Source organism: Hyperolius riggenbachi, chromosome 11 (genome assembly GCF_040937935.1).
Source record: "Hyperolius riggenbachi isolate aHypRig1 chromosome 11, aHypRig1.pri, whole genome shotgun sequence".
In the NCBI taxonomy this organism is placed as follows: domain Eukaryota; kingdom Metazoa; phylum Chordata; class Amphibia; order Anura; family Hyperoliidae; genus Hyperolius; species Hyperolius riggenbachi.
Window position 1 is genome coordinate 122,056,971 of NC_090656.1, and position 144,179 is coordinate 122,201,149.

General features: G+C 42.4%; 2 protein-coding genes across 3 annotated transcripts in view; both read right to left on the reverse strand.

Annotated features, from left to right (window-relative positions):
• LOC137537707 (mucin-5AC-like) overlaps positions 1–27,807 on the reverse strand; it is a 535,576-nt gene extending 507,769 nt beyond the window's left edge. The window contains exon 1 of the mRNA XM_068259643.1: positions 27,779–27,807. The gene's annotated coding sequence lies outside the window, so the exon portion shown is untranslated. The remainder of the gene's footprint in view (positions 1–27,778) is intronic.
• Positions 27,808–48,428: 20,621 nt separating this feature from the next.
• On the reverse strand, positions 48,429–107,828 carry LOC137537704 (mucin-5AC-like). Of its 2 annotated transcripts, none has more exons than XM_068259640.1 (55): positions 107,746–107,828; positions 102,391–102,576; positions 101,858–101,920; positions 100,410–100,671; positions 100,076–100,190; positions 99,896–99,986; positions 99,579–99,685; positions 99,274–99,490; positions 98,980–99,105; positions 98,186–98,303; positions 93,776–93,914; positions 91,111–91,221; positions 90,800–90,869; positions 90,572–90,709; positions 90,328–90,492; positions 89,982–90,076; positions 89,350–89,476; positions 88,943–89,198; positions 88,537–88,583; positions 87,766–87,866; positions 87,505–87,656; positions 87,280–87,418; positions 86,830–86,940; positions 86,542–86,721; positions 86,076–86,315; positions 85,543–85,699; positions 85,300–85,428; positions 84,780–84,924; positions 82,884–82,927; positions 81,563–81,763; positions 72,743–79,204; positions 72,339–72,574; positions 70,452–70,626; positions 69,701–69,951; positions 69,362–69,545; positions 69,009–69,216; positions 68,232–68,410; positions 68,023–68,095; positions 66,941–67,041; positions 66,748–66,779; positions 65,215–65,392; positions 65,010–65,114; positions 63,503–63,546; positions 62,123–62,251; positions 61,935–62,033; positions 60,776–60,904; positions 60,562–60,660; positions 58,999–59,118; positions 58,315–58,413; positions 56,227–56,346; positions 55,700–55,798; positions 54,447–54,566; positions 53,845–53,890; positions 53,317–53,434; positions 48,429–49,657 (listed from the first exon to the last, which is right to left on the reverse strand). In XM_068259640.1, the coding sequence occupies exons 1-55, from the start codon at positions 107,804–107,806 to the stop codon at positions 49,423–49,425; spliced, it is 13,734 nt and encodes a 4,577-aa protein (XP_068115741.1). In that variant the 5' UTR covers positions 107,807–107,828; the 3' UTR covers positions 48,429–49,422. The 2 variants fall into 2 exon arrangements, with proteins under 2 accessions (XP_068115741.1, XP_068115742.1); XM_068259641.1 differs by lacking the exon at positions 107,746–107,828 and adding an exon at positions 102,944–102,956.
• Positions 107,829–144,179: the final 36,351 nt, after the last annotated feature.

Consider the following 144,179-nt stretch of genomic DNA (forward strand, 5'->3'; position numbering starts at 1 on the left):
CAGGGCACAGGGGGGACCAGAGGACACAGGAGGGCAACCACAGGGCACAAGGGGAGACCACAGGGCCACAGGGGGGCAACCACAGATCACAGGGGGGGGGGGGGGACAGAGGGCACAGGGGGGGATACCAGAGGACACAGGGAGGAGACCAGAGGACACAGGGAGGAGACCAGAGGACACGGGGGGAGACCAAAGATCACTTTAGGTAGACAAGGTGAGATAAGAGGGCACATGAGGTACACAGGAGAACAGCATTTGAGGGAGGGCATGTACAAGACACTCCTGAAATATGGACGCACCAGGTTTAGTTTATTTTTTTTCCCTGTTTTTTGCCCTCTAAACCTGGGAGCGTCTTATATTCCGGAGCGTCTTATACGGCGCCAAATACGGTACATCTTTCCCCAGAGTCCACTACTGCCTGGAGGAGGAATAGTAATTAACCTCCATGGCGGTATGGACGAGCTCAGCTCGTCCATGACCGCTGGAGGGCGCCGCTCAGGCCCTGCTGGGCTGATTTTAAAAATGTTTTTTAAACACGCAGCTAGCACTTTGCTAGCTGCGTGTGGGGGACGATCGCTGCCGCTCGCCGCCGATGTGCCGCTACCCGTCGCGTAAGGGCCCCCCCCTCCCGAGACCCCTACGCAGCCTGGTCAATCAGTGCCAGGCAGCGCTGCGGGGTGGATCGGGACTCCCAATGACGTCATCACGATCGTCACCATGACGACGGGGGAAGCCCTCCAAGAAATCCCGTTCAGAACGGGATTTCCGGATGGGCTAATGCGCCGGAAGTGATCGGAAAGGTGAGTAAGACGCCGCCGGGAGGGGGGAATTATGTAGCTAGCGCTAGGCTAGCTACATGGTTTAAAAGAAAAAATAAATAAAATACTGCTGTGCCGCCACCCTGGCGATCTTAATAGAACGCCAGGGTGGTTAATACCGCCGGTAGTTTTTCAGGAGCAGGTTGAGCAGTTTTTCAGCTTCACCCTGTGCCCAAATTTCCAATTTTTGCATCTATGCTTCACTATGTGTGTTCTACCTCTGCTTACTGGCATTGCCTCATTTTTTGTTGAAGACCATTTCTAAGACAAAACAGGTCATTTGGATGTCAATGGTGCTTTGTCAGAATGGACGCCGCATAGACTGCAATGTTACCTAGGCTATAGCAGTGTCAAGGGGTAATTTGGATATTGCCAGCGCCCAAAAAATAGCAAGATTAGACCACCAGCACCCATTAAATTGCAGTGAAAACGGAGTACTAAATGGTGGAATGTGTTGCTCATATTGGTAGAGATTGCAGTGGGAGTTGGTAAGGGTTATACAACAGTAGAGGGAAGGCTCATGTAAGAAGAATGTTATGTTAGGTGTTAGTAGTTGGGATGCCCATTCGGACTTCACAGAAGTTTCCGATCGGAAATTGGCATTTCTGTTCAGAAATCGGATTTCTGCAAACTGGATTTAACTTAAAGAGACACTGAAGCGAAAAAAAAATGATGATATTATGATTTGTATGTGTAGCACAGCTAAGAAATAAAACATTAAGATCAGATACATCAGTGTAATTGTTTCCAGTACAGGAAGAGTTGAGAAACTCCAGTTGTTATCTCTATGCAAACAAGCCATTAAGCTCTCCGACTAAGTTAGTCGTGGAGAGGGCTGTTATCTGACTTTTATTATCTCAACTGTTCCTGGACTATTTACTTTTCCTCTGCTAGAGGAGAGGTCATTACTTCACAGACTGCTCTGAAAGACTCATTTTGAATGCTGAGTGTTGTGTAATCTGCACATATAATAGAATGATGCAATGTTAGAAAAAACACGATATACCTGAAAATAAAAGTATGAGAATATTTTCTTTGCTGCTAATCTTCTAGTAATTATTCATAGTACACAACCAATTCACTATATCATATTTTTTTTTTCGCTTCAGTGTCCCTTTAACCCAATCACAGATCTCAGAAGCATTGCACCAATCAGAGAATGCAGAATTTCGGATTGCTGCGGTAATTTTAGACCAATCACAAGACTTGGATGCTACAATTCCTGAGTCTTGTGATTGGCCTAAAATGTCCATGGTATTCTGATTACTGTGGTAAAATTCTGAATTTTATGATTGGTCCAATAATTCCAAGTCAATTCGGAAGTCTTTGGCAAATATGAGGAAGTAAAAAATACACAAAAAAAAAAAAAAAAAAAAGACTCCACGGAAATCAGAAATCTGCAGTTGTGGAAATCAGAATTTCTGTGTAATCGGAAATCGGCGTTCCCGACCATCCCTACTTAGTAGAATATCAGTAAAAGTTATGGATATTTTACTATTGGAATAAGCTACTGCCAATAGTAGAATATCTGTAATTTTACCAATATTCTTCTAGCGGCTTTCCCCAGTACTTAAATTACCACAGCACCTTTTTTAACCACTGAAGTTCCAGCGGTCTCTGCCCCCTTAAGGACCAGAAATCGCTGGTACAAGAAACGGTGGAATCCCGACGGATACCGAAGAATTGCTGCACATACCCGCCGCAACCGCAGTCACTGCCACACGTCAGAATCCTGGGCCACCCACTCTGCCGTCTCTATGACAGCAGAGTTCCTGTGAGCTGGTCAGGAGCTGCTTTCATTGGCTCCTGACCCTGCCTATCAATGTAAGCCAATGGGAGTGGCTTACGTTGATAGACAGGGTCAGGAGCCAATGAAATCTCCCGACTTGCCCACAGGGCTCTGCCATCATAGAGACGGCAGAGCAAGTGAGCTGCAGCGGGTAAACAGAGGCGAGATCGTCAAAAGCATGAAAGCGGTGAGAATGCGTGGCGTCGGTTGATTGAAATGTACACCCGCCAGCCAGATAGCCATCAAAACAGGGCATAGATTTCAATCAGTGCGGTCCTTAACCCCCTTGCCGTTCCAATTGTGTTGGCAAAGGGGCAGCGCAGCACTTTAAAATTTTTTTTTTTTTAAATTCATGTAGCTAGCCTAGCGCTAGCTACATGATAGCCGCTGACACGCGGCATCCCTCTACCTAAACCGATCGCTCTCTGAAAGCAGGAAATCCCGTTCAGAACAGGATCTCCTGCAGGGCTTCCCCCGTCACCATGGCGATGGGGCGGGATGACGTCACCGACGTCATGGACGTCGGAGGGAATCCAGATCCACCCCTCAGCGCTGCCTGGCACTCATTAGCCAGGCTGCACAAGGGGTCTTGGGGGGGGGGCGGCGCAGCGGGGGGCGGCGCGGCGGCGATCGAAATAGGCACGCAGCTAGCAAAGTGCTTGCTGCATGCAATAAAAAAAAATTGGAAAATCGGCTCAGCGGGACCTGAGAAATCCTTCTGCGCAGATTACCCCGAGCTGAGCTCGGGATAACCGGCAAGGAGGTTAAGTAGTTAAATGTACTCCTCCAAGGTTATTCTGCCTCTACTATGAGGCCTGTATCATTTTTAAATAGAACAATTTAAGACCTTCTTACTCCCTATGCATGGGTAATATTTGGGAAGATCTCTTTAAAAAGTCTCTTCCTTTGCTCTTTGACTTTTTTCATTTTTGGTTTAGAGAACTCCTCACTAGTCTGTCTACTAGTAATCCAAGACCTTTGTAATGTTTTAAATAAAATAAACAATAAAAAAATTATCAAATACTTTCTTCCTCTGCTCTCAGACCAGGCTATTATTTGATAGGAAGATAACAACTACAAATGCCTTTTTCCAATTGTTAGACCACAACTTTATTGCACAGTGAAAAAGTATTCATATTGAAATACATGCATTTTATTTTTCTGGGTGCCGAGCACTGTAAGCCCAACAACTTTGCTAAAAAGGATACCAACAGAGGTGTATCCTAAAGAGAGAAGTCTATTGAGTTGACTAATAATGACTAGTAATGGTCTTGGAATCTGTGCAAAGTCTAGTATTAAAAATTGGAGGGGGGGCAGCGAAGCAAAGTAAGTAATGAAAAAAAAAACTGAACTGAAGGAAATAATGATAGGTATTAGTATTCAGCAGTAAGCAAAACCTGGTCTAGAGTCAATGTAGGGGGCCTGGTAGATGAAATTCTGAGGTAGAACTCCTGGGATTGGAAAGAGTAAAGGGAAACAGAGAGCACCAAAATGATGTAGTATTTCTGGATGTCAAAGTAAAGTAATTCACACTGATACTACTTACAAACATAGGTTCCCTCTCAGTCTGTGCTGCTACCCCCATACACACGCATAGATTGACGTGAAGAAGTGGGCCAGTCCTGCGAAACGTGTCTTTTTTTGGTGTCCAATACATACATGTTAAAAGCTCCATATTGAGGTAAGACTGATTTGATTTATTCCATATACATCCTGTCATTTGCTTTTTGGGGTGCCTTGTTTAGCCACTTCAGGACGAGAGCAATTTTCACATACAAGCACTGCTCCCATTCATTCGTCAATAACTTTATAACTACTAATCACACCTAAATTATCTATGTATCATATTTTTCAGGACAAATTAGGCTTTAAGTGTGTGAAAATTTTGTTTAGTAATTACCTTATTTTCTATGCATTTTGAAGGGAAATTAAGGTAAAAAGTAGAAAAAAAAACACCACACTATTTCTCCATTTACATCCAATATAGCTTTACAATAAACAGTGCTAAGTATAACTTAAACCCACAGATTTTATTTGCTCATCCATCCTGGTTATTACAACATTTACCGTATTTTTCGGACTATAAGATGCACTTTTTCTTCTCTGAAAGTGGGGGGAAAAAGTCAGTGCGTCTTATAGTCCGAAGGTACCATAAATGCCCCCTCTGTCCTACTTTGCAATGTGTGTCACAGAGTCTACCCTTGGTGTCCCGTGTGCAATCTGCCTTCCTGTGTATCTAGTCTCCTCCTTTTTGTCACCGCACGTCCCCTCCCTCCCCTTCTGGTATGGTATATACCGGCGCGATCAATGATGTCTCCCGGACCTTTATGCAGCCATCTAGTCCCCCGCGCTACAGCTCCAGCTGATCCTGCGCTCCAAGCCAATCACGGGGGAGCCGATGGTCTCGGAGGCGGGACAATGGCTCCATTATTGGGCCAATCATTGCACTGGCCATTGTCCCGCCTCCGAGACTATCGGCTCCCTCGTGATTGGCGTGCAGCGCTTCCCCCTGATTGGCCACATAGCAGGGCAGTGTCAGCTGGAGCCGCGGCGAGGGGGACTGGATAGCTGCACGGAGGTCCCGAAGACCTCGTTAAATGGCTTGCCGCGCTCCCTCGATTGGCCGCGTGGCACCTGAAGGCTTGAAACCTGTATCCTGTGGTTTCTCTGGACGCTAGTGGTAAACCCGGCCGTGATAGTGGTGCGACCTGACCGCTACTTGGGTGATGTGGAGCTAGGGGAGGCCGAGCCAGGGCCACTTCAGCGACCGCCAGTTCCCGATGCCCTGTTTAGTGAGCAGTGGTAAGTCAATGGAGGACACTGGGGACACAGGAGGTGAGGGGGCAGATGGCACATGGGACACTGGACGGAGGGGGCACAGAGGGTTGATGGCAGAGAGGAGACACAGGAGGACAGATGGCACATAGGGGTGACAGGAGGGCACAGGGTGACAGATGGCACACTGGGGACACCAGACAGGGAACACAGGAGGGCACAGGGAGGCAGATGACACAATGGACGACACTGGGGACACAGGAGGTGAGGGGAGCAGATGGCACATGGGACACCGGACAGAGGGGGCACAGAGGGTTGATGGCACAGAGGGGACACACACAGGAGGACACATGGCACAGAGGGGTGACAGGAGTGCACAGGGTGGCAGATGGCACACTGGGGACACCAGACAGGGGACACAGGAGGGCACAGGGAGGCAGATGACACAATGGAGGACACAGGAGGACACCAGAGACACAGAAAAAGAGACAGTGGCAAAGGACAGAGAGGACACAGTGACATACGGTAGTAAGACAAGGAGCAAAGGAGGACACAGGGGGACAGAGGCAATCATCAGGGGGACAGAGGAGGTCATGTGGGGTAAAAGGAGGACCCAGGAGGAACAAAGCATGACAAAAAATACAAAGGCGGCACAGGGTGGGCATAATAACTGGGGGATGGAGGGGAGAAGATCCACAAGATGCCCCTGCACCATGGATGCACCAGGTTTAGTATTTTTTTTTTCTCCTTGTTGTTGTCCTCTAAACCTAGGTGCGTCTTATGGTCAGGAGCGTCTTCTAGTCCGAAAAATACGGTAGTTTATGCTACTAGCACAATGTATGGGGACAATATTGTATTTGGAAATAAAGGTGTCTTTTTTTGTGTTTTTTGCTTTCTCATTGTACACTATCGATGATTATGAGACCTTATTTGCAAAATTAATAGTAATATACCCTCATGGCATACATATTTAACCACTTCTGTACCAAGTGGTTTTTTGCTGATCGGTGCTGCGTGGGCTCTTCAGCCCGCAGCACCGATCAGATAGCAGCCAGGCCGATCAGACTTCCCCCCCTTTTTTTCCCACTAGGGGGATGTCCTGCTGGGGGGGTCTGATCGCCGCCGGCTGCTTGCGCTTGCGGGGGGGCTCTTCAAAGCCCCCCTCCGCAGCGCTTCCTGGCCTCCTTCCCCTTCCCTCCCTCTCCCTCCCCCTGTGAGCGGCGCAGGACGGATTTTCGTCCTGCGCCTGATGGGATAGGCTTTAGCCTATCAGATGCCGGCGATCCCTGGCCAATCAGAGGCCGGGGGTCGCCGATCTCCTCTATGGCGCTGCTGCGCAGCAGCGCCGTATATATGTAAACACCGGGGAAGATCTTCCCCGTGTGTTTACATTTACCCTGCGAGCCGCGATCAGCAGCTCGCAGGGTGTTCACGGAGACACCCTCCGTGAACTGACATGGAACATCCGAGCGGCCGTTTCCATGGAATCCACTTCAGGATTCAGGGGCGTACTTAAGCGTACGCAGAATCCTGAAGTGGTTAAAATGCCAAGTTCCTAAGGGAACAATACATGTTTTTTCTTTTACATTGTTTTCATTTTACAAGTCTTTAATTTTGGTACAGCATACGCAAACATGTAATTGCTTTTGATTCAGTTTGTGACTAAAAAGAATACACAAGACATGGGCCTCAGCCTTAAAACTCTCTAAACTACTGTGACGGATTGCGGAGAAGCCGCCGCGCGTTCTGGTAGTGAGGCGATGGAATCCGCGCACAGAGCGGCAGAATCCGCGCACAGAGCGGCGGTTTCCCCGCAGCAACATGCTTCTGGTTTGTCTGGACCTAGTAGTGCACACAGATGGAGAGCTACGAGCGCGCGCGCCGCAAGACAGGCTCTTTATGCCAATAATCAGCTGATGGAGGCGGTCAGCTGATCCGTTGTTGGGAGCTGGGCGGCGCTGTGGAGCGCTTTACTATATATATCTCTTGCTGTTCAGTTGCTGGTTGTCTGGTGTTGCGAATACCTATGTATTAGCACTCAGACCTTAGTCAGATCCTTCAGTGTGGTGGAACCAGGAGGACCTGGGAATCCACACTTAGCCAGTTCACTGTGTTATTCTCTAGCATAGTTTAAGGGTGTAGAGACCACGGACCTCACACCCCAGACTAGGAATATTGTATCTCATCTGTGTTATTCCTTAGACCAGTTCCAGGGTGTGAGACCACGGACCTCACACTCAAGACTAGGCATTATTGGATATCTGTTTATGAATTGCATCTCTCCTGACTTCTCTTCTGTTTTCTGATTCGGTACCTTTGCACATCTGATCTTCTGTTGCTGACCCTGCCTGTCCCTGGTTACCGAATCTGTCTCCTGTCTCTGTACTTTATCTGCCTGTGTGTTGCCGACCCGGCCTGCCCGACCCTTCTAGCTGTCACCCAACCGTTGGGTGCTCAGTCCTCCTGCAGGGGTCCCCTGCTTCTCAGAGGGGGGCCCTGCTGCAAGACCAGTCGGGGACTCTCCCTCCTGGAGCCCTTGACTGCAGTAGAGTCTTCTCTACTAATTGGACCACCTGCTACCCCGGTGGTTCAATTCCTACTGTTACACCAAACACTTACACGCTTCAGGTGTCTAGAGGTTAGTACTACCGTATATACCGGCGTACAAGACGACCCGGCGTACAAGACGACCCCCCAACTTTTCTACTTAAAATAAAGAGTTTGGCATATACTCGCCGTATAAGACTACCCAGTTCACTGTGCAGGTGCCGGGTGTCATGTAGAGCTGTAAATTACCTGATGCTGCAATGTGTCACGCTGAAAGGTAACATAGATCGCACTCTCTGTTTAAAAAAAAACCCAGTGTAATATCTTCTTACGAGCAGCCGCTCGCGCGGTTAGCAGAGTGGCTTCCTGCGTCACCTGACTGCTGACGTATGCGCTCCACTGATGACTCACGCATGAAGAGATTGCCGGGATGTATTGTGGAGCGCACACGTCACCAGTCAGGTGACCCCGGAAGCTGCGCTGCTACCCGCACGAACGACTGATCGGAATAAGCTATTACAGGGTTTGTTTTTAAACAGAAAGCGCGATCTATGTTTCTTTTCAGGGCACAGTGCAGTATCAGGTAATTTAAAACTCTGCATGGCACCCGGCACCCAGCAGCGCCTCGCACTGAAAAACTGATACCCGGCGTATAAGACGACTCCCGACTTTTCAGAAGATTTTTAAGGGTTAAAAAGTCGTCTTATACGCCGGTATATACGGTATATCTGTATTATTTGTGATTCTGCAGATCATCCATAATCAGGTATAGATCTGTATTCTTGGTGATACTGCAGATCACCAATAATCAGATTCTCTCTGGTTGCTGACACCTACCGTTACAACTACATTCTACAACTTATCAGGGTTAAAATGTTACCATTTATGTCTCTTGTAATTTTGCTAAGACTTTACCATAGTTTTGAAAATTACTTTTTTATGTTGGATTGAGTTTGTCCCTACCCATTTTTTTTATGTGACGTGTGCCCAAGACACATTAAAATGTATTCTACAACTCTTCACGGTTAAAATGATACCACATATGCCTCATTTAGTAACAAACTAGTGGTGCAGTCTCCACAACTACACTGGACAAATACATTTGTCTAGTTAGGCTTAAGTGGTTCATTAATTGTATTTTTTTTTTTTTTTTGGCATTATCTAGTTAGGTAAAGTAGGTCAAAGGTAGGCGAGTTAGTTACATGAATTAAGGTTAAGAAAACTGAGGCCAAAATTTGTGGACAAAGTTTTCATGTTTGTTAAAGCCTGGTGTTGCTGGGTTGGGATGAGTGAAATAATCGTTGGCAGTGGCAGGTTCACAATATTTTTATCCAACTTTCAACTGGTCCACAAAAATTTCAAAAATCAGTTTTGTGAACTTGTATTGAAGTTAATGGTGTTAATCAATTATTTCTGCAGTTACTTCCAAAGCCCCCATACATGCTATAATCACCAAATTTCCAAGGAAGAATAATGGGGGGGGGGGGGGGGACTAAAATACTTTGTGTTTTTTAGAAAATTTATCTTAAAGTTACAATAGGAAAAATGTCTTTTGAATGCAGTTAAATGACAGATTGCCTGGTATACTTAATAAGTTTTATTCATTTTAACAAAATGGACAGTGTGGGGTCCACCCCCACAAGCCTCTTTGGACCCCTTCACACCCATGTAGCTAGGTACAGCCAGAACTCAGAGTTAGGGAAGATCAATATGATGCAAATATTTCTGTGTTTGCAAATTTATTTAAATTGTAATATTGAAAATGGACCAATCAAGTCTCCCCCAAGTTTAACCCTTTGGAGACCAGCTGCCTAACCTCCTTAAAGGGGAACTTCAGCCTAAACAAACATACTGTCATCAAGTCTTATTAGTTATGTTAATTAGAATAGATAGGTAATATAATCTCTTACCCACCCTGTTTTAAAAGAAAATGCAAATGTTTGTGATTCATGGGGGCTGCCATCTTTGTCATGGGGGCAGCCATCTTTTTGGTTGAAAGGAGGTGACAAGGAGCATGAGACACAGTTCCAACTGTCCTGTGTCCTGATTACCCCTCCCAGCTGCACACACTAGGCTTCAAATGTCAAATTCAAAATGCAAAAAAAAAAAAATTTGCACCAAAACAGCAGAAGGAGAACAACAACATCAGAAATCCCATCATGCTTTGCACAGCATCAGGGGAAAAAAGCCCGGGCAGTTTTCTTCTGTGCAGCTAAAAATGAGGCTTGTATAAGAGAAACAAAGTTCTGATGCTGTGAAACTGTTAAAGAAACACCAGGCCTTTTCAGTGCTGCTGAGTCGATTTTTAGTCCGGATGTTCACTTTAAGGACCAGGCGATTTTGCATGAAGGGGGGTGGCACGTTTGGGGGGGGGGGGGTTTCAGGCAGCCAAATTCCCTCTGTGGCTAGCTGGGCTGTGTGTCCCATGTGTGGCCAGGTGTCCCCCCTGTCGGCAGTAGCCTTAACTCACCTCCCAGCCTCCAGCGATGAGCAGCTGTGGACCCCTCCGCTCCGGCCGGCATCCCCGCTCATACTGCCGCTCAGTTCCGGGTTGCGGCTTGATGACGTCATCAAGCCGGGACCCAGCACTGACGTCAGAGAGAGCGGGAGCCAGCAAGAGGCGATCGTAGTTATCACGTGATCAGAAGCCATACGCGATGGCTTCTGATCACTGAGGGGAGATGTCAGTTGTCATAAGACAGCTTAATCTACCCTCTCTGGTGCGGACGTTTGAGTTGGGAGCAGAAACGGTGGGTGGCATAGATCCTATGCCACATCAGGCTAGAACAGCCACAAGTGCAGCGTAGGATCTATATTACGCGGTCCCCAAAAAGTGAAATTGATTGGTCTATTTTCAAGCTACATATATTTGCATTAATATGTACATACATTTTCATAAACTCGGAATTTGGACTACATGGGGCTCTAAAGCTAAGCTATACCAGCGTACATGGTTTTTACACACTATTTGATGCTATATTTCTGCTTTCTATTATTCTTTTTTTTTGGTTTAACACAAAATTTTATTAAGTGAATTCACAAAGCATGAACAACTAAGTCAGAAGCAGTGAATAGTCATTATAAACATGTAGATATACAAATACCCGTATAGGATTCTATATGCAATGAACATCCTTAAAGAGTGTTATTAACATTGTAATATACAAGAGAGAGTGATATAAACTTGGAAGTAAGTAGAACTTAGAAGAGAGTCTAAGAAGAGAGATAATAAGAAAAATAAAAATAATAGAATTAGGAAGAGAAGGTCTATTTGTGTGGGTCTGTCTTTCCGTTTAGTAGTTGATGTCAAAGGTGTAACATCCTCAGGTCCCTGTTACCATTCCAATTTCCATTTCAATCATGGGGGCATATAATTCAAGAAGTATTTTTCCCATGGATCCCATATTTTATCATAGGTGGTTTCTGAGTCTCGTAATAGAGCTGTTAAGAACTCCATTAGCTTGGTCCATCTGATTTTAGCCATAATCTCAGGCATTGTAGGACAACAGGGACTGCGCCAATTGGAGGCTAGTGAGAGTCTGGTGGCCGTCAGGATGTGATTTATTAGTCTCACAGTATATTTTTTGATTTTAGGGATAGGTTTGCCTAATAACATGTATATAGGATCCATGGGGATGTGAATACCTGTTACTCTTAGGATCAGGACCTGAATATCTGTCCATAGAGATTGAATAGCTGGGCAAGACCAAAAGATATGTTCCAGGGAACCTATATGACCACACCCCCTCCAACAAGTGTTAGATACATCTTGATAAATCTTAGCTAATATTTCAGGGGTTCTATACCATCTGAATAGTATTTTATAGATATTTTCTTTCACTTGCGTGCACATAGAAGTGTGCTTAGCGTTTTCCCAGATAGAAGACCAGTCTTCCAAGCTTATGGTTTGGTTCAGAGTTTGTTCCCACTTTGTCATATATGGATGATTAGGTTTTGCGGTACCAGATTTATCAAGGAGCAAGGTATAAATTGCTGAAATAAGGCCTTTTTGATGTCCTTCATGCTCACACAAGCGTTCAAATGGGGTGTAAGTAGGTATGGGGTTAGTGTCCTTAGAGAGGGATTTCAGAAAATGATAAATTTGATTGTATTCCATAATAATCTTAGCTGTGAATCGTGTCTTCTCCTCTATTGTTTCTTTGGTTACAATTTTTCCTGTTCGTGTGTCAATCCAGCTGCTGAATGTAGTGTATTGAAGGGTGAACCATCTGCCCATAAAATCTTCTGTCATACCTGGAGTGAAGGCCGGGTTTCCTAGTATGGGGTATAGTGGGGATATGGGGGATCTGAGGTTGGCCGTTTTTGCGGTTGCCCGCCATATTTGTAGTGTGAATTTAATAGTAGGGAGTAAGTGAGTAGTAGGGATCTTAGGTGGGGTCTGGGGCCAGATTAGAGCAGGTAATGATATTGGGAAGATACTCATTGCTTCAATGAGGCCCCATTTAGTGAATGTTTTAAGAGTGGACCATTCGGAAAGTTGTCTTAGATGTGCCGCTTGATAGTATAATTTTAGGTTGGGTACTCCCAGACCTCCTTGTTCCCTGGATGCCATTAAAATCGTGGATTTGATTCTGGGTTTGGAGTTATTCCAGATAAATTTTAGGAAAGCACGCTGTAGTATTTTAAACTGTAAGGGTGGTACTTGTATGGGAAGGGTCTCAAACAGATACAATAATCGTGGCAATACATTCATTTTAAGGGAGTATATTCTGCCAATCCATGATATCTTATATGCCGTCCACTTATGTAGGTCTGAGAGTATAGATTGAATTAGAGACGGATAGTTTGCTTTATATAGTGTAGAGTAAGTTTGAGTCAGATGAATACCTAAGTATTTGATGGTGTGTGTCCTCCAATTGTAGTGAAAAGTGTTTTTTAAGGTTTCAAGTAGGTTTTGTGGAGTCTTAATAGGTAGTGCCTCCGTCTTTTCCTGATTAAGTTTAAAGCCTGAGATGGATTCAAAGTTCCGTAATATGGTGTGTAGGATAGGAAGTGTAGTGAGTGGTTGGGTCAAGGTTAACAGGATATCATCTGCGAAAAGCGAAATTTTATACTCTCGGGTTCCTTGCCTAATGCCCATAATATCTGGATTCTGTCGTATTGCACAAGCGAGTGGTTCTATACTAAGAGCGAATAATAGAGGGGAAAGGGGACATCCTTGGCGTGTACCATTGTGAATAGGGAAGGGTGTTGGGGACGCGAAGGGCAATTTTACTGAGGTGGATGGAGAAGAGTAGAGGAATCGTATTAGAGTTAGAAAAGGTCCGTTGAACCCCTGATGTTCCATAACTCTGAAGAGGAATGGCCATGATAATCTGTCAAAAGCCTTCTCTGCATCCAAACTTAGAAGCAGAGAAGGCTTCCCAGATCTATTCATTAGTTCTATCAAATTGACTACCTTCCTTGTATTGTCTCCTGCTTGGCGGCCTAATATGAAACCAACCTGGTCATTGTTAATTAGGAATGTGAGGATTGGGTTTAAGCGGTTAGCCAGGACTTTAGTGATTATCTTAAGATCCGCATTAAGAAGCGATATTGGTCGGTAGCTTTGTGGGAGTTGTGGGTCCTTCCCTTCTTTAGGGATCATGGTAATGAGGGAGCTTAGAAATGAGTTGGGAGCAATTTTCCCTTCCATAAGCGTATTGGCTAGGAGGGTCAAATAGGGGGCTAAAATGAATTTAAACTTTTTATAGTAAGAATATGGTAGACCGTCAGGGCCAGGGGCCTTAGAAGAAGGTAAGAATTTAATTACTTCTAGAATTTCTTCAGTAGTTATAGGGGAGTTTAGAAGTTGGACGTTTTCTTCCGTTAGTTTTGGTAGGGGTAGTTGATTTAGAAACTCGTCTATTTTAAGCATATGTGTAGGATGGTGGGATGGTTGGGGGAGATTATAAAGTTGTTGATAGTAATCTGTGAAGATTTGGGCAACTTTTTGAGGGTGGAAGTGTGTGGTTCCTTGAGGATCTTTAATAGAGTAGATATGTTGTTGGGATGATTTCGGATTTAATTTTCTAGCAAGAATGGTATGGGGCTTATTACCCCTTTCGAAGAAGAGTTGTCTGGTCCATCTCAGGCTTTTTTCCAGTTGTGTGGTTTGGAGGGTTTGGATTTCTTGTTTTATATTGTGCAGAGCGGTGTAGTGTGTCTGGGAGGGTTCGTCTTTATAGAGGTTTTGTGCCTGTTTAAGTTTTGAATGAAGGGTTAGGAGTTTAGATGTCGCTGCTTTTTTACGTTTGGTAGCTTCCGAAATGAATACTCCCCTAATAAAAGCTTTGTGAGCTTCCCAGAGTGTCCCTACTGATGAAACCGAGCCCTTATTTATGTCAAAGTAAGATTGCAACTCATTTGTCAGACTTGAAAAAAGTTCTTTATCTTGTAACAAAGTTTCATTTAACCGCCAAAAATTTGGCCTATGGCTATGAGATAATAGGTCAATCTCTGCGGTGACAGCTTGGTGGTCTGACCATGCAATTGGTTGTATGTCAGCTTCCTTCAGCAAGGGTAGTACAGAGGCTGTTGAAAACAGATAATCTAATCTAGAGTGGGATGCATGTGGTGGAGAGAAAAAAGTGTACTCTATAGAGGTGGGATTAGATATCCGCCATAGATCCAGCAATCTATATTGTCTCAGTAGTGTTCTAAATTTACGAGAATTACGACTGTGGGAGGATGTGGTGGTCTTATTAGGAGGAACATATCGGTCTTTTATATCAGAGAAAGCTAGGTTGAAATCTCCCCCTATTAGTAGGGTGCCCTTAGTGCTTTTAAATAGTTTCCTTAGGAAGGTTGTTAGGAACGATATTTGGTCCTGATTAGGGACATATACATTAGCTAGAGTGATAGGTTTTCCTACTAGAGAGCCAATTAGTATTAAGTAGCGCCCTTTGGGGTCTATGATAGTCGTAGAGATCTGTAGAGGGAATGTTTTTTTATAGATTATGGCCACCCCTGCTTTCTTTTTGGGACCTGAGGCTAAACACACCTCAGAGTATAGTTTATTGTATAAACGAGGTGGGTCTGTTTTGCATATATGAGTCTCTTGTATGAAGGCCAAATCGATATTTAGTCTTCGCAAGTCTTTGAACAGAGAGAACCTTTTCTGAGGTGTGTTTAGTCCCTTGGTGTTTAGAGTTAGGAAATTAACCATTGTCAAAGATGATGTGAGCGTTTGCATATAATCTGAAGACAGACCCAATAGACCTAGAAACAATACCTAATATAGATAGAAAAGTAACAATAATAAAAAAGGCAAAGCTATAAACATATATAATAATCTGAGCGTTGATCTGGCAAAACATGCCACTGTTATTACAGTGGTCTGTTGTAAGGGCAACATAAAACTGCTGCCTGTATGGGGACCTCCCCAGGTTGGTCGCTCGTAGCGACGGGCGACCAAATTGGGAGAGAGTCCCCCGAAGGTACATGAGGAGTCTAAGGAGAAGACAAATAGCAATCAACATAGTAACTATGTGATATAGTGGTGAGAGAGATCGATTTCCACCGCCAGCTTTGAAAGTGTATTCAGTTCGCTTCTAAAGTTAAGGAGCAGCAAATCAGATAAAGTTTAACGGTTATAAAAAGGGGAAAGCAGAAAAGCTGGGTGTGTGGAATGGGTAGGTAGTGTGAAAGCAGTATCCTGTCTCTATAGGAGACGTAAAAAGATATGTTGAGGCCCACTTTCAGGTTCCAGACGGTTGATCTTCCATATTGTCAGCTCTGTCAGGAAAGGTAATACTGCGAATCGGACCTTGCGACCATTCTGAGACATGTCGCACCTTCCGTGGGGGTGATGACATAGGTGACGAGCGGAACGTAGATGATGGTGTGTTAGGAAGTTTAAGTCCCATTTGTTTAAGGAATAGGGGTGCATCATCAAAGTCAGATAAGGTGAAAGTCAGGCCCTGTCTGTTTACAATCAATCGAAAAGGGAAACCCCATTTATATGGGATATTAGCATCCCCGAGTAGCTGCGTAACCGGTCTGAGAGCTCTACGTTTAGCCAATGTTATTAATGATAGATCGTTGTAAATAGCAATATCGTCCCCTTTAAAGGAAATGGTGGTTGTGCTTCTTAGAGCTCTAAACAGGGCGTCTTTGGCCTCATAGTAGTGTAGTTTCGCGATAATATCTTTGGGTCTTGAAGTACCAGGGCGCCGTTCACCTAAAGATCTGTGGGCTCTGTCGATCCTCCACATTTCTTCTGGCATATCAGGCAGGATAGTATGGAACAGTTCTTTCAGATGAGCCCCAATATGTTCACTTTTTACAGACATGGATACCCCTTTAATGCGCACATTTTGTCTCCGCTCTCTGTTTTCCATATCTTCTTGTGCTGTACGCATTGATTTTATATCAGTCTGCATGAGTTGCTGCTCTTCAGCTAAGTCAGCTTGTTTAACAGTTAGAGCATCCATCTTGTCTTCTAGTGTCTGAGTGCGCTCCCCCAGCCCTGATATGTCTGCCCGGAGCTCTTGTACAGCAGTTAGTATAACCTTTTGCAAGGAGTCATGGAGGCTGTGATAGTGTTTGTTTAACGTTTGCTCCAGTAAGTCTGCTGTGAGAAGCTGCATATTCCCCCCTGCACTTGCCTGGTCGGAGAGCTGGGAGTCCTGATGAGCTGCGTGGCCAGCGCCATCTTGGCTGGGAGGGAGGCGCAGGAACTTGTCCATGATGCCCGCTGGAGGGGTGCTTTTCTGGGCCCCTTTGCCCGTCATAGGTTGCGGAGAAGGTTGCGGAGGTCGTCTCCCTCAATGCCGCCCGTTTTTGAGGCTGGATACGCGGAGGTAATTGCTGCTGGCGGCGGTGGAGTACGGAGCTCCTCTCTTATGCGGCCATCTCCTGCGGCTCGCGCATGCGCCCTCTGCTTTCTATTATTCTAAACTCATTTCTATCACAGGATTACAGTCAGTGAAGATTGTTTCTGAATGCTGGATGTGCTGGACACAGTCCTCCATAGTAATGCCCACAGTGGAAACTGTTCTCTGCAAATGTAATATTTTCTTCACACACAAAAAAAAAATGAAAAGATGAAAAAAAAGCCTTTGTGTTGCTATTTGCTAGTAATTACTGGAAATATATGTGGCATTTAGAATTTTAGTTCACTTTGATAGTTATCCTTTAAGTATTTCACTGAGGTCTGCTGTTGGGGAATCTGTTGTTGTTGTCTGTCACTGGAGCCTGTCACTGAAGACTATCTTTGTCATTAAAGGACACCTGAACTGAGATGGCTATGGAGGCTGCCATATTTATTTCCATTATGTTAATACCAGTTGTCTGACCCTCCTGCTGATGTGTCATGCATCAGTAGTGCCTGAATCACACACGTTAAATAAGCATAGAGCTAATCTTGTCAGAAACATTTGATATGCATGCTCATTTAGGGTGTATGGATAAGAGTATTATGCTAGATACACACTGTTTAATTTCCCACAAGATTAACGTGTCGAACCGATAATTTCCCGACATGTCCAATGTGCTCCTGTTCAGTAATGGGATCGATTTTAAGATCACCACTACACAAAATCAATCCCCCTAACGATCAGGAGCAGATCGGACAAGTCAAAAATTATCGGTTCGAGCCTTTGATCTGACGGGAAATTGAATGGTGTGTACCTAGCATTAGAGGCAGATGATCAGCAGGACTGCCGGGCAACTGGTATTGTTTAAAATAAATAAATATGTCGGCCTTCACATCCCTCTCATCTCAAGTTTCATTTAAGGGGTCTGTTTCTGGAGCTCTGTCACACTGGCATCAGTCAATGAAGAATTATTAAGGCCCCGTTCACACTGCATGCGTTTCCAGCCGCGTTTTGGAAACGCGTGCAGGTGGCCGACACGCACGACATCAGACATTGCATAGAGTGCAATGTCTGATGTTCACACTGCATGCGTTCCGGACCTGTGCGGTCCGGGAACGCATGCTGCATGCATTTTTTGTAAAAACGCATGGCTGTCCCATTCACTTTTCAGTGATGGGATCAGCCACGCAACGCACACAAACGCGGATGGCGTGCGTTCGTACGCGTTGCGGTCCGCATGCGTTCCGCACGCATGGCCATCCGCGTTTGTGATGTGAACGGGGCCTGAGATCTGTCTCTAGATTCTGGAACAGGATTTGTCACTTGGCAAATCTGAGCAAAGAAAAGGCCGATCACTAAGGGATGTTATTGGGGGATTGATCACTTGGGGTTTTCAATAGGGAGATCTATCATTGAGGAATCTGTCAATTAGGGTTCTGTCACTGGGCAAATTCTCACTGACTGAGAATTGAGAAATCTGTTGGGTTTGTTATCCTTCTACCCAAACAAGAACATTTACTGCTCCCCTCTGTTTCTTTAAGTGTCTTCAGCTCTGGTATGCTTTAAAGCAGGGATGTTGGACTCCAGTCCTGATGGTCCTCACACATTGTTGGTACAGCTCAAATTAATTGATGGGACTGAATCAGGAAAGTTGTGGTTCATCAGGAAGAGCACATTTCACCATTTCTCTGTCCATTCTCAACACTGGCATGGATATGGTCCTCAAGGACTGAAGTTCCACACATGTACCTTTAGGCCTCTTTCACAGTGCGACGTTAAGGTTGCACGCTAGAAAATGTCTCAACGCACACTAACGCACAGCAATACTAAGTCTGTGCGACATTCACAGTGCACACGGTGTGTTTGTGTGTACCGTGTAGCATTATTAGGAAGTGCTGCATGCTGTGCGTTATACACGTTATTAGCTGCGTTGGACTGTTTGCACATGCTCAGTAATGACTTGGAAACATACTTTTCATTGCCTGTATGCTCTACTGTATGCGACGATAATGGGGCATTAAGTTGCGTTAAGAGTGTTTTGGGATGTTGTTTTGTTAGTTTGCGTTGCGACTTTAACGTCCCATCAAAACGCAACATCCCACTGTGAAAGTAGCCTAAAGCTTTATGGTGATTTTGTAGACATTAAAAAGCTTACAATAGCCTATTTGTGACTGGTCTTCTTCAGTTAGTAACGCAATGTAACAGACTGAGACTGACATCTAGTGGTAATCGTCACGTTGGTGAAACCTAAACCTGAAAGAAGCTTGGGGTATTGTGAGAAATAATATCATTGGAGTTCCTCAATGTTTACCAAAAACATGTATTACATTTTTCTGCAAGTAGTTTCAGTTAGGGATGGTCAAATAAAATGTAAATAATTCAGAGTTGATGCAGGTTTATGCAAATTTTGCATATATACATATATTCATATTGATTTATAAAGCAACAACATATTCCATGGCGCTGATTATATATATTGTATTTTTTGCCATATAAGACGCTCCGGAATATAAGACGCACCTAGGTTTAGAGGGCAAAAGCCAGGGGAAAAAAATATAAACTAAACCTGGTGTGTCCATATTTCAGGAGCATCTTGTACATGACCTCCCCCAAATTGTGCCCTCCTGTCACCCCCAAGTGTCCTCCTGTCACCCCCAAGTGTCCTCCTGTCACCACGTGTCATTCCTGTCACACCCAGGTGTCGTCCTGTCACACCCAGGTGTTCTCCTGTCACACCCAGGTGTCCTCCTGTCACACCCAGGTGTCCTCCTGCCACCCAGTCACCCCCAGGTGTCCTCCCGTCACCCCCAGGTGTCCTCCTGTCAGGTGTCCTCCTGTCCCCCATCACCCCCAGGTGTCCTGCTGTCACCCCAGGTGTCCTGCTGTCACCCCCAGGTGCCCCCCTGTCTCCCCCAAGTGTCCCCCTGTCTCCCCCAAGTGTCCCCCTGTCAGCCCTATGTGTCCACCTTTCTCCCCCAAGTGCCTCCTCCACTCTATGTGTTCCGCTGTGAGCCCTCCCGCTTGTCGTCAATGATGCGTCATTAAAAGCCGGCACTAGAAGAAGCCGCACACAGGAACTGGATGTCTTCAATCGCCGCGGGCAAGATGGAGGCGATAAGGTTCTGCCTCTGCCGCCTCTGACACGGGGGGACCCGGCGAAACGAGGAGGGGGCAGAGACAAGTCTGGCAACTCAGCCACAGCGGAACACAGGCAAGGCAGGGATTCCCTGATGACGGTGGGATATACACATATATAGATATAGATATAGATATAGATATATATCTATATATCTATATATATATCTATATCTATCTATCTATCTATCTATCTATCTATCTATCTATCTATCTATCTATCTATCTATCTATCTATCTATCTATATATATATATATATCTATATCTATATCTATATCTATATATATATATATATATATATATATATATATATATATATCTATATATCTATATCTATATCTATATCTATATCTATATATATCTATATCTCTATCTAGAGAGAGAGAGAGAGAGAGAGAGAGAGAGAGAGAGAGAGAGATACACACACACACATACATACATACAGTGGGTTGCATAAGTATTCGGCCCCCTTAAAGTTTTCCACATTTTGTCATATTACTGCCACAAACATGAATCAATTTTATTGGAATTACACATGAAAGACCAACACAAAGTGGTGTACACATGAGAAGTGGAACGAAAATCATACAGGATTCCAAACATTTTTTTACAAATAAATAACTGCAAAGTGGTGTGTGCATAATTATTCGGCCCCCTTTGATCTGAGTGCAGTCAGTTGCCTATAGACATTGCCTGATGAGTGCTAATGACTAAATAGAGTGCATCTGTGTGTAATCTAATGTCAGTACAAATACAGCTGCTCTGTGAGGGCCTCAGAGGTTGTCTAAAAGAATATTGGGAGCAACAACACCGTGAAGTCCAAAGAACACACAAGACAGGTCCAAGACAGGTCAGGGATCAAGTTATTGAGAAATTTAAAGCAGGCTTAGGCTACAAAAAGATTTCCAAAGCCTTGAACATCCCAAGGAGCACTGTTCAAGCGATCATTCAGAAATGGAAGGAGTATGGAACAATTGTAAACCTACCAAGACAAGGCCATCCACCTAAACTCACAGGCCGAACAAGGAGAGCTCTGATCAGAAATGCAGTCAAGAGGCCTATGGTGACTCTGGATGAGCTGCAGAGATCTACAGCTCAGGTGGGAGACTCTGTCCATAGGACAACTATTAGTCATGCACTGTACAAAGTTGGCCTTTATGGAAGAGTGGCAAGAAGAAAGGCATTGTTAACAGAAAGCATAAGAAGTCCCATTTGCAGTTTGCCACAAGCCATGTGGGAGACACAGCAACCATGTGGAAGAAGGTGCTCTGGTCAGATGAGACCAAAATGGAACTTTTTGGCCAAAATGCAAAACGCTATGTGTGGCAGAAAACTAACACTGCACATCACGCTGAACACACCATCCCCACTGTCAAATATGGTGGTGGCAGCATAATGCTCTGGGGGTGCTTTTCTTCAGCAGGGACAGGGAAGCTGGTCAGAGTTGATGGGAAGATGGATGGAGCCAAATACAGGGCAAACTTGGAAGAAAACCTCTTGGAGACGGCAAAAGACTCGAGACTGGGGCAGAGGTTCACCTTCCAGCAGGACAATGACCCTAAACATAAAGCCAAGTAACACAAACAAGAACCTCATGACGTGTGTATATCAATGAAATACAGCCTCTAGGTCTTCAATATACTACCACATAACAAAAGAAAACGAGAAGACCTGTTTAGGCCATATGAAATAATAATAGTAATAATGTCACGCAAATACTCCAGACATCAATGTCAAATTCATATAGTTTTATTAGTCAAAAAGCGAATCATAAAAACAATTAAAATACAGCTCTCCTGGTCCGTGTCAGTTGTAACTGGCACTACCCCTCACTGGCAATAATATATACATACCACAAAGTAATTAGAAAATCAATGACATCTCACTGGTATAGCAGGACCCTATACAATTCTATATAGTGCAATTCACACTACTCCCTGTGTCAAAATTGCATAAATACATATAATCAATAAAGTGCATAAGTGCAATGTAACTGTGTGCATGTCTGCGCCCCACCAAAAAAAGGGGGGGGGGGGGTGGGCGCATGCATACACACAGTATGTGCAGAAATTTGTGCGTGTCTCCTATGGACCTGAATCCAGTACAAAAGTGCATGAAAAATATCCCTAAGATATAATAGTACTACAAAAAAATACAAAAATACAATTGCTACAATGAAAAATATTCTGAACAACCAGAAGTCAATAATAGAAAAAGTGCTAAGTGCAAACCTATTGAAAAATTATTGCCCACAATAGAGTAATCAGAGAAGTGATCCGTGCAGTTGAATGGGGACAAGATTCCCACAGTGTGGTTAAGAGAGTCCTGATTACCGGAGAGATGTAGCCAGGAGGAGACCCAGGAGGACGCCTTGCGCGGTCGCAGCGTAACGGCTGCTTCTGGATATATATATATGTATATATATATATATATATATATATATATATATATATATATATATATATATATATATATATATATATATATATATACATATACATCCATCCATGTTAATAGCTGCAATGAACAGCCATACTTGGAAGTTGCAACGCTGCTGGAGGAGCCTAAATCAACATCCATATTTCCTGATTCTGGGAGGAGCGGTTAATATTATTATTATGTTATAAATTACAATATTCCCAATCTCAGTTTTTTACTCTGACCTTTAGAAGAGGTTTTTAGCTGAGTTACAGTAGGCTTTACATACTTCCAGCATTTATAATTAATACATCTTGTATGCAATTTTTAACTCTTTTTAGTCTATCAATAACCATTTAACCAGTCTGCCCACAGCCCTGGACTTTTATTAAATTAACCAATGTCCAGTTTTAAAGAAGGAAATAGCTTAACCAAAGCTTCCTGAATCCTGGTGGTTATCACAAGGTAGGAATACCCCAAATGTTCTGATCACATTAACACACAGGGCTGCTTCTGAGATCATCTGTCAATTCCCAGTCAAACTTTCAAATCAAGCAAGGAAAAAAATAGAAGCTGACAGCACAATTGAAAAACAAAAAAAGAGAAGAAAATTATATGGGGTAAACCTGCTCTCCATACATGCAGGTTGGTTTTCATCAGGAAAAGTAATCAACATCAATCACAACACTGAATCCACATCAAGCCAAATGTATTGATGAGCTGTCACACGCTAAATTGACACCCAACCCTAAACAATGTCCACGATTTGTATCTTCATCCATGTCTTTAGTTTCCCCATTTGCTTTACCCTATAAACTGCAGTACAACCAAAATCTTCCTAGTTGCAAAGATGCAAAGGCAGTGGTTTACAGGACCACCAATGTGAAAACCATACATACTTTGTTAATAGTTCATGCCACAAGGGCATACCAGAAGGGGCAATAATCTGTCTGAGACTGGGTAGGAAGTGGGGGAAGATACTTCAGTTGGTTTATCAAAGAGGTAGGATGAGAATGCTAGAAGAACTCATTAGTCTGTGGCAAAAGAGGATGGGGGAAAGGCAGCAGTGGGGTCTTTTGGACTAGGGGAACACAAACCAGAGAGTCCCTTTCAAGGCAGCCCCAGCCCGAATACATATCTTTCTTGTGTACAAATATAATACATTTTTTTAAGTATTTATATAGCGCCAACATCTTCTGCAGCGCTGTACAAAGTTTATTGTCTTGTCAATTAACTGTCCCTCAGAGGGGCTCACAATCTATGTATCGTAGTCTAGGGCCAATTTAGGGGGAAGCCAATTAACATATTTATATGTTTTGGAAATGTGGGAGAAAATCGGAGTGCCCAGAGGAAACCCACGCAGACACGGGGAGAACATACAGACTCCATGCAGAAAATGCCCTGGTTGGGATTCGAACTGGGCACCCAGCGCTGCAAGGCGAGATTGCTAACCACTACATCACTGTGCTGCCCATTTTGCAGTTACATTAAGAAAAAATGGATCTATTCTGCCTTGTGTCAAAAATTCAGGCAACTGATGGTAGCATAATAGTGTGGGGGACATTTTCTTGGTGCACTTTAGACCTTTAGTACCAACTAAACATCATTTAAAGGGGAACTTCAGCCTAAACAAACATACTGTCATTAAGTTACATTAGTTATGTTATGTTATTTAGAATAGATAGGTAATTTAATTTTTTACCCACCCTGTTTTAAAAGAACAGGCAAATGTTTGTGATGCATGGGGGCTGCCATCTTTGTCATGTGGGCAGCCATCTTTTTGGTTGAAAGGAGGTGACAGGGAGCAGGAGACACAGTTCCAACTGATAACCCCTCCCAGCTGCATGCGCTAGGCTTCAAATGTCAAATTCAAAATGTCAAAAAAAAATAAATGCAACAAAAAAAGCAGAATGAGAACATCATCAGAAAACCCATCATGCTTTGCACAGCATCAGGAGAAAAATGCCCGGGCAGTTTTCTTCTGTGCAGCTAAAAATGAGGCTTGTATAAGAGAAACAAAGTTCTGATGCTGTGAAACTGTTAAAGAAACACCAAGCCTTTTCAGTACTGCTAAGTCGATTTTTAGTCTGGAGGTTCACTTTAAAGCATACCCAAATTGGGAGCGTGATTGATGGAGGCATGCGGATGGGACTGAGCAAGCACAGTAGCCCATGACAAAGCTGTGTTGATGGTTTCTCTGAGAGGGACAGCAGCACAACAGACGGACCCCAAATACACTAATGGGCCTCAAGGGGGGGCTGGAACCTTGCATTCCTTGGAGGACAAAACGGTTCCATTACTTGAAATAGGCCTAACTTTGTAGCGGTTCCTGGGATCCCTGATCACATTAGGTGATCTTAGGTGGTTGGATGGATGGATGGATGGATGGATGGATGTTTGAATGGCTGCGATTGAGCAAGTGCATTCCCCACTAGCTTATGTCTGTGTTTTTTAATGTGATTATATATTATTAATACATTTTGTATTTATACTTTTTCACTTTACTAACGAGTTGGCTATGATCTGTTGCACATGCCCCCCAAACCCCTTTTTCCTTCATGATGCGATAAAAGGATAAAGGATACCGGGCACCAGCTGCTTTGCAAGGCTAATTTATTTCATCCCACCAAGACAGACACCAAAAATCAGGCAGTATGTCTAACAGCCGTTTCGCAAGCTGGCAATGCTTGCTTCCTCAGAGACCCTTTTTCCTTTACTTTTACGTTTGGGCTGGAAGAAGCCCCAGATAAGTAAAAGTTATCTTTTCTGTGCCAGTTCAGGTGTACTTTAAACAGCTTGAGTATTGTTGGTGACTATGTCAGTCAATCTCTTCAGACCACAGTGCACCCATCTTTTGATGGCTACTTCCAGCAAGATATAAATATCGCCCTCTGTGCTGCTATATGCTTCATGCTATAGCAGCATAGAGGGCGCAATTGTGACTGGGAACGCGAAGAATCACTCGCGTTCCCAGCTTGTCGGCTCCTGACGGAGAAACCGGAAGTGGCTGCCGGCGGGGACAGGAGGATCGGAGGGACACGGCGAGGGCACCGGACAGCTGCAGGGGGCTATTGGAAGCCCCAGGTCAGTAAAACTCATTTTTTTTGTTTGACTTTAGGATCACTTTAAATATGTGACATAGATAAGGTGAAAACTGGAAAACCGATGAAAAATCTTTGTGAACCATGTCTAAATTAATGGCCTTTGTTTCTAACATTGATCCATATGCTGTGTTCCTGACAGTTTTCTCTTGTGCTTTAGTGGTTCCCCCTCACCTCTATTGTATTCTCTGGTAGTCCAGTGGTCTCCCCACCCCATATGACTTCCCTGGTACTCTATCAGTCCCCCTATCCCCTTTACTGTATTCCCTATTGGTCTAGTGGTTCCCCTATCCCCCTCACTGTATTTCCTGGCACTCTAGTGGCCCCCCCATCCCCCTCACTGTAATCTCTGGTGGTCTATTGATCCTACCTCCCCTTACTGCCCCTTGGTGGTATAGTGGTCCTTCCCATCCTCATATTGGTCCCCCTGTATTCTTATGGTTCCCCTTATCCCCATATAGCCTCCATGGTGGTCTAGAGGTCCCCTCTTACTGAATTTCCTGGTGGTATAGTTGTCCACCCCTATTCCCATATGGCCCAGTGGTACCACCACCCCAATATTGCTTTCTTTGAGATCTAGTAGTGACCCCACCCCATCTCACTCAAGGTATTTCATGGTGGTCTAGTGGTTAGGGATGAGCTTCGCAATTGGATTCTGAATTACAAATTGTGAAGTTCATGCCTACTAGTGTTTCCCCATCACCATTTAGCTTTCCTGCTTGTCTAGTGGTCACATCATCCCACTCACTGTATTGCCCGGTGGTCTGGTAGTCCTCCCATACCCATATAGCTTCTCCTCATTCCCATATGGCTTTCTTGGTAGTCCCCCATCCCTGTATCATTTCCCCCATCGTATAGTAGCCCCCCATTTCCATATAGCTTCCATGGTGGTCTAGCGCCCCCTGAGTACAAGCAGAGTAGGGTGTAACAGTGGTGCTTTACTGCCTCATTTGCTACAGGCTACAATGCTGTTTCTCTCCATTGGTAGTGGCGGACACCTGCTATATGCCTCCCTCAGTCTTCTGCAAAGTGTATGTCATCACTCAACGTGCAGTAGAACAGGGGAGTAGAGAACAATCGGCCACCATAGAGAATAGAGGGGGACATTGTTGTAGCCTGGAGCAGATGAGACCATCAAACACAACCGTTGTGCCCTACTCTGCTTATAAGGGACATAGGAGGAGGCCCTAGCATAGGGAAGAGATAAATAACCCAACACCCACCTGTCAACTGCTCCTATCCAACCCCCCCCCCCTAAGATGCATCTGAGCACAGCGATTGCCATGCTCAGACGTGACATGAGACATTTTTTCTCCACTGGGTAACAGTGCCGCGTGTCAAGTGTGAAATGCGTGGAGTTACCAAACGTTGCCATTCAACTGCATGTAATTGCAGCCCAATATTGCTTGTGGCCATCAGCTAGTGCACAATGGTTAGAATGTAACATCACAGCATGGACTAAGTTGCTCAGACCACCAACATGCTTTGTGCCAATAGTGCTTTTTCAAGGTGGGATTAGATAATATAAGCTACCTACGAGTTTTAATAGAAAAGAAAAGTGGCTACATTCACAGTGGTGAATTGCAGTGCAATGGGCGCAATTTAATGCGGCTTGCTGTACTGCAATTCACCACCTTTACTTGAGAAACATGCAAAACATGAGGCATTTCCCTCTCCAGCACCATGGAGGGTGTGCCATCCATGCTGACCTGCTACAACACCGAGAGCCTTGCATGCCTGATCCAGCAGTATGGTGGATCTGAGCCTTGATTGTGCCTGCATGCATTCGTACAGCAGAGCACAGCTTCTAGCTAAGTATGCACATTGAGGAACTGTCCTCCGAAGTCTGGTGAGACACACGCATACATTGTGAGACACACGCATACATTGTGAGACACACGCATACATTGTGAGACACACGCATACATTGGTGTGGCTTGCTTTCTGCTCATCATGCATCATGCAGCCAAGTGCTTTACCACACTGATGTTTGATACGCTTGTCTATTTGTTGATGCTCACTGTTTGGCAATCAGCTGAGGAACTATTTGCAATCCAGAAACATTATTTGTGCGCATGTGATTGATGACCACTGCGGATAGCATTGCTGATGCGTACGTGAACGAATAAGTGTGGAGTTCCTATAGGAATATCTGCAGCACCCCGATCTGTCAACTGTTTGATTAGACTAATTGGTGTTTTTATACAATAACTTTTGTACTGATGGTATTAAATTGACTTCACAATGCTTCTGGACCTTTTGCACAATTATTTCCAACTAGTAAAAAGGCCCACTCGTTAAAAAATGGGCGCTAAGTCACAGCCGCTACCCCCCGCAATGCGCACACAAACGCGCCCCACTTGTTTGTTCCTCACCACTGTCTGAAGTATTTGTACACAGGGAGCTTCTTGCTTGGCAGTTGGAAAAAGCTGTTATTTCCCACAATGCAATGAGATCCTCTGTGAACCACACACAGCAAACTGTCAGATCCGACCCTGTGTCCTAACTGCCCTGGCTGCGCACATGCTCAGTAAACAAAAAGCCAGAAACACACAGGCAGGGAACACACTTGACTGTTTTCGTACGCGTTTTCTGCACAGAAAAACTGATAACTCACGTTAACCAATGGGCTAGTACACACTTAATATTTTGTTCGCACGCAGAAAAAAAACTGACATTCTGCATCATGACTCTGCACATTTTGTCAGTTTTTTGTATCAATTACATCAGCTGCTATGAAAAAACGCGCGCGTTTTCCTGCATAGAGACACACTTGGTGTGCAGAAAAAGTATGCAGGAAAACGCGCACGGAAAACTGAAAGACAAGTGTGTTCCCTGCCACAATCATTCAGTTAATGATGCAGGGACACTTGCATTTTATTGTATAGGATACCCCCTGTGTTTCCTTAAAGGAGTACTGTAAGTGTATTACAAAAAAATTAGTTTAACTTACTCCCCCCCTCCCCCCCAGACGTCCTGTGCTGGGTCAAAACGATCCGCCGGTCACCACTGCCACCTCACTTCCAGAACTTGCAACTTTAATGTCGCAAGTCTCCAGCTGTCACTTGGAGTGTACTGCGCATGAGCAGTAGTGTGCTGTGCCTGCGCAGTACACTCCAGGTGATGTCAGCAAGCCTGGAGGTCTGCCACATTAAAGTCACAAATTCCAGAGGTGAGCCAGCGGCAGGGACCGGGGGATCGTTTTGTCCTGGCGCAGGCACGGAACATCTGTAGGGGGCTGTTAGCAGCCCCAGGTAAGTTAAACTCATTTTTTGCACAGGAGAAGGAGAGGAGACCGGCACTGCAGTCAACTGTTTATTCCATAGTGTGACAAAGTAACAAGCATAAAAAACACATTTGTGTAAACATGCAACATACCAGTCTGGGCGGCAGTGTGGGTGAAGGTGGGTGCTGGGCAGTGTAAGCCTGCTTGTTTATGCTTGTTACTTTGTCACACTATGGAATAAACAGTTGACTGCAGTGCCGGTCTCCTCTCCTCTCTCTCCTTCTCCTGTGCAGCATATCGCTATAGCTTTTGATCAGAGCACGCAGTCACAGCCATTGTGGGTTCTGCCAGCTCCCTGCTCAAGAAACCTCTCGTCTGTTGCAGTGCCAACCTAACAACCTCTCCATTTAAAAAACTCTATTATTGCCGCTCGGGAGACTGTTAGACGGCGTAATCGCAGTCTAACTACTCGTACAGCGCTGTACTGGGGACAGCCGTGTGACACGACTGTCCCCTCCTGAGCCACAGAGGTGATCGGCTGTCATAGGCTAAAGCCTATGACAGCTGATCACAGGGATTGGCCGGCGGGGGGAGGGAGGGGGGGGGTATACAAGGGGGAAAAAAACCCACACTTTTTATTTAAAAAACAAACACATACAAATAAACAAACCAACACTGGGGGGGGGGGGGGGGGGCGATCAGACCCCACCAACAGAGAGCTCTGTTGGTGGGGAGAAAAGGGGGGATAAATCACTTGTGTGCTGTGTCATGTGGCCCTGCAGCTTGGCCTTAAAGCTGCAGTGGCCAATTTAATGAAAATGTGCCCGGTCTTTAGGGGGGGGGGGGGGGGGGGGGGAGGGCGATCAGACCCCACCAACAGAGAGCTCTGTTGGTGGGGAGAAAAGGGGGGATAAATCACTTGTGTGCTTTGTCATGTGGCCCTGCAGCTTGGCCTTAAAGCTGCAGTGGCCAATTTAATAAAAATGTGCCTGGTCTTTAGGGGGGTTCAACACTGCGGTCCTCAAGAGGTTAATGATCATGACATTCACAGTGCGGCAGGTGTGCCATATCAGCGTGCAGCATCCTAACACACTGCAAAACAAGCATGTTAACAGTGACAGTGAGACATACTTTTCATGGCAATGGTCGCATAACGTGCGGTAAAAATTGTACATCCTGTTGCATTCCTGCCTTACAAGATATATATCGCAAACCCCCGCTGTGAACCTAACTTTTTTATATCAGCACCCTTCCCAGATATTACCAACGGAGCAGTGCTTTTCAGCGCTGCTAGATTTGGGCATAGCCGGCGCCTCCATAGACTTCAATAGGAATCATTCCTATTGAAGTGCTCAGTGAGTAACGTCGGCTCCGTCAGAAGACGGAGCCGAAGTTGCTTAAAAACATAATAATTCGGCCTCCAGCAATCGCTGGAAGCCGAATTATTTCATTCCCCTACTATCCATGTCGGCCTGGAGGGGGAATAGTAATTAAATCGGCCCGGACTTGTGCAGAAGCAGGATCAGCTATATAACGCTGTATCCTGCGCCCAAGTCTACCGGCGCCGATTTCAAATGTACGCATTACCAATGCAATCAGACTCTACTGCTGCCAAAAATAGATCAGCAGGGCTGCCAGGCAACTGGTATGGTTTAAAAGGAAATACATATGGCAGCCTCCATATCACTCTCACCTCGGGTTCACTTTAAAAAGTCCTGCCCAAGGTCTACTCCCTGAATAGGCACAGACCTACTAACCCGTGCAATACTTTCTACATTAAGAAGCCCCCATAAAACTAAATGCACTCAGCGTTGACTGGAAGAGGTAATAATCAGGAATAACTAACAATCTGTGTAGACCTAGGAAAAACACCAAGCAGTATTTAAGTCTGTAGTCCCATCAATAGTTAATCCACACAGATTTATCCACAATGCTTAGGTCTCTAATGCGCAATCAGAACAATTAGTATAATAGTTAGCACACTGGTCATCACGTCCCCAATAGTATCATACAGATTGATACCAGAGTGCCCAAAGTCCCTCACCTGTCAGCTGCAAGAGATACATTCTATATTGATCTGCACAGCAATTGCAACAGACTCAAAGCAGCAGTATTCACTTATGGGCATCTCACCCTCTCCCTAGTAGGTGTTTGGTAGGCTGTCTCTCTCCTAGAAGTTCAATGTTCCCTCCTGAGCTTCCACTTTCCTCTAGCTCCAACCTCTCCTCCTCTCTCGTTCAGAATCAAAGGTTCCCCTTTCTTTCAGTTCCTAGAGGTGATGCTCCCTCTAGTGACAGCTTCAGAAACTGCAGCGTACCAGAGCAGCTTCCAGCTCAGATAAACCCAAGGGTGCCCATTAGCTGTACAATTTTTTCACCAAATGGGATCTTTCAATGCGATTTTTACAATCGAATTGTATAGAAAATTCACAGTTTATAAAGGCAATCGATAAGGAATTATTCTTTGGTCGATTGCTAAATAGGATAAAGTCGATCCGAAAGTTGCATTATATGATCGAACTTGAAGCAAGAATCGTTCAATAAATGTGAACAATCGATAATTGCCTTCTGGTTAGTAATGATCGCTCAAATCGCATCGAAAGATTGCATTTAGTGAAAAATGGTACCGTTAATGGGCACCTTACATGAGTTGTGTATATACAGTGGGTTGCAAAAGTATTCGGCCCCTTGAAGTTTTCCACATTTTGTCACATTACTGCCACAAACATGCATCAATTTTATTGGAATTCCACGTGAAAGACCAATACAAAGCGGTGTACATGTGAGAAGTGGATCGAAAATCATACATCATTCCAAACATTTTTTACAAATAAATAACTGCAAAGTGGGGTGTGCGTAATTATTCGGCCCCCTGAGTCAATACTTTGTAGAACCACCTTTTGCTGCAATTACAGCTGCCAGTCTTTTAGGGCCTGTTCACACTATATGCGTTCCTCGCCGTTTTCAGGGAACGCGTACTGGAACAAAAAACGCATAGAAACGGCTCCTAATGCTTTTGAATGGGCTAGTTCACATGTATGCGTATGAGACGCATACGTTTCTCATCCGCATTGCTGCACGCAGTTCTGTGCGATACGCATAGAAACGGGCGCAATGAAAGTCTATGGACGCGTATCAAAAACGCGTACTATTGCGTTTTTAGCGTCTGTTTTCCTCTGCGGTTCCCATAATTCTTTTTTTTCCCCTGGGTCACGTGTTTGTGCAAAACGCAACAGAAAACGCATTCAAATGCAAGAAAAACGCATGCGTTTTTCAACTTGCGTTTCTTTGAATTTATACGCGTTCTACAAACGCAGCAAGTATGAACAGGCCCTTAGGGTATGTCTCTACCAGCTTTGCACATCTAGAGACTGAAATCCTTGCCCATTCTTCTTTGCAAAACAGCTCCAGCTCAGTCACATTAGATGGACAGCGTTTGTGAACAGCAGTTTTTAGAGCTTGCCACAGATTCTCCATGGATTTAGATCTGGAGTCTGGACTTTGACTGGGCCATTCTAACACATAGATATGTTTTGTTTTAAACCATTCCATTGTTGCCCTGGCTTTATGTTTAGGGTCATTGTCCTGCTGGAAGGTGAACCTCCGCCCCAGTCTCAAGTCTTTTGCAGTCTCCAAGAGGTTTTCTTCCAAGTTTGCCCTGTATTTGGCTCCATCCATCTTCCCATCAACTCTGACCAGCTTTCCTGTCCCTGCTGAAGAGATGCATGCTGCCACCACCATATTTGACAGTGGGGATGGTGTGTTCAGAGTGATGTGCAGTGTTAGTTTTCCGCCACACATAGCGTTTTGCATTTTGGCCAAAAAGTTCCATTTTGGTCTCATCTGATCAGGGCACCTTCTTCCACATGGTTGCTGTGTCCCCCACATGGCTTGTGGCAAACTGCAAACAGGACTTCTTATGCTTTCTGTTAACAATGCCTTTCTTCTTGCCACTCTTCCATAAAGGCCAACTTTGTACAGTGCATGACTAATAGTTGTCCTGTGGACAGAGTCTCCCACCTGAGCTGTAGATCTCTGCAGCTCGTCCAGAGTCACCATGGGCCTCTTGACTGCATTTCTGATCAGCGCTCTCCTTGTTTGGCCTGTGAGTTTAGGTGGATGGCTTTGTCTTGGTAGGTTTACAGTTGTGCCATACTCCTTCCATTTCTGAATGATCACTTGAACAGTGCTCCGTGGGATGTTCAAGGCTTTGGAAATCTTTTTGTAGCCTAAGCCTGCTTTAAATTTCTCAATAACTTGATCCCTGATCTGTCTTGTGTGTTCTTTGGATTTCACGGTGTTGTTGCTCCCAATATTCTCTTAGACAACCTCTGAGGCCCTCACAGAGCAGCTGTATTTGTACTGACATTAGATTACACACAGATGCACTCTATTTAGTCATTAGCACTCATCAGGCAATGTCTTTAGGCAACTGACTGCACTCAGATCAAAGGGGGCCGAATAATTATGCACACACCACTTTGCAGTTATTTATTTGTAAAAAAATGTTTGGAATCATGTATGATTTTCATTCTAATTCTCATGTGTACACCACTTTGTGTTGGTCTTTCATGTGGAATTCAAATAAAATTGATTCATGCTTGTGGCAGTAATATGACAAAATGTGGAAAACTTCAAGGGGGCCGAATACTTTTGCAAGCCACTGTACAGTATCTCTCTATAGCTATATCTCGCTATCTATCTATCTACAAAACGTGAGTGAAATTTTAGGTTGGGGTGGTCAATGAGATCAGATACAAATAATTCTATCATTCCTAAATCCCAGTGTGCTTAAATTCAATTGGTCTATTTTCAAGCTGCATACAGAATTTACATAATCCTGCATCAACTAAAAATTATTTGCATCTCATTGATTATCCCTAACTTTAAGACAGGGAACTCACTTAAAGAGACACTGAAGCGAGACTAAATCTCGCTTCAGGTCTTATATATAGCAGGGGCACGTGTGCCCCTGCTAAAACGCCGCTATCCCGCGGCTTAACGGGGGTCCCTTCACCCCCAACCCACCCCCCGCAAATGTTGGTCGGAAAATGGTCGCTGGAGATATCCTTCCTGGAGGCAGGGCTAACGGCTGCAGCCCTGCCTCCCAGCGCGTCTATCAGACGCGCATCGCCGCCTCTCCCCCGCCCCTCTCAGTGAAGGTAGACTGAGAGGGGCGGGGGAGAGGCGGAGATACGCGTCTGACAGACGCGCATGGGGCAGGGCTGCGGCGGTTAGCCCTGCCCCAACCAGGAAGCGCTCCGCTGCTGCACGGAGGGGGTTTGGGAGGACAGGGACCCCCGTTAAGCCGCGCTATAGCGGCGTTTTAGCAGGGGCACGCATGCCCCTGCTAGCTATGAGGTCTGAAGCGAGATCTATTCTCGCTTCAGACTCTCTTTAACTGCATTTTTCTGTGCAATTCTTGCATTTGACTATAATGGTCAGTGCATCTATGCCCAACAAAGCGAGCATGAATCGAATATGTGTTCCCTGCTTGAAACAGGAAGGACCTACCTAATTCTGGAGTCACATCTGGCTACCTATACTGGGAAATACAAAATACTGGGGGTGCATCGGGCTGCATATAAAGTGGGCCTACTTAAAGGGAACCTCAAAAAAAGTTTCACTTACCTGGGGCTTTCCCAAGCCTCCTGCAGCCGTCCTGTGCCCGTGCAGCTCCTCCAGTGTCCTCCGGTCCCCCGCCGCGGCTTAGTTTCATTTTCGGCCAACTACCAGTCGTCCTCCGGCAATGCGTGCTATTCTTCCGCATTCCCCGACGTAAAGCGCGTCATTCGGACGCACTTTACGGCGGGGTATGCGTTCCATGGATGCGCTTTACGTCGGGGAATGCGGAAGAATAAGATACGTTGCCGGAGGACAACTGACAGTTGGCCGAAAACGAAACTAAGCTGCGGCGGGGGACCGAAGGACACTGGAGGAGCTGCGAGGGCACAGGACGGCTGCAGGGGGCTAGGGAAAGCCCCAGGTAAGTGAAACTTTTTTTTGATCCACGGTTAAGGTTCCCTTTAATACCAATACTGGGGCCACATCTGGCTACCTATACTGGGGGGCACCAAATAGTGGGGGCACATCAGGCTACCTATACTGGGTGGCACATCTGGCTATGTATACATTTTCATGCAAGCTAAGGAGTTTATTATTAATACTGGGGGCACATATAGCTACCTTTACTGGGGAGAACCTACCCAATACTGGGGCACATTATCTGGCTACCTATACTAGTGAGAGAACCTACATAATAATGGGGGCACATCTGCTACCTGTTCTGAGAGAGGTGTGTACTTTGGAATCCTTGCCTTTGGTGCTGTAGAACCTTGACCTGGCCCTGTACATAATATGATGTTCTGAGATTACCTGGAATTAGGTAAGAGAAGCTTTGAAGACACATTCCTGGCTTGGCTCTGTACTCAAACCTACCAGCACAAGTCTACTATGCAGGTTTTGTCAACTTTTACAATCCACTTAGTACAAGGCAGGGGCATAACTAGAAATCACCAGGTCCCCCTGCAAAAACGTGGAGCCCTCCCCCCCCCCCCCTGGCCCGCTCAGGGACGTTTTGGGGGACAGGAGGGGTCGTAGCATAAGGGGAAAGCTTGCCACACATTGGTGGGGAGGACTCTCACCTCGGGATCTCCCCTCCTGCATCAATCAACAGAGGCTAGTGGCTGGCAGCGGCAGGAACACATACCTCCATCCACAGCGGAGGTCCATCTCTAAGAAGGGCCCCGCACCGCCCCCGCAGGTGCAGAGGCTGCATCCCCTATTGTTACGCCCCTGCTACAAGGCATCGTCTTTACCTTTGCCCTGAAGCCTTTGGCCAAAGCAATTGTAGAAGGCCAAAATATAAGGGTGGTGGATGGGTCTCTCATAAAATGAATCCACTTGTAGATGACCTTCAGGTGCGTGCATGAAAAAAGGGCACAGTGTAAAAAGGGCTTAGCGTGATAACGAAATGGCGTGGGTGGATAACGAAATCTGATAACGATAAACATTGTTGTCAAACTTGGTTAGCGATAAATGTCATTGTCATTACAGATGATAGGTAATAATGAAAAAATATTAACGTTAAAAATCGTTACGTAATTCAACAATACAGCTTAACCCAGCCCTACTCTCACACAGAACCCTCCTCTGGTGATGCCTAAAACTAACCACTACCCTGGTGGCATCTAACCCTTATATCCCCCCCCCCCCCGTGGTGCCTAACTCTAATTACCCTTGTGGTGCCCCCCCCCCCAGCCCCAGTGGTGCCCAACCCTAACCCCCCCTCCCTCCGGTGGTGCCTAACCCTAACCAGTCCCCCCCCCCCAGTGTTGCCTAAAACTAACCCGCGCCTGGGTGGTGCTTAACCCAACCACTACCCCTGGTGTTGCCTAACCCTAACCACTCCCTCTGCAGAAACACCCTTTTACACATAGAAACGATAATATCTTTGATAACATAAAATCTGTTCATAGAAACAAAATATTATGACAAAAACTATAACGTTGCAAGCTTCTAAAATGATAACTACTTCAAAAACTATAATGTTCTAATGTTGTTAACAATATTTTTTGTGGCGCCCTTTCTTCTGCTTTTTTCGCCGTATTAACGATGACTGCATTAAAGTCTATGGCGGCACCCATTTTGTCCACCCTCATCCTACGCCCTTTTTTCCTGCTACCCTAGATGTACTTGCCACCAGGGCCGGCGCTACCATAGAGGCAAAGGGGGCAATTGCCCTAGGGCCCCAGAGCCTGTAGGGGCCCCCAAGGTGTCTCCTCCAAACTTAAAGGGGCACTACAGCGAAAAACTGTAAATTTTAAAATATGTGCAAGCATATACAAATAAAAAGTACATTTTTCCAGAGTAAAATGAGCCATAAATGACTTTTCTCCTATGTTGCTGTCACTTACAGTAGGTAGTAGAAATCTGACAGAAGTGACAGGTTTTGGACTAGGCTATCTCTTCATAGGGGATTCTCAGGGATATATTTATTTTCAAAAGCACTTAGTGAATGGCAGTTGCTCTGTCCAAATGTCAAAAAACTGTGTAGAGAGCAGGGAAGCTGGCCAGCATCATTGTTTAAATCCTTTTTTTGGAATATCTTTATAAAGAATAAAAGCCTTGCTGAGAATCCCCTATGAAGAGATGGACTAGCCCAAAACCTGTCACTTCTGTCAGATTTCTACTACCTACTGTAAGTGACAGCAACATAGGAGAAAAGTAATTTATGGCTCATTTTACTCTGGAAAAAAATGTACTTTTTATTTGTATATGTTTGCACATATTTTAAATTTTACAGTTTTTCGCTGTAGTGCCCCTTTAACTGTTGTTCCCTGGTGCCGATGCAGAGTCTTTGGCTGAGCCAGATGGTGTCAGCCCCTGCCTCAGGGTCCTTAAGTAGAAATTTGTCTGCAACAAAGGGTCCCCTAATGCTGATTTTTGATTGGGATCCCCGGGGTTAATATTGCCCAGGGGCCCCATTGTTATTAGAACCCGCCCTGCTTGCCACACAAACTTTGCCCATTCTTTTCACTTTCCTTAGGGCCATTTCTAGCCTTTTTATCACTCCAGTCAAGAAGTCCTGTGTCACCCCCTCCCCCCCAAAAAAAAATGCATGTAGGCGGGAGAGGTGACACAGAGGGACACAATGGTGGTTGCTTGCAACTTACACTATCCAGACCTTGTGATGCCTGCTCTCCAGGGACATGCTGTGCTGCGTCCCCTCAGGACACCGAAATTCCTATTACTGCACACACACAGCAGAAGCAGGTAATAGAACACCCATGGGGAGGAGATTAGTCCAGGGTGGGGCTTCATTCATGGGCGGGGTTTAATCCAGGGGCATGGTGCCCCCCAGGACCAATGGCACTCCAGACAATGGCCTGGAATGACTTTTCAGTGAGGTCAGGACACATAAGTTGTCAATTATGAAAGTAACATTGAATCAGCATTGAGCTGGTGACTGATAGGCCACGGGGCAGCGGGACCACTAAAACTATGAACTTTAGAAAAGCAAAGTTCACTCAAATTAGGCAGGCACTAAGTTTGGTGAACTGGGATAATGTACTACAAGGGGAAGACACTGAAGGGAAATGGCAAGCTTTTAAACTTATACTCAATCAATACTGTAGTATGTATATCCCATATGGAAACAAAATGTCTAGGAATAAAAAAAGGCCTCTATGGATGAATAGAAAGGTTAAAGATAAAATGAAGAGGAAAAAGAATGCCTATAAGGTCTTAAAACAGGAGGGGACAGAGGCTGCACTAAGCAATTATAAGGAGTCCAATAAAAATTGTAAAAAAGAAATTAGGCAGGCAAAGATTGAAGCTGAAAAACAAATCGCTAAGGATATCAAATCTAACCCAAAAAAGTTTTACAAGTACATTAACTCTAAAATAAGAAAGGTTGACTGTATAGGACTCCTAAAGGATGAGGATGGGAACTCAATGGTGGATGACCAAGGTAAGGCAGAGTTATTAAATGCTTTCTTTGCTTCTGTCTTCACAAAAGAAACAGCACTGTTGCAAACTACAGAGGCGGAAGAGTCTCAATCTTCTAACTGTAATATTAAATACTTAACGCAGGAAGAAGTGAAGGCAAGACTAAATAAATTAAAAATAGACAAGGCACCTGGCCCGGATGGCATGCATCCTCGGGTCCTAAGGGAATTAAGTTCAGTTATAGATAAAACCCTTTATCTTATCTTTTGTGACTCTCTTGCAACTGGCAGAGTCCCAGTGGATTGGCGTACAGCCCACGTTTTCCCATTATTTAAGAAGGGCAAAAAATCTGATCCAGGAAATTATAGACCTGTAAGTTTAACATCAGTTGTATGCAAACTATTTGAGGGGTTACTAAGAGATACTATACATGACTTCATAGTAGAAAATAATCTTATTTCTCAGCATCAACATGGGTTTACTAAAGACAGGTACTGTTTGACTAACATGCTCAGCTTTTATGAGGTAGTGAATGCTAATATGGATATTGGGAATGCTGTAGATGTGATATACTTGGACTTTGCAAAGGCCTTCAACACTGTTCCCCACAAAAGTCTGGTGCAAAAGTTGAGGATGCAAGGACTGGGGAAGAGTCTGTGTTCATGGATAGGGAACTGGCTAATGGACAGAAAACAAAGAGTTGTGGTCAATGGATCATACTCAAAATGGGAGACTGTTAGCAGTGGGGTCCCACAGGGGTCTGTTCTGGGTCCAGTGCTCTTCAATTTATTTATTAATGACCTAGTAGATGCAGTAGTGAGCAATGTTGCTATTTTTGCAGATGATACAAAATTGTGCAGAATCATTAACTCTCAGGAAGATAGTGTCATATTGCAACAGGATCTGGATAGGATGGCTATATGGGCACATACATGGCAGATGAAATTCAATGTTGACAAATGTAAGGTCATGCATTTTGGACGTACTAATGGTCTAGCACCATACAAAATAAATGGGATACAGTTGGGGACATCAAACTTGGAGAAGGACTTAGGAGTACTCATTGACAACAAGTTAAATAATCGTACTCAATGCCAAGCAGCTGCAGCTAAAGCTAACAAAATTTTGGGATGCATTAAAAGGTAAATAAAAACTCGAGATGCTAGCATAATATTGCCCCTGTTTAACTCTCTAGTAAGGCCACATCTGGAATATGGAATTCAGTTCTGGGCACCACATTACAAAAAAGATATTGCAGTTTTAGAGCAGGTGCAGAGACGAGCAACAAAATTGATGCGTGGGATGGAAGGTCTCACTTATCGAGAAAGGTTAGATAAACTGGGTTTATTTAGTCTAGAGAAAAGACGCCTTAGAGGGGATCTAATTAACATGTATAAATACATCAGAGGGCAATATAATACCTTGGCGGATGAGCTTTTTGTCCCTAGGCCTTCTCAAAGGACTAGAGGACATGATCTGCGCATGGAGGAAAAATGTTTTAGCCATTTATTTAGGAAAGGGTTCTTTACAGTAAGAGTGATTAAGATGTGGAATGCATTGCCACAGGAAGTCGTTATGGCAAACTCTATACCTGCATTTAAAGGGGGCTTAGATGCTTTCCTTGCGTTGAAAGACATCCATGGCTACAATTACTAGGTAATGCCTAATGATGTTGATCCAGGGATTTTATCTGATTGCCATCTGGAGTCGGGAAGGAATTTTTCCCTTTAGGGGCTAATTGGACCATGCCTTGTAAGGGTTTTTTCGCCCTCCTCTGGATCAACAGGGATATGTGAGGGAGCAGGCTGGTGTTGTACTTTATACTGGTTGAACTCGATGGACGTATGTCTTTTTTCAACCAAAATAACTATGTAACTATGTAACTATGTAACTAGAAGGAGCTGTAGATGTGGGCCACTAATGCAGGCCTTCAGCCCTTTCTCCCTCCTACCCCCTCCTCTGCTCCCCCTTCCTGCTTCACTGACATAAAAGCCCTAGGTGGCTCTGTGCATACCGGCTCAAAAATCCAGTGTTCTGAAGCAGCTAATCCACAGCATGGGCTAGCCAGCTCACTGATCGCCCACCAACTGCAGCTCTGCTCAGCTGCATCACTGGAGGGATCCAGGACCTCAGATTGACCACTGCCTCAGGGTTTTCTGTCTGCCACCGCAGCCTCAGGAAGATAGGCCATCACTGATCCACCAGCCATCACAGTGGGAGCAGATGGAATGCCCTGTAGTCCTCTGACTCTGGCTTGCCAGAGATTTACAGCACAGCGATGCAGCGCCTTTCCCCGTCGCATCCTATAGAAGAGTCGGGCATTATCGTAATGAACCCACCGGCCATCACTGCAGCCTGCAGGATACGGCTCCTACATGCCAGCCAGGATGCCATCAACAGAAGCGCAGTCCCTGTTCTTGGACTCTGCCCTCTGGGAGACTCACCATCACCACTGCTGGCCAGGAGCACAGCACCCTTTCCTTGGACTTCTGCCCAAACAGCTTAACCCTATGAACAATGGACAGGCCAGCAAAGCTGTCCCCCTGCTGCCTGGACTCAACCACAGCTGCTGTCTGCTCCCCAGCACCCAAGCTGCTGTGCACAACCAGATGAACTGTTAGGAGCCTACCCACTGCCTACGGGTTGGTAGGCTGGCCCTGGACATCGGCCCCAACCGAGCTAACCTATGGGAATACCAACTGATGAAGCCAGGGCAGCCAGTGGCACTAAAGAATGGCAGTCACAGCTTTGACTTGAGTCATTCCCCCTTAGTCCTACCCTTCCTCCCCCAAAGGGATTCTCCCCTGCTGACCTAAAGGGATCAACAGCTGATGATGTCAGGTGCAGCCACTGAACAATTGGCAGCGCACTGCCTTCGGCTCTCAGTCCTTTTCCCCACTGGTCCTACCCCCCCCCTTTTAAATCTGCCCTGTTGTGTTACTTTAGTACAATGTTGTTTACGGGTGTTGACTACGCCTACCCTATATGTATTCTACAGTACCTAATCTGTATGTTTCAGTGCAGTTTCTAGGCTAAAATGGGTGCCCGCAGTATAGGTCACACACCTCAGAAGAAGCCAGGCGTTTTGCCCTGCGAACGGGGTCGTAAGGCCGTGCACCACTTGGCGCCCACAACTGCAACCTCCCACACTCAGGTACAGTGCCTCAGCATCTGCATGATTTAATTTTTTGCACTTGAATGCCAAGTGATTCATCTATGCATCATGTCATTGCACTGCTAACCACTCGCTGACATTAAAACTATAGTGCCAGACTTCTCTTGTCTCCTCCATATGTTTTCCATTACTATTGCCTTTAAGTCTTGAGCACATAGTCATCCTGGGTGAACATTGACTTTACCTGCTTCATTCAGCGTTACCCGAGTGCCTGCCAGCTCTCCCACCTACCTTGATTTAAGCAGTATAGGTTAGCCAGGTCTACTTGCACTTAGTATAGGTCCCCCCAGTATAGGTAGCCCAGAATAGGTACTCCAGTATAGGTAGCCAGCTATAGGTACCCCAGTATAGGTAGCCAGGCATAGGTGAGCCAGTATAGTTGCCCCCGCTATAGGTTAGCCAGGTAGGTTCCTCCAGTATAGGTAGCCAGTATAGTTGCCCCCAGTATAGGTTAGATAGGCAGGCGCCCCCGGTATAAGTTAGATAGGTAGGTGCCCCCGTACAGGTTAGCTAGGTGGGTGCCTCTAATATAGGTAGCCCGAATAGTTGCCCCCAGCATAGGTTAGATAGGTAGGTGCCCCCAGTATAGGTTATTTAGGTAGGTGCCTGCAATATAGGTAGCCAGTATAGTTGCCACCTGTATAGGCTAGCTAGGTAGGTAGGTGCCCCCAATACAGGTTAGATAAATGCCCCCAGTATAGGTTAGATAGGTAGCTGCCCCCCCCCCCAGTATAGGTTAGATAGGTAGCTGCCCCCCAGTATAGGTTAGATAGGTAGGTGCCCCCCAGTGTAGGTTAGATAGGTAGCTGCCCCCCAGTGTAGGTTAGATAGGTAGCTGCCCCCCAGTGTAGCCAGTGTAGGATAGATAGGTAGCTGCCCCCAGTGTAGGTTAGATTAGGTAGGTGCCCCCAAGTATAGGTTAGATTAGGTAGGTGCCCCCCAGTATAGGTTAGATAGGTAGCTGCCCCCCAGTATAGGTTAGATAGGAAGCTGCCCCCCAGTGTAGGTTAGATTAGGTAGGTGCCCCCCAGTATAGGTTAGATAGGTAGCTGTCCCCTATAATGGAGGGGGGAGCCGGAGCCACGGGGAGGGCAGCCCGACCTCTCCCTCCCTCTCCTGGGCCGCCCTCCGTGCTCCCCCCTCAGATGCAGAGCGAGCAGCCAGGAAGCGCTGTTTACAACTCACCTCGCTGGCTCCAAGCGCTGCTCTCTTGCCGCCGGTCTTCTCCTATCTGCCTACACGCTGATACACACGCTGCTTCCGGCTAAACAGGAAGCAGCGTGTGTATAAGTGTGTATACAGAGAGAGAGGAGACAGGCGGCGAGAGAGCAGCGCTTGGAGCCAGCGAGGTGAGTTGTAAGCAGCTCTCCCTGCCTGCTCGCTCTGCATCTGAGGGGGGAGCACGGAGGGTGGCCCAGGAAAGGAAGGGAGAAGGAGGGCTGCCCTCCTCGCGGCTCCGGCTCCCCCCTCCATTACAGTGCCCCCCTCCCAACAGCGCCCTGGGCGGCGGCACGCCCCGCACGGCCCTAGAAACGGGCCTGGTATGTTTATATTGTACTATCACCGACCCTGTATGTGCCAAAACCAATTTCTGGTACAACCCTACCAATTCTATTCTTGGGAGGTACTTCAACCTAATCATGGCATAAATTGGACAACCATATACCTAGACTACTTCAGGGATCATCATTCCAATGACCAAACACATAATAATTACTCTGTAAGTTAGCAACTCTATTATCAGACTGGTCGACTTATAATTTATTAGGATGTATACATTTAGTCAAAATGACTTACTTTACAAAAAAATGATATCTGTTTTTACTTCATTTCAAAGTCCCTTCACGCTTTCTTTATATGTTAAAAGGTAAAATACAGTACTTACCATACTTTTATCTCGACCTAGGGGGTTTAAGGCCACTTTATACATCCACCAAAGGATGAGGAGGGTCTCGGCATCCATAATCTAGCACAATATTATAAAGCCAAATAGACTGTATATTTGTCAAGTATATACAACACATACGACTATGGACCTCGCCTTAGATCACAGCCACAGCATCCCAGTCCCTCCAAAGTATGCTGTGGCTTTCCTTTTAATTAAGACTGCCACCACTGAGTATAATTTAAAAACACAGCCTTTAAGTTTGGGACTAAAGGTGGCCACACACCATGCAATTAAAAGATCCAATTTTTCACCAATTTAATAATTTTGTTCTGCTGTTCCAAAAAATCGAGAGCTTTTCTTTGTTTTTGAGCGATAAATCTGATTTTTTTGGGAGATTAAAGATGTTGGAAATTTCAGACCAACTTTATCAAGAATTGTATGGTGTGTGATGGATTGTTAATTACTTGATGTACAGTTTCAATTATTTTTTTCTGAGCTTTCAATTATTTTCTTCATGATTGGGGAAACATAGGTATGTGGTACATTGGTCAGATTTTTGAATTGTTACAATCAGTCAGAAAAATTGATTTCTATTCTTGAACAGATATTTAAAAAAATTGTATGGTGTGTGGTGTGTGTACACACAACCAATTTATTTTGGATAATAATTGGCCATTTTTACCACTTTCCTTTTCATAGCGTACAAAATCTGTTGGTCCTCATACTACATGCATGCAAGTGAAAAAACTGGCCATTTATTCGCTAATCAAAATTGGATGTGTGTACCAGGCTATAGTGAGGTAGTCACTAGTATCACCCTTCCTTCTTTTACTAACAACAGTGAATAACCTATTGATTTAATGTGACTATGACAACACAGTTGTTAGTGCATGATTAAGCTCATGCATTGCACATGCTCAGTGTACCTTACAATGCTACTTGGTGCCAGGGATTTCACATATAAGTCTCCTTCCTGGCTGCATTAATTTGCTATTAATTCAAGCAGCTGTAGTATCCTGCACATTGTATGAGGTAATAAACTTAGAAGCAGGAAATTTGGGCGCATGAGGCAGGTGGACAAAAAGGGCGCCGCCATTCACTCCTATAATAAATATCGTTTAATGGCCGCCAAACAGGAAAAAAGGGCTCCGGAGAAAAATAACGTTTTACAAGTGGCGCCCGGAGACTTTTAATGTTTTATAACTGCTTCTCATGATTACACATTATTTAATGATTTATAACTTTTTAAACATTATTTTTAAACGAAAAACAGCACAATATTTTTTTTAAAACGTTATTAATGCTTATCACAGGGTGGTCTTAGGTTTAGGTACCACCAGGGGAGTCTTAGGTTTAGGCACCACCAGGGGGGTCCTTAGGTTTAGGCACCACCAGGGGGGTCTTAGGTTTAGGCACCACCAGGGGAGTCTTAGGTTTAGGCACCACCAGGGGGTCTTAGGTTTAGGCTCCACCAGGGGGGTCTTAGGTTTAGGCACTACCAGGGGGGTCTTAGGTTTAGGCTCCACCAGGGGGGTCTAGGGGTTAGGGGTAGGTACAGGGAGGGTTCTGTGTGAGAGTAGGGTTAAGTATAGTTTTAGTAACATTCTTATTAATCTTTTATAAAACGTTATTATACATTTCACTTTTTAAACAGGAAAGATTAACGTTTTTGCAATTCCCGATTTCATACACATTATTTAATGTTTTATAACTTTATAAACATTATTTTTAAACGAAGTATAGCACAATTTTTTTTAAATGTTATTGATGCTTATCGTTTAAAACCCTGCGCACTTTTTTCCTGGCACCCTTTTTTAACGTACGCAATAAACTTGGCTTATTTGACAACTCCTGGTATTTTGCCCAGTGAACTACTCTGCTAGACTAATCTTGACCTGCCACTAATGACTACTGCCTGTGTTATAACATTCCCTTGCCTGCTGTCTGCTGCTTTCTTTATCCCAGGCTGACCTCCTCTGTCCTAGTTGCTTTTCAGGAGTCCCAACCATAATGAACTCTTTTGATCATCTCTAGGCCCTACAATCTCCAACCATATGCATCTCTCACCTTGGCATTGAGGAACAATTAGCTGTTCTTAACCAGTGTGGCTATGGGTTGCTTAGCCAGACAAGTTTAATCTCAATATAACACCATTCCACTTATGTATGTGGGCTTGCTCTATGGCTCTCAGGAAGTAGGGATTGTGGCGTTAGCAATGTAAGAGGAGAATAGCAGTAGGGAAATGAGAAGGATGCACAGCTAACAGCTTTGCCCCAATATGTCTAAATATGTGGGGGTATCCTGTATTCTATAGGGTTACCCCTTACATCTTACTTCTCCTTAGTCTTCATTAGATTCACCCAGTGTATTGTAAACATATGTATCTCCCCTGTCCATGCATGCTAAACCACAAATCTGTGGTAGAGCACACACTGCTAATGGTAGAGTGCTGCAGTGACGTCATCTTTATCACATGATTGTGTAGGGCAAGGACAGGTTTTTATAAAAAGTTGTGACTGAGCATGCTGTACTGGGTACCAGGTGACCGAAAATGTATATGTCCAGAAGTCTATATGGCAGCAGATGCAACACCACCAGCCATGCAATGTTTGCATTGAGGCGCTAGAATTGGGGTTAGTTTTGAGGAAACCATTTTCCTACATAAACAGCAGCAGGATGGAAGGCTTGCTGCTGAACACTGATACAGCAGAAGTAGGAACTGTAGCACTACTTGGGAGAGTGACATGACTCTACAACTTCCAGGCTCTACTTTCCATTCCCACATCTGTAACTCCCCCCTCCTGCTCCTCCATTACTGTCAAAGTTAAAGCTGACAGGTGAAAAAGGTGGAGGGGCAGCTGAATGGCATGCTGGTTAAAGGTGCTGCATTTGATGGAGGGTTCGGACATTTGACCAGAGTTCGAATCATGGCTCAAGCTAGTACAAAAAATAGTAAGGGGTCTTTGGGAAATGCTATTAGTCGCCTGTGGAGAGCCCCTTAAGTGGCTGCAACTCTGAAGTTTTTTGAGTTCACCAGGAGAAAAAAGCTAAAGAAATGTTATATATCCTTTCTTGTTGTTTAAGAAAGGGAAAGGTCCTGCTTCATACCCTAGGCAAAGTAGTTTCCCTTTGGAGACAGTAGAGGCTTCTTGGGTGGCATTAAGAAAAAAAGGGAGGAAGATTTAGTTATTGCAGCAGGACAGGGATCAAGGTCAGGCAGCTGCCCTGCCCTCATAGCCAAGTGGCCCCTCCACAGAAATGCATGGTGGCACTTCATATTTACTCATGCATGTGGCAGCCAGGTTGTGGTCAGTGTTGCCTTGTTTTAAGTTATGACTACAGATGTTGTAGATGACTATATTTTTGTCAGAAGTTTGGAATATTAACACCCAGAGAGAAGAGATCCTGTAGGCAGACCTCATAGAGGACTAATGCTATTCTGACATACCTATGCTGACAAAGGAGGGTTGGTCCGTGTGTGTGTGTGTGTGTGTGTGTGTGTGTGTGTGTGTGTGTGTGTGTGTGTGTGTGTGTGTGTGTGAGTGAGTGAGTTAGTTGGATTGGGTTGCTTTTGGTCACCTCTTACTTGTACCCGAATGTCACCGCTGGGCAACTTCCTCTCCTTATTCTTTTGACAAATTTTTCCCTCTGATGGTTATCTGACAATTAATTGATGCCCCCACCCCCCTCCTCCCAGAAAAAGAATGACCCAAGTACTGTTCTGGTTTTGCTTAAAGAGAACCCGATGTGGGGTTCTAAGAATGATATCTGCACACAGAGGCTGGGTCTGCCTATACTGCCCAGCCTCTGTTGCTATCCTGATCCCCCCTAAGTTCCCCCTGCGCTCTGCTGTCCCCCATAAATCACAGCCACGCTGTCGACACGCAGCGGGCTGTGTTTACCCGGTACAGAGGTACTGTCACTCTCGCCGCTCCCCGCGCCTCCTTCATAGCTCCGGTCCCCGCCTGCGTCCCTTCCCTCCAATCAGTGGGGAGGGACGTGGGCGGGGACTGGAGCTATACAGGTGGCGGGGGAGCAGCGAGAGTGACACTACATAGGTAAACACAGTCCGCTGCAACACGCTGCGTGTCGACAGCGCGGCTGTGATTTATGGGGACAGCAGAGCACAGGGGGAACTTAGGGGGGATTGAGATAGCAACAGAGGCTGGGCAGTATAGGCAAACCCAGCCTCTGTGTGCAGATATCATTCTTAGAACCCACTTCGGGTTCTCTTTAACTGAATTCAGCTGCTGACATTTGAGATGATTTGATCTTTGAAATAACCCTGAACGGCAACACTATAAGTGGCTGAGAAAGTAGAAAGGGATGTTTGGCATCCTCAGCCAACATTCTTCAGTTTTTGAGACTGAATATTTAATTCATATAAGTAATGGGCATGTACCTCTAGACATGTCAGAGTACCAGATTTTTCTTTCACAACCCATAAATAGTCTACTATCGGTAAATAGTAGACAGAGTCTCCTACATATCAATATAAACCTTACTTTTTTTAAGTGACATACTGAAACAAATGCAACAAATTTGTACAATGCTTAAAATATCGTTTTATTGAAATCAAGGTCTTCACTCTGGATATAGAAAACACATTATTCTCTGGTTCCAATGGCCCACAAGAAAGAGCATGGACACATATCACAATTCTCCATTAAAAACAAATAAATAGAAAAGTGCTCCCAGGCTTGGAAAAATAAAACCTTAAGAATAATAATAATAAAAAAAGATTTAAATAACAATTGGAGTCCTTCATGTTTACCCTTTACTTAAATCCCATTTAAGTAGCTGTTTGTATTTAATAGAAACTTGTGGTGATAGAAAGAACCCGAGGTGGGTTTGAAGAATGTTATCTGCATACAGAGGCTGGATCTGCCTATACAGCCCAGCCTCTGTTGCTATCCCAAACCCCCCTAAGGTCCCCCTGCACTCTGCAATCCCTCATAAATCACAGCCACGCTGCTGACAAACAGCTTGTCAGAGCTGGCTGTGTTTATCTCTATAGTGTCAGTCTGCTGCTCTCCCCGCCTCCTGCAGAACTCCGGTCCCCGCCTGCATCCTTTCCCTCCCTGCTGATTGGAGGGAAGGGATGGGGGCAGGGACCGGAGCTATGCAGGAGGCGGGGGAGCAGCCGAGACTGACACTACAGATGTAAACACAGCCTCACAGCACGGCTGTGATTTATGGGGGATTGCAGAGTGCAGGGGTACCTTAGGGAGGTTTGGGATAGCAACAGAGGCTGGGCTGTATAGGCAGATCCAGCCTCTGTATGCAGATAACATTCTTTAAACACACCTCGGGTTCTCTTTAAAAGAACTTAAAATGGAAGCTCTTATTCTTTTGCTATGGCAGGAATATGTAAATTATATTTACTATGTAAACAAACCCACATCTTCTAAAGCAACATAACAGAGCCCATATTTTTCTATTTTTCTCCTGAGTTATCTCCTAAGAGATCATTTTCATGTTCTTTTTAAAATAACTTTTCAGCAATTTACAACTGAAAAGGTACCCAAAATCTGGTGAAAAAGTACTATTAAAATATTCTGAGTATGTTCTTGCTTGCTGGTGATTTAAAAAACATATTATAAAAAGGTGCGAAATTATCACCTAAGAGATAACTTAGGTGAAAAAGTGAATTGTATATGGGCCCTGGCGCCCTGACCTAATGAAATGCATAAGTGGACCTAAGGTTACATCTACCATGTGTCTATACATCAGGGCTTTTTAGAGAAAATTACTCTTCTAATTCTGTCATGATACGTGGAAGTTATATAATGATGTCAATTGGATGTTTTTAAAGTGCACAGTAGAGTAAACTATGTATGGTTCCCTTGCCATTTTGTATCTGCAAATAATATCACAAAATGTTTTCCTCTGTAATAATTCTCCTTTGTAACATTTTAAAAAAAAGAGAAAAATATGAATTAAAAAGCAATTTAAATAATCTCATAGAACATGAACGGAAATAGTGTAAAGACAAAGCTTTATAGCTAAGGCGAAGAAGATTAATTCTTAAGGAGTGCAGTTGTTTTAAGCACATTTCAACGAAAGAAGCAACAGCTTGCTTAAACGATCCAGCAACTGTTCATATAATATGTAGAAAGGCAGTGTGAAGCTTCATGGAAGAGTCGATGGCAGTCAGAAAGCATAGCAGGGTCCAATGGAAGCGTGTTTTCTCCAGAGTATGTAGATACTGGTTTATATTTGTTATAGTTTATAGTTTAGAAGTTCTGATTCATTGGAATTCATTTTTAGTATGATGCAGTTCAGACAGTTTTTTGCTGCTGTTCGTCCTGGGTGATAGTTTGAGTCTGGATCTGCTGTTGCTGCTGTGATTCGGAAGTGCACGCTGTCCTGGTACATCCACACTCTTCAGCATAGAGGTAGGTGAAGACAGTGCTGGTTCCATCCAAACATTTCAGGGTTACTTGCTTCTTACTGGTCTTTACTTCCTGACAACAGCTGCATGTGTGCTCCATTGTGTGAGAGTCATCAGAGTACCTGGAAAATCAATAATATAAAGGATATTAAACCCAGATTGACCTTTTTTTCAAAAACCAGCAAGAAAATTGGAAAAGAAGATTCCTTATGCTGTTAACACTGAGCAGTAATAGAGGTGTCAAATGCACAAACCCAGAGCGGGACCATCGACAAGGCAAACCTATGCAGTTTCCTAGGGCCTGTAGAAAGTCTAGGGGCCTAGTTGATGCTAGCCCCCAACAAATCTTACTAGAAAAAACAGGTGAGTAAAAACTGCGATCTTGCCTAGGACCCCATTTCATCTTATTCCCTTTCTGCACAAACCGCTACTAGTTCTAAAAGGAGAGGAGATAAAAGTGTACATACACACATCCAATTTTGATTGGCCAATTACTGGCTAATTTTACCACCTCCATGTAGTATGAGAGCCTACAGAGCTTTAATACTATGAACAGATTGTTTAGGTAAGCTCTAATAAAACCAGTGGTAAAATTGGCTAATCAAAATTCTGCCAGGCTTAAAGGGGCACTATGGCAAAAAAAATGTAAAATTTAAATAATGTGCAAACATATACAAATAAGAAGTATGTTTTTTACAGAGTAAAATGAGCCATAAATTCATTTTCTCCTATGTTGCTGTCACTTACAGTAGGTAGTAGAAATCTGACAGAAGTGACAGGTTTTGGACTACTCCATCTCTTCATAGGGGATTCTCAGGGATTTATTTATTTTCAAAAGCACTTAGTGAATGGCAGTTGCTCTGTCCAACTGCCAAAAAACTGTGTAGCGAGCAGGGAATCTGGCCAGCATCATTGTTTAAATGCTTTATAGGGAATATATTTATAAAGAATAAAAGCCTTGCTGAGAATCCCCTATGAAGAGATGGACTAGTCCAAAACCTGTTGCTTCTGTCAGATTTCTACTACCTAATGTAAGTGACAGTAACATAGGAGAAAAGTAATTTATGGCTCATTTTACTTTGGAAAAAAACCATACTTCTTATTTGTCTGTTTGCACATATTTTAAATTTTACAATTTTTCACCATAGTGCCCCTCTAACAATCAGAAGCATCAGTAAAATATTTATATCTTTCCTATTTTGATTCCAGGAGTATAAAAAACTGAAGGTAAAGAGTACTAACTGGCCTTTTTTTGTGAAAGTTTCTGCTTACCACCATCAATCCTGACAGTGCAGACCAATGTTTTGAGAAGTACATTATATAAAAAAGCATGCCAATAGGACTTGTAATGGCTGTATCTACAGGGAATTTTTAATGACCCCTCTTACAGCTGATGGTCAGTCCTAAGAGCAGGTAAAGATACCTCAAAATTCAATATTCAAAAGAGGGGGATTTTTTTGAACCAGAGTTCTCTTGTTTAATCTGCATACGAAATGTCTTCAAATTGCGGGCAGTACAAATAGATACAAAACATCAGACTTTTACTTCAAGTGTCTCTTGCAGCCCACACAGCTACGGGATCCACGCTGAGTGTAGGGTTATTCTGAACTTCAGATTGCGGTTATGACTTGGTCGTAGGCCTATGGATGCTTTGTGTACGATGTGCCTCTGAGGAAGCGGCTTCTGGCCGTGAAACACGTGTCAAGCATTCTTTGATGTGAAGTGAAAGTCTGATGTTTTGTATCTATTTGTACTGCCTGCAATTTGAAGAAATTTCGTATGAAGATTAAACAAGAGCACTCTGGTTCAAAAAAAATCCCCGTCTTTTGAATATTGAATTTTGGTGTATTGTATATTTAGGAGTGGAACCGCACTACTTTTTATTATGTCAGTATTTAGGTAAAGATACCTACACACCTACATTGACAGTTGCATGATCCTGCTGTTTGCTAAGTTAGTACAATAGTCTCTCTTTGGCTTGGATCTCACTGGCAGTGGTGTTTAACCCTAGAATTTTACCACCCTCTGATTGCATTTTTGTGCGAACTGCATTTGTAACAATGAGTTAGGTTACTGCCACAGTTGAGGGAGCAGGGAAACTTAAGCATGATTACAACAACAAATAAAGATCCTTAGGATGCAGGGGAGAAAATTGTTTAACACTGTGGGCTTGATTCACAAAGCGGTGCAAACTGTTAGCACGCTGGTGAAAAGTCCCTTATCATGCCTAAACTCAGTTTAGGCATGATAAGTTTTGTGTGATAAGTTTAGGTGTGATAAGTTTAGGCATGATAAGTTTAGGTGTGATAAGTTTAGGCGTGATAAGTTTAACCTTTTCGGGACCGGCCACCTACCCCCCCTTAAGGACCAGGCATTTTGCGCGGGAAGGGGGTGCGCGCGTTTGGGGGGGTCAGGCGGCCGGATCCCGTGTGTGGCTGGCTAGAGTGGTGTCCCCAACAAAATATAGGTAGAAGGCTGCGCATCCCTGACCCAATACTGTACAATTGAATGGTTAATCGCTGTGGCGCACACCGCCCCCCCTGGACTAAAATGTACGCCCGCATCCAAACAATGCAATACTGGTTTATGGAGAAATTTTAGCTTCCATCATAGTTTTGCATGCAAAAATATAATATACTGGACATCTGCACCAACGTTGAGGTAAATCTCCAGAGTGGTGTCCCCCATGGTGGCCTGTGCCTCCCCCTTCTGCCCGCAGCCTTCACTTACCTTCCAGGCTCCAGCGATGAGCCGCACGGGACCCTCTTCTCCGGCCGGCATCTCCGTTCTGTCTGACGAGCAGTTCCGGGTCGCGGCTTGATGACGTCATCAAGCCGGGACCCGGCGCTGACGTCAGATGAAGCGGAGATGCCGGCCAGAGCGGAGGGGGGCGCCGATCGTCGCTGGAACGGCAGGGAGGTGAGTGGATCCTCTTCTTTCCCCCCCTGCCGCCGCAGCTGTCAAACAGATCACTACGATCCGACGGCGATCGTAGTGATCGTGTGATCAGCAGCCATACGCGATGGCTGCTGATCACTCGGGGGAGATGTCGGCTGTCATATGACAGCTTAATCTCCCCCTCCGGGTGCGCACGATCGCGTCGGGAGCGGAAATTGCGGGCCGGCGTAGATCCTACGCCGCATCAGGCTAGAACAGCCACAAGTGCGGTGTAGGATCTCATTCACGCGGTCCCGAAAAGGTTAAGCACCATCTGGGTTAGCACCGCAGTGCACAGCTGATCAAAAGTTTTGCGCTAGCATAGTCTGGTGCACTTCGCATACAGGTTAATGGCGCTGCTTTGCGTGCGGGACTTTGCGCGTGATCTAAACTTATCTAAACTTATCATGCCTAAACTTATCATGCCTAAACTTATCACGCCTAAACTTATCACGCCTAAACTGGCTTTTCACCAGCATGGTGCAATGGTTATCACGCTTAAAGTCTCTAACTGGGTTAGCACCGCTTTGTGAATCGAGCCCTATATCATGCAGCGGTTGGCAACCTACAATGATTGCATAATGTGGCAGTGGACTGCCCCACATGCTGCTTTGGACAGCCTACAAAAATGCTTCAAAACCAAATGCCCGGAGCACGTACAAAGAACCATGCTCAGTGGCCCTTACACATGCCCTAATAGTTGTGCTTTTTAAAGCTACCAGGAGTCCTAGAGATGAAAGGTCGGTATGGGGCAGATACAAATCAGTACTGATAGACCAAGAAGGACACAGCAAGAGGAAATATTGCATCTATATTTTTTTACATTGAAACAATATTATCTTACATGGATGATGTCATGCAGGCTCCACCACAGTAGGAAAGTTCCACAACCTGATCTGATTCACAAGTGCCAGATTTGACTTGGCGGGATTGTTTCTGTGTCTGACATCCGGATAGAGCAGCTGGAAAGAAATGTAAAGTCATTATATCAGTCATTACATACAGTACATGAGTACTTACATGAAAAAACTGAGGTTTAGCTAGCAGCCTTGGCACTATTTGATGCCATTACATCTTAACAGAAAGTTGTTGATGCAAACTAAATTGCTACTTATGTGCGTATCAGAGCAATGCAAAACTGTGATGATCACTTGATCACAGGCAAAAAGTATCTATGATACATAACCATTATGTGATACCAGTTAAGTAATACCTTTCACTTGGGTACAGACTATAGTGAAGATGGCTACATCGTTAGGAAAATAGTGGTTGTGCAATTACAGCTGCACACAATACACACAAGCAGTGCTATAAATACAAAATATCTACCAAATGTCTATCACAGCAAGTATTTTGAAAGAAAGTTACTTACTTGTACAAGTCTTGCAGCAGCCATCTGCTGTGGTTGTGATTGATCCCTGAATAACACAAACAAACAGAATAGACCGTAAATGTAAAGATAATGCTATATTTTATCAACTAAAATAAAAGTGATTTATCTAACTTGGAACTACATTTTTTTCCAGCACTAACACGTCTTTGTCATTTTTCATTTTTACTTACAGTAGGTCAATTATCAAGAGCATAAAAATAACATCATCCAAAAATGGTGCGTCTGTGAGAGGCTGGTAAGGATAGTAACAGGCATATTGGTAACCCATGAGAAAACAATTACAGCTTGGACTACAAGGTGGGTTTGGTGGAACTGACTCAGACCAGATCAGCTTATTGCTGTTGCTCTATGCCGATTGTCCTGAATGGTTCCATACAGCAGGGCCTTTTGGATTAATGATGTGTATGTGGAGCAGTTGATTAAGATAAGGACATACAAACCCATTTTTGTCCCAAAGTTACCTTACAGTGTATGTTTTACTTTCTTAGTCATAAGGTCATCTAAATGCCTGGTTTGAGTGTTAGCTTGTGGTTTACTGATCTCGACATTTATTCATAGTAACACACTGTATGAACACAGACCTCCAAACAATCTTTAGGATTGAAAGCTTGACAGGTCTTGGTCACTCCCACAATATCATAGGTGCTGGAACAAGTGTAAGAGGCACATTTGTCTTCTGGTGGTGCGTACACCTCTCCAGGCTGAAACATACAAGGAATCAATAATGAAAAAATGCTTACAGATATAACGCACGCTGTGAAGAAGCATATTATTATTATTATTTATTTATCTAGCGCCAACATCTTCTGTAGCGCTGTACATAGTAAAAAACAAATAATGGGGAGCATAGATACATGAGACTTTCAAAACTCTGCACAATCAGGACATCTTGCAGTACAAATACAGACAATGTTGATGCATGGTTTGAGACATCACCAATACTGGTGCATGTTCTGTTCATATGATAAATTACATTAGATTAAGATACACTAGGAGTAGGTCCCTGCCCTTGCAAGCTTAAAATCTAGAGGGTAGTGAGTTGGAAACACAGGGGTTAGTGGATGAGGCAGTAAACCTCCAATGCTACTTATGGCATATTATAGGCTTGTCTTAACAGATGTGTTTTGAGGGAACGTTTGAGGAATTCCAGGCTTGGAGCATGACGGCCTGGCTATAGGAGAGTATTCCAATAGATTATGCATATTGCACAGCAACTGGTGGAGCATGTAGTACAAATGATCTGAGCAAACAATGGCTCCAGTAACATGGCTGTCCATAGTCCTGCATCCGACATTTTGCAACTGCGTTTTACCACCTATTATATCATTATCTACTCATTATATAATCAGTCATCACTGCAATGAAGAGTATTTACTATTTAATGGTCTAGGAAGTTGGAAGCTTCTGAGGAATTTCCCCATGCAGGATTATTGATGCCGATGCCCAGAAGCAGATCATAACATACTAAATTGAATATAGTTCAGAGATGGCATCATCCCAATAGCAGGCCTGTGTCTTGTACACATTTCTTTGATCTGTGTATTATTTATTTCCAGTGCATGTGTATTTAGTGTGTTTTGCTACAGTATATTATACAGGACGCCATGCGTATAAAGTGCTTCAGGTTCATAAAAGTCAGCACATAATGTCTAACGTATTACACTTTACATAAACCTCTCCTGGTTGTTTACTCTTTGCATATGATTGCATACAAACTACACACGCATGACTACACACACCTGCAAGCACTCAGTTGGACATTACAGAGACCAGTTTTGTCTAGATCTTTGTTATCACTCCTTAAATAGTATCATAATAATAAAAACAGATTTACCTTCAGGGTTACTGTTGTGTTGTCTGACAGTGTCATGATACAGGCAACCTTTACACACGTTCCGCAGCACTCTCCTGGTGTGGTCTGATATTCATATCCCTGCATCAAGTAAAAACAGCAACATTTCGTTTTCTGCGTTCTCAAAATACATTGTTAAAGGTGTTATTAGCAGTTCTTGCCCCCGACATGCAGAATTTAAAATACAACACTCAAAACCAACAACAAAAAAGGTCAACGACACTGTTGCCTTGTTGCACTATTAGACCATGATTACTATATTTTTACATCGAGAACTTGGTACAAAGGTAATCATCTCCAAATTTGGATTCACTTACCAGTTTTGCTGGGAGACTGCTAGAGCATTCTAAAAATGCCATCTTGTTTTCCCACTGTGATATTGTGCCACTGGGTCTCCCTTCAATCTGGAGAGTGTTTTTTTTTCTGCCCCTCACAAATTTCCCTCTATGTAATCAGTACTATAATTATGTATAGTAGATGAGCACTAATATAAAAGCAGACTGACTTACCAGTGTACAATCCTCAATAGCACAGGTTCTTCTGACTTCCACGGGAACAAACTGGCCATCAACTTCTTCGCAATCATATTTGATACATGGTTCACTGGGTGAGCTCCATGTTTCACCAGGCTAAACATGATCAAAGAAAAAGAAAATATGTGTTGATAAGCAGCCTGAATAGGTTATCATGTGATTTCAGGTTTTATACTCAGATGAAATAACACAGGTGTTCACCTGCCAGTTTAGATGGTCAGTGAAGATAGGAGACAATGCAGGAACAGACATCAGCCAATCAGGATTAATCTTTTACTGGTTGATCTTCTTCAGTACTCAGGACTTTACTACAGCTCTAATTTATATTACCATTGCTTTCTGGGTTGCTTTGTTAGAACAGTGTGATAAAAATGTCTATAGTGTAAAAGTATTTTGCTTAAAGTGGTCTGAAACTCTGACATAACATTCAATAAAAATGTGCTTTCCTAGTATTTATTACCCATAGTTATTATATTTACTTTTGTGCACAAGTAATATTGTCTGTTTACAAATTACAAGTTCCCAAAGTACAGTTTATCTGCTCTGAAAGCTGATATTGCATTGTATTCAAGCTAGCTTTTATTATATATTAAAATCTTCTAGTGAGCTGTTCTGAACTATGTGCATGCTTGAAGTAGAGATAGCTTGTTTTCAGTTATTACACACAATGTAACAATTGTGGAACGTAAACAAAATATACTGTTATCTCCACTTCGGATCGGATCCTAAGCTAAAGGGGCTTTTCATGGCAGGACAAAGTGCTGTGTTCAACTGTTTGAATGCTGTTCTGCTACAATTTTTGTTTGTGCTAGTAGGTTTATGGCTGTAAGGAATCTTTTAGAGTAAAGAAGAAATGCTTAGTTTCAGAACACTTTAATGTAAACAGTACACTGTCCCTAGTGTATGTGTGCAGCAGCAATGCCAAGTGGTGCACACAGCCTGACATCATTGCTTGCCACAACAGAATGCAGAGTGGTGCAGCCCCTTCCTTTTCCAATGCTCAAAATATGCCAGTCTGCATTTTATACATGTTTACATTACATCACAGGCAGTGTAAATGGTTTGTCTGTAAAGAAGAGATAGCCTGGGCATCAGTGGGGAAAAGATGGTACAGAGTGGCACAACACTTTTAGTGTGAACAGGCCCCAGATGTTTTCAGATGACTCTTTTGTGACTATTTTAAAAACAGATATAAATAATGAGTATGTATAACTAGCCAAACATTAGTTGGGAGTAGGTGACACCTATAGAATATCATTAATATGATATTACCGATGTTCTGCAATCAGCTATCCCAAAGGCTAACACAATTTCCCTAACACTAACCTGCCACCCAAAACATATACTTCTAAATGCTTAACACTACCCTCCTACTCAAAATAACAAGTTGGCTATGCAATAGCCCATTGTCTTTAAACAGCAATAATCGGCTGTACAAAAGCCAATTGGTTACAGAATAGCCAATCAGGTGTACAATAGCCAATCATAATAGCCAAGTACCAATGCTTGGCTATACAATAGCCAAACACACATTTCCAACTCAAGCCCCTCAGCACACACTGCCACAAAACTGTGCTGTGGTCTTCTCTAATAGCCAATAAGCTAAGCACCCAGATGAAGTGATCCAGACTGTGAAAACAGTATTTGTTCCTTAAATAGTAAGAGTATTGATTATTATTATTAGTTATTAATTCACCTTACTAGTCTGAAACTTGTGTAAAGCTACATACTCACTTTCAATCTCTCAGGTGACAGTTCGGAACCCATTGCATTACATATGTGTCACTAGCCTGCAGGCTAGCAACACATCTGTTGCTATGGAGGGAGATGGGAGGATAATAAGTGGTACATGATGAGTGAGAGGGGAGAACAATGCCCTCAAAGGTTGACTGGGTGTCTAGCATGTACGATCTTTAGGTGATGTTGGGCGGCCATTGTACACACTAGATTCATGATAGATTCTTAGTTGTTGTTCTAAGTTTAACCTAGAATATTTATGTAGCCTTAATAATTAACACTAGCTGTTTTCCAGTGCGTAGAAAAAATTATAACACAAAATAGCACCTGTAAAAGCTTTGTGGAGTTGTCCTTCAGCTTCATTACACAAGCCACTGGTACGCAAGTGCCACAGCATTGCCCAGCGCGTAGCTTGTATTCAAATCCCTGAAAAAGAAACAATAGTTAATTACACTCATTTCTAACTGCAAGGACATTTTTAATGCAATGTTTATATGCAAGCTTTATCACAACGCCTGTTGAGTCAACTTCCAAAGAATGGAGCTCTTCTGAACACTGGCAATTCCCAAAGTCTGCTGGCCTTTACAATATTAAAGTTTATCCTGGACCACTCCTGCCTTTTTAACGACCAAGTTCAGGATCACATCTGGCCTCAGGAGAACCCATACTGAGAACAATGTGGTATTCGCACAAAAAGTCAGTAAACTTAACAGTAGACAGTGCAGGATTATGTAGCTTATGGCATAACTTATGACCGAACTCGCTTTATATATGCAGCGATTATGTCGCCTGCATTACAAGCATCATGAGTGTTGCACATGTCAAGTGAGTGTGCACCATTTCTCTAGGCAGCATCCATGACATTCTTCTATATGTATTTGTTCTCACATTGTAGCTTTGTGCCTCTTTGTTTCTCTGACTCAGGCCATGGACATCTGCTGCCTTCCCAGAGCTACCCTGGAAAAAGGTCATTAGTACCGCACACTATGACTAATATGAAAATATACTCACCAGTGCACAGTCTTCAATAGGACAGGTTCTTCTAACCTCTGTGGGGACAAACTGGTCCTCAATTTGGTGACACTCATATTCAACACATGGCTGATTAGGGGGCGTCCATGTTTCCCCAGGCTAGACATTTTCAGAGAAAAGATAACATATATGAAATAGAGAAATCTGAAATACTGAAAGGTTTATTGCAAATGACGTACCCTACTCTCATAACTAAATTTTGCATTCACAGAGGAATCAACATACAGGCAATATCTGGGACCCATTTGCATACTACAGATTTAACAGTCCTATATTGGATTCCTTGCACTCTCTCATAAGTATCTCCAGTGGGCAACAAATTTGGTCAACAAATATATGATAGTCATTAATGGCATGTGAATTAAGCTGGGGCATTATGTCCAAGAATCTAGCGAAATACATCATTATATTTAAAAAGGCAACCCAAAGTGGGCTGAATTCAAAATTATTATTATTATTATTATTTAGTATTTATATAGCGCCGACATATTACGCAGCGCTGTACAGTGTATATATATATATATCTTGTCAATGTAGCATTAGCCAAACAGAATTTGCCTTTTAGTGTTTTGTCTCCAGTGAGTTCAAAATGGTCACATTTGCTTAAGTTTCTGTGAACACAGGATTGTTGTAACTACAAAGCAGAGGGTACTCCAGCAAACTTTGACGGGCCCTTCTCCAGTAGTTCATACCCCTTTCCATGCCCCCCTTAGTGACACCCACAGCCTCTGGGCCCATTTACCAGGTCATAGAAACAAGTGTAGCCATCATGATCTCTTCACCTATAACAATTATGTCCACAACAACCTTTGATCTAGAGTCTGGACCCCTGTATTGGGGAAAGGTAGGTTGCAACCCCCCTTTCCCCAGCCCTGGACCCTCCTATGGTTGCTCCCCTGTAGTTATGCCCTTGTACACAGCGTACAGGCTGCTGTGAAGAAGAAGAATTTGTAAATATTCAGCAGGCAGGAGCTTCTCACATCTCTTCAAGGTAGCAAACACACTATTGCATTTCATTAGCATTATTGACCATAGAGAAACTCGAGACTGATTATGTACTTCTTAAAGCTAAACATTTCACATGCTGGAATCCCTAAATTTTTAAGACACTGTTGCATACAATATAAACATAAGTTAGCTTTTAATTATATAGAGCCACATCAACCCATCATGCAACATTGGTTGATGTGGCTCTGTATAACTATAACCTATAGGCTTGCTATATACCAGCAGTTCTGTGTGTAAGCCTGGCTTCAGGAGCATAAAGAGATAATTTGCATATTCAGGAGTGATGCATTGTTGGTAACCACAGTTGCTCACTTAAAGCTGATATATCACAAATATCTTCTGCTATAAGAAAGCAAATTACACTGAGCCTTGTTTTTTAGTAGGAGGGCTTTTTGGTCTCTTTTAGTCTCCTATACTTTCCTAGTGGTTCTGGGTCACCCTGAGCTGCTTGGGTACTCTGTTGTACTGGAATAAAGAAATATTTTTGAATAAATGAATATCTGAAGGATGTTTTTTTGCGACGCAAAATAGTACCTGGAGAATCTGTGTAGTGTTGTCCTTCAGTTTCATTACACAAGACACTGGTGTGCAAGAGCCACAACAATCCTCTTTGGTGATCTCATACTTAGTACCCTGAGAGAGAAAGAGAGAGAAGAGAAAGAGAGAGAGAGAGAGAGAGATTAGAGTTTCCCATCTGGATCAGAAGAACTGAAAATGAAAAGGTATTCATGGTGAATGTTGTGTTTACCAATGGACAGTCTGACTCGCTGGTGATAGTGCATTCTTTGGTAATGCTGACTGTAGTAAAATGCTCATCAGTCTGGTTACACTGGTAGTAAACACATTTGTTGTCAGGTGAGGACCAGACATCACCAGGCTGTAGAATAAAGAAAAAAAAATATTAATATAACCATTATTTGTCAGTGTAATTTAGTGTGGATAGAATACTGGTTAATGTAGGACATGAGCCTTAGATTAGGGATGGAATCCAAGGTCCAGCCAGTATGTAAAACAGTAAGGAGTCTTTGGGGAAGGCTACCTTATGATCCTGGTCCCCCATGGAGTGCACCCTAAGTGGCTGCAGCCCTGAAGTGCTTTGAGTCCGCCAGGAGAAATGCACAATAAAAGTGTTGTGTCTTGTCTTGTGTCTTGTCTTTCTAGTTCAGTTACTAAGCAAATTAACGTAAATAATTATTTTTTTATATTGTTGTTTTCAAGAAAGCTATAAACCCACTCATTATTTGGGCTCGCCTCTGTACACTGGCAGGATCTCTACCATATATCCCAGATGCTGCTGACATTAGGAGGTCATGTCCATATCTCACATCTACTGTTTGGGTAATATGGAACTTTAAGTTGACTACTCTTTACGGTGATTGTTTATGGGGCATTGCCATTTTACTGTCATATTTAAAAGAAAACTCCACCTTAAAGTGGACCTGAACTCAGAATGTCCTCTCTGCTCTAAAACATACACAACAACATAATAACCTTGAAATAAAAACATTTCTTTGTTAAAGCTGATACAAATCCTGCAATAAATCTGCACTGTTTCCACTTCCTGATTCCTGGAAGCAGACATGTTGTTCACATCCTGTGCTTTCAAATGAGCTTATCTGCCTTGTCTGCAGTGGCAGTCATGTGACACAGGAGAGAGATCAAATTACAACTTAGACTAGACACAAATAATGGGGGAATTAAACAGACCGAACTCTCTAAATACATACAGAGTGCATTGCTCTATGTTTTCCTTCTGTCTGCAAGCGTTCAGGTCCACTTTAATTACACATTGCTATGACCATAAGTCAGTGCTGAACATGATTCCCCCCTCTATAATAATATGTATTTCTGGATGGTTAATGAAAGTACTTTAGTGTAGTTATACCATTGAATGGGTGGAGCCCTACCTTGATGGTGATAATTTCTTCTTTGTCTGTCTTCATTATGCATACAACCTGTGTACATGTACCACAGCATTGACCCTGCTTTTCCTTGTACTGGTAGCCCTAAAAACAAGATTAACAAGAATGTTAGGTCTAAACATACGATTATTTTGTCATACTGGTGGTTGCGGTTAATGATTATGAAGGCTAACCTGAGCACAGTCTGTCTGGCACGGAGTGGGTGCGCAGCTCACTAAGTTCCAGTCGGATTTATGATCTGTGTCTTCTGTACATTTACATTGCTTACATGAGTCTGGACTTTGTGGGATTGGATGACCAGGCTAAAATAAAAAACAACAGCAAAAAAAAAAAAAAAAAACACAGAAGAGGTTAGATTCTAAATATGTTTTTATCTTGCTTTGTTAACTTCAACAAATTATACACCTGCCATTTTGCATGTTTGTCTGCAGTTTTCATCCACATGTGAAGCACCCTGGCTTGTTGTTGCTGCCAATGTTATGACTATAATGATGACTTCACTGATGACTACTATTACTGCTGCTACTAGGACTGTAACTACTTAATGATCATTTAAAGCATTTTCAATCATGCTTTAGGATTATAGCCACATTTATATTTTACTTATTTCAAATTAAAGCAAAAAACAGAATAACATTGTGATACTGTAATCTGAAAGCAGATATAATTTTTTTTCGAAGCCAGTCGAGGATAGGCCTGATTGAGGTAATGTATTAAGGTGGCTGCTGGCTGGATAGTGTACTGCTTAAGGGCTCTGCCTCTGACACCTGGGTTCAAATATCTTCTCTTCCTGTTCAGTAAGCAAGCATCTATTTAGTAGGAGACCTAACACCACTAGTGCCTATAGAGCACGTCCTAGTGGCTGCAGCTCTGGCGCTTCGAGTCCACCAGGAGAAAATCACAATATACACGTTATTTGTGTTGTCTGTCATTTGTAAACTACTACAGGTAAGAGTTTTTTAAGCACTAAAAGCTTTAAGTATGACATGTTGTTACAGATATCATTTAGTATAGTGTTAGTTTCTAGTGTATTATTAGAGTTTCAAGATCTCCACGAACGTAATGCAAGTTGAGTGCCAGGCTGAGATCTCAGAAAAGGCCACACAAGCTATTTTATGGAAATACAAATGTTATACAAATTCTGTGTATAAAGCAGGGTTCCTGTTGCACACGAAGGAGGGAGAGGCTATACATGCAAGTGTGTGTGTGTGTGTGTGTGTGTGTGTGGGGGGGGGGGGATGATACTATAAATCTGTCTGCTGCAGCTTTGAGAAAGATCAAATGACAAGATGAGATGAGTATCCACTAAAAAAGAGAGGGGAAAGGGTAGCACTTTGACCTCCAGGTACACCATTTGCTTGTATAATAAATAACTTGATAAACAGATAATGCAACTGCAAATAACCAAGTATAGGCTGTAGATACTAAAATTAGAAGCATTTCCATGCTTGCAGTGCAGACCATGCTTTGTTTTATGAAAGGCAGTGGCAGGTTCACTTTAAGCAAGCAACTGATATTCTCTGATCTACCATTCTACAAGTAAAGTTACTTACCTGGTAAATTGCATCATGAACAACACAGATGCCACGCATTGGTCCTGTTTAAGATAAGAGTAAATATTTGTTACAATGTGCATAGTTACATTTTACACTATACATAGGAAAATAAGTTCATCTGCAATAATAGCATTTTCTGAAGTTTTAAAGGAAGAGAAGCAGATAGGAAACCTATTGGGCCTTTCAGTAGCGTACTTTAGGAGCTCTGGGCCCCAGCGCAAGTTTTACATTGGGCCCCCGCAAGCACTCTATACATAAAAAGTGAGATGGACCACCAAAACCTGCCAAGGACAGCTGCAGTGTCGGAGAGGTGTAAACAGCGGAGGAGAACAGTCTATTAATGGTTACAATTAATCAAAGCACATATAGCCATGATCATTACCAACTTAACATTAATAAAGTGCTAATAAAGCGGTTAAAGGAGGGCTCTATTGGGCTCCTCTGGTCCAGGGTCCTTGACTTCTGCAGATCCTATTGCTACGCCACTGAGGCCTTCCATCTCTGTTTCTTGTTAGCCTCTCTGTAGACCTTTATCCCAGTGTGGTTCCTTGGCTTGAGATAGCTTTCAGCAAGAGGTTCATTTGTACATAGCCCTATACGTTAACCTGAATGAGCATACTACAAACTGTCATTATATGATTATTATTATTCATTAGTCTGCATCCGGTCTCAAAGCTGGACATAAAACAATAAGCTTAATAGAACCTATCTCTGCTTGAGAGCTGCATCTGCTGACTTCAAACAACAACAAGAATTTGTATTTTAAAAATACATATATAAACACACACACACACACACACACACAAAACACACACACACACACACACACACACACACACACACACACACACACACACACACACACACACACACACACACACACACACACACACACACACACACACATTTTGATTCCCTTGTAGGAAAAACCATTTGGCCTCAGTGCACTGTTTCTCTATTCTGTTTCCTGTTGAGATGTTCAGATTCAGACCATGAGGCATGGGTGAGAGGTTCTCCTTAAAGCGGAATGAAACCCGGCACTTCTACTTTGCTCTAATAGATTATTTACTGCATATTATATGCAACCAGCATTTTTTTTTACTAGGACTGCATTCAAAGGGTTAACAGCTTTAGAAGCTTCCCTGCCAGCAGAGCTGGCCACTTCAGAACTTTACATAATGTTATCTTGTGTTTAATTGTATCAAGTGAGAAATGTAAACAAAGCCTTCTCTCACACTGCCGCGTCCCCTGAACAAAGTCAGACAAGCATAAATGCTTTCTGATGCTTTCTGATTAAGTTAGAGGATGAATAAAGCAGTTATAAATAAAATGCAAAGTCAGCTCTCAGAGTAAAATAAGTGTACTTTAGAAACGTATGATTTCTAAATGAATAATAATACTTATGCACAAAAGCAAATATGCTAACCGTATGGCATATAAAAAGTAGGAAAACATGTTTTTATTGAATATTATGTCAGAGTTTTATACCGCTTTAAGTACTTACTGCAGTCGTATGATGGGCAGCAATCACCATCCACAAGTAATGAGTAAGACTCAAATCCAACAGGACACTTCTTCTCTTTGTTCAAGCAGTAGCTACTGTTACAGACTGTGGATAGACAAAGTGAATGTCAGATTCCATGCAACTGCAGAGGACTCATCGGTGATCAGGATTCCTAAATGTTATGATCTTTTCAGTGTTCACTTACGGCACTCAGTCTGCAAGCAGCAAGGTTGCTTCGGGTCTGGTAAAGTAACAGGGATGAGTCCTTCCTGTGTACAGGTGACTGGAGTGAGCTTAGGACATGGTTCGTCTTCACACTGTACAGTCAGGGAATTTGGTTCACAAACACACTTCTTGCAACCACTGGTCCAAGTCTCTGCAGGCTGTAAATAAAAAAGAAATACTCAGATAAATCTAGAAAGGTGCTAGATATTTCAGCCTGGGACATTAGACCTTTTAGTAATGTTTTTGGAGTATGTTAGAGTAGGTTGGAGGTGTCCATGTCCTTTTAATGTGGAGTCATTAATGCACATGCCTCAGTGTACTTTTCAGCAATTTTCCTGGCTGTTTTTGGCCAATTAATACAATTCTCCCTTATCCTTACCTAACTTTAACCACCTTATCCTCACCTAACCTTAAAGGGACCCTGAGCAGTAACTAAAATGAAAACTTTCACTTACCTGGGGCTTCTTCCAGCCTACTGTAAGCTGGGAGGTCCCTCGCCGTCCTCCTGACTCTTCACCCGCTGGTGGCTCCGTTGCCGGTGACACCCGGGCCAGGTGTCGGGCTTACACCACCTAGTTTTTAATCCTTGGCACCCGCTTTACGTCATCGCGCTGGCCGCTCTGCGTCATCACGGCGGCCGGCGTGACAGTACTGCGCATGTGCAGTTTTCTATCTCTGAACCACGCATGCGCAGTACTGTCACGATGACGTGAAGCGGGTGCCAAGGATTCAAAACTAGGAAGTGTCGGCCCGACACCTGGCCCGGGTGTCACCGGCAACGGAGCCACCGTCGGGACCCGCAGAAGAGTCAGGAGGACGGTGGGGGACCTCGCAGCCTACAGTGGGCTGGAGGAAGTCCCAGGTAAGTGAAAGTTTTCATTTTAGTTACTGCTCGGGGTCTCTTTAACTCTCATTATCAACGCCTTAACCCAACCATCAGTAACGGTGCATCACCCTAACCTGCATTTTAACTGAAATTATCAGTACTCAAGTAAAAAAGCCTGTGCCAAACTAACATACTGCTATGGCAAAAATTGGCTTGTGCCTAAATTACCATATACACACAAGAGAAGATAATGCAACTCAGGTGAGGACTGCAAACCATCTAACAGGAAAATCTTTTTAGGAAATCCATGCCAAATCCATGCCACTATTATTGTCCAACCATATTCTCCTGCTCAGAACTTAAGTTAATTAGGCACATTGTAGTTTGCTCTAAAATTCCTAATCACCCTTTTAGCCAAGTGGTCTCAAAAGCATGGTTTGGTGAGTGTTCATCGAAGAGATATTAGGATTTCTCAATCCCATCTTCTACCATAAAACAATCTGTTTATGAACTTTGTGAAATTATACAAGACATTTTATGTACAGCAATGCTGCAGTAAGTATTTGTGAAAGGTGTGTGTTATTATTTTTAAGCATTTTACAGAATGGTAGCTACTAATCTACCACTGGAGATTTTTTTTTATTTAGTCTATTAATTAAAATGTAGATAATGTTAAATAAAACTCACGGCTTTGGGCATTCCATCAGGTCCAACGCAGGCTAGAAAAAGATTAAAAAAAATTAGTTCAAAAATAGAAATACTGACAGAATTATTGGGGTAAGAATAAATGGATATATTTATGTTTATTTTTGATGTTTAAGATTTGTATCAATATGTCATAAGATACTAACTGGTTCCAGTGATGTGATAACCCACTTACCACAGCTCTTGACACAGGTGTCAGTGAAGGAGTTGAACAGTGTTGTTCCTGCTGGGCAGAAGCAACCTTCTGTTTGACCACTGCTGGTGATGTCTGTGTTCCTGCAATAGAACATATTTACACATATATAATATATATACTGTATATACTTTTCTGCAGTTTAAAGTGTCTGGAACTTTGCAATGAAGCATCATAACAGAAGTATTTCAAGATCATGAGCACTATAGTAATGATCAAGTTATTCCACTGAAGATAGCCAGAGGTGGTGTGCACTCTCAACCTTTCTATGACCTTGACCGTTGTTTCGTTGAATATTGCTAGAAATGCTGGAGTAACCTGAGGGCTGAAGTTATCTTGGAGGTTTGAGAGACAATGCTCTAGATGTCAGCAGAGACAGCCTTGGCTCAGAGAGTTCATGCATGCAGGGCTTAGTGGCAAAAAATTGAAGGTTTGCATGTTGTGCAGTGGACCTATAGGTTTCCATGCATGTTACAAAAAAAGGTGAGCCAGCCAAAGGGGTTAGCAGTAAAAGTGCCCTATAAAACACCAATGTATATACCTTTTGGTCTTGAAGCATATTTTAGTCTATTTTTTCCCTAATACAAAGTAGCAATAAGCAGCCATGGCCATTTTTAATTCACAAATTTTGCACAAAAGAGAATATTGTGGAAAACATATGTCCATGAGAAAGCTATTTTTTACCCAATGCATTGAAGTCTATGGGCATTTTTTACACTAATGAGCACATACACAAAAATGCATGGGCATGCATGCTAAAACACATTTTCACCAAATGCATGGAAATCATTGAAAATAAGAAAGCAAGAAAGTACTTATTTTTGTGAAAACATTTTCTTGGCAAAAATACAATCTCATCCATTGACGGAGACAACCTAAAGGCTCAGCTGTTTCATTATGTAGCTCTTTAGGGGTCTAAGAGATCCATTTATTATACAAATTGTGAGCTGCTTATTAGGGTGAGGTACTGAGCTGTGTAACATGGTCCATTTCCTTTCACAATTACCTTCTTTTTAGCAGAAAAAAACAAAACAGAAAATGCAATTATTAGAAAGATTTCTTACTTGTTGTTGTCACAAGTGTTAGCATGCAGAGGTCCACAAGGATTGTACACCTTTCCAGCTGGACAGTTGTATGCTAGATAACAAATAAAGAAAGCAAACAGTTAGGTCTCTGTCTTCTTTCTCTTTCTACAGCACATGGTGTACATCTTTTATGGGTGATACCACTTTTATAGGACAAGGACAGGGGAAAATAAAATAAAAAAACTTACGGCAGTGGCCTCCAGTCTTCCCTCTCCAATCAACACAGATTCCGTTTGCTACACACAAGGAGGCATAGATCTCCAAGCTGGAGCACTGTATTGTATCATTGCGAATACGACAAGCATCAAAGACACAACCTTCATGGTAAGGCTTTGGAGGTATGACCTTGTGGCAATCAGCAAAGATCCTTTATGGAGAGAAGTTAGATTAAGTTAAGTGGAGCTTGAATTACATCACTAAAAGCTGAAGTGTGACATGTTGTTAGAGTCAACTGTTAATAGCAATGAGCGCAACAACTAATAAAAAAGTAACTTGTTTTGCTTCTAGTTATCTTGGGTAGCTGACACATAGGCCTTTCAGTCAATGATTGTGTGTAATCCAATAGGAATGGTGATTTTTATAAGACACAGAGGACAATGGATAAGTCAACATCAATACCTTATTGTCCTAAAAGACAAGCGAAGTAGTCTTTCATTATAGCAATAGGAGTTGGTGAGATCTTCCTTATAGTTCCCTCTACCTCTTTTCAGTGAAGGTGAGCAGGAACCCTATTGGACCCTGTGCAGAAATCATGGGAATAGCAGGATATGGGTTCACTGCAGAAATAAGTGATCCAATGGGCCCTTTTAGCAGTCCACAAACTGAGCAGTTTCAATAATTTGTAAACTGGGAATCCATGAACACATTTTCTATTAACGGATCTCTTTTTTACCCATAATGAATCATGTTTCAACCAGATTGGTACTTTCATTGCTAAATGCAGATTCATTTTCTTGTACACTTACTCGCTTAAAATGACATCACAGAGAGGGGAAGGTGGACAAGTTGGTGGCGGAGTTGTTGGACCTGGAGGTTTTGGAGTTGCTGGAGGTGATGGTGGAGTAATGCAACCTGTAGTGTTGACTTTCCAGTGAGGAGCCATAGCTGAGCAATCTTTCACAATTTTTCCACCTGGCATTCGGCAGTCCTCAGTGCTGTTGTTGGAGCAGGTACCTTTGTTGGAAAACAAATGGAAATATTTACACATCAAATTCTAGAGCAAAAATGTAATGCAATAAAAAACACAGAACTACTAAGACCCTCCCCCCCCAAAAAGTACTAAAAAAACACCTACACAAGAGTTATAGAAAATACTTACCACACTGTCCTTCAGTGTTGTATGCAAATTTACTAAATGGCAGCTTAATTACAAAGATCATTCCACTGAATGAGATAAAAGCGTCAATTTCTGGAATCTCCACATTCATGTTTATGCCTGCACTGGTGATTGTAATGCCATCCTGGGTAAAACCAGGTGCAATCCAGGCTTTGTTAAACCTAATCTGTAAACAGAAATAAAAGGGAAGGAAAGCACACAGTCATACAGTCATCCATACAATGTTATTATAGCAAATGCATAAAAACAGATCATTAATTATTTCTGCCGTGTAGAGCCAAAAAATGTTTTCTTGTATGTTGGCAAAAATTAATCACTTACCCTGTTTTGCATCCTTCCTTGGTATAAAGTACGTGTCAATACAATCTCATTGTTTTTATAATAGATCAATATAGACTGTGGGCAGGACAGGCCATCAAGGGCATCACAGAAATAGTTGTCAACAAGAACGCGGAAGTTGTCATACTTTGGCGTGATCTGCTGCACAAGAACATATGTACAGTTGTCCAGGAAGGTATAGTAGACTCCATCAAAAGTTATGTAATGTGGATCACCCCATCCACTGCAGACACCTGTTAAAAGACAAGTGATATTTTTGTCTTTATTCAGCTGTAACATGTTTTGCATATACCAAGGGGAGGGGTACAGAGGTATGCTAATGAGGTAGAAGTGAAGTCTCTTTCTGCTGTCTCTGTGATGGAGACAGAAAACACAAAAGCACAGCTTTCAGATACAGATAAGAAGCTCTGCTTTTTTTATGTGCACTTTAATAGCTTTAAAATTGTTGTTATCCCAAAAACTCTGAGACTATGAGTGAAAGTGTGATCAGGCTTTTTCACCCATTATGATGCCCAAGATATAAGTCAAAACAGAGCAGCAGGGCATAAGTCATACCACTTATAATGCTGCCTTCATACCACAAGACAGGAATTAGTGATTCTCTTATGAATATAAGTATTTGCACACATTTTTTATTCAACTTCCATGGCATGTATTTAATATATTACAGTAGCAATACATTGGGACCATTTTAATGTGATGTTCAGAGATCATCTAAATTTATGAAACTTACACTGGCATTCATAGTAGTCACAACAGCCATCTGCGCTCTTCTTCTTAATTGGTGGGAAGCCATTAGCACAAGTCAAAGTCTTTAGTTCTGGGCATGTCACTGGCCTATGAGTAGTAACGTTGTTTCCATGACAAGTCACTTCTTCACAATGCTCATTTTTCCAAGTCTCACCAGTCTGTTCAGAGGGATAAGGAGTAACATTTTAAAAATTGTGAATATTGTAAATTATACAACTGAGAAGACAATATACTCTGTACAGCACTGCAGAAGCTGTGGGCGCTTTATAAAAGACTAAATAATAATAACAGTCTAAAAATGTACTGAAAAGAATTGGATGTATATGGAATACAAGCACGTTTACTTTCGGCATTCACATATACCAGCTCTTAACACTTACAGCTCACATGCTGCATTTAATAATAATTAAATTATATACAAATATTTATTTTAGTATTGTATGTTTCATAGAAATAAGCATATTTATATTGTGTAAATGGTATATTGTGTAAAATAAGCACCTCATGTCTACAGAGGATCTGCCAACCCTAGTTGTTTATCACATCACGGGTGGACTATTGCAATGCCCTCTATGCAAGCCGTCCAAATAAAGACCTACATCCCCTGCAGTTAGTATAGAATGCTGCTGCAAGACTTAACCTTCCTGGCGGTAAGCCCGAGCTGAGGTCGGGCTATGCCGCCGGAAGGCCCCGCTCAGGCCCCGCTGGGCCGATTTGCATAATTTTTTTTTTCTGCACGCAGCTAGCACTTTGCTAGCTGCGTGCAGTGCCTGATCGCCGCCGCTACCCGCCGATCCGCCGCTACCCGCCGCGACGCAGCCGCCCCCCCCCCCAGACTCCGTGCGCTGCCTGGCCAATCAGTGCCAGGCAGCTCTATGGGGTGGATCGGAATCCCCTTTGACGTCACGACGTCGATGACGTCGGTGACGTCATCCCGCCCCATCACCATGGCGACGGGGGAAGCCCTCAAGGAGATCCCGTTCTTTGTACGGGATCTCCTGATCGCTGATCGCCGGAGGCGATTGGAGGGGCTGGGGGGATGCCGCTGAGCAGCGGCTATCATGTAGCGAGACTTTGTCTCGCTACATGAAAAAAAAAAAAAAAAAAAAAAAAAAAAGATTTGCTGCCCCCTGGCGATTTTTTAGCAAACCGCCAGGAGGGTTAACAAGCCAACCCCGCCATTGCCACCAATCCTTTGATCACTATCCATAAAATGGAGAATCCTTTTTTTAAAATTGGCATGGTAACATTCAAATCTCTGCATGACCTAGGCCCAGGATCCCTGAAGGTTTTGTTGCAACAACGTCACACCTCCCACAATCTCAGATCAAAATGATTCAAAAATTTGACCACCCCCCAGAGCTCAACTAAAAACCTTTGGAGCTAGAGTTTTTTGTCATGCTGCTCCTACCCTGTGGAATGTGTTGCCAAACGTAATTATGACAGCTCCAATCCTGGACACATTTTAATCAAAACTGAAAAGCCACCTGTTTAGTCTGCCATTTATGATGATCACATAACTTTCCCCCCTGTATGCCCCACTATATACTGATCTGAGACAAGCTTATGTGCTTCGGGTCCTATGGGAGAAAAGCGCTTTACAAATGTTTTGCCGTTGTTGTGTGAGATTGAATATTGTTTGCTTCCTGGAAATAGGTCCAGATGTGTGCTGCAAGCTCCCTTCAGATTCAGAGCCCTTGTATACTCTCAGGGAGGTATGATAGGTAAGATCTCTGATTACAGTGCGATTACATGGTATAGATTTGATATATTAATTTATCAGCAAGAAGAAACTTGAAATGGCTAGCGAGCATAAACACCATTTCTGTGGCTTGAGGTGTCCGATGCATATGAATTCAAATGTATTTACCTTTCTAGGCGGACAGCCTTCTACTGGTGTAGTTGTTGGAGTTGTTGTAGACTTAGATGTTGTTGTTGTTTCATGTGAGGTTGTTTTGACCCTAGATGAAGTTGTGGCTATTGATGTGGTTGTGGTTTGGGTTGTTGTTGTGCAGGAACCTTTAAATCTTTCAGGCTCACACAAGTCATTACAGACAGCAAAGAAGGTGCAGCCATCTTCATCGGTTTTGTTGTAGATTACGTCTCCTAAAACATAAACCCCATGACAAACGTGAAGATTTTGAAGAAGTGTCAATGTGAGTTATACTCACGTGATGTTAGCACAGTTTTTAAAATATTATTTGGTTTTCTCTGAATTACTGTGCTAGGTACACTTAAAAAAAAAATACAGAATAGGATAAAGTAGAGACATACCTGGTGCAAAGTATTTGTTGTCTACAAAGCAGAAGCAATGATGAGTAGTTTTGACTGTCTCCTTTGTTGTGGTTTCTACAGTTGAAGCTGTTGTGACAATTACTTCCTTAGTGGTGGTAGGAACTGCCTTAGTTGTTGTGGTTTCTATTGTTGATGCAGTTGTTAGGGTTGTAATGATCTCTTCTGTAGTCGGTTCTGTAGTAGTTGGAATTCTTGTGGTGACCAGTTCGGTAGTTACTTCAGATGTGGCTGTAGTAGGAGCTGTTGTGTGGATTTCTTTTGTGGTGGTTTCTTGAGTGGATGTTTGAATTGTTGGTGTTATTCTTTCTTTTGTAGTAGATTTAATTGTCGTCACAGCTGGTGTTGTTGTGGGAGTTCCACAGTGACTGTAATCATCACAACACTGGACTCTTACCTCATAATTGTGACAAAGTTCTGTTTCTTTACCTTGCTCATCATTTCTGCACACAAGACCATAGTGAACATTGCATTCAACATTTTGTCCAAGTTGACCAATATTGACATTTGGGAAATTTACAGCTCTGCATTGAATATCTGATGGTGTATGACAGATTGTTTTTCCTGATGCAATTATATTCTCATAAGTCTCATGATCCCCTTTTCCTGAAGGCTGATCCACATCAAACCATGGTGACCATGTGCATTTAGGCTGGCATTCCGTTGTTGTTGGTTGTGCTGTTGTGGTCTTTTCAGGAGTTGGACTTGTAATTACTGTTTTTGTTGTTTCTACAGTTGTTGGCTTTGTTGTGATAACTACTGTAGTTGTAGATTCTGTTGTTGGTTTAGCAGTTGTTGTTACTTCTTTGGTGGTAACTGAAGTTTCTTTAGAAGTAATGAGTGGTGTTGTTGAAAGTGTTGTAGGTGTTAGTGGTACAGGGGTAGTACCACAATGACTGTAATCATCACAACATAAAACCTTTAACTGGTAATTGTAGCATTGTTTAACTTTTCCAAGCTGCTCTCTGTTGTTACATACTAAGCCAACGGTAACATCACATTTAACAATTTGCCCAATATTATCAATGCTGATACCAGGGAAATCTTCAGCCCTGCACTCAATGTTTTGTGGATTTTTGCAGATATGCTTGCCTTTACTAATTATGTTCTCAAAGGTCTCTCTGTCTCCTCCGTCTAATCCAGAAGATGGAACATCTACGTCAATCCATGTTGTCCATGTACATTTTGGTAAACATCCTGTGGTTCCTGAAGAGGTAGTTGTTAAAAGTTCTGTTGTTTCAGTTGTGGTTTCTCTTGTGGTTGGGTGAGGTTTGGGTGTTGTGGACTCTGAAGTTGTAACTATTGGGGTGGTTGTAGATTTTGTTGTTGGTTTTGGAGTAGTTATAATCTCTTTTGTGGTTGTTTCAGTCTGTATTGTAGTTATCTCTGGGGTTGTGATTATAACTGTTTTGGTTGTAGATTCAGTTGTTGTTGGTTTTGGAGTTGTTTCAATTTCTTTGGTTGTGTGAGTTGTAGTGGGTGCTGGAGTTTCTGAAGTTGTAGGATGGGGAGCTGATGTAGATCTTACTGAAGGAGTGGTGCTACAATGACTGTAATCATCACAACATAAAACCTTTACCTGGTAATTGTAGCATTGTTTAACTTTTCCAAGCTGTTCTCTGTTGTTACATACTAAGCCAGTGGTGACATCACATTTAACAATTTGCCCGATATTATCAATGCTGATACCAGGGAAATCTTCGGCCCTGCACTCAATGTTTTGTGGATTTTTGCAGATATGCTTGCCTTTACTAATTATGTTCTCAAAGGTCTCTCTGTCTCCTCCGTCTAATCCAGAAGATGGAACATCTACGTCAATCCATGTTGTCCATGTACATTTTGGTAAACATCCTGTGGTTCCTGAAGAGGTAGTTGTTAAAATTTCTGTTGTTTCAGTTGTGGTTTCAGTTGTGGTTGGGTGAGGTTTGGGTGTAGTGGACTCTGAGGTTGTAACTATCGGGGTGGTTGTAGATTTTGTTGTTGGTTTTGGAGTAGTTATAATCTCTTTTGGGGTTGTTTCAGTCTGTGTTGTAGTTATCTCTGGGGTTGTGATTATAACTGTTTTGGTTGTAGATCCAGTTGTTGGTTTTGGAGTCGTTTCAATTTCTTTGGTTGTGTGAGTTGTAGTGGGTGCTGGAGTTTCTGAAGTTGTAGGATGGGGAGCTGATGTAGATCTTACTGAAGGAGTGGTGCTACAATGACTGTAATCATCACAACATAAAACCTTTACCTGGTAATTGTAGCATTGTTTAACTTTTCCAAGCTGTTCTCTGTTGTTACATACTAAGCCAATGGTGACATCACATTTAACAATTTGCCCGATATTATCAATGCTGATACCAGGGAAATCTTCGGCCCTGCACTCAATGTTTTGTGGATTTTTGCAGATATGCTTGCCTTTACTAATTATGTTCTCAAAGGTCTCTCTGTCTCCTCCGTCTAATCCAGAAGATGGAACATCTACGTCAATCCATGTTGTCCATGTACATTTTGGTAAACATCCTGTGGTTCCTGAAGAGGTAGTTGTTAAAATTTCTGTTGTTTCAGTTGTGGTTTCAGTTGTGGTTGGGTGAGGTTTGGGTGTTGTGGACTCTGAAGTTTTAACTATCGGGGTGGTTGTAGATTTTGTTGTTGGTTTTGGAGTAGTTACAATCTCTTTTGTGGTTGTTTCAGTCTGTGTTGTAGTTATCTCTGGGGTTGTGATTATAACTGTTTTGGTTGTAGATTCAGTTGTTGTTGGTTTTGGAGTCGTTTCAATTTCTTTGGTTGTGTGAGTTGTAGTGGGTGCTGGTGTTTCTGAAGTTGTAGGATGGGGAGCTGATGTAGATCTTACTGAAGGAGTGGTGCTACAATGACTGTAATCATCACAACATAAAACCTTTACCTGGTAATTGTAGCATTGTTTAACTTTTCCAAGCTGTTCTCTGTTGTTACATACTAAGCCAGTGGTGACATCACATTTAACAATTTGCCCGATATTATCAATGCTGATACCAGGGAAATCTTCGGCCCTGCACTCAATGTTTTGTGGATTTTTGCAGATATGCTTGCCTTTACTAATTATGTTCTCAAAGGTCTCTCTGTCTCCTCCGTCTAATCCAGAAGATGGAACATCTACGTCAATCCATGTTGTCCATGTACATTTTGGTAAACATCCTGTGGTTCCTGAAGAGGTAGTTGTTAAAATTTCTGTTGTTTCAGTTGTGGTTTCAGTTGTGGTTGGGTGAGGTTTGGGTGTAGTGGACTCTGAGGTTGTAACTATCGGGGTGGTTGTAGATTTTGTTGTTGGTTTTGGAGTAGTTATAATCTCTTTTGTGGTTGTTTCAGTCTGTGTTGTAGTTATCTCTGGGGTTGTGATTATAACTGTTTTGGTTGTAGATCCAGTTGTTGTTGGTTTTGGAGTCGTTTCAATTTCTTTGGTTGTGTGAGTTGTAGTGGGTGCTGGAGTTTCTGAAGTTGTAGGATGGGGAGCTGATGTAGATCTTACTGAAGGAGTGGTGCTACAATGACTGTAATCATCACAACATAAAACCTTTACCTGGTAATTATAGCATTGTTTAACTTTTCCAAGCTGTTCTCTGTTGTTACATACTAAGCCAATGGTGACATCACATTTAACAATTTGCCCGATATTATCAATGCTGATACCAGGGAAATCTTCGGCCCTGCACTCAATGTTTTGTGGATTTTTGCAGATATGCTTGCCTTTACTAATTATGTTCTCAAAGGTCTCTCTGTCTCCTCCGTCTAATCCAGAAGATGGAACATCTACGTCAATCCATGTTGTCCATGTACATTTTGGTAAACATCCTGTGGTTCCTGAAGAGGTAGTTGTTAAAATTTCTGTTGTTTCAGTTATGGTTTCAGTTGTGGTTGGGTGAGGTTTGGGTGTTGTGGACTCTGAGGTTGTAACTATCGGGGTGGTTGTAGATTTTGTTGTTGGTTTTGGAGTAGTTATAATCTCTTTTGTGGTTGTTTCAGTCTGTGTTGTAGTTATCTCTGGGGTTGTGATTATAACGGTTTTGGTTGTAGATTCAGCTGTTGTTGGTTTTGGAGTCGTTTCAATTTCTTTGGTTGTGTGAGTTGTAGTGGGTGCTGGAGTTTCTGAAGTTGTAGGATGGGGAGCTGTTGTTTCAGTTGTGGTCTCTGTTGTGGTTGGGTGAGGTTTGGGTGTTGTGGACTCTGAAGTTGTAACTATGGGGGTGGTTGTAGATTTTGTTGTTGGTTTTGGAGTAGTTATAATCTCTTTTGTGGTTGTTTCAGTCTGTGTTGTAGTTGGTTCTGAGGTTGTGATTATAACTGTTTTGGTTGTAGACTCAGTTGTTGTTGGTTTTGGAGTCGTTTCAATTTCTTTGGTTGTGTGAGTCGTAGTGGGTGCTGGAGTTTCTGAAGTTGTAGGATGGGGAGCTGATGTAGATCTTACTGAAGGAGTGGTGCTACAATGACTGTAATCATCACAACATAAAACCTTTACCTGGTAATTGTAGCATTGTTTAACTTTTCCAAGCTGTTCTCTGTTGTTACATACTAAGCCAACGGTGACATCACATTTAACAATTTGCCCAATATTATCAATGCTGATACCAGGGAAATCTTCGGCCCTGCACTCAATGTTTTGTGGATTTTTGCAGATATGCTTGCCTTTACTAATTATGTTCTCAAAGGTCTCTCTGTCTCCTCCGTCTAATCCAGAAGATGGAACATCTACGTCAATCCATGTTGTCCATGTACATTTTGGTAAACATCCTGTGGTTCCTGAAGAGGTAGTTGTTAAAAGTTCTGTTGTTTCAGTTGTGGTTGGGTGAGGTTTGGGTGTTGTGGACTCTGAAGTTGTAACTATTGGGGTGGTTGTAGATTTTGTTGTTGGTTTTGGAGTAGTTATAATCTCTTTTGTGGTTGTTTCAGTCTGTGTTGTAGTTATCTCTGGGGTTGTGATTATAACTGTTTTGGTTGTAGATTCAGTTGTTGTTGGCTTTGGAGTAGTCTCAATTTCTTTGGTTGTGTGAGTTGTAGTGGGTGCTGGAGTTTCTGAAGTTGTAGGATGGGGAGGTGTTGTTTCAGTTGTGGTTTCTATTGTGGTTGGGTGAGGTTTGGGTGTTGTGGACTCTGAAGTTGTAACTATTGGTGTGGTTGTAGATTTTGTTTTTAGTTTTGGTGTAGTTATAATCTCTTTTGTGGTTGTTTCAGTCTGTGTTGTAGTTATCTCTGGGGTTGTGATTATAACTGTTTTGGTTGTAGATTCAGTTGTTGTTGGTTTTGGAGTAGTTTCAATTTCTTTGGTTGTGTGCGTTGTAGTGGTTGCTGGAGTTCCTGTAGTTTTAATCTGTTGTTGTGTTGAAGCCTTTGATGTGGTAAATGTCAGAGTTATTACTTCAGGTGTGGTTTCTGTAGTTGTTTCTGGTGTAGAGGTAACTGTAGTTGAAATGGTTGTGGTTTCAGGTGTAGTAATTGGTACCTTTGTTGTTTGTTTTGGAGTTGTGGTTTCAGGAGTAGTAGTTTCAGTTGTTAGGGTAACTACGGGAGTACTAGCTGTAGTTGGTTCAGTTGTAGAAACAGACGTTTTTTCAGTAGTTGTAGGAATTGTAGTTGATTCTGAAGAGATTGTCGTAAGTACTGCTGGGGTTGTCGGGCTTTCACAGTGACTGTAGTCATTACAGCAAAGAACTTTAATTTGGTAGTCCAGGCACACTTTAAAGTCTCCTTCTTGCTCTTCATTATGGCAAACAAGACCAATTGTTACATTACACTGAACAACCTGCCCAATCTTACCAATGGGCTTTTCAGGGAATTTCTCTGCTCTACACTGAATACCATCGGGCTTTGCACAGATTTTATGTCCTGCTGCTCGGATGTTTTCATAGGTCTCAAAATCACCTTCATCTTTACCTATACTTGGAATATGGACACTAATCCATGGTGTCCACCTACACTTGGGTTGGCAAGGTGTGCTACCAGTGGTGGTTGAAGGGGAAGTAGTAGGAGTTGAAGGTGCTATTGTTGTGAAAGGTGTGGAAATCTCTGGTGTTGTAGAAGGTGTTGTTCTTAAATGTGTTGTCTCTTTTGATGTCACTGGTTGTGTTGTTTTCGGTGTAGTAGTTGGGGCTGTTGTTGCACTACATGGTACAAAGCTGCAGCATTCCACTCTGATCTGATAGTTATAACAAATAGGAGGCAACTGATCTTTGTTGTAGCATATCAGTCCAAATGATTTATTGCACTGCACATTCTGCTCCAGCTCTGAAAGTGCTGTGTCAGGGAACCTCTCAGCTCTGCATTCAATGTCTTGAGGATGCTTACAGACAGAAAATCCTTTAGCTTTTATATTTTCATATGTGTCAAAATCTCCGTTTTCCATTCCTGGTTCAGGGTAGCTTGCATCAAACCACTCAGACCACCCGCACACCTCTTTAACACAGACTGTGGTAATTACAGGTGTTGTTATTCCTGAGTAAAAAAAAATGAAAAAAATATTAATTGTATTAACTAAGAAATAGGTGAAGTATATTCATAGTGAACTCTGGATGGCAAAAATGCACATAGAACTCAGTCTCTCACAATGACATTAAAAATAAAATATCAATATATATACTTGGGTCATACATGTAGTGCCCTTCCCCCTACTTTCTGCAGAGCATGTGTAAAGAGCATCCACTACTTCCAGCCATTGAGATTCCTTTATCCACTACTTAAGTGGTGGTGAACCTTGGAGAATAACATGGAACTGACAGTGGATCAGTGAATAGGAGTCTTAGGGCCTGGAGAGATGGTAACTCTACAATAGGGATACGTTTCCTAGTTTTGTATGAAATAAACATTTTACACCCTGCATGGAAGGGGAGTTAACACACCCTTGTTGACACACCACCGTCCTTTGCATTCCACCTCAGGTCCATTTCTCAGATATTTCCTCCTTAAAACCTGGCAGTAGGAACCATTCGAGTGCTGTGAAATGCATTGGCCAGAGGTGGTGACAATGGTTTACCCCTCCCTTTCATGGCCCGCAGGTGTAAAATGTATTTTTCATACAAAGATTGAGCACTTAGAAGCTCATCCCTATGCTACAGTCAACACTGGCATGCTCCATATACATGCTTTGTTGAAAGGCATAACAATGGGAACATTGTATTCTAAGGCAATAAAAACAGGGCACTTTATGGGGGGTAAACACGCATGGTGACATTATAAATAACACACTATAAGAAGGGAAATACCATCATGGGCATCAACACTTAAAGTGACACTGAAGTGAAAAAAAAGTATGACGTAAACATTAGTAGCAAAGAAAATAGTCTCATATTTAAAGTTTTAGATATGTAGCTACATTGCATAATTCTGTCAAATTTGCGGCTACAAGCAGAGCTAATGGCGCTTTCAACTTCCCTGCATTAAAAATCTAAATCTGTCTTTGTTTCTTTGATATATAAGTGCTCCAGAAAACAGTGACCAAAGCAGAGAGCTCAGAGTGGCGCTTTACATAGATAACAATTAAAGTTTCCTAACTCTTCCTGTATTTATCTACCCTTGACTTATTATTTGAGTCAGATATATATATATATATACATATATATATATATATATATATATATATATATATATATATATATATATACACACACACTGTATATTCTGGCATATAAGACTACTTTTAAACCCTTGAAAATCATCTGAAAAGTCAGGGGTCGTCTTATATGCCGGGTGTCATTGATGCCGGGTGATACGCCCTATCCTGTTACCGCCTCTCAGATCTCGCTGCTGAGGACTGTAGTGAAGTGGCGCAGGCGAACATGTGCGAGATCTGAGAGGCAGAGAAGGAGGGAAATAGGATACAAGGGTGGGTCAGAAGGGTGAAAGAGGTGTGTGTTATGGACACATCACAATCTATTCTCCCATATCGCTCTGATAAACAGGGAGACAGGGAGAGCTGAAAATCCACTTAGGGAGAGGGAGAGTTGACCAATCCAACCAGTCAATCGCCTGTATACTGTTATATACTGGGTGCCACGTACAGTACAGCACCAGTATCTGTTCATACATAGCAGCAGTATATGATTTTTTTTTTTCATTTGGTGTGCGTTGGAAGAGGGGTAGTCTTATACGGCGAGTATATCCCAAACTCTATATTTTAACTGGAAAAGTTGGGGGATCGTCTTATACGCTGGAATATACGTTGTGTGTATATATATATATATATATATATATATATATATATATATATATACACACACACACACACACACACACACACACACATACTCGCTCATGCCCATGACTAACTTATCCTTTACCACTAGATAGTCTATACAATGTTAGTAGAAATCCGATTCAATATCAGCTGATATGGCATTGCCATCGGCAACCCACCTCTCCTCCCCTCCCCCTTCTTGTTTATGCTTAATTTATATAAAATCACTAAAAAAATAACTAATAAAGTGGCTTCAGATTTTCATAGGTTTTATGAAATTTCTAGCCTGATAAAAATGTAATAATGTATGGGTACCTTTAATGGTAAACAATATAGGACGTTAGACAAAAAAAATTAAACAAAATAAGAATGCAGGTCATCTTTAAACAACATACACTGACAGCAGCAAAATGGAAATTCAATAGTCTACAGTTACTTCTTTCACTTCACTGAAATCAGATCAGTACAAGATAGGTTGTATTTATATGTACTTCCCAATTAGTGATTTACAGGGGATCAGGTTGGTTAAATGGCCCAGATATATACTGTAAGGTTGAAAATGTCCTTTAATGAATAAGAGTAATCTGTGATGTATATATGATATCTAATTGGCTTCATACCTTTAGTAGTAGTGGGTTGTATTGTTGTAAAAGTAAATGGAGTAGTTGGAGTAGTTGCAGGTGTTGTACAGTTGACAATATCCCTGTAAATTGTTCCATTCTCTTTGCAGATAGCAGTGATGCAGCCTCCAATACCATCCGTTGTATCATAAATCACATCATCGTAATGATACATTTTGCCTTGATATTCACAGTGACATGCTGTTGAGTTAAAAAAAAAAGAGAGTAAATAATAGAAAGTGAATTAAATGGACTGCACATATATACATAAAACCAACAAATGTGACAATCAGTTTAGTTTAAATTCCTACACTTCCTATCACCGGATCATTTTTGTCTGTCATTATACTACACAATGGGCATCATTCACAAAGCTTTTTCACCTGTTTTCCTCTGTTTTCATCTTATTTATGTTACATTTTTAAGCTTCCAAAGAGCAAAAAAATATATTTTAAGGTAAGAAGAGTGATACTGAAATTAAGTTAATCAGGAACAACTTATGTTGAGTGTCTATTTTGCTTGTAAATGTGCTGAAAGGTTATTTTTTATCAATTAGGTGATATTTTTTATCAATTAGGTGATAAATAAGACATTTATGAGAAGTTTTGTGAATAGAATCCATTGACTCCTAAACATGCCACCTGTTTTGTTTTGTACTTTTGTTTGTACTATCAAATGCTTTTAACAGACACACATAATTTGCTAGATGCTCAGTGGAAGGTTTTTTGTTTTGTTTTTTATTTACTAATGTTAAATTGGTCATATCACTTCTGAAACCCTTGTCAGGAGCCCCTACACCACTTGTTTTTTGCTGCACATATGTCTAGCACAACTGGCCGTCATCTTCTATATCAGCACAGCAGCTTATCATACTCTATATCATATCTGCCTGGGCATTGCCCCCTTTCAACCCGTGTAGCTTAATCAATGGCGTGTAGTAGCAGCCCTAACAACAGAGTCAGCTCAAGTGTTCACATGGGCTGTTGCAGATCATGTGACAACATCTCTAGAACAGCACCGGCATGCAATTTGGATGGCATGCTATAGTACTGAATAAGCAGTGTTTCCCATTCCGTCTCAGATGTGGACTGGAAATGTGTCCTTCTTAAGCATATTATAATTAAGTCTCAGCTTTCCCTAGCTATAGAAGGTAAAGTTGGAACAAAGTAAACCATTTTTAATGGTTCTAAAAAAATGACAAAATTTGATTAGTTGCCCTTTTCTCGGTCTCCATATTTTCTGTATCTGTATATTACATTAATTCTGTTAGATTGGTTAGTCATTGCATTTTTCTAAACCAAAATTAACTTCTTGTATTTACCTTCTCTCTGGTATTTACATTCCACGCCAGTCAAGGTGCACACACTAAGGAAAGAAAAACCCAAGATTAACTGAAGCGTAGCAATCTTTTCTGCACAATGCTTAAAGGGATACTGTAGGCGGGTCGGGGGAAAATGAGTTGAACTTACCCAGGGCTTCTAACGGTTCCCCGCAGACATCCTGTGCCTGCGCAGCCACTCACTGATGCTCCGGCCCCGCCTCTGGTTCACTTCTGGAATTTCAGACTTTAAAGTCTGAAAACCACTGTGCCTGCGTTGCCATGTCCTCGATCCAGCTGATGTCACCAGGAGCGTACTGCGCAGACACAGACCATACTGGGCCTGTGCAGTATGCTCCTGGTGACACCAGCGGGATCGAGGACACGGCAATGCAGGTGCATTGTTTTTCAGACTTTAAAGTTTGAAATTCCAGAAGTGAACCAGAGGCGGGGCAAGAGCATCGGTGAGTGGCTGCGCGGGCACAGGATGTCTGCGGGGGATCATTAGAAGCCCCGGGTAAGTTCAACTCATTTTCCCTCGACCCCCCTACAGTGTCCCTTTAAGATACATACCATAGACTAGAAACATTGCTCTGCAAATGGTAGGCTGTAAAGAACCTACTGCCTTCAGTGTAGATTACAAACACTGCAGAGCAAGGTCTGTTCTTCAACTATATAATGCACATGATCAAAATATTTACCCATTGTTTTTAAATTATGCAAAATCAAATGAAGAACTGTAATCTATGGCAACCAATTAGAATTTAAGTTTTCTCGGTTAAAGAGACTCAGTAACAAAAATTGCATCCTGTTTTTTATCATCCTACAAGTTCAAAAAGCTATTCTAATGTGTTCTGCCTTACTGCAGCACTTTATACTATCACTATCTCTGTAATAAATCAATGTATCTTTCCCCTGTCAGACTTGTCGGCCTGTGTCTGGAAGGCTGCCAAGTTCTTCAGTGTTGTGGTTCTGCTATGAACTCCCCCTTCCAGGCCCCTCTCTGCACACTGCCTGTGTGTTATTTAGGATTAGAGCAGCTTCTCTCTTCTCTCTTATCTTTTACAAGCTGGATAAATCGTCCTCTGAGCTGGCTGGGCTTTCACATACTGAAGAATTACAGACAAGGGCAAAGCTGTTTGCAGGAAGAAACAAGCAGCCTGAAACTTCAGTGCATGAGAACAGGGGGAAAGAAACACACAAATGATCTCTTGAGATTCAAAAGGAAGGCTGTATACAGCCTGCTTGTGTATGGATGTATTTTCTATGTGTGGACATACTGTACATCAACCTACTTCCTGTTTTGGTGGCCATTTTGTTTGTTTATAAACAAACTTTTTAAAACTGTTTTTAACCACTTTTAATGCGGCGGGGATCAGCAAAATTGTGTCAGAGGGTAATAGGAGATGTCCCCTAACGCACTGGTATGTTTACTTTTGTGCGATTTTAACAATACAGATTCTCTTTAAGTATAGGAGTGTTGATAAAAAAAAAATCCTGAACAGTTGCTGTGAGCTGAAGATTTTAGGGTTATTTTGTATACCCCATTACAAATTAGGCATATGTTTTTTAATCAAATAGACATCCACAGATCAGTTCATCTCTGCGCGCAGCTCTGAGAGCCGAGCGCCAAAGCTGGGCGCCATCAGAGCTGCAGTGCTATGATGCGTGCCATGCGTAGCGGTAATTCGGGGCTCTGGCAGCTGCCAGACCCCGAATTACATCTCCCTCCGTGTTGCGACAACTCGGAGGGGGAATAGAATTTAACGCCGCCTCAGAGTTTAGCGGCAGCGGGGAAAGCCGTCATTTGGCTCTCTCCACGCCGAACTGAGCGGCACCGTCATAATATGTACTCCACATCTGTAGCCAAATCACATTTGTTTGACATGCAGTACTTACCACGTCTTACAGTTCTCAGTAGTGGGTACAGGTTCTCCAACTTTGATGTGGTCTCCCTCATCATTATAGCAGCCACATTGAGCTACACAATCCATTTCATCTTCATCAAAGAAGGGTTTTGCCTCTGGGCATCTAGGGTAACATCCTAATTGGAAATAAAAATAAAAGTCAACCGAATAAGCAAACCTCAAAGCAACAGCCATCCCATAGCTAGACAGCAATGCCAGCAATGTCAGCAATGTTATTTATACTAGCTTTATAGTGCATGCATTTGTCCTTTTCGTTTTTTATTTATCTCGCATACACCATGACCATCTGTCAACTGCCATTCCCAAAACAGCAACACAAAACCTATGCTAAATTTGTACTTATTACCCATTAGGCAATATACTTTACAAGTAGTTTAGCCAATCCAGCATAACTGAAAATCAAAAATCTACAAATATGGCTTTTCTGAAAAACATACAATGTAGCACAGATTGCTTTGGTATCAGTAATGTATTGATCAGGTTGCTCTTACCTTCCAAACCTGAAAGCTCATGCACACATTTCCCAGTTGGGTTCCTACAGGTCTTCAGGCAAGGAACTCCACAGGGTTTGTAGTGCCACTCACACTCTCCTTCAGGGTTGTAATAATCACAGAACAGAGCTGGGGAAAAACATTTTATTGATTTTATTTAAATATCAAAAATATTTCTGAACAGCAGTACACATCTACACTGGTCTTCAGTAATTTGCAAACATAATGGACCATGATACTCACGACAGATGCTTGGGGTTCTCCAAGAAACACAGATGTTAGCTTCTCCACAAGCCTGGGCATAGGCAGCTACAGCCGTACAGAAACATTCACAGTCCCCACCAGAGTCACAGGCACAAGCGTCAGTAACACAAGCTTCATAGTAATTAGAAGGATCAACCTGGGAAAATATATGATATATTTTTTTTAAATATCATTATATTTAACTAGCCAACTTAAGCTGGTTCAAAAACACCTAAATGATGGTACATATCTTTTGCAACTGATAAGGATTTCATTATATTATTGGTAATGGATTTGGATTGTCTCGGATTTCTGACCTGAACTATACTGAACCATATAAAATGCCTTTTCCCTTTGGTAAACTACACCATTCTATTTGCACTTAGTCATATTATGGTCCAGGTTACCTCTGATTTGACTTTTGTAGAGTGTACATTATGTAGAGAACATTGTTATATTGTTAGACAATAAAAAGGCATTACAAATATTTGTTAGCTGTAGGGAATGTTACATCTTGTATTACTCATACACACCTGAGAATGGCAGGCAGAGAAGACTGGGCTGTTGATTATACTACATTGCTTCTGTGCCCATGATTTTCTGTATGGGTTGGCAGTACAGGAATCTTTAGGAGAAGTGGCATCTGGACATGACTGAGCAATCTTCCAGCTGTTGCCAAACTCAGTGACCTCTCCAACCACAGACTGACTCCTAGTTGTAAAGTCGTTGTTTCCATCTCCATCGTAGTTTCCACAGAGACCACAGACTTTACCCTGTAAGTTAAGGTCATGTCAGTACTGGAATCATCATGAGATAAAATCAATCAACTTTTAATGAATTTTAGTTTGAACATGTTTTAAATATCTGGCATTGGCCAGAAATATTTTAGCAATTTGACTTGAAAGACTTTAGTTAGCTACAAAAAGTTAAATTTCCCACAATATATATCAAATAATGAACACCAGTTTTGTAATACCATGGCAGAGTTTTTAGATTTACCTCAAAATCTTGGCTGAGCTTGATGAAGATGCTGGTCTTTCTGTCCCACATCAAGATAAGTCCATTGTCAGCCTCAATAATAAGGTAGATACCCATGTGTCTGACCTTGTAAGGAACAACACCTCCAATACCCCTTTCTAGGACTTTAATGTGCTCCTCAGTCAGAATAAGTTCATAACTCTGTGAAATAAAAGATATTGGAATAATACAAATAAAACATTGAATATTATATGATGATAAAGCTAAATTATTAAAAAAAAATGTTTGTATAGCAGGTACAATTTTTACCCCGAGGAAAACTTTAATGCTCTTAGAACAAGTGGTTCCAGTAGTGCCACATGGGATGTTTTCGGTGATAACTCTGAATGTGCTGCTGTTTGCAGCCTGGCCACAATGGTCCTAAAAGACAACAGGTGAAGATAACAGTCATTACAATAACCAATAAATCAAATATCATCAAGCATACGATCTCACAGCAGTGCAACAAGTTGGATCATCTTAGGAGGAACTCAAATGTAGTCTAAAAATGTCTCTGGAGCTCACAGATGTTAGATTTCAGAGAAATATACTGGACTATCAAGGGACATTCTTTGTAAAAATACACTGACTTATTGAATACATCTTCATTTTAAGTGCTTTATAAGACACATGTATGACTGGTCTAGATATACTGAGCTGTCTAATAGGTTCTAATCTAAATAGTAAAAAACAATGATAATATCCAATAGATAATCTTACCTGAGCAAGCGTATATTCACAATCTCCACTAAAGCTGTAGCGTTTACCATCAAAGGTAATATAATGTCCATCACCATAGACAGCACAGGTTCCCAGGCATGGGTTGTTGGTACAATCCCACATTCTGTTCTTGCAAGTACTGTGATAGAAAAAGAAAAGGACCTTCACATGTGTGCAGTTTTTAATATTGGATGTATTTAATGTCTGCCCAGGACTTCCTCATACCAGGTGTTGCATTTGGTTTTAATCTGTTCCCCTGGTTGATAGGAGGCATCATTATGAATACATGGACAGTCAGATTCTTTAATACAACCACCATTTCCATCTGCAACCAGGCCATCAGGACACACACAGCCAGAGGCACATTTTGCACTATACTGTAAAAAGATAATACAAAGATACCAAGTGAAAACTCAACACCAATTAAGATCAGAAAGTTTCTCTTGTCACTTTCATAATAGGGAAATGTAAATCTAGTAAACTTACACAAGCCATATCCAAGGTCTGACAGCTCTTTTGGCATTCTGCTCCTTTGGTGCCCACTGTGGCATTTTTGCAGTCAAAATATACCATGGGAGCTTTGCAGGCTGGTAAGAGAAAGAAAATACAACATTATAATATGCTGCAGACCAATAAAAGAACATGGGGAATATTACAGGACACACAAGTTGTTTGATTGAGGTTTTTACAGACATTCATACCATTGGCTATTAGCATTGCTTTTACATGCAACATGGTATATGAATCACTGGACAGATGTCAACTTACAAAATACAATAAAAGTATGCAAATACCAAAACCCTTCTGAAACAAAGTAAAATCTTGGTAATGCATAAGTATTGAGTATAGAAGTTAATAAAAGATATCTGGAGATAATGCACATTGGTCACTTGGTTATTAATGTCTAGAGTAGAAAAACAGATGCACTGCCAATATTCAAAAGGTGGATTTTAAGGGACTGTTTAAGCATTTATAGATGGGAACTAAGCTAACAGTTGCAAAAGGAATGCAGAAGTAAACAAATGATGCTCTTATAGAAAAGGCTTGATGGAAGAAGCTCAACCATAAATGTCATGAAAGGAGATTGTGGTTGGTGAGAGAAGAGGCGTGTCATGCTGTAACATGATTTAAATATCCAAGAAGAGAGCCTCAGACATAAGTGTAGGATATATTGTAGCATGTTTATTCCATTATATACATATATATATATATATATATATATATATATATAGTTATGGAAAGAGAAATATATATTACCTGGTACAATTGATCCAATACAGGTCAGTTTGCCCTGAGTGCAAGTGCTGTAGATGGAAGAAGAGTAAAACAAGTGTTTAAAAACTAATCTAACCAGGTATGGTCAAATGATATGCTTGGTATCTTTACTTCTTAACCTGTCTATTTTTATTTCTCGTTCTCTGGTTCAGTGTGCACAGATTACAGGTAATGAATGTGCTTCATGGAAAGTTGTATGTAGTTGCTAAGGTGAAGTGCAGAGCTTACCGATGATATTTGAATTTGCTGGTAAGTTCTATTAGTTAAAATACTTTTGTGATATATTTACTAGTATTACACATGCTTATAACAGCTTTGCTTCAATTTGTCAAATCTATCCATTGTTTTCTACTTTGTGCAATAAAGAACGCAAAAGATCCACACTTACCACATAACGCCGCTATCGTGAACTACTTCTCCAGAGGGCACGGCTGATCCTTTGTAATAACATGGGCATGCTGCTTCAGGCACACATTTTCCACTGTCATCCATGTAGAAGTCTTTGGCACAGGTGCAGCCATCTACAGGGACAAACTTGATGCTGCAGGTGACATCAGGCTCACTGAGGGATCGGCAGGTTGGCTGGCAGGTTTCAACAGAGTCGGTGTACTGAAGTGTTTTGGGGCAAGTGTTCATGTACTTAGCTGTATAGAAAATTCATGAAAATATAAATTCAAACTAAATGTACAGCCAAGAATCTGTATTAAACACGCCATGTAGGAAATGTTCAAAAACGTTATAACTGAAACTTAACACAAATTAACTTAAACAATTAAAAAGATGTGGTGCACTCACAGCAAGCAGTGTTTCTCCATCCAGTTAGTACAATTCCTTTTGTAGCACAAGCATGAACATAAGAGGACAGGGAGGCGCACATGCAGTCCTCAGTTTTCTCACAATTACAGGTGTCAAACATGCAGTTCTGATAAAAAAAATGATAAAAAAAATCAATAAAATTTAGATGAAAACAGTACTGCATACTGGATAAGTATCCAGATTCTGGTAAGAAAGATCAAAACAACAGATCTCCAAAGGGACAAAACTTAGCAAACTGTATATGGTTTTATCCAATTACTGGCAACCTTGGACAATGTACTGATGTGAAATCTGGCTCTGGTTTCAGTCATTACAGTCTTGGGACATATTTACATCTTAAGTCTTGGAATGTTTTTTTTACTAAAGTTCTGAAGGCAAAAAGGTTTCTCTGGGAGCTAAACAGCCTAGGCTAAACATCGCTTGGAGGGCAGGCCTACATACCAATATACAGAAAAATATAGATATAAAAAGTGTTTCTAATAATGAAACCAGGAAAAATACCATAAAGGTTGTTATCCTAAATCATTTACTGCATTCTACTACAAGTCACTACAGTGCCTTTTAAAAACACCATGAACTGAACATGTTTATAAGTTGTTTTCCTTTCTTACTTGTTTGTAAACATCAGGGTTAACTGTAGCATGGCAAGCTGCAAATGGTCCAGTTGGATCAGTAATGAAACCACACCAGTGTTCAGCATACTTTTCTGTAATTAATAATAAAAAATATTATATATTTGTGTGTTTTGTGGAAAAATTAATGCACTTTGCTGCTAAACAATCAACCGATATATTTCTTTTTGAAAGGATACTTTAAAAAAAGCTTGCACATTGTGTGACAATTTTGTGACAGATTATATATTTTTTAGTATGCAACCTCTGTTTGTATTATAATACACATAGAAATATGTTCTCCACAAGTGCAACAACTATGAGGAAATCTTCATGCAGATCTTACCATTTTCTACACTGAGGGAGCAAGGATCTTCATAAACATTCTTAACATTGGAACAGTCTCCCTGGGTCTTCCAAGTGTTAGCAAAGGAGGCTGCAGTCCCTTCTATAACACCACTGATGGTTTTGAAGTCATCTGACTGTTTGTCATTGAAGTTTCCGCAGAGACCTAAAATGACTCACAAGTTAAAATGGATCTGCTAATAGCATTAACACCTAAAAAAAAGGAGGGACGGTGCCTGGCTTACCGCATGTCAGACTTTTGTAAGATGGGTCCAAGACAACGTAGACCTGCATGAATGGAGTCAGTTGAGCCACAATTTGTACTCCCAGATTGGTATGAACAATGATGTAGAAAGAGGATGGTCTGAAGATGGTGACATTAGCTGGAATATAAAATATTGCAAATCACTAAGCTGTAACTGCTCACACGAGACAGCTTCAAGCTCATAAGATTATGACTATGCTATGCATACCTGCTGACATAGGCAACTGAGTGTAGATGCTGTTCACAAAAACGCTGCCACATGGCTTGATCACAATGATCTGTTCAAACAAGACAAAGCAAAATGAACAAAAGGTAATAACAGCCCAGCACATGCAGTAGCATAACAACAGACACCGGCTCAATAAATGACTTAATAATTCGATGGCGTATCTATGGCGATATAAAAAAGCAAATGCTGGCTTCCTCCACAATAATAATTCTCAGCTTCTCAGACAACTTTCTCATAGTTTGAAATAATTGGACACATTGATATTTTGTTTAATACTAATTGGCACTTACAGTTTCTCCACCATTGAGGATTACTGTGCTACTCTTAAGGCAAGTTTCACTTTCTGTTAAACCGCATTTGCGCAGCTCTGTCAGCACGGTGAAAGAATCCCCATCACATGCCTATGGGAGGAAACAAATAAAACAATTTCCACTGTGTTCTATGTTTACATACTAAAAAATGATAAAGTACGATATGAGTTAAAGAGGCATAAAGGCGTAAATCTAGTGGCTTATTTGTAAAAGAGCAATAAAATGAACACTCAAAATAAATGCTGGCATACTGTTTATAATGAGGTGATAAAACACATTGCTCGTGCGTCTTTGCATCTTTATGCAAGAACAGAAGAGCATTGCAACATTTTAAGTTGTTCATTATTTGTGTATTAATTTGGAAATGCAATTCTATCTCACTCTGAAGGCAGAACATGGGTCAACCCTTTTAGTCAAAGAGAGCATGATATTCTTTTATCTTTTATATCTCTTATATCTTGTCATTGGTATTCAGGTCCTGTTGGAATTATTCAATAGCCCTTTTCTATCAGTTATATGCACTTTACTACGTGATTGAAGTCTTTGTATACAAAATTCTGCACTTTTTTGGAATATTAAAAGAAAAAGTACTTTTTGCAATTTTTTGGTTTCCTGTGTTTTCACTACATCCCTGACTATTTGATTACCGGTAGTTCATGAGGACGTGTCTGTGGTGCACCTACAGTGATCTGTAACTCATTGTGTACTCTCCCAATACATAACTACTGTTGGAATTATGACATAATGCTTTACTATAGCAGTAAATACTTCCAGGTGTAACAGGTAATTTGGGCATGGTGGTGCTCCAGTAAAATGTTCGCCAAAAAGACCACAATGTTAATTGTGGCTATGCTGGAGCCCAGGGGGTTATTTTGGCGCCTATTGTGCGTAATAGTTAATCTAATTAGTTGGCCCGAATATCAGTGGAGGGAGTTTTCAGCAGCAGACGCGGTGCTTTTATCAGTAGAGATTAGGGCACAGAGGGTTGGTTAGGGTTAGGCACTGTAGAGGGAAGGTTCGAGTTAGAATAGACTAGATAACAGTAAAATATTGGTAAAATGACCAATATTGAACTATTAGAATTATAATATATGTAATTAACCAATATTCCATTATCCTTGACACCCAAATTACTGTAGCACCCTTTTTCAGTACACTTTCAAGTGCTTTTTGCTCATTCTTTGTGTCATTGTAAACGGTACTGTTGGTTTTACTGCTACAGTGATATTGCTATTGGAGTAAAAAATCACGAGATTTCCCTTACTTCTAGACCTGGGTGTATTTGGAAAAAGATGTGAGCAAAACTGTTTTTATAGTAATGTGAAGGGACACATCCCCTTCGAGCTCGTTCACTATCTTTGTCTGTAATAAAATAATTTCCACATGTCCTCTTAATGCACTAGTTATGAAATTATAACGAAAATCTTAAGACCTGGAGGTAAAGGAATTTGAGTGTATTTTTTACATTATTATTGTTTACTGTAAAGGCTGATTCATTTAAAGGGGAACATATATTTTGTATACGGTATATCATCTGATTGATGCCATCATCTACATTTAATCATGAATTTAAGTGATAATGTATTTGAATACTTCTATTTGGAATTAGAAAAAAAACTTTTTGCAAGAAAGGTAACTGTTGAAAAGTTGCTAATTTTAAACACTGCAAGCTACAAACATTGTTAAACCTATTACAGATTGTATGAATTGCAGTGTACAAAGTGATCATACTGTACAGTGAATGAGTTTTTTCTTATAATGACCTTTTTGAAATAAGTAAAAAAAAAAAGGTACTTACGTATTATCCCGTTTGTAAAGTTTGTCAGCTTTTTGTTAAAGGTCTGTTTCCTCCTCCAGAAGGATCTGACCATTTTTAAAAAAACTGGCTTTCTGTTGCACCAGCTCCCGAGTCGGTATGATGCTCAGTTCCCAAGTTATGAGGTTTTGAAGGAGGGGTGTCCCCTGAACTTGGCTGCAGAAAGTGCAATTACAGAAGTAGGGATGAACCCGACATGATGATAAGCAGCACACCCGATAGGTCTCCTTCTTCCTTCACAACATAAATCTGTGTCTTCAAAACTTATGTCAAGTGCCCTGGGTCTCTCATTACAGATGAAGGAGCAGCACAGCTATGCACCTCCGTCTCCTCTCTGTCTTACTGGCATGTGCAGGAGACTCAATTCCACTGTGCTCTCTGCAGCAAAGTGCACGGGACACTCGTCCCTCAAACTTCCCCTAAATTGGGAATGGGGCATCGCATTGACTCGGGACCCAGTGCAAAGGGAAGCCGGGACTTTCAGCTTTCCAAAAAATGGTTAGATCTGGCCAGGGGATCAAACAGAACTTTAATAAAAAGCTTCAAAACTTTCCAGACGGGATAATACATAAGTACCAAAAAAAAAACAATTTAATATGGCTCTAAAGCACCCAGTGAAATTTCTGAGTTCTCCTTTAACCATTTCATAACATTTTTGTTGTGTTTGTGGACATTAGTTTCTGACACAACATAGATTTTCATACCAGCGGTCCCATAGTAGCACCCCCGCCACTCACCGCCTGATGTTACAAAACTACTGTCCACTAACACAACGTAGTTTTCCAATAAAAGGTCCCAAAGTGCTTAATAATGTACATATATAAATACCTTGGACAGAACATAGTTGCAGTCACCATGAATGCTGTAATGAGTTTGATCGTAAGTAGTAATATGAGATCCACCCTCAATAGAACAACTTCCTGGGCAAGGCATGCTATCACAGTCCCATTTTCCTCCTTTGCATACGCTGTTAAAAATAAAAAATAAAAAGTCTACTCAGTCAGACTATAACACAAGCAAAAAGTCAGAAATGGATAATAATAGAAAGTTCACACTGCACAGTGCAGTGAGTTAAAATAGCAAAGTCAACATAGTATTTGCCTGATCACTGTACTGTGTGCCAACATGTCTCTGGCAGGTTTTTTTTTTTCTGTAAATGAAATCCAGAAATCCTTTGGAAGGAATGTTTGAAGGCAAATACTACATTCTGTGATGTTTGTTTCCCTGAACAGAATCACAGCTTATATAATACCAAGGTCAGCAGTTATCAGCATTTAGAATCTGAGCTACTTGCTTTTCAAGTGACTATAAAAACATGAAAAAGAATGATGTTGCTAGATTTCTTAAGCTGGCCATTCACTTATAGATTTCTACCCAATGTTCCAAATTGATCGATTCTTTCCAGAAATGAATCAATTCCTACCAAATAAAGCACATTGATTTTTTTAAAAATTCTAGTAGGGAACCTATTAAAAATTGAATGAACCGCAGCGTTGCACTGTTGGATGCAGTGCAAGGCTGTGGCCTATCGATCGTCCACAGCCCCCCCCCCCCCCCCCACTCGACCTAGATTTTTTTGTCCAGACCGATTCATATTTTTGATCGATTTTTGAGAACAATTGATTGAATCAAATATTTTAAGGAATCAATCGCAACCCCAATTTGATAGGAGTGATCAAATCTCCATGGAGTCGACTGGGAAATTGTTGCGTGTATAGCCACTGTAGAATGTACAACAGCCACCTTTAATGTAAAGTTAATATATTTATTTAAACAGATGATTCTGTACTAGCACACACTCACACTCCCTTAATGTAAATGCTAAAAGTATAGGATATATTGTAATTAAATGAGAATGCTGAAAGTATAGGATGGATTTTATTGATATCGAATGCATTTTGTAAGTTTTTCTGTTTTAGGTTTGGGTGGTGTAGGGAATATAGCACTCTTGTCTTGCAAGGCTGAGGTAAAAATCTTGGCCAGGACACTATCAGCATAGAGTATGTTCTCCCTGTGTGGGTTGGTTTCTTCCATGCACTACATTTTCTCAAAACACAGATAAGTTAATTGGCTTCCATCAAATTTGGACTCATGCTGGGAATACAGGAGTCGATTCTGGTGCTCAATTCTGCGCCCAATCGTTTTGCCCGCTCGATTCTCTTATCTTCTGCCCATTTTTCTTATCTTTGTTTTTTCAATTCAATTCAATGAGAAATCAAGCGACGAAATGATCGAATGGTGATCGGATTTGTCGGAAATTATCTATCGAGACTTCTTAATGACTCAAAATCGAGCCGTGTATTCCCAGCATTAGACAATGATGGACATAAGTGTCTGGTAAGAATTTTATTGTGAGCCCCTCGGAGGGACAGTTACTGAGCAAACTATATAATCTGAAAAGCCCTGTGGAAGATGTCATTGCTATACAAATAATAAATACTAGATAACAAAAAGAGCAAACATTGTTACTTTCACTTTTCAGTGTTTCTTTTTATATGTTCTTTGCTGTTCACCTTTCACTGATCTGTTTTGTAATTCAGAATGATTGACTGAGTGAAATTGCTTGCTATCCTTTGTATATAGATTGCTTTAGGATTAGAAGGATTAGAAATGTTGCCAGTGTGGAATACAATCAATGTACGGTATCTCTTTGAGGCTGAGAGCAGGCAGACATCCAGGAGCAAATAGAAGCTCCTAATCTTAAAATTTTACCCACACACACATACAGTATGTATACAGTTTGTCGACTTTCTCAAGTATACATGTGAATTTTTAGGGATCACCAGAAATCCTCCAGCTGGGAACCACCTTTAATAGCTAAAGGTGGCCTTCTTCCAAAATGTGTAAAGAGGCACAGCTATGCAGCTAATCTAAAAGAACCGGTTCTTTATCTTTGTGAGCAAATGTCAATATTAAAAAAGATTACAACCAAGCCAAGAACAAAGCCTATCAGGGTGGTGATATGTTACAAACACTTTACGCCATATCATACATCTATTAATCTAAGTGAGGAGTTTGCACTTAATCAGCCAATGTTTGAGTGTAGGGTGTTGTTATGATAGCACTGAACATGGGCTTATAATATAATTGGCTTTGTATTTATTCTACGCACTACCCAATCGGTGAGAGGTCTTCTATTGACCAAAAGCCCACGATGTTGGTGAAAAGTTCAGTGTCTGGTCGGATATATATTTCCGGCTTTAGCTTTAGACTTTACACCACAGTTTTTTTGAACTACCATATTCTGTTCAGTTACCTTCCATGTGTGGCATTTTACGAGACTGTAGAAACCCAATTTAATGTAAAACTATTTTATGTTGATCCCTGGCTATCGGCATTTTCACTATTGTGAAACCTAATTTGTTAATTCAGATGTTTTGTTCAAAATCCAAAAATATTAATGTACAACTGGTGTTAATATTACCCAAGCAAAAGAGAATATCTGTGGTTTATAAAAATCAACAATACAATTCTATCATTGTTAACCCCGCCCTCCCAATATCTTTTATGACTCTGATTTATGGTGTGGCGCTTGTATTCTCAGGTTCCCTTCTGTTTGTTAATTTTAAGGATAACGGTACTGCAATCCATAAGTCCCACCAGGGCTACATTTATGTAATGACCACAAAGGCCCAGACCTTGAGCAGCTGCAACCCAAGGGGGCACCTAGACTTGAAATAGGGGTTGCTACATATGAAAGTGAAAGCTGCAAATGGGGAGCAACATATAAAAAAAGAGAAGTTAATGCCCAAGGGAGCTGTGAATGAGAGAAAGGGGCTGCAGTACATGAATGTTACACATGGAAAAGAGAATGGGATGCTACTGCTCAATCCCCCATAAAAACAATTGACACATACAAATGTCATATGGTATCTCCCTTTCTATGAAATACACCAGACAATAAGCAAGGATGTGGCATCCTGCTTACAAAGCCCTCCATTTTGTTTTCTCAGTCATGCATGTGATCACTAGTACTCCAAGTCCATTTAACCAATTGACTTGTGTATAGGGACAATGCACAACAAATCAAGAATTAATAAGACAGGAACAAGGGGAGCCAAGAGCACTGGACTGAAGTAATCTACATTCTTACAAGGTTAGATTGCAGTGCTTATTGGTTAAAGATAAATCTTAATGTATTTTATCTGAAATATGATCAGTTAATTTACTCTGAGGGGGCAATCAGGGGAAAGAAATGAGGTAGAAAGACTTTGTGAAACTTTATACTCTTTAAAGGTATTACTTTTACAAAACTTTGTTTTTTCTACCTATTTTACTCTTTAAGTGAGAGGCAAATGGAGGCTGCTATTTTTTTTTAAACAATACCAGTTGCCTGGCATTCCGCTGATCTCTTTGGCTGTGTTAGTGTCTGAATTACATGCCTGGAACAAGCATGCAGGTAATTTAGTCAGACTTCAGTCAGAGCATGCTTGTTTGCTGTTGTTATGGCTAAAAATATTAGAAGCAGAGAATAAACACGATAATCAGGCAACTGGCATTGTTTAAAAAGAAATATGTCAGCCGCCTTATCCCTCTCTCGTATTTCCTTTAAGAATTTGCAGCTATAATTTAACCACTTCACCCCAAAGACGTTTTTACCCTAACGGACAAGAGCGATTTTCCCCTTTCAGTGCTTATCCCTTTCATTTGCCAATAGCTTAATCACTACAAATCACAATGAAATGATCTATATCTTGCTTTTTTCACCACCAGTCGGGCTTTTTGGGGTTGATATTTGTTTTCAGTAATTACTTTATTTTCTATGCATTTTAAAGGGAAAATCAAGGAAAAAATGAAAAAATACACTATTTCTCCAATTTCATCCCCTATAGTTTTAATATTAACACTGCTACTGTACATAAAACCCACACATTTTATCTGCCTATTTGGTCTGGTTATCACAAGATTTTAATTATGTCACTAGTACAAAGTATGGTGACAATATAGTATTTGGAAATAAAGGTGTCTTTTTTTGGGGTGTTTTTCCCCCACTATTTTGACGTGCACGTGCACAGCAGCAGCAACACTGTCTGACTTATAAAAACGTCCTGGAGCCATTAAGAGGTTCTAGCAGGACATTTTTATAAGTCAGGTTGTCATAAAGTGTTTAAAATAAAATAGCAAACACCTTTTCTTCTAATTTATTCAGTATGTTTGCCTTCAGACGTGCAATGAGCTGATGGCTGGATTCTAGAGTAACCTGCATGTTTTAAAGTAAAATGCATACTGCACACTTACCAAGCACTGCAGGGAGTAGCATAGGATGTTCCAGCAGCATAGGCATTACTGTTAAAGGTACAGGAGCATTTTTCAAGAGGAACACAGCCCAAGGTGTTAATGTCGTCAAATACAGTTCCTGTAACAGATTTGGATATTAGTTGAGTTATCCCCCAACACATTAAAAATGATATTGACAATAATTACTGTATTTTCTGGACCATAAGACTCACTTTTCTCCCCCAAAAGTGAGGGAAAAAAGTCAATGCATCTTAGAGTCCATATGCTGGGAGTTCCTGACTTGTGAACACCTGCCAATACAAACTGCCAACCCGTTGCAATGTCATGGACTCACTGTACTGTGTCCATGCAGAGGAGAACGCAGGGGGACAAATGGAGGACACAGGTAGACACAAAGGGGCATAGAGGAGGACTCAAGGGAGACACAAAGGAGCATAGAGGAGGACACAAGGAGGACAGAGGCAGATACATGGGGGACACAGGAGAACACAAAGGGAACAGAGTAGGACATAAAGGGGACAGAGGAGGACACAGCAAGACTTAAGAGGTACAAGGGTGCATTGGATACAAAGGGGGCATAATGCACAAGATGCCCCTTCACCATGGATGCACCAAGTTTGGTATATATATATATATATATATATATATATATATATATATATATATATATATATATATATATATATATATATATATATATCTTTTTTTTTTTTTCTGGTTTTTGTCCTCTAAACCTAGGTGCATCTTGTGGTCCGAAAAATAAGGATAAATAAAAATGAATATAGGGCACATACCTGGGGGGCAGAAACATCCTTCCAAGCAGTGGTTTTCACAAAGAACGCCTCTCTCTGGGTTGGTGCAAGTGTCTGCACAAGGTGAACCACATTCTTGGTACTCCATGTTGTAAGGACAACTTTTGGCTGTTTATAATAATGAAAATATTGAGTCATTTTCACTAAAACCATTTTTTTACATTGAGTTAAATATATTAGATGTGGTTTTACCTCTTAAAATGATTCACATCTTAGTTTCATTATGTTCATTCAAAAAAGTAAAACAAAAAATAAAAAATAAACTCAGATGCTTACGGCACAAATCTTTTGTTCTCCAGTTCTGAGGCTCTCCACCAGCATGGGCACACTGCCTTGAATATTCTGCAAATGTAGCACATTGGCACTGAGCACTAGTTTGGCTGGTACATTTGCACAGGTCTTGCACACAGGCCTCAATATATGGCTCAACAGCCACTATGGAATGACAACTTGAGAAGGCTGAACCTAAAAGGATTGACTCACAGATGTTGTCCTGTAAAACAGATATGAGAGCCGTCATATTAATAGTAGGACATGGGAACTAAACATAAACCATAACAACTTTGATCATTATAACTTACAAAGTCTGTGCAGTTGCTCTTGGGAGTAGGTGGTACATCTTGACACTGCTCCGTGGGTCCATCTAGTTTCTGTAGGTTTCCAAACTGAGTTTCTGTGATCTGAACACCTAGAAGAATAGAATAAAGTATTGGTTTCTAGCGATTAAGCAAAAAAACTTTTCTTCATTCAGGACCTGCAACATGGAAAACTTTGTACCCAACAATGATGCCATATAAATACCTATTTTTGAAGTAATACACTGTTCAGTTTGCTTTATGTCTTATCTCCTGCTCTAACCCCCCCCCCCCCCAAAAAAAAAAAATGTGAAGTAACTTACCATTAGCAATGAATTCGTTGTGGATGGATATGCTGTTGAAGTCACCACACAATCCACAAGTTGTGTTTGCATACTTAGAATCCAGTTCCAGCTGTAGGAATAACATGGAAAGATAGAGTTATATGCAAAACAAAGAAAAACCGCAATAGTTAGCAAAAACAAATTGTTCTATTTTCGTACCAGAAGGCTGTCATCATCGTTCCACATGAAGACCAGACCAAGCTTAGAAGTCACAGTGAGATATACTCCATGTTTTTCTATTTGAACTCCTGACCCACTGTAGGGTAGCTGTACTCTAGAATAATTTAAAGGTAAATATGTATTTATTGTTAGTAGTTTTACATCTGATCTAACTAATACATGCTAATTTGTACGTAGAACCATGCTTATTCGCAACTTCTTCTACAAAAAATGATTAATCATACGTTACTGTTTGACAGTTAAGCTAACTCTCTTGTTTTTCAGGGAAGTAGTATTGACTGTGTAGAAAGATCCTTCTTGTTTAGCAGCTTACCTGTCACCATTCACGGAAGCAGCATTTGGACTTAGTACCACAACAAGACCATCTAATTTCATGGAGACCTTCTCAATGACTGGAACATTGTCCACAACAGAGCGTCGCAACTGAATGTTGAAATCCTCGTAGCTGCTCTTACAGTGAGAGGATAAGATGTAGTTGCAGGTGCCCGGGAAGTTGAAGACATCCCCATCAAAATTCTTGAAGTGGAAATTACCCCAGGTGCTGCAGACTCTGTTGTTGTGAGCTACATTTAAAGCTGCAAAAAATATATTGGAAAATGTAAATATATATACCCTATGCCGAAATAGACTTGTGTACAGTCTTCTTATTGAAAAGAAAACTTCCTACATTTTACAAAAAAAATTATAAATTAACATTCTTCTGTATGATTTTTCTGCATTAAACTTGTGAAATTAGTTGATATAGAATAATTTACATGGAACTAACTTCAGAATTCAACCCTACCACTTTGGGATTGGTAGTCTTAGCTATCTGTCTGTCTTGCTTCTGAGATGCTTGTTAAAGCATTGATCCAACTTTTATCCATGAATATTAAAGAAAACTTACTGAGCATTATGCCTGTTTCTATAAAAATTCTGAGACTTGGAGGTCCTGCCAATGTGACTGCTAGAGGGTTTTAGAGGGTCTTCATATGGTTGTGTTCTTTGCTGGCTCCAGAATTGATGGTAAGGTGTCAACAGGTAATAGGCCTACATGCTTGTACAGAAGGGCCTAGGTGGGGCTTAGAAAAAAGAGTTTTAAGCAAACTGTTAGGCAGTTTGGGAAGTAGAGCCACTAGACATGGAGCCATATGCTAAGTTTAATTTTGTGAACTTACCGTATTTTTCAGACCGTAAGACTCACTTTTTCTTCCCCAAAAGCGGGGGGGGGGTTGATAGTCAGTGCGTCTTATGGTCCGAATGTACATTGCCAGGTGTCCTCTCCCTACACACATACCCAATCCAGAAGTCCTGCAACAGGTACCGCTAAAGCCCTGGCTTGTATCCGCTGAGCGGATCGTTCAGAATCAGCCTTATCAGTCTGCAGACAGACTGTACAAATGCACTACTGCCAGGAGAATGACCGCCCAGCGGGAGGGTCTGGCGGACCCATTCGTTCTCTTTAGTAGTGCGTGTGTACGCACCTTTATGGTCTGAAAAATACGGTAGTTCAGGCAAACTTTAAGTGAAGCTGACACTTACACATTCGTAAGGAAGGACTTATCAGTTACTACATGAAAACAGTTATCAATGAAAAGCTTCCTTTTGTTGACATTTATTTTGAGTACATTAAATAGGTTTGTATTTAGCACTTTAGATAAATACATGCATTTAGACTGGTACTGTTATCGCATTGTTATAGTCTGTACACCCTGCACAGTAGGTATGTAATACTGAGTATGAGATTCACCATATAGTATAGTTAGAACCTTTAGAACTTACCCTTCACAGGAAGTTTAGTAGTAAGCTGGATCACTGAGACCCTTGCACCACCACTTATTATACCTAAAAATAATAAAATATGTTGTTATATATTGCAAAGATGGTTTTGTATTCAGAAACATTTTGGGTTATTATGAATTATTCATTATTTCCAGGATGCATTTCATAATTTTTTTTATAGAATTATACAATTGATGCTTTGAGTTTGTTGATGACTGCATGATCTATTTAAGTATAAAGAATATTTCATGCTAATTCCACACAAATTTCAATTACTATTGTTGATATTTGCAGAAAAAAAGTGGTATAGGACAGTCAACATTCATCACCTATGCAACAGTTACTTATTTGGCATCTATAGAACATTTTAGACATAAGCTTAGATTTTGGAAGTGGACCTTCGTTATTTCTATACCTCAAGCTAGTTTCCAGGTTCATGAAGTGTAAGCGTAGGAGGGGAGAGGTGTTAATAAAGCATAGCTCAGCAGTTCAGTTCACTTAACATTTCCTGTAGAAGTTCAATTTAAGCTTACCATTTTGTTTCTGTGATTGCTGCCATTGTTGCTGTTGTTGTTGTTGTTGCCATTGGTCTTGTTGTTGTTGCTGTTGTACCTGTACATTTTGTACTTGCTCTTCTACAGTCTCATCACCTGTGTAGTCATAAGTTGTCTCTGTCTCAGTCTCAGTCTCCTCTACAGCATAATCTCCAAACATTTGAGCTGCAATAGAAAAGTAAATGGAAAGACTGGTTAAATACATTTCTACCTAGGTTTCATTCTTAATAAATCAGAAAACCTTAGCATTGCTGATAATAAAGCACTCACTAGCATACAGATTATCTTGCATTTAAATAATGGAAACTGGAGAAACTGATTGGCTGAAGTTGAAAGAGTCTTGTACCTAGGGGCCTGATGCATGGACCACTGGTACATTTGCTGGCAGGCAGCAAACAGCCATTTTATCAGTAATAATGCCTGGAGCATAATGCACGCGTTGCTATGGTAACACATGGTATGCTACCTACAAAAGTAGCGTTCCATGTTTTACCACAGCAACCCCCATGTAGCACAGATAATGCATATTGACCTAATAGTGCAACACGCTCTACTCCCATGGCGTTAATACCGGTAAAATTACCACATGCTACTTGTGCATGGCAAATTTACCAGCAGTTTGTGCATCAGGCACCTGATTTCATAAGCAGGGAACTGCCGCTTACATGATGGGCAGTTAAAATATTTACGTACTCTTGTCTGTATCTATAAAAATTACAGATCTATAAAAATTACAAATATCAAATTTAGAAAAAGATGCTTGGCAACCTTAACCCATAGCTTGTATGGTATTCCAACATTTGAGCTTCACCTATATATGTCATCTAAACTGTCACCTGCTGCTTAGATTGCATTTGACAAAATACTTTTACACATGATAAATCATAAGCTCTTTTTTGGCAGTGTACGCCTGTCCTCTAGTGTCACATTTCACTGATTATTCATGTCAAGTTAGTATTTCACTGAACTTATTTAATCCACAGTGCTACATAGAATGTTGATGTCTTATAAATCAAAGATAATAAGACAAGATAATAAACATACGTTCATTATGTGAAGAGCTGTATTTGAGTGATGGATACTGGTTTGTGTTATTGTTCACAAAAGGGATGTTTGTATTGTTACATGCAGGGATTAGTACACACAATACAGTCACACTCAAACAGGCAATCCCTTTTATGTGAAGTCAACAGTATCTTCTGCCTTTAGGGAAGAAATATGTCTCTGAGTCAAACATTGCTAGATCAGTAGTGACTAAAGCTGTATATAGACATTAGAAAACAATTATCCAATTCAACAACTGATTTTTATAGCTGATATCTGTGAAAGCAACCTCCACGTTCCTGGCTCAGAAAAAGTTGTAGATCTCAGTTTATTTATTTATTCCTGCTTGGAGAACAGTGGGTACCAGACAGGCATAACTGTTGACTTGTTCCCTTTCTTCCAAAGCAATGAATAAGGGTGCTTGGGTAAGCTAGCTGAATTAATGCCACTTACTAACTGATCTTATGTCAATTTCAATTATGTTAGTTAAAAAAAAACTGCAAACCAGTGAACCCACACACAAATGTAGCAATTCCACCTATAGTGATTGAAACCTACCACATAATCCCATAATAATAATACCTTTCCATCTGTTCTGATTGTTGAGGTAGCTATACCACCTCCTATAAAATATTGAGAGTGCTGTATCATTAAATCTGTACATTGGGATGGTCTTCCATCACCAAGAAGGGGCTAGGTAGAATATAGAACAATATGGTCTTTCTTTCTCCTATCAATTACAGGTATTTATGGTGTATTAGATTGTAAGCTCTTCTGTAGCAAGGAGTGATGTGAATGATTTTGTAAGAGCCATGCCAAGACTTATAGAAATGGCATTATACAAGTTTGTTTTTTTTAAGTTATTGTTTTAACCCCAATTGTGAGCGTTGTGGATGTTTTATCAGTGCCTACAGTAACTACCAAAGAAAATTAAATCAGTGATTTTATATAATTCTTGTGGTACATCTGCTATGATGCTTTTTTCATAACTTATGTGAAATGAGTAAAGGAAATTTCTGGTGTGATTTTGCCTGTGGTTTTAGCTAGTAAACACTGTGCAAGAACTACTGTCAGCACTCCTGTTCAGTGGTAGTGACTTTAATGACAACTGTGCAAATAGTATTTCAGCAGCATTTACATAAAGCAAGTTTGCTACTTTTTCCTTGAATGGCTGTGCATGAGATAAGTAAACAGATAGAGAGAGAGATAGGTAGATAAATAGGCAGATAGTGAACTGCTTGGTTTATTTGAGTGTAATACACTACACAATATCAAATTGTCTAGTGAGCTCTGGTCTGTAGTAAAAAGCAGAATTCCATTTTATCGTGGATACAACAATCACCCCTGCGGCCCCTTTCATCCTAGGGGGACCCAAAGGCTTTGGGGGGCCCTCCTCCTCCCTCTCCCCAAGTGCAGCCAATTAGCAAAGAAATCTCCCCATTTGCTTGCGAAAACCGTGTGCAGGAGTGTGTGTAATGTGTTCCTGCTTCCAGAAGCTGCTTCACAGCAAAACATTCTCTGCTGCCATTCGCGGCTCCCAATCACATGGAATTCTGGCATAAAGGGGGCTCTATTAAGTCTAGTTTGCCCCTGCATGTCATCTTGATGAAAAACTGTCAGTGAAAACACTGAAAAGGGTCATCAGGCACACTATTAGGGTACATTTTTCCTATTTATTATTATTATTATTGTTATTTTTATTATAATTATTTAGTATTTATATAGCTCCGACATCTTCTGCAACACTGTACAGGGTATATATTGTCTTGTCACTAACTGTCCCTCAGAGGGGCTCACAATCTAGTCCCTACCATAGTCATATGTCTATGCATGTATCATGTAGTGTATGTATCATAGTCAAGGGCCAATTTGGGGGAAACCAATAAAGTTATCTGTATGTTTTTGGGATGTGGGGGGAAACCAGATTGCCTGGAGAAAACCCACACAGACACGGGTAGAACATACAAACTCCTTGCAAATGTTGTCCTGGCTGGGATTTGAACCAGGGATATTAAGTTTAAATATTACGTTTAAAAGAAATCAGTCATTAAGAATGATAGAGGCTAGCATGGCAAAGCTGTTGATATCCTGGTTGCTGTTGCATTTCTGATTATAAAGATGTTACTTTCCCTTTATATAATTTCTGGGTCAGATTTATCAAGACATGCAAAGCCAACTGGATCAGTTTAGTAGTAGGTATAAGAGTAGTAGGTGCCCAGAACCACCAATCAGCATCTTTGTTTCCTTTAACAGCTAAAACGTGATTGGTTGCACTGGGAAACAGATACAGTTTTCTCTAAACCTATCTTCTGAGTCACTTCCCAGAATGTGTTCTGACTTTATCTTTATATGCATTTATGAGTTGGTTATTCAGAACATACTAAAATAGAAGGATTAGTATGCTAAAAGAAGTGTTAATATTTCAGCGCTAGGTAACTGGTAGTGACAGCATGGACTAGGTTAGATAAAGTCTCCAAAATACTAATGTGACAGGCAAATAATTGATGCAATATCTCAGCCACTTCTCACACCATCAGGATTTATGGAGAGATACAGGCAGTGTTTTTTTTTCTGTACAGCTTATGTGACACATGAAAAGATGGTAGTGGTGGGATCATGCTTTGCACATCCCACTGTTATGTCTGTGTGTATCTGTAGCTTTCAGTGCTGTATGAAGGATGGTATTTTCTATTTATTATCTTAAATGTGTGTATAAGGTAAGCTATATACTGAAGAACAACTATCGTATTTGTATACAGCATCTTAAAAACAGCGTTGTACCAAATTAAGAGGTATTAAACATATTAGGTATACTTTAAAAGTTGATAGAGCTTCATATTTGCTCATTGGACTTAACCAATACATCAACTGTGTTCATTCTAATAACTTCATGTACTCAGAGTGAAATGTATATAGCAATATATATAGCAGCACGGTGGCATATGGGTTAGCACTATCTGCACAGAGTTTGTATGTTCTTTCTGTGGCTGTGTGGGTTTCCTTTAGACTACCATACATACACTACACGATACACACAAAGACATATGACTATGGTAGGGACTAGATTGTGAGCCCCTCTGAGGGACAAATAAGTGACAAGACAATATACTCTGTACAGAGCTGCAGAAGATGTATATAGATACTAAAACATAATAATAATAATTAGTGTTATAGACTGATTGTAAGAGTAATGCAATTAATATGATGGTCTTAGTCATACCCGCTCTAGGAAGAACAAATCACTGTAAAGTCAGGGATGTGTACAAAGACAATAACATTTCTGAATGCTTTATAACACTAAAGATTGTAAATTCACTGCAGTAGTTGTAACTATGCTAAAGATCCTTGGCTTATTTCTTTTTTAATCCAAGTGTAGTTTCCTGGTAACTGTAAAATCTATTCTATTTTGCTATAAGTGCAAGGCTAGATTTATCTGTAATAAGGACAGCAAGGTGACAAAGTGTTTAAGTGGCCACTAGCTCTCTTGATTTGCAGTGATAGCATCCTAGGTTTAAATCACAACCTGGACACATGGGGTTGGTATGTTTTCCTCTGTGTTTGCATGGGTATACTCCAGACACTCCAGATTCCTCCCACATCCCCAAAACAATGGTAAGATAACTGTGTACCCACAGAAATATTCCTTAGGCTATGGTAGGGACATTCAACTATGACAGGGATTCCATTGTGAACTCTTTCAGGGACAATTATTGATTGAAATAATGTAATGTACTCTTTAAAGTGCTGCAGAAAAAAATGTCAGCACTTTGTAAACACAAAATGAAAATAATATCAGAACAATAGGAAACAGGGAGTAATAAAATCATTAACTAAAAAAGTTAACCCATAGTCTACGAGTTGGAAAGACAAATCGGTACATAAAGGCTTTATTGAATAGGATAGCATTTATTTTTAACTGTGAAGAAATGTTGGAAAAAAATAAAATATAATCAAAGCAAGTCCAATAATCTCTTAGAAATGAATGTAATTGTATAATGATCTTTTATGTATTTACTGTATTTCTTTGTTTTCATCGATTAAATGAAACATTTTGGGAAATGAAAAGATATTTATCGCTCCTTAAAAAATATTATCTGATAATCAACTGCCGTCATTCAAGTTATAAGCGGGGGACCAGTCATTTATACATAGAAGTATCATTTACGTGTAACATTTCTTTACTTAAGTTTTTTTTTTTTTATAAATATAGCAGGGATATGTAAAACATGTTATAAAGACAGTATCTGTGAGCTGTTAGTTATTCATTTGATATAATCCCAGTATACTTACCACTGATAGGGGCCAAGATGACTAGTAGGATCCACAGCGGGATCCTGTTGGAGGTCCCCATGTCCTTAGTAGCTGGAACAGCAGAGTGGGGACTAGGCAGAGAACTGATGGGTGAGTGATCTTTATATACACTTGTCACAGCAGCCTGGCATCGTGCCAAGATTGCTCCACACAGGTAACTTGGGAGGAGTTGTTGGTCTCTCTCCTACTTACAGGTGTAAGGGAGGATGCTGTAACAAGGTGTGAACTGTACACGCTGTGTATGCATTTGTATGTGTGTTTATGTGCATGCCTTCCTTATACAGATAAGCAGGGAAAATAGATAAGTATACTGTGTGCTTTCCAGAGAAGGAGTCTTTCAGTTTCTTTCGGTTATTAAAAGAGAATAACATGTTTAATACAGGCATTTTCCCCTTTGATAGTCAGAAAGTTAAATTCAGAAGAGTTTTCATGCTGCCATTTTTACATTGAAAAGATAAATATGTAAATTGTAGATTATTCTCATGACATCCTCTTAAACAAATGGAAAAAACTGTTTCACGTGTATATCAGCATAATAATCAATAGCAGCATGATAAGAAACCACCAATTGTTTTCCTTGTAGTTCAACTTTAATGTGGAACCCAAGCCATTTTTTTGTAAAACGATGAGACCTCTTTATGTTTTTACTGCTGTACCTTCATTGTGAAGATTTCCCATATGTTTAAAGTAAACCAGAGACTAAGCACCCTCATGTATTTTACCATGTATATCACTGGGAACATTACAGAAAACACCTACTCTGCTCTCTGTTTCATTCTTCACTGCTCAGCCTGCTTCTTAACAGCCCTGATAAAATCCCAGACTGAGCGTTTAGTCTGGCTTTGCTCAGGAATCATTATAGCTGAGTCATTATAGCAGAGCCAGAAGGGGGCAGGATTGGGCTTGAAAAGACACCAGAGAAGACAGACTCAGGTATAATGATTCCTGAGCAAAGCCAGACTGAATGCTCAATCTGGGATTTTATCAGGGCTGATAAGAAGCAGGGTGAGCAGTGAAGCATGAAACAGAGAGCAGGGTAGGTGTTTTCTGTAATGTTCCCAGTGATGTATATGGTAAAATACATGAGTGTGTTTTGTCTCTGGTTCACTTTAATAAAAAAACAGAGGGTCAATGGAGCTCTCCCTACTAAAAGTGATGTCATCTTTCTCACTCATTTCTAGAAAAGCGTTTCCATTGAAAACTGTACATACCACAACTCATATTCTAGACAAGTATACAATTATAGAAGTCACCCCAAGTGCTGTGGCTAACCAAGGACAGGAAATGAGAAGAGGTTATCTTCCGAATGAAGAGACAAACAGCAATAAAAACTTGGCAGACGTCCTAACAATTCTCCACTTTGCTCAGAACTAGTTTTTTGTTATTTACATTAAGATAGTTTTAATATGTGTTTGGGTTTGTAGCTTCCTCTCCCTAGAGTAAATTCTCTTTATAACCTTTAGTAGAGTACTATAGGCTAGTGGTAATGTCTTCCCAGTAGAAATTCTAAAGGGAAATATAGTGAAGGTAGCAGAGGAAAGAGACAAAAAGGGAGACAGGCAGTGATAGAAAAAAATGGTTTATTGGTTCAAACATCTTCTTACCATATCCATCACTAATAGAAGTTTGAGATAAAGTTCCATGTACATTTGTTTTGGGCACCTGTCATTTTGCTGCAGGGTTAGCTGAACGATGGCTCACCCTGCTGCCGCACAAATTCTGTGAGTTGTTAATTACTATTCCCTCTCCGAATCATAGTAATTCAGAGAGAGAAGTAATCCAGGATTGCTGGATCCCCAAATTACCTGGGCACGGGCTATGGCATTGCTGCTATAGCTGCACCAAACTCATACGTTAGAAGCCCTGTCTTGAAATTTCCATTTTAGGATACCAAGTAAAAGTGTAACCAATATGTTACAATAAACAAGATATGCCAGATGATGCTGATGCTGATGATGATGATGATGTTGTTGATAATAAGGATGATATTTAAACTTTACACAGTCTGGCAGATATTTGAGCATCATCAAATAATGAGCACTTCTCCAGCAGCTAGGTTGATTACATATTATGATTGCACAAACTAGTCCTAACTATTATTAAAGTCAATGCAAAGTCAAAGGTGATAAGATTATATTTTAAACCATTTGGGATAGCTCAAAGGGCACAGGCCACTACATGCCGAAGAGATGCCTTTTTCAGTTTTTATTTGAGTATCTTTGTATTTTGCGATCCTCTACAAACATTCATCCTGAGCTGTCCCCTTATACTGACACTTCTGCTATCCACTCCATGCTTAAACTTCTCATTAACCACTGTGCTACTAGGTATAATAGGTGAACATTTTTAACTAGTCTGCATCCTAGAGTCCCATAAGATTTTCTCAATCACCTATTGACTGTGTACTTCTATAATTTTTGCAAACAGAGAAACCACACTTGTAACCAATGTCTTCAACCTTCAGGGACCTCAAAATGGAATATAAAAGGACAACAACTAGGGCCTATGAAGTGTAATATTAATGAACAAGATTATTAGAGAATATTCTATGCCCAAAACCAGTTTGCCTGCTTAGGTAACCATTATATGTGCTTATAAAGTGTTTGATTAACTGTGTCCACTCACATCAGGATCTGGGGTGAATTTTCAGATGGGTCACTAAGTAACTTAACCTGGCTGCATGTTGGGTTGACTTTGTATAGGCCGCTCTTACCTTGGAAACATTATTTGAAACTCAATACAATTTGATACCTCTAACCAAGTACTGAAGCAGCCAATGGTGTAGTCAGAAGAAAGTTACACCCCATTATTGAGAGTCTGCTATCCGACTTCCCATGCAATGAGCTTTGAGCAGGTGAACCAAATGCTGCAGCGCTGAAGAGCTCAACTGTCCATGTATAAGGCATGGAGCAAGTTCTGAGTATCAGCTTCCATCATTGTAGCCAGTGGCAGATAATGTGAAGCTGAAGGGACGGGCACATAATGTAGTAGGTCCAAAAATAGCAGGGATATCCGGCACTGTTCCAAGGCTTACTGTACTGTATAGTCATACATTTGTGTCACAAAACATAACTTCCTTGTGAGTGTAACAATGCCATTCTTCAGGTTAGCAGTGACATGCCATGTGATGAAGTATCGACGGGTACTAGATGCAGGCGTGATGTGGCAATAATACAAGGAATCAGCTAGTAGGTAGTGCCAATCCTTTTCTTCTCTACATAAGGACACAAACGTGATCTAGCACATACAGTATGAATCAGACCCCTTTACTGGAATAGATCCAAACCAGTATAACTGGGATCATCCAAAAGTGATAAGGGTGCTCCAAAATGTTGCATGGGGTGGGTGGGGGCTGATGCATTCATTGCCAAGGTCTGGCCATGCATGATTATTTAAAAGGAAACTGTTATTCTAGCTAATGAGGTAAAGTAAGGTGACCCCAGTTAGAATAACCAGGACTTTATGGACTTCAAAAGAAAAGCATACGCAATGGGCAAAAAGTGAACAACGTTGAAGCATACAGAATGAAGACAAATATTCCAGTGCAACTGTTGTGAATAAACTGTAGCTACTTTGAAAATAACACATACCTCACTGGTGGTAAGGAGGGGTCATGTGCTTCCAAAAGGAAAGAGGCTGGGACTCTACACTAACAATGCTGCTTGATAATTAGACCACATATACAAAGGCTTAAGAGGGATTCCATCATTGTGAGCCATTGTGGCTGCATAAAACTTACTGAAAAAAACTAAGGGCAGTAGCATCATTATGGGGGTGAGGTAGGTGCAGACCGCACCAGGTGTTACCAGCAGGGGGGTGACACCAAGCTCAAGGCTAATGGAAGGTGGTGCAAGACAATGTAACTATAGACCAGGCTAGTGCCTGATGTCCTGCTCTTCTCCATTCTGGCTGCTCTATGATAAGCTAATAACGGAGTTCAGAGGCCAACATGGCCATGTGATGATCACCTTAACATCCCCCTATTCACCCCTTAGCAAAGGTGCCCCCCCAATAGCAAGTGTATGCATGTTACCCCTCCTTCACCCCCACAGCAAACATGGGCACACTCCCACCCCCATAGTGTGGCCAGCATAACAATCATTAAACCCTCCTCCCACCTACCATAGCAAGTGTATCACGTGAAAACTCTCCCGACCAACAATATCAAGTGTAACCAGTGCTGTACTCCTCCCTCTTTCCCCCCAGCAAACATGGCCAGATTGCACCCATAGCAAAGTGTGGCCAGTATAACAATCCCTAACCCTAACTCTTCTCCCCTTATGACAAATGGATCCAGGCTAACCCCTTTCAAAACCTATTCTCAACAAATTTCAGTAACAAGTAATCTTACTCCAAAAAGGTAATATTAATTTTGTTCAGAATGGGATAAGAGAGAGGAGACACCAGGGGCGTTGCTAGGACCATAAGAGATCCGAGGCACTTTTGGGCACTCCAGCCAGAAAATGGGTGTGGTCACGCACCAGAATATGCTTGGGGTCATGGGTTGAGCCAAATTTACATGAACTTAACGGCGGTTTAAGTAGGCCTGCCCAGCAAAATGTTATCTGAAGCCCCGCTCTCCACTGATAAACATCAAACAACAAATATCATATAAATAGACAGTGTCACTTAAACATAACTAAGCAGAGTTACCTGGCTTCTGTACTGAATGGTCTGGCTTTCTGATGGGTGGGCTGGCCTGCCGCCAGGTTATCTGGCAGTTTCCCCACAGCATTCCCTGACCTTCTAGTAGATCCTCCCTCCAATGCTTCCATGGGCCTCACACTGAGACACCACAACTCCCAGCATGCCCCCATAGAAGAGCCACAGCACCCAGCATGCCCACATAGAGGCACCACAGCACCTTGCATACCCAGATTGATGCACCACAGCTCCCAGAATGCCCACCATTGAGGCACCACAGCTGACAGAATAGATCTGGGGCACGTACCACTGATCTTTGGGGCTAGCAACACCCCTGGGAGACACCATGAGTTTTTGCTCTGATTGACACCAACCTTAGTGACGCCTTTGCCTAGGGCCCCATTTACCTAAAACTATCGCTGTTTAAAAGGCAAAACAGAGTCAACTTTGCATATGAAACACATCATGTTTTATGTGAGTTGAGAGAAGATATGTGGGCAGATGTGCTTTACTTTCATACATAAAGAAGAGTGGAGGCGAGGAGGGGAGAAAAATATAAAGGCAACTCCATGATATTTAAAAATGAACTCCAGTGAAAATAATGTAGGGTTGCCTGAGAGTTGCTGTCAGCCTGACAGCAGAGCCAGCGAGTAGTGTTGGGCGAACATCTAGATGTTCGGGTTCGGGCCGAACAGGCCGAACATGGCCGCGATGTTCGGGTGTTCGACCCGAACTCCGAACATAATGGAAGTCAATGGGGACCCGAACTTTTGTGGTTTGTAAAGCCTCCTTACATGCTACATACCCCAAATTTACAGGGTATGTGCACCTTGGGAGTGGGTACAAGAGGAAAAAAAATTTAGCAAAAAGAGCTTATAGTTTTTGAGAAAATCGATTTTAAAGTTTCAAAGGGAAAACTGTCTTTTAAATGCGGGAAATGTCTGTTTTCTTTGCACAGGTAACATGCTTTTTGTCGGCATGCAGTCATAAATGTAATACATATAAGAGGTTCCAGGAAAAGGGACCGGTAATGCTAACCCAGCAGCAGCACACGTGATGGAACAGGAGGAGGGTGGCGCAGGAGGAGAAGGCCACGCTTTGAGACACAACAACCCAGGCCTTGCATGAGGACAAGAAGCGTGCGGATAGCATGCTTTGTACCACCATGCAGTCATAAATGTAATAAAGATAAGTGGTTCAATAAACAGGGACCACGCGGCAACGCTAACCCAGCAGCAGCACACGTGATGGAACAGGAGGAGGCGCAGGAGGAGAAGGCCACGCTTTGTGAGACACAACAACCCAGGCCTTGCATGAGGACAAAAAGCGTGCGGATAGCATGCTTTGTACCGCCATGTAGTCATAAATGTAATAAAGATAAGAGGTTCAATAAACAGGGACCACGCGGCAACGCTAACCCAGCAGCAGCAGCAGCAGCAGCACACGTGATGGAACAGGAGGAGGCGCAGGAGGAGAAGGCCACGCTTTGTGAGACACAACAACCCAGGCCTTGCATGAGGACAAAAAGCGTGCGGATAGCATGCTTTGTACCGCCATGTAGTCATAAATGTAATAAAGATAAGAGGTTCAATAAACAGGGACCACGCGGCAACGGTAACCCAGCAGCAGCAGCAGCAGCAGCAGCACACGTGATGGAACAGGAGGAGGCGCAGGAGGAGAAGGCCACGCTTTGTGAGACACAACAACCCAGGCCTTGCATGAGGACAAAAAGCGTGCGGATAGCATGCTTTGTACCGCCATGTAGTCATAAATGTAATAAAGATAAGAGGTTCCATAAACAGGGACCGGCAACGGTAACCCAGCAGCAGCAGCAGCAGCAGCAGCACACGTGATGGAACAGGAGGAGGCGCAGGAGGAGAAGGCCACGCTTTGTGAGACACAACAACCCAGGCCTTGCATGAGGACAAAAAGCGTGCGGATATAGCAGCAATGCTTTTTGCCGCCATGCAGTCATAAATGTAATACAGATGAGAGGTTCAATAAACAGGGACCGGAAACGCTAAACCATCCCAGATGTTCATCGGTCAGGTTACTTGGTTGGGGTCCAGGAGTGTTGCGTAGTCGTTTCCAATCCAGGATTGATTCATTTTAATTTGAGTCAGACGGTCTGCATTTTCTGTGGAGAGGCGGATACGCCGATCTGTGATGATGCCTCCGGCAGCACTGAAACAGCGTTCCGACATAACGCTGGCTGCCGGGCAAGCCAGCACCTCTATTGCGTACATTGCCAGTTCGTGCCAGGTGTCTAGCTTCATGCCCGGTTTCAGGTCCAGCGGTGCCAGCCACAAATCCGTCTGTTCCTTTATTCCCCTCCAAATTTCCTCCCCTGTGTGCTGCTTATCCCCAAGGCAGATCAGCTTCAGCAACGCTTGCTGACGCATGCCAACAGCTGTGCTGCACTGCTTCCACGATCCTACTGCTGCTGGTGCTGGGTTAGCATTTCCGGATGAGGTACAGCTTTGAGATGCGTTGGAGGAGAAGGAGTCAGAGAGGTAGGTGCTGCTGTTGTTATCCAGCTGTTTGCGGCGTGGGCAACACCCGCGCCGTAGCAGGTGAGGAATCGCTGCCAGGCTCCACAAGGTTCACCCAGTGCGCGGTAAGGGAGATGTATCGACCCTGGCCGAACGAACTCGTCCAGGTGTCAGTGGTGAGGTGAACCTTGCAGGCAACGGCATTCTTCAAGCTTCGGGTTATTTAGCTGACCACGTGCTCATGCAACTCAGGCACTGCAGAGCGCGCAAAGTGGTAGCGGCTGGGAACAACGTAACGTGGGATGGCCACTGACATCATGCCCTTGAAGCTGTTTGTCTCCACCACTCGATATGGCAGCATTTCGCAGGCCAGAAGCTTGGCTATGCTGGCTGGCTGTTACTGCCACGGCCCGGGGGTCATTTGCTGGCAATTTCCTCTTGTGCTCAAACATCTCAGAGACAGACAACTCAACCGTAGCGCTGCACACCGAAGGGCTGTTGGTTGTTGTGTTTGATGAACACTGGGAGACCTCAAGAGCACTAGTCCGGAAAGTGACAGTGTCAGCATCGTCTGATGTTTGTGAATGTTGTGAACCACGCAATGGCTGGGCTACTGCTGCTGCTGAGGCGGGTCTGGTGGTGAGTCTGGTGAACCCAAGGGAGGCAGTGTTGCTGGTGGTACCCTGTCCTGCCGCGTTTGCCCACAGAGTGGGATGTTTGGATAGAATGTGGCGGCTCATGCTGGTGGTGGAGAGGTTGTTAATACTTTTCCCCCTGCTCAGGCGGGTCTTGCACACCTTGCAAATCGCCATGGTAACATCCTCAGTGCAGTCTTCAAAGAAAGCCCAGACTTTAACTGGCTGAGGACTCGGACCTCGTGCGTGATGTGCTGGTGCTGCTTAACCCACTGCTGGACGCTTGAGAGGTCATCCAAGTAATTATCTGGTCCTGTTCTTTTGGATCTGTGAGGGTTGTTGTCCTGGACAACATGGGCAGTATTGAGTGGGTTTTCTTGGGTGCTCCCCTGTGGCCTGTACGTGAACCGTCAGGGGAAACACCTCTTCCCTTGCCCCTCCCTCTTTCAACGGATTTCTTCCTCATTTCACTTATCCTTAAAGTACACGCTGACTGGCAGCAGTACAGTGGCAGTACAGAAATGCTATACAGTGGTGGGTGAGCGGTGTACCACTATTGTCAGCAGTGACACAGAGCACAATGCTATACAGTGGCGGGTGAGCGGTGTACTACTGTTCCCAGCAGACACAGAGTGGAAGTAAACACAATGCTATATAGTGTGGCTGAGCCGTGTACACAGAGTGGCATTAAACACAATGCTATATAGTCTGCTATATAGTCACCCCGAACAGGGTGATGTTCTGCAGAACCCGAACAGTGGCAAACACTGTTCGCCCAACACTACTGGGAGGGAACGCAGATTTTAGTACCTAAACACACGATACAACATGTTTTCCGGGGTCGGACTCTGAGGCACATACAGATGGTCCCGATCATCATCCTCATCATACAACTCTTCTCCTGAGTCTGACCCACCCACCACCTCTGCCACCCCAACATCCCCAGACACAGACCCCTCATCGTCCTCAACATTAACTTGGGATGCTGGCCTGAGCCAGACCTCCTCCTCCACATCAGGCCCCATCATCTCCTCAATGGCAGCCCTCATTAATCGCTCTGGCGACGGACTGATGGACACAACGTTCTCCTCCGGGGAGGGCTGCTGCTGACCACTGGCTGCTGGGGTGGATGTTATAGCTTGCGTGGGGCGTTGGCTGTTGCTGTTGTTGGGAGTGCTGCTCACAGCGGAGGTCTCTGGGGAACTCATGTTGAGCTCATATAGTGGTTGACGGTGAGTGGAGTATTACTGATCCCAGCAATATACACACTGACTGGCAGAGTACGCAATGCTATATAGTGTGGCTGAGCGGTGTACACAGAGTGGCAGTAAACACAATGCTATATAGTCTGGCTGAGCGAGCGGTGTACTACTGTTCCCAGCAGAATCAGAGTGGCAGTAAACAATGGTATATAGTCTGGCTGAGCGGTGTACACAGAGTGTCAGTAAACAATGGTATATAGTCTGGCTGAGCGAGCGGTGTACTACTGTTCCCAGCAGAATCAGAGTGGCAGTAAACAATGGTATATAGTCTGGCTGAGCGGTGTACACAGAGTGTCAGTAAACAATGGTATATAGTCTGGCTGAGCGGTGTACACACAATGCTATATAGTCTGCTATATAGTGTCAGTAAACAATGGTATATAGTCTGGCTGAGCGAGCGGTGTACTACTGTTCCCAGCAGAATCAGAGTGGCAGTAAACAATGGTATATAGTCTGGCTGAGCGGTGTACACAGAGTGTCAGTAAACAATGGTATATAGTCTGGCTGAGCGAGCGGTGTACTACTGTTCCCAGCAGAATCAGAGTGGCAGTAAACAATGGTATATAGTCTGGCTGAGCGGTGTACACAGAGTGTCAGTAAACAATGGTATATAGTCTGGCTGAGCGGTGTACACACAATGCTATATAGTCTGCTATATAGTGTCAGTAAACAATGGTATATAGTCTGGCTGAGCGAGCGGTGTACTACTGTTCCCAGCAGAATCAGAGTGGCAGTAAACAATGGTATATAGTCTGGCTGAGCGGTGTACACAGAGTGTCAGTAAACAATGGTATATAGTCTGGCTGAGCGGTGTACACAGAGTGGCAGTAAACACAATGCTATATACTCTGGCTGAGCGAGCGGTGTACTACTGTTCCCAGCAGACACAGAACAGTGAACAGAATGCTATATAGTGTGGCTGAGCGAGCGGTGTACCACTATTCCCAGCAGACACAGAACAGTGAACAGAATGCTATATAGTGTGGCTGAGCGGGCGGTGTACCACTATTCCCAGCAGACACAGAACAGTGAACAGAATGCTATATAGTGTGGATGAGCGAGCGGTGTACCACTATTCCCAGCAGACACAGAACAGTAAACAGAATGCTATATAGTGTGGCTGAGCGAGCGGTGTACCACTATTCCCAGCAGACACAGAACAGTGAACAGAATGCTATATAGTGTGGCTGAGCGAGCGGTGTACCACTATTCCCAGCAGACACAGAACAGTGCACAGAATGCTATATAGTGTGGCTGAGCGAGCGGTGTACCACTATTCCCAGCAGACACAGAACAGTAAACAGAATGCTATATAGTGTGGCTGAGCGAGCGGTGTACCACTATTCCCAGCAGACACAGAACAGTAAACAGAATGCTATATAGTGTGGCTGAGCGAGCGGTGTACCACTATTCCAAGCAGACACAGAACAGTGAACAGAATGCTATATAGTGTGGCTGAGCGAGCGGTGTACCACTATTCCCAGCAGACACAGAGTGGCAGTAAACAGAATGCTATATAGTGTGGCTGAGCGAGGTACACAGAGTGGCAGTAAACAGAATGCTATATAGTGTGGCTGAGCAAGCGGTGTACTACTATTCCCAGCAGACACAGAGTGGCAGTAAACAGAATGCTATATAGTGTGGCTGAGCGAGGTACACAGAGTGGCAGTAAACAGAATGCTATATAGTGTGGCTGAGCAAGCGGTGTACTACTGTTCCCAGCAGTGACACAATGACAGGGGGGACCCTGGCTAGCGTGGCTGGAGCGCGAACTACCCTGCCTGCCTACCCAAAGCTAAACCCACAGACAAATGGCGGAGATATGACGTGGTTCGGGTATTTATTTACCCGAACCACGTGACCGTTCGGCCAATCAGAGCGCGTTCGGGTCCGAACCACGTGACCCGTTCGGCCAATCACAGCGCTAGCCGAACGTTCGGGGAACGTTCGGCCATGCGCTCTTAGTTCGGCCATATGGCCGAACGGTTTGGCCGAGCACCGTCAGGTGTTCGGCCGAACTCGAACATCACCCGAACAGGGTGATGTTCTGCAGAACCCGAACAGTGGCGAACACTGTTCGCCCAACACTACCAGCGAGTGCAGTGACGTGAACATCTGCCACTAAAGTGAGAGCAACGAGACCGCGCGGTGGGGACTATTGAAATCTACAACCTGACAGGAATAACTGGACTTAAATAGGGTATAGATTTCAATCATCAAGATCTGGAGGAGGTTAAAGTGGAACGCCAGTGAAAATAATGTAATTAAAAAAGTGCTTAATTTTTACAATAATTATGCATAAATGATTTAGTCAATTTTTGCTCAATGTAAAATATTTCCTCTCCCTGATTTACATACAGACATTTAGCACATGGTGACATTTTTACTGCTGGCAGGTGATGTCAGTGGAAGGAGATGCTGCTTGTTTTTTTTGGCAGTTGGAAACAGCTGTTATTTCCCACAATGTAACAAGGCTCCTGCAGTGGGATGTCAGGACCTCAGAGCTGTGAGGCGCTGACATCACACCGTGAGAGGGGTTTCACCGCAAAATCAGCCATACAGAGCCCTCTGATGATCCGTTTGAGAAAAGGAATAGATTTCTCATGGGAAAGGGGGTGTCAGCTACTGATTGGGATGAAGTTCAATTTTTGGTTACGGTTTCTACTTAAAGATGGTGCTAGCCAATACGAGTGGATTAAGACATTATTCACCAACACTAGATGTTTTAAACATGTAAGAAAAAAAGGTAATTGTTACTCAAAAAAAGGGCAAGCAATTCATGTACAATAACATTGAAACATACCTTAAGAACGGTGGAGTTCCTAATTCAATTAACAAGTAGTTTACAAGTTTGTAGAACAGCATATGCATTAATGCAGAATCTAACGGGACACTACTTTCCTGGCCAGGATGGTAGCATTTATGCCGGTGAATTCTAAATCAGACCCTTAAGGTGCCTATACATTAGCAGATGGTCAGCAGATTCGACCATCAGATAGATCCCGGAATCTGATTAAATCTGATCAGTGATGTAGCTAAGGAGCTTTGGGCCCCAGTGCAAATTTTACATTGGGCGCCCCAATTAACAAGATGGCGCCAGGATAGGTAGCCACGGCCACAGGGCTCCGGCTGTAACCGCTTTTTTTTTCTTTTTCCTCGGGTCCCCTCCTGGCCATGGTACACTGCAAGAGCTTCTTCCAGCTCCCCCACTCCATCGGTGCAGTGAGCGGTGCGCTGGCTCCCCAGTGCTCGCTCTGAGGACCTGCTCGCCATTTGGAAGGAGATACAGCTGATCACCCCACGTGATGGCCGCTGACGCTGGAGCCGCAGTGGATCCAGACTCCACTCCAGCTGCGTCGCCGCTGAGGCCCGGCTCTCCAGGTCCCTCGACCCAGACAAGACCATCCGCAGCACCTCCCCATCACACCGTGGCAGACACCTGGGAGAGCAGCCGTCCCTGAGCTCAGCGTCCACGTGTTGCGGATCACGTAGCCTACTGTACCGCCGCTGCTGAGGAGACCGGGACGCCGCCAGCACTGCAGGAGCAGCTGTATCAGTCGCCATGACGGGAGCTCCCTCCGGCTCCCACTCCATCAGAGGTGGTGTGGTCTCTCTGCCTGCCGCTGGGCATGCCTCTTAGCCCCACTGCCATTCAGGTCAGGTCACCATTCAGGACGGGCTAGCTTCAACCGCTGCCAATGTGCACGTGTGCAGGACAGTATCTCTGGACAGGTCAGTTATTATTGCGGACACGCGGGGGGGGGGGGATCAGCACCATCACTCAACACGCTGGCCACTATGCACAAGCCAAGCCACCGCTCCAGTCCTGGCCTGCAGCCCTTATAACAGCATGCAGCTGCCCTGCCATGAGGCCAGCCGAGCAGCAGACAGAGGCCTCAGGCGAACCAAGATCCAGGACTTTGTATCTCAGGCCACCACTGCAGGCTGCAAGGCCATTGCAGCCCTCCCTCACTCCCTAGATGCACTGCACTACAGCCAGCCTGCCATTCCCATCTCAGACCACCTGAGCCTAATCTTTGCATTTATGGCCATGGGGAAAGAGGCACGGCCAGGCTTGTCGCTTTCCACCATGATGCACCGGACAAGGTTGTAAACCTAGGGACTAAATTTCTGCAAGCATGGCCTGGACGGTTATTCTCCACCAATGGGGACCCTCGGACTCTCTCTCTATCTCCTATCGCTCTTTCTTTTTTTTTTGTCTTCTTCTCTCTCCTCCTGCATTTTCCAAGACATGCGGTGGGGGGTCTGTAATGTGCTGCAGAGCAGTTGAGCGCCGCACAGAGTGTAGCAGGCAGCTCTGCTCGACATAGCACTGAGACGGACCCATCTAGTCAAATGTATTGTGTAATGTGCAACATGCAATGTATTATAATCTCTGCTTGTATATCTCTGCAACTACGTGTATATGTCAAAAATTTTGCTGTTACTGCACCACCGCCGACCCTGTATGTGCCAAAAATAATTCCGGGTACAACCACCATTGTACTTGGCGAAATAAATGATTCTGATTCTGATTCTGATTCTGAAGAACTCTATACATGACAATTGATATGGTGCACCAAAATTTGCCAAGGACAACCACAGTATTAGAGGTGCAAGTAGGGCACGGGGAACAGTCTGTTAATGATTCCTACTACTCAAAGCATCAATAGAAGTGATCATTACCAACGCAGAACCAAAAAGAGCTAACAGTGCCATTGAGTGCGGTCGTAAGTAACCTCTACATCCCCTATGGCTACGCCACTGAATCTGATAAGAGTCAGCACAAGTCACCAGCACACGAGTATTTCTATTAAATGCTTCGCACTTTTATTGTGCCATCATTTCCACACAGTATCCTCATACCACATGCCTTGAGAAAGGGGGAGCATGTGAGGCCCCCAAAACAATTGTCGGATACTGTGTGGAAATGATTGCACAATAAAAGTGTGAAACATTTAATAGAAATACTGGTGTGCTGGTGACTTGTGCTGACTGTTGTGATATTGTGACTTTGCCATAAGTTACTTTACCAAGCACCCAGACTCTTGACGGTGTGCCTGCTACATTGGAAATATTGAATCTGATCAGAGAGGGATCTATTGCTGCCAGCGCAGTGCACACAGATTTCTAATATATTTCAGCATGAAAACTTTTGCAAACATGTGCAGGCCCCTCTGTCTGCTGGCCCCCTAGGTCTTCCCCATAAAACAAATAGTACACACCGCTGGCAGATAGGTGAGCTTAACCTCTTGCCGACCGCGTCACGCCAATGGGCGTGGCCGCGGTGGCAGCCCCAGGACCGCCTAACGCCAATTGGCGTAAAGTCCTGGAGCTCTGTCTTGCAGGAGATCGAGCGCAGGCTGCTCGCGCATCTCCTGCTTGGGGGGGCAGAGCTCCGCCCTGCCTTCAGTCTCCGAGCTATTGCCGCTCGGGAGACTGTTAGACGGCGTGATCGCCGTCTATTTCCATGTACAGCGCTGCGATCGGCAGCTGCGATCAGCGCTGTACTGGGGAGACATCCGTGTCACACGGCTGTCCCCCTGGGGGACAAGAGAGCGATCGGCTCTCATAGGCAGAAGCCTATGACAGCCGATCGCCATAATTGGCTGGCTGTGGGGAGGGAACATTTTTAAAGAAACAGTTTAAAAAAAAAAAAAGTAACAATAATATTTAATTAAAAAAAATAAACATGGGGGGAGCGATCAGACCCCACCAACAGAGAGCTCTGTTGGTGGGGAGAAAAGGGGGGGGGCGTATCACTTGTGTGCTGTGTTATGCGGCCCTGCAGCTTAGCCTTAAAGCTGCAGTGGCCTATTTTACGAAAAATGGCCTGGTCACTAGGGGGGTTTAGCACTGCGGTCCCCAAGAGGTTAAGCACAGCTTCCACACTCAACACAGACTCAGGAGAAACTCATTACATATTGGGGAGGGGGGGGGGGGGCGGAAATCTGGCCGGGGATCCCTTGGTCATTGTAAAATCAAACTCTGCTACCACCATGCACCTGATCGAGCCTCAAGCATGCCGGATCAATCATTACAATCAATTTCATTTGAAAATCAATTGACATTATGATCAGATGGCCACATTGTGGCATTGCTCTCTGGCAGATTCAATATGATCGAATCTGCTCGATATCAATTTTGCAAATCAAGCAGTGTATGGGAACCTTTAGAGTTAGCATGAAATAAAAAAAAAGATACAATTATCTAGTAAGATATCCACAAGTGTTGAGATGTATGCTTCCAACACTACTAGATAATCACAGTGTGTTTTTTAGGAACTTACTATCTGTGGCGTAGATTTCTCAGGAAGAACAGTCTGTGATTGTGAATGGGGATTTTAATGTTGCCACTGACCCCAATATTGACTATGTTGAGGAGAAGGAATCTGTAACAGCTTCAGGCAAACTGAAGGAAACTTACAGGCTTTGTTCACATCTAAAATCGCAATTGCTGATGCCAGCGTTTTGCGATTTTGTGAGTGATTGCCCCCCCCCCCCTCCCGGCGCTTACCTGTGTGCTACGATTTTGTGTGCAACGCTTTTCAAAGCGCTTTTGCAGGGCGATTGTATTTTTTTCACTTCCTGATGCAAGTCAGGAAGTGAACTCTTTGACCCAAAAAAGGATAAATACAATGTATTTATTCTTAAAGTGACCCAGACATTAATAAAAAGCCTGTTTTTTTACTTACCCGGTACTTCCTCCACCCCGAAAAGCATGGATGCCTCCCTCGCTGTCCTCCTGCAGTCCTCCATTAAGCCGCAATCTGCTTCGGTAAGCAGCTGTGTGATGTCAGCAGGGGGCCTTCTGCGCATGCGTGCACCTTCTGCGCAAGCGCAGAAGGCCCCAGCTGATGTCACTCAGTCAGAATGAGCCCAACTGAGCCATCTACTGGGGTTTGATTGCAGCTGAACGGAGGAATCTGGGCGGACCGTGGGAGGCATGCGTGAGGACGGCAAGGGACACTTCCATGCTTATGGGGCTGGAGAAAGCACAAAGTAAATAGAAAAACAGGCTTTTTATTCATCTCTGGGTCACTTTAAAAGCTCAAACGTAATCGCCGCACAAAGCGATTTTGTGAGCGACGAGCTTTCTGCGTTTTTCCTATACCTTCCATTGTAGCATGTACCCTAAAAACGGTACATGCAGCGCTTCGCTGAGCGGAAAACAGACGAAACGCGCTGATATGAACTACCCCATAAGGATTTATTGCACTAGCAGGGTATTTATTAAAATCGTAGGCGCTCAAAAAACCCGCAAAACACCCTAGGGGTGAACGAGCCCACAGGGAGAGTAATGTTTTACCAGGGAGGCGCTCAATTCCCAAGTAAGAGATCATACTCGCTGTTCCTCATACATTTCTCAAATATATAAACAACATACATATAACATACACTGCACAACTTGTAGAGAAAATGAAAAATGAAAAACCAAATCTTGGTCTCTTCAGTCTCATGCAATAATATTGCTAAATTTAGCAGAGTTTCTAGAGGGAAGGGGGATTGAATATTGTAATTAAACAGGGGCGTAGCAATAGGGGGTGCAGAGGTAGCGACCGCATCGGGGCCCTTGGGCCAGAGGGGCCCCAAAGGGCCATCCCTCAACTTCAGTATTAGCTCTCTATTGCTCCTGTGCTGACAATAATCACTTCTGTAGATACTTTGAATAGTGGTAATCATTAACAAACTGCTCCCCATCCCCTTCTTGCACCTCTGACATTGTCGTTGCCATTGGAATTTTTTGGTGCGTCATGTCAATTGTTATGTATATAGTGCTTGGGGGGCCCCATTGTAAAACTTGCATCGGGGCCCACAGCTCCTTAGCTACACCACTGTAAATAATTACTTATTATGGTGCAGTCACTAAATATTTATTTATGTGCACATATATTTTTTCAAGGCATTAAGCAAACGACTTACTTTTATGTTGCTTGTATAATGTGTGTTACGCTGTTAGTGTAATGCACGCTCCCCAAGCAACATATTTGTTTTGTGTTCAATGCAATTTACGCAAATGATGTCAGGTGCATTAGGTAGTTTTTACAACACTAAATTAAACTATCTGCGCAAGTACATTGTAACAATATTTAGTGAATGCACCCCATTGAAAGACAAAGCATCTACAGATAATATATTGGGTGAAAACCAATATACAGAATTATTGTAGTAATAAGAAAAATGTCTAAATAAAGTGGAGTTTGGGTTAAAAAAAAAACAAAAAAAACACACACCATGAATTTGAAGACAAGTGTGGTAAAATTCTAGCCACAGCTAATAATATACAGAAGTACTATGAAGCTAGTGTGCTAACACAAATAACTAACCGAAGTGGGAGTGTGAAAATATATAGACAAGGGGAATTTTGAGACCCTGATATGTAATGTGAACTTTGGGAATTCTATTTGAATGGGGATGTGAAGAGAGAAATAGACATATGGTAAACCCCTGTAGCAAAGAGTGCAATAAAAACATTTACAGGGCTCAGGGGGGTTGGGGGGGGGGGGGGGTGTTTATTTGTCTAAAGATCTGTAGATACCTTCTGTTTTAAGAAGGCAATGCTATACTTTACAGCATTGTTTTAGAATTTTGTTGATCACATTGGCTCACCTTATCATAATGAGAGTATCTGGCTTTCTGCAATACTTTTAAGCCAAGACGGCTATTATAGACTACCTCAGCTAAGAATCTAGAGCAAGCATGGGCAAACTCGGCCCACAATGCATTTGCCTTTATGAGTCATAACTGTGGCTGCCAGACTCCTGCAATGCATTGTGGGACTTGTAGTTCCTTAACAGCTGGAGGGCCGAGTTTGCCTATGCCTGATATAGAATGTGTACAGTACAGGAGTGTCCGAACATTGCCTAAAACTCTGGCATACCAGATATTTAGTGAAGTACAACACTTGACCAATGCCAGAGTGCATTGTTCCCCCACTCATCTCGCCAGCAGAAGCCACTCTGTCATGCACTGCATTTTGTCCTTCCTCCCTCCTCCATAGGTACAGGTGCATCGGGAGCCTCTGGGCTAGTGATGCACCTGTACAGCACTCAGCCCTAAACTGTCATCTGAGGGATTGAGTCCCGGGCAGATCCCTGTGGTAGAGGCCTGTGCGGGTCTAATTTTTCAGACCCGCACCCGACCTGCACCCGCAGCCTCGCGCCGTCCTGCAACCAGCACTTTGATGAATCCGGTACCCGACCCGCAACCGCAGACCCGCTACCAGCACCCGACCTGCAACCCAATTAAATCAAAACAGGTACCCGAACCCGACCCGCATTTCAGCTAACCTGTGGGTACCAAACTTAATGCCTTGTGCGGGTCTAATTTTTCAGACCCACACCCGCACCCGCAGCCCAGCTATCCGCACCCAACCCGCAACCTGCTTTCTTGTGAATCAGGTACCTGCACCTGATTCTAATTTTTCAGACCCACCCCCCTGGTCTGCACCCACATACCCACTACCCGCAACCCAATAAAAATCAAAACGAGGACCCGAACTCATTCACATTTCAGGTAACCTGCAGGTACCCGACCCGATGCAGGCCTCTACCCTGTGGGTGACAGTTTTCATATGTGTGTCAGTTTAACCTCCTTAGCTCTGTGGCCCCAGGAGTCCCCCATAATTAAATAATTGTCCTAAATGACTGTAAAGCCTTTAGCTAGAACTAGGCTAGCTAGTAAAAGTGTTGGGCACCCGCCGCTCCCCTGCGATCCCGCCCCGATCCCCTCGTTTATACATTACCACCCCCCCTGGATCCAGCGATCACGCAGCCTCCCTGCACAGCTCCGGTCTCTCTATGGGGAGGATCGGGATTGCGCATGACGTCGGCAATGCCATGAAGTCATGTGCGATTCTCCCCATAGAGAAGACCGAAGCTGTCCGGGGAGGCTGCGCCGATCGCTGGATCCAGGCTGGGTAAAGTATAAATGGGGGAGTGGCGGGGATCGGAGGGTGCCGGACACTTCTACTAGCTAGCCTAGTGCTAGCTGTAGGCTTTACAGTCATTTGGGACAAATATTTAATTGTCGGGCAAACAGTAACAAAACCTCCTGAGCGGCATAACGCTCAGGAGGTTAATGACTGAACAGATATGCTATATTAACCACTTAAGAACCACGGTGTTAAACCCTCCTAGGAGTACATATTATTTTGGCACTGCTCAGTTGATGGCTCTTCCTGCAGCCGCTAAACTCAGAGGCGGAGTTAAATACTATTCCCCCTGTGAGTTGTCGCAACTAGGAGGGAGATGTAATTCGGGGTCCAGCAGCCGCCAGAGCCCCCAACTACTAATTACATAGCATTGCTATGATGGCACCCAGCCTTGGCTCTCGGCTCTCAGAGCCGCTCTGAGATGAACTGATTCGCCCCCCTAGTGACCAGGCCATTTTTTTCTAATTGGGCCACTGCAGCTTTAAGGGCTTGCTGCAGGGCCGCACAACTCAGCACACAATTGATTCCCCCCCCCCCTTTTTCTCTGATCGCTCCCCCAGTGTTTTGTTTTTTTTAATAAATATTCTTCTTCTTTATTTTTACATACATGTACTCATTTTAAAAAAAAAAATTGTATCCCCCTGTACAGTCCTATTAGACACCGGTTTTGCTGTCTAACAGTCTCAGTGTCTCTGCATCCCTCCCTGCACATGCACAGTGCAAAAAAAGCACTGACACAGGGACATAATGGATGCAGAGACACAGGGATATTATATAAAGAGACTAGTGACCTTAGCCCATTTAAAAACAGGCTAGGTCTGTCACCACTCCGCTGCGTGCACACGTCTTGTGCCTGCCCCTTCTGGCCCTGTCCTCCCTCAGCTCTCCTCAGTCTCTGCGCCCCTCCCTTCACATGCGCAGTAGCGCAAAACATGGGATACACACACACAGGAAGTGCAGGGATGCAGAGACACTTGAACATTATTATATACGATGATTAGATGCATGTAAACCATTTGTATGTGTTATCCAGTTGACATTTCCACTTCCACACATTACATCTTGAGGCACCTCCTCCCTCCCAGTGATACCCTGTACCAGCCCCCTCAGCACGGATGTTCTGTCCGAGATGTTGGTTCCTTGGAACCCTTACACCCTTTTCCTGGCGTGTGACTCACATTGTGGAAGACCAAAGAACCCGAGTGAGGATGAAATTTCAGACCCACCCTTCCTCACCTGAGGCTCCCCCGTCCGTGCTCCCCCTCCAGCTATTTTCGCTAAATTTGCCGGCAGCCAGCAGGGAAGCAATTACTCACTTCTTTACTTGCGTTCCACCGCCTGTCACTTCCTGCAATGCCATTCACTGTATTTCAGGACTGTGGAACGCAAGTAAGGAAGTAAGTGAGTAATTGCTTCCACGCTTGCCGCAGACAGAGGAGCCCCAGGCGAGGGAGCGGTCTGATCCCCCTCCCCACTGCTGTGCCCGCTGCCCCCCTTCCTGGATGCTACCCCTCCAACTTGGCACCCCCTCCACACCTACAGCCCCCACTTCTATCGTAAGTACCAGTAAAATTGCTATACGCTGCCTGTACAGAGAAATTGTACCAACATTTGATTAATATGCCCCATATGAGGGTGATGGAAAATGCAGGAGATAGACCTCCTTGCCCATTTTTATCTCCCCCCCCCCCCCTCCCCCCTCCCCCCCCCCCCCCAAATGAAAGAAAAAACAGCCAGATCCTTCTGATCAGTTATTAAATCTGTGCACAGGTTTTCTTATTATTTCGGAAATTATAGTAGCAGTAGGGTATTGTAAAACAGGATTGAAGCCCGACGAAGGCTGCAAGGCCAAAAGCTTGCTTATTTTTATTCATTTTTAGTTAGCCAATAAATAGTATCATCCTGATTTAAAACTTCTGAAATTATATTTCAGTCATCAGCTAGAAATGCTTTCTTTTCAGACAGGGAAGTAAGGTCTTAAGAATATCTACTTAATATCCCTATTTCCCTGGAATAATTAAATAACTTATTGTATTATAATCATGCCAACATTGATTTAAAAAAAATATGATCTAGTTTTCTGTAGGCTACGATCAATACTGTTAATCTTTGCACTCCTGCCAAGAGAACCATTAGCCCCATGTAGCGTAATGAGTGGCTGAAGAGCAATTAAGTACTATAAATCAATGTATTCTTCCCAGAATATCACATTCACTACACTAGTGCCAATAATGCTTAATACTAGTTCTGAGTACAGGAGGTGGGAATTCCTTTTACTTTGAATTAAGTCTTATCATTTGTAACGCTTGGCTAGCTTTATCACAAAGTAAAGCAAAGTATCACTACCTAAAACTATATATCTTCATATCCTTGTTTATATATGTACACATAAAAAGTAAATATGTACTCATATCTGCAGACTTTCTGTGTATATATTGTCTTACCGGCCTTCGGTAGTGGAAATGTTAATAAGCTCACTGTGTAACCTATGGGTGTGAATACAGAGCCCAACAAAATATTTTTTTTACCATAAATGTGCATATTGTGCAAGAGCTGTGTGGCACTTTTACTATAGATTGTACTGAGTTGTCTAGGCTGCCTGCAATGAATGATTTGAGTTGACAATATATTCAATCAAATCAAGCAAACCCACCAATATTTATTTTTGCCCAGAACCTAGCAGTGCTTTTGTACTAGCACTGGGCATAAGATAAGGGTGCTCAGCAAGGGTAGGGCAGGCCTTATCACCCTTCACTACCGTTTGTAGAATGTCCCTCCATATTATGGACCATATGTGCAGGTATTGCTCAGGGGGTGGACCACCATGCTGGCAGGCTCTCTGGCTCTCTGTTCCCTGGGTTATGCTAGCTTACTAGCTTGTCTGGAGGACAAGGGTTTGATGGGCACTTTTTTAACTAGTATCTTTACTTTTTGAAAATTGTATAAATATTTTCCTGACAAAAAAAAAAAATATAGAAAAATGTTTCAAATAAGCAGCAGTTTTGACATTGTTGATTTAGAAAATGGATTGTCATACAGCAGCTGCACAGCACATCCCCTGCATGTGAATGGACAGTTTTTCCATAAAGGCTCATAAAAGGTCAAGCTGAACAGTACATCAATGCCAGTTGTGTTATTAGTCTGGCCTTCGTGAGAAAAGCCCTATCCTCAGATCCATCATTACAGGAAACCTTACACACCTGAAAAACACACACTTACGCCATGCACTGCAGGTTACAATGGTCAGAGGCCCCAGGGGAATTTTGGTGAACAGCATATGCCATAAGCTGCCTACAAGCATAATAATGGATCATTGGAGTGGAAGTAACAAGCTATCAGGCAGTTCAGTTACATTAAATTTATTCCATATCCAAGTGTTTTGCAATTAATTCCAAACAAGTTGCCACATACGATGGTAAGTGCATAGGTCACAATCATACAGTTCGTGCAAAAAGTTACATCAAATGGGTATTTATTGTATTCTACCGGAACTGAGGTAGATGGCGGTGGGTGCAGGCCAGGGCAGAAACATGGGCAGCCTAGCGGTTGTTTCGCACGCCAGTGCTCCTTTCGAGACTGATTAGTCATCAGATCAGTCTCGGAAGAAGCACAGCCGTGTAAAACGGCCGTTAGGCTGCCCGTGTTGCTGCCCTGCACCCACCGCCATCTACCTCCAGTAGGATACAATTAATACCCATTTGATGTCACTTTTTGCACGAACTGTAAGATTGTGACCAATGCTCCTACCATCGTATGTAGCAACTTGTTTGACATTTATTGCACAACTCTTGGATACGGAATAAATTTGATGTAACTGCGGTCCCTGATCGCTTGTTACTTCCACTCCAATGATCTATGGTTTGCATCTGTTTTTCATCATGAGAATGCAGTTTTTACTCCTGAAGTAGTAGTTTTTGATTTGACCTCTCAACAAACAATCTGTACTCTACCTCTCGCATGTATAGAGACTGCAACTCTTGTAGTGCCGGTATTTCGTACATTTCTTGAACACATCACACATAATAACAGTAGTCTGTACCAGTCAGGACCTGAACACTAGTGTGAAAGTTCCATGCATGAGAGCATTACATAGATAGATAACTCAGCTACAGCCAGGTGAAATGCATTGTTCAGTATAGAGGGGAGGGGGGAAGGTGGCATGGCACACTATATAGAACAACTTCTGTGGAACAGGGTAAAGTGGGGAATAAAGAACTCCTTTTTCATTGCTCACAGATCTTTAATGACATTGGGTCGCAGCTATATCCAATTTACAATCATGTCACTCAAAGTATGGTATGAAAGATGCTACCAGTGTGAAAATGATACTCTCCTCTCAGCAAATTTCTTATTTGGAACTGTTAAACTGATCTTCTGAACTGTTGCCCTGATGATTGATGCACAAGATCGGTTATTGTGCACGTGTAGACACTTTACAATGCATAGTAGAACATTGATACTACAAAGTTTTAGAACAACCCAACTGTTCCAATGTCTTAAAATAAAAGAATAAAACAAATAAAGAACTGTTAAAGGACTACTGTCGCAAAAATTTTGAAATTTAAAATATACATAAACACATACAAATAAGAAGTATGTTTCTTCCAGAGTAAAATGAGCCATACATTACTTTTCTCCTATGCTGCTGTCACTTACAGTAAGTAGTAGAAATCTGACATTACTGACAGGTTTTGGGATAGTCCATCTCTCCGTAGGGGATTCTCAGCATGGCCTTTATCTATATATATATAAAATCATATGTATGTATTCATGTATATATATATATATATATACACAATGGCTTGCAAAAGTATTCGGCCCCCTTGAAGTTTTCCACATTTTGTCACATTACTGCCACAAACATGAATCAATTTTATTGGATTTCCACGTGAAAGATCAATACAAAGTGGTGTACACGTGAGAAGTTGAACGGAAATCATACACGATTCCACACATTTTTTACAAATCAAGAACTGCAAAGTGGGGTGTGCATAATTATTCAGTTATTGTTTTAATATTGATGATTTTGGCATACAGCTCATGAAAACCCAAAATTCCGCTCTCAAAAAATTAGCATATTTCATCCAACCAATAAAAGAAAAGTGTTTTTAAAACAAAAAAAGTCAACCTTCAAATAATTAAATAATAATTAAATAAAAATAAATGATCAGTTATGCAATACTTGGTCGGGAATCCTTTTGCAGAAATGACTGCTTCAATGCGGCGTGGCATGGAGGCAATCAGCCTGTGGCACTGCTCAGGTGTTATGGAGGCCCAGGATGCTTCGATAGCGGCCTTAAGCTCATCCAAAGTTTTTCTCTTTACAATATCCCACAGATTCTCTATGGGGTTCAGGTCAGGAGAGTATGCAGGCCAATTGAGCACAGTAATACCATGGTCAGTAATCCATTTACCAGTGGTTTTGGCACTGTGAGCAGGTGCCAGGTCGTGCTGAAAAATGAAATCTTCACCTCCATAAAGCTTTTCAGCAGATGGAAGCATGAAGTGCTCCAAAATCTCCTGATAGCTAGCTGCAATGACCCTGCCCTTGATAAAACACAGTGGACCAACACCAGCAGCTGACATGGCACCCCAGACCATCACTGACTGTGGGTACTTGACACTGGACTTCAGGCATTTTGGCATTTCCCTCTCCCCAGTCTTCCTCCAGACTCTGGCACCTTGATTTCCGAATGACATGTAAAAGTTGCTTTCATCCGAAAAAAGTACTTTGGACCACTGAGCAACAGTCCAGTGCTGCTTCTCTGTAGCCCAGGTCAGGCGCCTCTGCCGCTGTTTCTGGTTCCAAATTAGGTTCATGCTTCCATCTGCTGAAAAGTTTTATGGAGATGAAGATTTCATGTTTCAGCACGACCTGGCACCTGCTCACATTGCCAAAACCAGTGGTAAATGGTTTACTGACCATGGTATTATTGTGCTCAATTGGCCTGCCAACTCTCCTGACCTGAACCCCATAGAGAATCTGTGGGATATTGTGAAGAGAAAGTTGAGAGGCGCAAGACCCAACACTCTGGATGAGCTTAAGGCCGCTATCGAAGCATCCTGGGCCTCCATAACACCTGAGCAGTGCCACAGGCTGATTGCCTCCATGCCACGCCACATTGAAGCAGTCATTTCTGCAAAAGGATTCCTGACCAAGTATTGAGTGCATAACTGAACATAATTATTTAAAGGTTGACTTTTTTGTTTTAAAAACACTTTTCTTTTATTGGTCGGATGAAATATGCTAATTTTTTGAGATAGGAATTTTAGGTTTTCATGAGCTGTATGCCAAAATCATCAATAATAAAAGGCTTGAACTACTTCAGTTGTGTGTAATGAATCTAAAATATATGAAAGTCTAATGTTTATCAGTACATTACAGAAAATAATGAACTTTATCACAATATGCTATTTTTTTTTGGTAAGATCCTGTGTATATATATATATATATATATATATATATATATATATATATATATATATATATATATATATATATATATATATATATATGTGTGTGTGTATGTGCCACGGTCACTCAAAAAACTGCTTGATTTAATCAAAACTTGGTATACAGATCCCTAACTACCTGGATTGATATGTTCTGGGGGTCTTGTGTCCCCCCTGCACACCTGGGCGGAGCTAAAAACATCCAGACAGATTTCACCCATTCATGTCCATAGAAAAAATGTAAAAGGCTGCCATTCTCACATAATCAAACCAGAGTCCCCAAACTTGGCACAGTTGGTCACTTGGTGACAGCATAAAACAGCCAATCAAATTTCAGCCATTCGTTTTAAATGGGAAAATATAAACTGCAGCCATTCTTAGACTGTTAATCGCAGGGGTCTCAAACTTTGCACAGTTGGTCACTGGATGAATGGGATTCATATTCAGGAAAGTAGGTGGAGCCTAAAACAGCCAATCAAAATTCACCTATTGATTTTCAAGGGTAATATTTAAACTGCTGCCATTCCTACACTGTTAATGGCAGAGACTTCAAACTTGCTACAGTGGGTCATTGGGTGACTGGGGGGTCCAATTCACTAAAGGGGCAGAGCCACAAACAGCCAATCTTTGGTGGATCAACTGCTTCCATTCACACATTTTGATGCCAGGAACCTGAAAGCTCACAAACTTGGTCCTTGAGTGACTGCATGCCAAGGTTGCAAGATGTGGGAAGAGCCAAAAACAAATTTCACTGGAAAAATATAAACTGCAGCCATTCTTACACTGTTAATGGCAAGGTTATCAAACTTTAAGTTAATAAAAGGAAATCATGGAATCCATGTATACACCAAAATGTATTCTATGCTTTTATCTCATCAAAGTAGCCACATTTGGTAAATATACCTGCTGAACACATTTGTTGCAATCTGTGTACTATTAAAATCAAATATTCTTCACAAAATGTTGCCAATCTTTATTGCATAATGTCCCATCAATGTTAGGCACTTATAGGTTGATTTGCTTTTATGCAGGGCTGGTTCTAGACTTTTTACAGCCTGAGTCAAACTTATGAAAATGTATACGCCCACTCCTGCCCACTCCTGCCCCCTGCCCCCCCCCCCCCCCCCCCCGATTTTTAACGATGAAACAGCACCCAACAATTTACAATGCACTATAAAGCAACAGTGTGACCAAAGGAAAAAAAAACACCCTTAGTGTAGGTAGGTAGGTAGCCAGGTACAGGTGCCCCCAGTATAGGTAGCCAAGTACAGGTGACCCCAGTATAGGAAGCCAAGTATAGGTGTCCCCAGTATAAGTAGCTAAGTATAGGTGCACCCACCAGTATAAGTAGCCAAGTATAGGTGCCCCCAATATAGATACAGGAAGTAGGTAGCCAACCTGTCCACCCTCTCCCTCCACCGTCCGTTGCTCATTTACCTGCACTCCCGGTTCAGCCTAATTCAGAAAACTCTGATCAGTGGGGACCCACGTTGTCCTTAGTAGTGTCACATATATAAGAAGTAAGCACTTTCTAGTATACGCATCACTACTAGGTCTACTGCTAATCTGAGGTCTCTGAAGAATGACATGCTGTCGACAGGCAATGCAGCATGGCGTATCCGGGGACTCTGTGGAGGAGGGGGCCACTGGAGCAGGTGAACGAGTGGCAGTTGGGGAGGAAGGTGGGCAGGAGGATACTGGGTGGGTGAGATGCTGCCACATGGAATATGCCGTCTGTTGCATGTGGTTCAGGCTGCATCATTTAAGGTCCACTCCTGCTTTTACACTTCTGTCCAGTTCATCTCAAACTACTGTAGATTGGTGGGTTTAGGTCTGGAGACTGTGTTGGCCACTCCATGTTTTCAAGCTTATCATCTTGTTCTTTGTTTTTAAAGGGGAACTTCAGCCTAAACAAACATACTGTCATTTAGTTACATTAGTTATGTTAATTAAAATAGATAGGTAATATAATCTCTTACTCACCATGTTTTAAGAGAACAGGCAATTGTTTGTGATTTCATGGGGGCAGCCATCTTTTTCATGGGGGCAGCCATATTTTTGGTTGAAAGGAGGTGACAGGGAGCATGAGACACAGTTCCAACTGTCCTGTGTCCTGATCACCCCTCCCAGCTGTGCGCGCTGGACTTCAAATCTCAAATTCAAAATTGAAAAAAAAAATTGCAGCAAAACAGCAGAACAAGAAAAACATCAGAAATCCCATCATGCTTTGCACAGCATCAGGGGAAAAATGCCCGGGCCGTTTTCTTCTGTGCAGCTAAAAATGAGACTTGGGAAAGAAAAACAAAGTTCTGATGCTGTGAAACTGTTAATGAAACACCAAAGCCTTTTCAGTGCTACTGAGTAGTGTAAGAAAATGCGGAAAAGCCGCCGCGTCTGCTGAAAGCAAGGCGGCTGATTCCGCGTCCAACGCGGCGGTTTGCACGCGTAGGCACGCGGCTGGTAGTGTGGCAGAATGCAGAAAAGCCGCCGTATGTTCTAATAGCAAAGCAGCAGTTTCCGCGTCCAAGGTGGCAGTTTGTACGCAGCAGCGTGCCTTTGGAGTGGCTGCGTCTGTTAGTCCACATAGATGGATGAAGAGCTACGCGCGCGCGGGCCAGAAGTCAGGACCTTTATACCAGCAGGGAAAGTGTCGATCAGGACGATCAGCTGATTCCTGCTGGACTCACGATTGGCTGAGTGGCTCGGGCGGGGCAGCAGAGTTCAGCTACTATATATTCTGCTTGCTTGTCAGTTGCTGGTTGTCTGCCATTGCAAACACTTTGTGGAAGCATTCAGACCATAGTCAGATCCTTACAGTGTGTTTGAACCAAGAGGACTTGGGAATTCACACTGAGCCAGATTACCTTGTACTGTTTATTTGTTAGAGCAGTTCCAGGGTGTTGAGATCAAGGCCCTCACACCCCAGACTAGGAATACTGTGTATCTTCTGTGTATTATCTAGCATAGTTCCAGGGTGTTGAGATCAAGGCCCTCACACCCAAGACTAGGGAACTGTATTGTCTTTGTGTTATATTCCAGACTAGTTCCAGGGTGTTGACGATCACGGACCTCACACCCAAGACTAGGGAATTGTATTATCATTTATGTTATGCTCCAGACTAGTTCCAGGGTGTTGTGACTACGGAACTCACACCCAGACTAGGATTGTGCTAGTACTGTATTACGTTAGCCCAGTCCAGGGCAATACCATTCATATTAGCTGCAGGTCTTCCTGCAACCCAGCCTCGGTCCCTCGCCCAGGGGTCCACAGGCTACAGGAATTTCACCCACAGTCAGGGGTGAATTCCTCAGGAGTCTTAGGCCGCCAGCTCCTCTGATGGTCTCCACTCAGAGTTGTTACTGTTGCACCAAACACTCTCACTATTCTGGTGTCCAGAGGTTAGCAATACATCTGTATTATCGCTGATTCTGCAGATCATCGATAATCAGGCATATATCCGCATTCTTGGTGATACTGCAGATCGCCAAGAATCAGATTCTCTCTGCGTGCTGACACCGATCGTTACAAGTAGATTTTTAGTCTGGAGGTTCACTTTAAGGTAGCTCTGAGACCTATGCTTTAGGTCATTATCTTTATATATTATGTATATCTGTGGGATGAACCCCTGGCCAACTTGGTGCATACCAGAGGATACTGCATGGCTCTGCAGAATGCTGTGGTAGCTGTTCAGGGTGCCTCTCAGTCTGTACAAGTCCCCTCTCCCAGCCTCAAATCCAGCAAAACAGCCCTAGATCATCACACTTCCTCCTCCATGTTTGACAGCTGATCTCATACACCAATAAACCATCCTTTCACCTACTGCGCAATGTCTAGGAATCCTACAGTATGTGAGATGCTGAAGATGTCAAATTTTGATTCGGTACATAATACCTTCGTTTAGTCTTCAGTATATTCTTATTTGGATGTCTTGACAATAGCTTACTTGCTGCAGTTTGACCTGTCAAAACTGCATCTCATTAATCTCTTTACAGTTGAAACTGAGACTATAACAACTGTTAAGCTATGCTTGAAGCTGTGGTCCTATGAGCTTGTCACACAAGCTGAAAACTCTCAGGAACTTGTCTTCAGATGCAGTATGGTCGGTCAAACCTCTTCATGTTATGCTAGGTACATACAATACAATTTTCTGACAGATTTACTGTCAGATCAATTATTTCCAACAGGTTCGATCTGATCTCTGGAAAATTGATTAGAAATCAGATCAGACCTATCAGAAATAATCAATCTGACAGTAAATCTGTCAGAAAATTGTATCATGTGAGGTCTCCCTAGTTTAACCACTTGACCTCCAAGGGTTTTTAAAAATAATGAAAATGTATTTCATTTTTCTATGGGAAGGTGTATAATATGGTATTTGGATGTGATTATACTTTTTGGCTACAAGATGGAGACACAGAGTTAGTGTGTTCTAAAAATAGAAACAGAACTAAGTGTTTATTATCTATATATAATAGGCTACGTGCCTCAACCTTCAAGCAAGAAGAAGTAGCACCTTGCCCCCAGGGCCGGTCCAAGCAGAAGAAGGGGCCCGTCCAAGCAAGAAGAAGAAGTAGCGCCCTGCCCCCAGGGGCAGTCGAAACAGAAGAAGGGGCCAGTCCAAGCAAAAAGAAGAAGTAGCGCCCTGCCCCCTGTGGCGGTCCTAGACTTGCCGCCGAGCTGGAGGGGGTCCACCGAGCTGGAGGGGGTAGCGGGCAGGAAGGGGGTATTGGGAACAGCGGCGGGGAGGGGGGTCAGACCCCCCATCTCCCTCACCTGGGTCCCCCATCTGCGCTCCCCCTCTAGCTTAAAGGGAACCATAGATGAACATCAAAAAGATGTTATACATACCTGGGGCTTCCTCCAGCCCCATACGCTCTGATCGATCCCACGCCACCGTCCTCCGCTGCCAGCAGCTATGAGAACCGGGACCCCGCTCTGCCGTCAGTCGGAGCCAGCCTAAGCGTAAGAGAAGTGCGCTGTTTGCGTATCTCTTCAGCAGCCAATGGAGAGATACGTAGAGGGTGCACTCTCCTGCGTAGCTGGCTCCGATGACGTCAGTGACAGGACCCGGTTCTCGTAGATGCAGGCAGCGGAGGACGGCGGCGTGGGATCAATCATAGCGTATGGGGCTGGAGGAAGCCCCAGGTATGTATACATGTCCCCATCTTTAGTTCCCTTTAAAGTTCAGCAGCAGCCGCCACTATTAGTGAGAGGCAGTGAGCGGGGATGACTCACCTCTTCCAGCATGCGTTCCACTGTCATCACTTCCTGCAATGCCATCCACTTACAATACAGTGGGCGGCATTGCAGGTAGTGACGACAGTGGAACGCATGCTGGAACGCTGAAGAGGTGAGTCATCCCCACCCGCTGCCTATTACTAATAGCGGCGACTGCTGCTGAACTTCAGCTAGAGGGGGAGCGCAGATGGGGGACCCAGGGGAGGGAGGGGGGGTCCGACCCCCCTCCCCGCCGCTGTGCCCAATACCCCCTTCCTGCCCGCTACCCACTTACGCTGCCTCTTACTAATAGCGGCGGCAGCTGCTGCTGAACTTAAGCTACAGGGGGAGCACAGATGGGGGACCCAGGTGAGGGAGGTGGGTCTGACCCCCCATCCTGCCACTGTGCCCAATACCCCCTTCCTGCCCACTACCCCCTTATTCGGCGTATAGTACGCCGCGGGTCGGCTAGCTTTTTTATATTTGTGTAAACACAGGGGCGTAGATACTCTATCTGGTGGTGGTCAAGTAGTTAATGGGGCACTAAGGTGAAAAATTGTAAAATTTAAAATATGTGCAAACAGACAAATAAGAAGTACATTTTTTCCAGAGTAAAATGAGCCATAAATTACTTTTTTCCTATGTTGCTGTCACTTACAGTAGGTAGTAGAAATCTGACAGAAGCGACAGGTTTTGGACTAGTCCATCTCTTCATAGGGGATTCTCAACAAAGCTTTTATTATTTATAAAGATATTCCCTAAAAAGGATTTAAACAATGATGCTGGCCAGCTTCCCTGCTCGCTACACAGTTTTTTGACAGTTGGACTAAGTGCTTTTGAAAATAAATAAATCCCTTAGAATCACCTATGAAGAGATGGACTAGTCCAAAACCTGTCGCTTCTGTCAGATTTCTACTACCTACTGTAAGTGACAGCAACATAGGAGAAAAGTAATTTATGGCTCATTTTACTCTGGAAAAAAAACTCACTTCTTATTTGTATATGTTTGCCCATAGTTTAAATTTTACAATTTTTTGCCATAGTGCCCCTTTAATTCTGAATGCCTAAAGGTGACAGTTCGCACCGACAACTTAATTTTCTTTGCAGTTTATCTGTACTAAATGGCCTGCACTTTTAAATTTTATGATGGTTTGTCTCTCCACACTATTTTCTGCAGTACAATATTGTTCAAATAATGGGTATTGAGTATGCAACCACAGTGTGCTCCAACACTACTTTTATCCAGGCAGAGGGGAGTGTAAGTAATCAGGAAAAGTTGAAGGTCTGATAAACCTCCATTGCTGCAGATTACCTTTGGTTTCTTGCAAAGGGTCATTTTGTATCATTCTGAAATGTACATTCATTTCCAGTTTTAAAAAACCTTCTTTTTTTTAACTTTCGACAAATCAGCAATTACCTTTGTTCCATTTCAAGCTAGTCGTTGGACTTGACCTGCTTGACATTTCAGTAAAGTCTACTAGAAAAACATTGTTGCGCTACAATTTTTGACCGGTACTGTATATATGTATTTAATAACATTTAATTACAAAATTATTTTTACAGCACCAATCTGTTTATGAGGATTTAATTTCTCTTTAATGTCTGTAGTTTAGTTAAAAAAATTAAAAACAACCAGCTAACAGTAACGTTTACCTATCGGTATTTGCTTTTTGACATTGAGGCCTGTGGAATTTGAGTAGCGTGACAGATGTACAATATTAAGAATCTATGTTGCAAACTTACGTATTAACTCCGTGGCTCATTGAAATGAGACAGTTCCTGCAACTGCCATCAAAAGCGAGATCTCATATAACATCAGGAAGTGTCTGTTTATGTGTAAATGGCCTAAATAATAGCAAAGAAAAACATTGCACAAGTATGTTGTAAATCTGGAACGAAAGTGACAAATGTGTATCTAGTGACACTTAATGAGAAGAATGTTTGTCTTCTTTCCAAGATTGTTTAACTATTTCTTGTATACTGTAGCAAATGAAATAAATATTGCTAGAGTTGAGCAAGAAATAAAAAAGCACTCTTCTACTTGAAAGTGAATGGGTTGTAGAAATGAAGTGGCCTATCACTAGCATTACATTTTTTTTCATAGTACACAAGTAAGTCATGGTAAACTAGAACTTCCAGGATTCCTGAAGAGTCCCAAAACAACCTAATACTTACTAATTTAGTATAGCATTATATTGCTGATTAATAGTTTAGTAGCATATTTAGTGGCCATGATGCACTAAAGAGAGCAATTAACAATTCCAACCTGCTTTCTAAGGTTCAAAAGAATTTAACATTTTAGCATATTTATACTTGAGAGAGTTTAAAACATTAAAACATTAGGCTCTGGTTAGAAATGCAGTGTACTTGCATTACTGATTTTAGCTGTTTTTAGTGAGAGGTATATGGAGGCTGCCATATTTATTTCCTTTTAAACAATACCAGTTGCCTGGCTAACCTGCAGGACCTCTGCCTCTAATACCTTTAGACCTAGACCCTAAACAAGCATGCAGCATATCAGGTGTTTTTGACATTTTTGTCAGATCTGACAAGATTAGCTGCATGCTTGTTTCTGGTGTGATTCACACTACTGCAGGCAAATAGCCAGGCAACTGGTATTGCTTAAAAGGAACTCAATATGGCAGCCTCTATATACCTCTCACTACAGTTCTCATTTAAGGAAGAACTGTAGTGAATATAATGTTCCACGTATAAGAGAATAAATATCCGGCACTATTATAATAAGGTTTGTATGTTCCATGCATTTAATTACAATCTATATGACTTATCCATCCATTACAGTGCATTACAACATAAGGTTGGTTGACATACCCTATTGATGTTCCTGCCATGGGGCAATGTCAGAGCAGCGGTCTGCCTGACGACCGTTTCGCGGAGCCTCAGAGGAAGCTTATATCAAGCAAAACAGTCGTCAGGCAGACCGCTGCACCCACATTGCCCCATGGCAGGAACATAAATAGGGTATGTTAACCAACCTTACATTGTAATGCACTGTAATGGATGGATAAGTCATAAGGACTGTAATTAAATGCATGGAACATACAAACCTTATTACAATAGTGCCGGATATTTATTCTCTTATACATGGAAATTGTTTGTTATTTCAATCCAGAGCACATTGAAGGTACATAACCTAATAGCTATACTCCGGAGGTGCCTATCCATATTACCTAGGCAGCGCAGTGCCGCTCACTTTTCTTTTCTTTGAAAGTGAAAATAATGTAAAATTGCTCATATTGTACAATATTCACTTATAAATTATTTAGAGTTTGTAAAATCGTTCCTCTTCTGAGTTACATTCTGAAATTTATCACAAGTCCTGTCAGATGATCTCTGTGGAATGCTAATTTACAAAGGGAGAAACTGCTTGCTTCGCAGTTGGAAATAGCCATTATTTCCCACAATGTGACAAGGTCACAGTCAGGGAACTGTCAGAGCCATGGCCCTGACATCACACTGTGGGAGGGGTCTCACCACAAAATCATCCATACAGACCCCCCCCCCCCCCTAATGATCTATTCAAGAAAAGGTAAAGATATCTCGTGGGAAAGGGGGTATTGGCTGCTGAATGGAATAAAGTTCAATCCGGGGTTAACGTAAGTAACAAGGATAGTAGGAGGCGCCCAATTGAAAAAAATTTATTTGTATGAGAAATATAATAGTTTTAGATAAAAAAGGTTAAAATGTATACAGATAATGCGAAACTATTAAAATTCCTATTTATTAGACTGATTCAGCACAGTGACAATGCTTTTCTCGGCATAAGCCGCTTCTTCAGGTCAATTGTGTGCCGGCTCGGTGTGTGAGAAATCCGAGGCGCCCGATCAAACAAGCGCCTCGGATTTCTGACACACCTATCCGGCACACAATTGACCTGAAGAAGCAGCTTATGCCGAGAAAAGCGTTGTCACTGTGCTGAATCAGTCTAATAAATAGGAATTTTAATAGTTTCGCATTATTTGTGTAAATTTGAACTTTTTTTTAATCTAAAACTATTATTGTTCTCAGACTAATACATTTTTTTAATTGGGCGCCTCCTTCTATCCTTATTACTTACTATATCATACCCTACTGCTGTAGGGTATTCGCTTCGCATACTCTGTGAACCAAATAATTGTTTGTTTGGAGCCGCAACCGAGGACATCTAAGAAAAATGCAGAGAGGGGACGTTTTTTTCCCCATCTACGCACACGAGTGGTTGCCTCCCAAAGCAACCCACCTTTGTGAGTATAAACGCACACGTTCTATATTATTAATTTCAACCAGATGATATTACGCCAGATCGGGCTCCCTTTGTCCGTGTGCTTTTTCTCTTTGTCACTCAATCCTAGGTTAAAGTATTTCTTTAAACCCATATATTCACCCTTATGATCTTGAGCAAAGAAGCAGCTACACCCACAAAGAATGAGTGAAAACACAATCACAGGAAGATTCTTGCCTTTGCTGATGACAAGAGATAAGCAAGCATTTACTGCTCTCTGTAGTAAAATGAATGATTTTACACATATGGAATACTTGGGAATGCTTTCAAATATTCTTTTATGTAACTAAGAATAGTTGCTGAAATTTTAGTTTGGGGAGTATATAATCCCTCTTTAAAATTGGGTTTAAAGCCATAGCACTAAATCTAACATGCTAATTTTATTTGTCACATATGACAGATTTCTAGCTGAGATAAAACAAAACAATAGTACTCAACATTTTCTGTAAATCTTATTAATATATACATGTAGGGACTTCCTGCTTTCACTAATATAAAAAATATTGCAGCAAATAAAAGATAAGGCAGCTAAGTGCTTAATCACCTCTTCAAAAACCAATGTGTATGCAGGTCTTTACTCATCAGCTTTGACTCCACCAGCAGTAAACAGCAACCAAATGTTGTTGACCTTAAATAGCATGGAGGTCAAGAAAGTATCTAACTTTTTCTCACACATAGTCAATGTTCCCTGATAGAAGTCCAATATTGCAAGAGGCTTTTGAAAGGCTATATTCAGTTAGCAGGATTTGTTAACATAGTTAGGTATAGTTTTAGGTGGACATTTGTGAATACAAACACTAGCAAATATATGCCTGTTAGGCATGGTGTAAGTTTGAGTATCATGTACAATGAGATGGAAATAGGTACTGGGCAAAATGTAGAAAAGGTTAGAGTTAAGCAAGAAGCAGATGTTTAATTATTGATAAGCATAGTGGTGGTAGTTTAGGAATAAGTACAGAGAAAGGAAGTCCAGACAGAGGCGTTTGGCTTGGACCCAGACTTGTACTAGTTTTTACTCCTTTGATTGCCTGATGAAGCAGGATAGAACCTGCGAAACATGTTGCATTGGGAGGGTGTATTTAAATAAATGGTATCTTTGTTGAAACTTTAACCAACACAGTCTGTGTTTTTTGTTGGGGATATAAGCCCTCCACTACAGCCCTTTTTAAACTTTTTTTTAACGTTTTTACTCTATTCTAGCGCCTCAATCTTCTCTTTATATGGTCTTAGACTAGGACAGAGACAAAAGACATAGTGATGGCAGTTTGTTGCTGCTTGCCAAATTACGCCGGATGACGGCGCCCCTCTACTGCCGCCTGCTCATTCATCCACATGGGTGTCAGACTGAAACCACTAGTCAGCACAGGACAAGTCAGTGCAGGAAGAGCTGGATGGGTTGTATTGGCAGTGTGTAGGAAAGTAGCTCTACATATATATATTACATATACACATCAATTAAATATATATATATATATTATTTTTTATTTTTTTCAT

Excerpts from the sequence above, each read along its gene's own strand:
- LOC137537704 (XM_068259640.1), bottom strand. The coding sequence starts at position 107,806 with ATGGGGACCTCCAACAGGATCCCGCTGTGGATCCTACTAGTCATCTTG. Across the intron at positions 87,867-88,536 it reads TATTGGATCAATTGTACCAG|CCTGCAAAGCTCCCATGGTA; the intron begins GTAATATATATT and ends TTCTCTTACCAG. Across the intron at positions 65,115-65,214 it reads CTGCTTGCAGACTGAGTGCC|TCTGTAACAGTAGCTACTGC; the intron begins GTAAGTGAACAC and ends GTCTATCCACAG.